At 42.5% G+C, this 144,179-nt stretch overlaps 1 protein-coding gene and 1 non-coding gene across 4 annotated transcripts; both read left to right on the top strand.

Moving 5' to 3' along the window:
* The first annotated feature begins 44,466 nt into the window (after positions 1–44,466).
* On the top strand, positions 44,467–143,203 carry C1QTNF7 (C1q and TNF related 7). Of its 3 annotated transcripts, none has more exons than XM_010991004.3 (3): positions 44,467–44,680; positions 138,460–138,705; positions 142,199–143,203. In XM_010991004.3, exons 1-3 carry the CDS (start codon positions 44,659–44,661, stop codon positions 142,828–142,830), a joined length of 900 nt encoding a protein of 299 aa, XP_010989306.1. In that variant the 5' UTR covers positions 44,467–44,658; the 3' UTR covers positions 142,831–143,203. The 3 variants fall into 3 exon arrangements, with proteins under 3 accessions (XP_010989306.1, XP_010989309.1, XP_010989308.1); XM_010991007.3 differs by lacking the exon at positions 44,467–44,680 and adding an exon at positions 75,435–75,493 and having other exon boundaries at positions 142,199–143,202; XM_010991006.3 differs by lacking the exon at positions 44,467–44,680 and adding an exon at positions 129,906–129,984 and having other exon boundaries at positions 142,199–143,202.
* Positions 135,820–135,892, top strand: TRNAD-AUC (transfer RNA aspartic acid (anticodon AUC)). Its single transcript has one exon. It is a non-coding gene; the product is annotated as a tRNA-Asp (tRNA).
* Positions 143,204–144,179: the final 976 nt, after the last annotated feature.

The raw sequence follows: 144,179 nt of genomic DNA, 5'->3' as shown, positions 1-144,179 counted from the left end.
CAAACTAAGACATTCACTGAAAAAACTTATACAAGGATTGAATTCAGTGTATCCGTTAGGAATGCTTTTGGATGCAATTTTAGAAACCTTAATTAACTGGAAATTATACTCATAGGTAATCATTCATCTCTAACAAGAAGCCAAGAAGAAAACAGCTGACTCACTTACTCCTTCACTCAATACATTTTCCTTGGGCACCTACTGCAAGTCTTCTAGGTGCCTGCAGGTGGAGCTTACATCCTGTCCTGACCATCCTAGTTGTCACTGAAGCCAATCCCGACCCTTGCATGCCCCTTGCCCTTTACCTTGTTTCCTTTATTCTCTCTGTGTGTGTGTGTGTGTGTGTGTGTGGTAACTATTTCTTCCTATATAATTACATCAGTCATTACATCTATTGCTTAATGTCTATCTTGTCTGCTGAATTACAAGATGGAAGACAGGGTTCTTTGTCTACTTTGTTTACTAATGAGTCTCAAATTATTAAAGCAGTGGCTGGCTATGGGAAGTGCCGTATGTGTGTGTGTGTTCGCACACGTGTGTGTCTGTATTAAGCAAATAGCATAAATGAGCAGTTGGGTAAATGAAGATAAAAAAAATACAAAGTAAAATCTGATCTGATATCAGAAGTAGCCTCTCTGAGATTCTCTTGGTCTTCCCCTTACACATGTCACCTCATGGTGACAAGATGGGAGCTTCAGGCCTGGACATCACGCCTCCCTTCAAGACAGGGAAAAAGAGGAAAGGTCAGGGTAGATACTGCAAAATTTAACTTATTTCTCATTGGCCAGAACTGAGTCAAATTATTATTGTGGCTACGAGGAGGGTTAGAAAATCAACTAGTGTGCTTTCACAGCGTCTATCATGGGCACAGCCATAGCAAATGGGGTAGAGTTTGGAGCCTGGGTGAGTCAATCTGTGTCAGCTACATTCAGAAAGAAAGGACTTGAATCTATCAGGAAGGAGAGCAATGTAAGAAATAATTTTTTTAAATGAATAGAATCATCATATCTGAAAAAGAAAATAAAGCACAAACTTCTTTTATCTTTATAGTCTCTCAAAGGTCACCATCTGGAGGAAGAGATGATGACCAGAGGACGGGGTCGGAGGAACGAGGCCCTCTCTGACAGCATGGCGTGGCTCATACAACAGCTGGAAAAGTGATTTCTTCTCAGATTTCTTTCCCCCCAAAATTTGAATTCGTGCCCAATGGGACCAAGGGTCTTAATTTCTAATAGTCAGAGGAATCCTTCCTCCCACTTCTGGATAAAATTGTTCCCTTGGTGTCAGCAGTTTTCAGACAGCAAGATAAGCAGGAACTGGGCGTTGAGGTAGAAGAGAGGACACCATTTGGCCGGACAGCTGGAGTTGGACACCTTTCTCCTCTGTGTTGCCCAGAGACAGTGGAATGCGGTCAGGCCTCATCTGTGAGTGAAGAGGCTGCAACTGTCCATTGGGTTTTACTTTCGATGACTCTTTGGAAATCCATTTAGAAGTAAATACATGCTACTGGCCACGTGGACACATGGGGACCCAAGGACAGGATGGTAAAAGTCACAATGTATCAGCATGTCATGTAAATGTTACTCTCTTAATAGCACTTATAAAAAATCTGATTTTAAAAGAAAAGGGGCTTGCGGAGGGCATAACTCAGTGCTACAGCACACGCTTAGCATGCACGAGGTCACGGGTTCAATCCCTGGCACCTCTTCTAAAAGTTACCTCTACGCCCCCCCCCAAAAAAATAAAATAAAATAAATACTGATTTTAAGAAAAAGAGTAAAAAGAAAGAAAGAAAAGAAAAGAGGCTGAAATGTCTCCTGCCGAGAGGAAAAGGAGGCAGAATTGATGTCTGGAGGCCCTTGATTGGGGTCTGGGCGGCTCAGACCCCTTTCCTGTCTCCCCCAGAGTGCACTCCCTGTCCTCCTGTGTTCCTTGGCAACGGTGACCTGATTGTGGTCACAGAAGCAAAGGGCATAAAGGGGACTTGGGAGGGAGTAAAGAAGGCCTGCATCCAACTCTGAAAGGATCTATTTGAAAGCAAGTCTCATCACGACTTGGGTGAAAACGGGGCACTGAGAGAAGGAAACCCACACCAAAGGCAGACCGGGGAGGGTGGAGGCGGGCATCGCCAGCTGGAGCCAGAGCCACGTCAAACCGGGCAGGGCAGGGCCCACAGCCACTCCTCTGAAAAACTGGGTCTGGGTCATTTCCCATCGCCCTGTTTTTCTCAGCAAGTCATTAAACAGGGAGCTGCCCTGTGGCCTCGACACCGATTCTGTTTATCTAAGTGACAGTCATCCTGCAGAGGGAACTCCGGTTTCCTGCCATCGCGGCCAGAAAGCGCTCTTTCTCAAAGGCTGTTTGCAGGCAGGGGCTGACTGCTCCTCTGCGCTTTCTACGCAGGCAGGGTTTGCTGCTGTTTTCCTATTCGATCTGAAGGACAGTCATTCTCTTTCCATCCATGCCCTCTTCAAAGCCGGGAGCGATGAGCTATGACAGCAGAATGCAGGGGTGAATGAGGCGAAACTGTGAAACAAGCTAGACCTGGTGTTACAACCTAATTTCTGACAGTTTCTTGGTTCTCAGGGATAATACGCATCCATCCTGCAGTGTTATTATGAGGACTAAAGATAATGCATGTAATGTTCTCAGCCCCATGCCCTGGATGAGCCAGGTGTTTCATAAATGACTCCTGTGCATTCTTATGCCTGTTCCATTGGCCTAGACTCTTTCCTGCTACCGCGTGGTTTCATGCGCGCGCGCGCACACACACACACACACACACACACACACACCTGAATCTCCAGGAACCACTGGTGTACAAGTGAAAGAAGTCCTGTGCGTGTATTATGTGGATTCTGTGTTGCCACCAGGTTTTGTGCTCCAGAAAATGGAGCATGGTTGGAAGTTTCATTCTAAACCACACTGAAGACTGCCCATCCCTGGGTCATATACTCATGTGTTTAACTGTACAGGAAAGAATCATGGACTGAGGGGCTGGGCTTGTGGGCTTGCTTCTGCCAACACCTAGTATTGTCTTTATATCAAGAACACAAGAACATACAGTGCAGCAGGGAGGGTATAGCGCAGGTGGTAGAGCACACGCTAGCATGCACAGGGTCCTGGGTTCAATCCCTAGCACCTCCATTAAAAAAAAAAAAGAAGAAGAACATACAGCACAGAGGTCATCAAACAAGACCTTTCCAAGTAGCACTTCATTTAAAGTCCCCTAAAGGACAATGATCTGAACACACAGGGACTTTCTCCACCCCTCATGTCCCCTCCCCAAGGAAGAAAGAATGGCTTCCCTGGTGTGTATTCCCAGAGAAAGAATTTAGCAGCAGCCCCCCCCCCGCCCGCCTCACCCCCATTCATGGACACATGTGCCCTCTGAGATACAGTCAGAGGCCACAGTGTGTTTTTAGTGGCAAAAGACAGAAAGTGTCTGCATAGCGTCACTTTTCACAGGAGGAGGAATCACAGCCTATTCCCAGCTGGAGGGATAGCCCCCCACCCCCCACGGGGATGCTAATGCTGCACGTGAGGTTCTGCCGTTCTCCCCGGGAGCTGGTTGAGGGGCAAGAGTTGATATCTTCCCATCTTCCTGACCTCTGACGGACCCCAGGAAGTATGCCTCCCTGCTAAGAAATGCAGCAGCAACCTCCACGCATCCCTAAGTGTTTTCTGCACAACTGGTTCATTAGGAAAGAAGTCTTGCTTACTCTTAGGTGTTTGAACACTAGCAGGACAGAGCCCTGCTTTCGGAGCCATCATTCTCACTGGCCCTGCATCTGACTGGTGCTCGCTCTGAATTTGTTTGAAGGCTCATGGCTCCATATCCAGTTCCCCACAACATATATTAAAAATAATTTAAAATGTATTTGATCTTCCAGTAGGATTTTCTTTCCCCAAAAACTCCAAGTCATGAACTTGTATGTGGGGAGCGCAGCCAATTCCCGCGTGCTTAGCAAGACACTCACTCAGAAATATTTCAAAGGCACCATCTCATGTAAACGCCATGCCAACCCTACAAATGTGGGAATCTATATCTCCGTTTCACAAACAGGGAAGCAGAGCTTTGAGGAAGGCAAAAAACACAAGTCCACATAGGCGGTAAATGGCAGAGCCAGGGATTTTACCCATTATACTAAAAAAAAGGCAATATCTAAGTGACCATTAAGTTCTAGGCACAGTTTTAGAATACAGTCAGCCCTCCATATCCACAGGTTTTGGGTCTGTGGATTCAACCAATCACAGATAGAAAATATTTTTTAAAAAGTTATCAGAAAGTTCTAAAAAGCAAAACATGAATTTGCCACATAGTGTTTACATTGTATTTACAACTACGTACATAGCATTTACATTGTATTAGATAATCTGGAGATGATTTAAAGTATACAGTATATGGGAAGATGTACTTAGGTCAAATGCAAACACTATGCCATTTTACATAAGGGACTTGAGCATCTGTGAATTTTGGTACCCACCTGGGTTTCTGGAACCAATCTTCTGCAGATACCGAGGAATGGTGGTACTGAGAATATGAGGGCAAGGTCAGACAAGCTCTCTGCTATCATGGAAGAGACAAATATTAATCAAATAATCACAAAATCCAAAGTATAATTGCAAACTGTGGTAAGTGAAGAAGAGGGTGGCAGTGGTGTGAAAGGACATTTGGACCTCTCCTCGTCAAGTCAGAAAAGTCTCTTTCTTCTGGGTGAGTTGCTCCTGCTGCAGTCCGACCACTGATTTGGGGCTTACTGGGAAAAGAATGGGAGTGGTGTAGTGACAATGGGAGTGAACAGTTATGAGAGATATTTAGGAGATAGAATTATAGGACTTGCTGAGTAAATATAGGACTGTCAAGGGTGACTTTAGATCTTGGACTGAACTGGAAAGACTCTGCTGCCAAGGATTGAGCACAAGACAGTGGAAGGGGCTTGGGTCGGAAGGCAGAAGGAAAATCTTGAGTTTGGCTTTGAACTTGATGACTGTAAGATGCCTTTAAATTACCCCCATGGAGAGGTTGCATGGAGAGATGGAAGGGAGCCATTGACTGACATAAACGCCTAAGTCTCCAACATTCAGATGATGAAATTGAAGCCATGAAGATAATGAAGTTGTCTGAGGAGAGACTAAGGAAATGCGAGCTTAATGAGCTCCAATTTGGAAGGGACAGAAAGAGGAGGGTGAGCCTGCAAAGCGTATTGAAAACAAGGGATGTATTGTATCATTAAAAACAAAAGGAAGAGGTTCTTGAAAAAACATAAAATTCTTCTGACGTCAAGTGAGATTGTGGTTGAAAAATACCCTTTGGATTTAGCAGCTTAGAAGCCACTGGGGACTTTTGGCAAGAGCCCTTCTGAGATGATGATTATCTAAACCATTATCTAAGTGGCTGATCAGGAATTTGAAATGGAGGTTACAGATGACTGGTTTGAGAAGGAAAGATAACACAGGGCTGCAGCTGGAGGGGGGTCCAGTAACCATGGCCGTGATTCTGGTCACTTCACGATTTCACCTCCCCCCTCTTAAGGCAAGGAAGGGATTCTATTTCGTTTTGATTGACTTCTCTTTCTCCTTCAGCTACTCAGTAGTAAACTGAGTCCTACATCATTTTGATAAAGCAATCAATTGAATTTAGACCGTAGTCTGACACATAGCAAAACCTCAACTATTATTTGTTCAAGAAGAGTCAGAAGGAAGGGAGGGAGGAAGAAAGGAAGGAAGGAATGAAAGAAGGAAGGAAGGAAGGAAGAGAGGGAGAAAGGGAGGGAGAAAGGGAGGGAGGAAAGGGGAAGGAAAGAAGGACGGAGGGGGAGAGGGAGGAGAAAGAAAGATTATATACATGATATGTATGGCTGGGACATTAGCTGTACACCAGAGATTGACACATTATAATTGACTATACTTATACAGAAGAAGAAAGAAGGAAAGAAAGAAGGAAAGAAAGAAAGAAGGAAAGAAAGAAAGAAAGGAGGAAAGGAAGAAAGGAAGAAAGGAAGAAAGAGAAAGAAAGAAAGAAAGAAAAGAAAGAAAGAAAGAAAGAAAGAAAGAAAGAAAGAAAGAAAGAAAGAAAGAAAGAAAGAAAGAAGGAAAGGAAGAAAGGAAGAAAGGAAGAAAGAGAAAGAAAGAAAGAAAGAAAGAAAAGAAAGAAAGAAAGAAAGAAAGAAAGAAAGAAAGAAAGAGAAAGAAAGAAAGAAAGAAAGAAAGAAAGAAAGAAAGAAAGAAAGAAAGAAAGAAAGAAAGAAAGAAAGAAAGAAAGAAAGAAAGAGGGAGGGAGGGAGGGAGGGAGGGAGGAAGGAAGGAAGGAAGGAAGGAAGGAAGGAAGGAAGGAAGGAAGGGAAAGAAGAGAAAAAAGAGCAATACACCTGAATCTCTTTATCCTGGAGGGTGAGTAAATGGTGAGAGAGGCAATTGTCAAAAAGAAACATTTAGGCAACTAACAGCATAAAACACTTAACTCATGCTCTCTTCACAATGGTTTCCTCCCCCTAGTGAGGAAAAAAAAAAAAAAAAAAAACTCTGGGGGGAAAAATGTCCCCAAACTAATGTTTTTATAGATTGCAATTTTTATGATCATACCATATAAAGGAAATTTTGAAAAACCAATTTGGGATGGACCAGCCTTTTAGAAATTACTTAAGGCAGTCAGAAATAATTCTGTATAGAAGCCAAATCCTTGAAACAGTGCTAAAACAATTTATGTCTATTACTGAGACACACCACGGCTGTCAGGGTCCTGGAGGGCTTGGTGTCTGCAAGCAATCACACCCCTGTGCTCCCTCAGGCTTTTCCCCTGAGCACTGGTCTCCTGGTCCCATTTGAGTAACAGATCATCACCTGTGATGGAGAAAGGTGACTCACCCTGAAAGCTCTACCCAAGTGTGCTTGCCTGGTTTCAAACACGTGTATGCTTTATTTCATTGCTTCAAGAAATCTGAGTCCTTGCACGCAAAGCATAGCGCACAGCATCCAAGTTTCACAGTTTCAGCTCTGTCATCCTGAGCCCAAACATCATACCTTTGTTTATACGGAGCTTATAAAATCTCCTCACATTCCTGTGTTGACTGAACTAGAAACATAAATTGTATTCCTTATGTTTCAACTTAAATCAGGAAAACATTGTCCAGTGGACAGACTGTATTCACTGTTTGGCCAGGTGACTTGGAGCAGATTCAAATCATCTCAGGATGTTTCAGTGTCTCACTTTTGGAAAAGGAAAATTCATCAAACTTATGGTCCCAGCAACTTGGTAAGAACTGATGTGTTCAAGCCAAAATCCCTTCAGGAGACTGGTTTTCTAAGTTGTCAATAAAGAGCTGGTCATTTATCAATTGCCTGAGGAAGATCAGTGCAGATTATTTGCTCAGTTGTTTTGGCTTTCAGCCAATCTGGTGTGGAGCAGGGAGACAGTTTAGTGAGGGGGTTAAGGAGGAATCAAACAGCTTCCACGAATAAGAGCCTATAGACTTAACATTCTGCTTCTGACAGCCATGCATTCAGCTCCTAAACTATTGTTGATCTGTTTGGTCCTTCACCCCTCACCTCATCTTCTTGAATGTGACAATGGAAATATCTTCTTCAGTCTTGACTTCTATTGTTCTTACTAAATCAGCAACTTATAATGGAGTCTTGGCTCATTCGACTTCTGGCCAGTCTAAGAAAATGTCAGAGCACCCCCCTCCACCAAGCCCAGAACGTCCCCCTCCCCCTCCACACCCTGGATCCACACCTGTCCAAACCTGGAGCAAATGACTTTCCCACCAGCCTTTCTGAAAACCCTATTAATGCCATTTCTTCCAGAGTGACTGCTGTCAATTAAATGTCTAAGTTCAAGTCAATACTAGCAATTAGGAATTTCTTGCATGAAATTTAAAACCTTCAAATTCAACTTTTTAAAAATGCTAATCACGATAGCTAATATACTCTGTGTGTCTTGGACACCCTTTGGAAACAGGAGTTCATCCACCCACCCCAAATCTGCTCTGGGTGTCGAGGCTGACGACGCCCACACCCGAGAAGAAGTGCACAAAGATGTGTTATTTACGTGACCAGGCTCTTTAGGAAAGCAGAGCAAGCCTCCCAGGTTGGTCTGAAACTGGCTTAGAGCAAGGAAGGGAGACCGGCTTGAGGCTGTTACTGTGGGTGAGCTGGGTAAGGATTTCAGGGGCTTGTGTAATTTGAATCTCCCATCAGTTCCAAAGGAGGGACCACCCTGACTTTCTAGTCAGCTTGCCCAGATGTGAGGCAGAAGGGGAGAAGGGAGGAGTGAGGCTTATGAGCTGTCAATAGTCAAATGTCCAAAGTGGATTCAGACTGTTTAGTACATGGAGGCAGGTCCTGTGCTAAGGACTTTACAGGTCATCTCATTGGATTCTTTCCTTAACTCTGTAAGGTAGCTACTCAGCCCCATTTCACAGATGGGAAGGTCAATGTTCAAAGTCCCAGAGAGGGGTCATGCTTCCCCAGATCAAACTGGACAGTACAGAGCCAGGACTTGGACAAATGCCTCAACTTTGGCTTCGCCCAGACTGGGTGGGCAGCCTCATCCAGCCTGACAACTGGCAGGGGACGAAACTCATGCCTGGGTACCCTCCCACCATCAGTTTGTCAGTACACACACAGAGGGTGAAAACCACACTTTCAGTAATAAACTTGGTGGGGCAGAGTCCAGAACTTGGGTCGAGAGCTCATATTGGCAAAGCAGGAAGCCCTCAGGCACTGAAATCAGAGATACCTTGGGTTGAACCCTGCCTTCCTCATCTGGGGAAGTTCAAGACAGTTCCTTATGTTTTTGAGCCTTATTATCCTAATCCATGAAATAGGAACAACAGTATTTACCTTTAAGAAGGCTTTTGTAAGGATTTTAGAAGTGTCGAGTATTGAAGCCCTAATGTTCATTGAAGTAGCTATCATTACCTTGATTTCTAGGGTCTAAAATGGATCAGTTTTTATATGCTAATTACCTGCTAATTAGCACATAGAGCAATTTAAGAATGTAGACGCCTGTATTGTCCTTTTCCTGTGGCCTTTGTTGAGAGTAGACTGGATGCTATGTATGCCTACACAACCATTTTAGCATTTCTTATTTCCATATTCTGGAAATAAGAATGTTTACTGGCCAGGTGCTAGAAAGATGGCATCAAGTAAACACAGAAAGACACAGACAAGCTCTCCAAGAGCTATCAGCGACTTGTGATTCACACTCCCACTGCTGAAAACTCTTTCCTAATCTAATTTGTCTTGATCCAATAAAGGAAGAAAATTAGGAATTTTTTTTTTGTTGTTCCGAATGATTTCTCCTTCTCATTTGATAATAATTCCTTGGGACAGATTTTGTTATGCTTCCATAAATCTAATTCAAGAAGAGAGTGTTGCACTGTTCATTAATTTCATGAAAAACACAATCAGATAGAAACCCCAGGGAGAAATTGAATGTCAATGTCCAGAAATGAAGCTGGTTTCTCTTTGGGGTGGCTCATATCCCAAGGTGTGCCTCTACTTTGCCAACATAATTCTTATTTCTTTGTGGCTTTCCCATGTTTACAAAATGCACCAATTTATTAGTTAGCCTCCTGAGATGACATTGAAGCATAGTGAGGATGAATGACTCAGAGAGCCACTCTGCAGGGTGGAGAGAGCTTTGATAGCCTGGGTAGGGACCTGGGTGTACTGCTCACTAGTCATGGGAATGTGGGTGAGTTCTTACTCCTCTCTGAACCTCTGTAAAATGGGAATGATATTCTGTAAAATAGTAATAGTGTTCTCTCGTGCTGATGGATGCTCTGAGGATTAAGAGATGTGCAGAGATAAAGGTGTCTAGCCATTTGCCTGGCACATAATAAATGTTTTGAGGCATGCCTCTTTTAATTGCAAGTGACAGAAACCTAACTCAAACCATGTTATTAGAAGGGGGAGTTGATTTTGTATGGGTCTCAAGGGTGGGTTCTCTGGATGGCTTAAAGCCAGTCTTGGTTGACAAAGTCAGTACTGAAGAAAGCTGATCAAGGCTGTGCCTTGTCTCCATCATTCAGCTCTACTTGCCTCTTTTTGGCTTCATTCCTATACAAGGTCTCTTTCCATGGTTGATAAGATGATCACACAGACCTCTGGACTCACAACCTCACAATTTACTAATGCTAGTGGCATTGCCCATACAAAAATCCCAGTATAGATCCTGATTGGCCCTGCTTGGCTCATACGTCCATCTCTGCACCAAACACTGTGGCTAGGGAAATGTGGTACACTGATGGGCCAGCATGAATTAGCATCTCTGAGTAGAGGGCAGGTCACCCAGATCATGGAGTGGGGAAGAGTGATTTCCCAAAACAAGAGGCATTGATACCTGAAGAGGAGAATGAATGCATAGCAAAAACTTTAGGACACAATTTCTTCCCTAAATAAGTAAATGAACCACTAATTGAGAATATTTCCCTCCATCCTCCCTGCTCTCTAGACAGTTCAACCCCCCCCCGCCCCCGCCGGCAGAGCGAGCTAAAGCAAAAGCATGAGCCAATCCCCACAGACCAAACAAAATGCCCAGTACACGATTTCTGGTAGATTGTCTTGCAATTTTCTAAGCAGCTAAATACAATTTCTTCAGTGAACTGGATAAATTGAAGAGCAGGTTGCATTTAGCCAGAGAAATGATGGGGGTGGGGTGGGGTTTTTTCCAATATTTGAAAAGTAGTGACATGTGATAGTCTTGGCCCGCAATCTTATGGAAATTCACATAACAGTTCCCTTCCTCTCATAAGCAATTTCCTTCCTGACAGGCTTAAGTGGATGAGTAATTACATCCCTGCTGTCTTCTTGAGGATCTGAGCAAAAAGTATCTTGGAACCAGTACGGCAATCTTAGAATAGTGTCTGCTCAGAACAATTGGAAAGACTTAAATTCAGTCTCTGATGCAAACATTTACCTAAAAATATAAGGTTCCTCAATCTACAATTCACACTATGGGGAAGAGTATGATCGTAGCTGAGTGGGCAAAAAGATTATCTGATTTATTACGACTAACTTTCAAGAAGTTATGTAGCCAACTGGGAAAGCCACGATGAGACCCTTTGAGCCCCAGGACGGGTGGCTGGAACTTCCATGGCAGATAATGGCTGATGAAGGTGCTGGGGAAAAGCATCCATGGGAATGATGAGTGATGTTCAGAGAACTTGGTCAGCACTCAACTTTTTATAGCAGGTCTGGGATGAAAACAAAGATTGAGACACACCCTCTGTCAGCCACTGGAGTGAGTCACCAGGAGTACACACACCCAGGGGGCTGTGTTGGAGGGGGATGCTGTGACCCTGGGAGCGGTCACATATCCCCTTACCTGGGATGCACGTGCTGATGGAGCCCTGAGACCGGTCCCCCAGAATAAAAGGATGGGAGGGGGAGGGTGTGTGTCTCATGCTGTCCCTTCCTTTGTCATCATTAATCTCCTCATGATGCCTTTGTGCCCTGGCAACTCTTTGGCATGAGCCTCGCTTCACTGACATGGAAAAAATGGGGCTTATGAAGTCAGCCCAGGCTGTCAGCTGTGACTGATGGCTTAGAAGGGATTTTGTATTATCCAGGTTATCGCTGCGATTGAATAACAGTGGAGAGGTGGAGATGACGTCATCTGGGGCTCTGAATTCCCTTTGGCAAGTAAGCTGCAGACAACAGCTTGAGCTACACAGGTTTAAAGATCTCAAGACAATTTCAATACATAAAATAACAGACTAGTAATGATTCAGTGCCTAGAAAAAGCCCTTGTACCTAGTAGGGAGTTTGTGACCGTTAATATAAATGAGGGAATATAGATCCTTTTTCTCTTCTATCAGTGTTCCAGAATCACAAATATTACCAGGTTTAAACTAATTGGCCTCTATCAGCACCTTTATGGGGCGCCAAAAACAACCTATGAATTCCTCTCCTCTTGACAGCTGAGGAATCTGAGATATAAAGGAATTAAGTGATTTGAAGATAACATTCAATAAATCCTGGACGAGATGGACAGAAAATATATGTCCAACTTCCTGCTTCCCCTCCTGAGACCATCCTCATTCTTCCACTGTTTCCATCAACTTGCTGCTTGAAGACACACTGTGGTACAACAATATGCATAAGAACCTTGATTTGCAAGACGTGACCTGGAGCAGACCTGTCTCTCAGTCCATTAGGGATGAAGCCAAGAGAAGTGTCCTTCCTCCTTTCTCTTAAGTTGAATCCTCACTCCCCATACCTTCTTTGGAGATCATTACACTCCTGGTAAAAGTTCATACTAAATCGGCAACTTTGAGCGGATTCTTGCTTCAGCCAGCCACTCTGGGCAAATGCCAGAGCCCACCAGCCTAGCCCACCCCTCCCCCTGCACCTGGATCTGGATTTGTCCCAACCTGGAAAGCTGGGACAATCAGAGACAACCTGGGAGAAAGAGCCAGATGCCCTGAGAAGATCGGCAATAGGTAAGACCTCAACCCACACCTGCCCTTCCCCACCTTCGGCAGAAGAGCCAAAGGGGTCTCCAGAGAGGGGAAGGGAAGTAGCCTTGTACCATGGCTGAAATCGTGCCCTGAGTGCGCCCAGCTCACCAAGGACCCTACGCATCTCCACATTCACAGAGAGCACGTCTAGGGAGGGGTTGGTCTTTAGATCATGGAACTGGTTTTCTTGGGTTGTTTGGTTTGTGAGTTTCAACAGGCAATCTCCCTCATCTGTATCTGAGATGGACTGGACCTCCAGATTAAGTGAAGGATACCAATCTATGATTTAAAATGGAAACAGTCAATGTGCTCTGGAAAGACATACTTGGAAAAGAAAAGGAGTCAGGAGGTGAGGGGGTCTTATCATTATAGCAACACTAAATTAATTGCCTTTTGAGTAGTATTCTTTATTATGTCTAGTGCAGATGCTGAGCAGTTAGTCTCTTGCCAAATAATTGTTCCACCTTGGAAATTTAAGAAACTCTAGATAAAACAGACATTTTCAAAATCCCCTGTTTCAAATCCATACTAGATACATGAGCTTGGACAAACAGATTGGGTCTAGATTTCTTCATCTGAATTATGATCTTCCTGATTTCTTAGTTTGTTTGAGTAGTAAATGCAATCAAGTTTTTCTAGAGCCTAACGCAGTGACTGGCACATAGAAAGTTTCCAAGATGCTGATTGCATTTCTTTTTCACGGGCAACTGAGTTCTTTTTCCTCTGATCTGGTCTGGAGGGAGATGCACTCCTGATAACACTCCCTCGCTGCTGTGTGATAAAACCAAGTCAGCCCCTCTCTGGGCCCTGTTCTCCTTCTTCATAAGGAAAGGATGGAGTTGAGTCATAGCCCAGATTTATGTAGACTGCACTGTTTTGTTTCTCTCCAGAGAAGATGTCTCTCACAGTGAGGTGCTCAGAAGTTTCTGTTCCCTCCCAGTTTTATTCTTCTTCCTCCACGTGTGATGTGTGGCAGTACTTTCTCATGCCTGCGGCCACGATGCTATTTCTTTTGCCTAAAACCCACAAGAAGTGGGATCTCTTCTTCGCCACAGACATACACAGGAAACTGTGAGAAAAGGTCCTGGACTTCACCTTCCACTTCGGAACTCCTTAGCCCAAGGGCAGTCAAGGATAAGGAAGAAGCTATACTGCTATCAAACCAAGTGCAGAAAGCAACTCACTCATTATTTCATTCATATTTCATGACAAGCACTTCCTCTCTGTAGGCTGACTGAGACCATGGATCAGAATGCCCACCTTCCAGCTGTGCAATTTTGAGCAAGTTACCTGGCCTCTCTGTGCCTCAGTGTCTGCATCTCTGTAAAAGAGGCATTATAAGAGAACTTGCCTCATTAGGTTATTGTCAAAAGGTTAAAAATGTTACAGATATAAAGTGCTTCCAGCAGTGCCCAGCATATGGGAAACGTGCTCCTGTTGTGTTTGCTGTTCTTTCTGATTATGTTGTTCTGTGCCAGAGTCCTTGCTGATGACCAAGCCATCAGTTATACAATAGTATGGCCCCTACTCTCAAGGAACTGGCAGCTTCACAAGACAGACAGACTTGTGCACGTGGCTTACTTCAGTGTGTGATCAGTCTGCCGGTCAGTTCTAGAGTTCTCACCATGTCCTGAACACTCTGCTGGAGGCTCAGAACACAAAGATGGGCACATCATGGTCCCTGACTACATGAGTCTGGGAGTCACGGGGAGGCCCAGGTGCAGTTTGGATGCTTTGATTTGAATGTGAAAGTGCCAGATGCGAACCATGTGTGTGACCGACCGTGAGCCAGTTCTTTAACCCCTACAACCTTCCATTTCCTTATCTGCAAAATGAAAAGGCCAATGGCACTGACCTTGAGCTTTGGGTGAGATGTTATGCGTGAAGCCCTGGCCCAAGACACAGCCCAAGGAGACTCAAGCAACTCCTGCTGGGTACTTAGAGCAAAGGGTGAGGAATGCCATGATCGTGGTAGACCCCAGGTGTTACGGAGGAACAGAGGTGGCACAGAGGAGGCACACCCAACTCAGACAAGGATTGCTGGTGAGACTTTCTGGAGGAAAAGGTCCTTGAGGTCACTGACAAAGAACAAGCCAGCACTGACTAGTGTCAGAGAAAACTCCAAGTAGATAAATCATGAGATCCAGAAAATACTGTGTGGATAGACTCCTCAGCAGGGTTCTCCCACCGTGGGGGTACCTGCAGGATAAAACAGCTCTCTTTCTAGTTCAGGTCAAAGAAAGTTGAATCTTGAAGTTTAAAACCTTGATCTTGTGTTCATTGCCCACAAGGGACCAATCTAGCGCCACCTGCAGAGCCAAATCCCCCTGATTGTTTGCAACACTAGAACTTAGTGGGGAGGATGGAAGATTTGTCCCTGGGTGTCATCATCCCTTGCTACCTGCACTTGATGAGAAATCGGACATGGAATAGAGACAGCTTGGCAAAGCTAGTTTTGAGTGGATCAAAGTTGATCTAGACCATACCCCTCCATGCCATTCCTCAGAAGAACAAAATTAGGACAGCTAGGACACAAAGTATGAGGCAGGTCAGCACATTCCCCCATCTAAAAAATTAGCAAAGTTGAAAATTCTGGCAACTTCTCCCTAGTCTGAGGAGAATCATAAGGACAGACTACAATTCCATCCTGCAGACATCCACTGCGGAGGGGAAAGGCTGATGTCCAACATGCATAGGATACCTTTGAAAATAGAAAGTCAGTTTCTGCAACAAATGACCCCAGGAAGCAATGTCACCCCCAGACTCTTAGCTCCTGCATCTTTAAACTAGAAGTCACGTCTGGGAAGGGTACTTAGAGAGACCAGTGGGGATGCAAGCCTGTGTCCTTCAGGGGATTACTTGACAAACTCAAGAAAACATGCAAAGGAAGATTTGAATCTGGCCAATGCAGGAATGCACTTCTGTTGCCCCTTTCTCAGCTTTAATTGGTCACCTGTTTAGGCAAAAAGATGTTGTGATTTGCATTCACACAAGAGTTTTGTTTCATTTGTTTGCTGGAGCACTAGCCTGTACCTCCTCTCACTGGTTCCTCAGTAAACGCAGCTGCAGTGTGTAAGGGAACCCAGGAAAACCCAAAGGTGGCATCTGCTTTCCTTGGAAATAGCTCTATTGGATGAAAAACATCAGTCCCCATCATATATGAATTTACAAAGAAAACTTGTGGATGTTTTCACCCAAAGGTTTGTCTCTTTCATGGTGATTTTGTTAGCTTCTCCTGGTCTGTAAATGTTGTAATGACTCCAGACTCAGTCCTGGGCACACTTTTCTACTTTCTTTACCTTCTTTCCCCAGGTAAAATCATATATGTCCATGGCTTTAACTGATCTATGATTTTCTCTTTCATATTAGTCAGCAAGGGTTAGGATAGGCTGTAATAACAAATAATCCCTAACCTCAGAGGCTTTAAACAACAAAGGCTTATTTATCTTACACACAAAGTGCCCTTGGGGTCTGGATGACTCATACTGTTGGCTTTCTTCCATGTGATAGTTCAACTTTTTCCTCTCTGACCATTATTGCTAAGGTTGGAGAAAATTGGGTGGTTGAATCTCACACAGGCAATTAGTTGACTGACCGGCAAGTGACATCACCTCCACTCACTTTTGGCCGCACGGTCCTACTTCATACCTGCTTTTCCATCACCACCCTGTGGCACTCACTCCTCTCTCACTCTGTCATACCAGATTGAAGATCTCCAAAAAGTGTTGCATCCCCCACGAGGACTTCCCAAAATGTAGTTGACTGTTATAATTGTTCCCCAGTGAATCCCATCTCCCTGTTCTTGTGCCTAAAGCCCCCTCTCACATTGACTTTGAGCTTAGCCATGTGATTTGCTTTGGTCACAAGACAATAGAAAGTGTGATATAAGCAGATACGTGTTCATTGGGACTTTCTCTTCCTTGCTGCTCTTTGGAACCTTCAACCCAAACTAGCCTCCTAAAAGAAAAGAAACCACTGAAGCAGAGATGAAGCATCCATTTGAGGACCTCTGAAACAAACATCCTGCCAGACACTAGACATATGAATGGAGCCATTATAGACCCTCCAGGATGCCAGTGAGCTTAGAGATCTGCCAAGCTAGCCCTGTGCAGAAAAGCAGCTGACCCAAAGAACTGTGAGAAATAATACATGTGTGTTATTTACGACTGGTTTGTTATGCAGCAAAAGCTAACAGACACACAAGAACTGTCTTGTTGAGAAGGTTCTTTCTCTTAGTTCTTTACCACACTGGTTCCCTTCTTATCTTTCAGAACTTGAGTAAAATGGGAACACTTTTGGATCCTAATCATAATGATAGCTTTACACAAAATCATCAGCAATTGTTCTGAGATATATAGCTTCTGGTTGGCTGGAGCTATTACACGGCTTTTGCTAAATCCCTTTTATTAATCTAGGTGACAATATTTATTGTACCCACTGCACTGTTCACCTCCATCCCTTTTATGTAGTAAAACCACTGTTATTCCTCCATTTTTACTTTAAAGTTTCTCATTTTGTTTCCCTGCCTGCCATGTCAACAAATCTTTCTAAGATGCTCGATTTAGTTTAATAAATGTTTCTGGTTATCTATTCCACAATAGACTAAGCACTGAGCACTTACAGATAAGTAAACCACAGTTCCTAACTTGACAGGTTACAGCCATGGAGCAAACAACAAGTGAATAAATGGAGTGCAGAAAGCAGGATGCTTGTGACAACAGAAATAAGAGCAGGGCAGAGCTAGCACAGAGATGGGAGAAACGAGTGAGGGACAAGGATGTGGGGAAACGCTGCACCTACTGACTAGGGCTTCTTGGAGGTTGTTCTTCAAGCTGTGCTTTAAAGGATGAGAGACGGACAAAACAGGAAAAGAGCATTCCAGGCTGAGAAGAAGACCATGAGTAATTCAAATTGATAACACAGGGGGCAGGTAACAAGGGTAGGGGAGACTGTAGGCAATCGTGTGTTACTGGAAAGTAAATTGGAGTGGGCAGACCGAGCAGGCGGGGGCAGACGACTGCAGGCAGCTCATGCCATTTCAAGGGATCTGGATGCTTCCAATGTCCTCTTGCACCTCCCTTTATCACATGGATTACAGGGCCTGGAAATGGTGAGTTATCTGCAGCTTGGCCACCTCTGCTCAATCTCCACCACCTTGACAGAGAGGTTTTCCATCTGCCTTTAAGATAACAACGTCCAGCTTGCTGACTCTGTTCTCTCTTTCTCCTCTACCCCAACGCCTCCCTCTCTCCATGCCTCCACCAGCGTATCCCCCCACACCAGGCACGCTGTTTCTCTTGCCATTATTGGTTTCATCACTAATGATCCCCTTCCTCCTCTCCTCATGTGTCAACTCATAGCACAAATGGAACAACTCGTAGATGAGAGCAGACATTCCAGACAGAGGCCTAGGTGTGATCAAAGATGAGTACAAGCTGACTTAAGGGCAGGATGGAGGCTGGAGTGAGAGGTGATGCCAACAGTGATTTTATTGGTTGAGCTAGAGTCAAAGATTCATGTTTTGGGAGCAGTAAGTAGGAAAAGAAGGCCATAGTCAAATGTGGTGGACCTTGAATAATAGGCTAAGAAGTTTATATGTCTAGTATGAAGGAACCAAGAGCTTCTGAAGACATTTCACTGGATGATGCTGTGTTATGCTGGGTAGAAGGGAGAGGGGTCCGCCACCGTACTGATATAAGTTGCATGATACTGGAATAAAGAAAACTGTCACCAGAGCAAGCATGAGATGAAGGGACCCAGAAAGGATGGAAGAGCAATCATACCGTGTAAGGAAGTGTCATCATGCTCTGATTACGTGACAACAATCATGTGTGGTATGTCCTGTAACGTGATAAGCCTTTCACCTAAGTTTGCTCATTTAACCTCATTAATCCCTCACAATAGCCACGTGGCTTAGACTCTGTTACCTCTGTTTCCCAATCAAGGACTGAGGCCCTGGAAGACTCTATGACTTGAGCAAGCTCACACGGCTGGTGAGAGATGGAACGAAGCTTCAAGTTCACAGTCATGTTATGACATTTGGAATACTAATCAGAGAACCCCTCCAGGCCCTGTGACAGGAGGCCCTGGCCCTCACGGGCCCCACACAGCCCTAATTTAGACAAGCTTTTCCTCTTCTATCTGTTCAAGTAGAAATATGTGCTTGGTTCGCCTCCCACCTGCAATTTCACGTCAAAATGAATTTTCTTTCCACATTCTCTTCTTTTGAGTTCCATCCTCTATCTCTGTCATTAGTTTTCAAATTGAAAGTGACCACACAGAGGCCCCTTTGCCAGCACCTCCTCTCTCCTTTTGCACTTGAGTTATTATGATTTACTGGTTGCAGCCTCCCTGCTGATGGTGAGAGGAGGGGTCACCTGTCGTCTTGAAGGAGTCCATTAAAGGCCAGTTCCTGAGCTAAATGCAGTTACGTTCCTTCCATGATGCTTTCTCTCCTTCACACCTGCAACCACTTTCTCATCCTGTCTGATGCTGTTTATCCCTCAGGCATCCTCTGTCCTGCCTCCATCCATCTTGAGCCGGTCCAGGCACTCTCCCTGTAGCATGACTTCCCCACCTCACCCTGGACATCTCTCTTAGTTTGCTCTTGTGCCCCAATTTCTCACTTTCTAGCCATGAATGTCCAAACTCTCCACTTCTTTCAAGTCCAGCTGCCTACTCTCACACCTGGATCTTCACTATTTCCCCCAAGTTGTCCCTTGTGACTTATTTATACTTCATGTGTTGTCATTTAATGAGGTTGACTGAATAATGGTCCCTCAAAGATGTCCACAACTTAACCCCCCACTACCTGTGAACATGTTACCTTACGTGGTAAAAGGGGCTCTGCAGATGTGAATAAATCGATGGCTCTGAGATGGGAAGATTATCCTGGTTTTTCGGAGTAGCCCCAATGTAATCACAAGGGTCCTTACAAAGGGAAGAGAGAGGCAGGAAAGGAAGGGAGCGATGCAATGGGGTGATGTGATGAATGAGAGGGACAAAAGCTGCCGCTGCTGGAGAACAGGGGTCATAAGCCGAGGAAGCAGGACAGCTTCTAGAAGGAAGAAAAGACAAGGAAATGGATTCTCCTCTAGATCCTCGAGAATGGAATGCAGAGATGAAGAAACTGAGGCCAAAAATTGTGTGGGCAATGATGGATGAGGTTAGATCTCCCTAGCACCAGAGCCTGAGCTCTTTTGTGAAGCCTTCCTTCCCCGGTAGGCTTGCCAGAAAATAAATAAGTCTATGGTCTCAATGAAGTAGAAGGTCTTAGGTCTTCTGAAGACCCTTCACTGAGGGTAGATGCCTCTCCTTATTGTACTTGTCATTCTACCATCTATAATTTTTTGCATATCTGCAGCCTCAGAATTTAGCACAGTAATCAGCAGTAAATGTTGACTGAATAAGTGAATGATGATAACAGCCAGTGGTTATTGCAAGTTCACTATTTGTCAGGCATTGTTCACTGAATCTTTCCTGGCCTCAGTCTCCTGCTTTACAAAGTGGATGGAGGGAGAGTTAGGTAGATGGGATGACTGGATGGATGGATGGATGGATGGATAGACAGTTAGGTAGATTCGATGGATGGATGGATGAAGAGAAATTTGGATGGATGTTTGGATGCTTGATAGGGGATCATGTGTCTTAATATCTAGAAGATTTTTTACCAAAATACTGAATCTGATTGTAGCTCCCCTCCTTTGTGTGATTGCAAGCACGATCAGCAGAGTGCAGAGCTGGGGGTGCTCTCTGGAGAGTCTTGATCCAACCATTCTGGGAATTAAGGAGTTAACTCCCCAGAAAATGCTTTAAAAATACAATTAGGAGGAAGTTTCATGAAGAAATAACAAACGAATTGCTGGACTCTGTCATACTATATGCAAGTCTCTTTTTTAGGGCTTTTTTAAGTTCAAATTTATAGCTTTAAAAAAAAGTTTATTGTTTAGCTAACTATTCCTCACAGTAGGGCCAAGCAAGTAGATTACAGGATAATATTTTATTCATCCCTTTATTTCTACTATAAAGCATAGAATCTGAAATACATTGCTTTTCAATAAATACCAAATAAATGAATGAGGGAAAGAACTTGATTACTACCAGTGCACATTTGAATATAGAGAGTTTATAAACTTGTCATTCTTTCAACAAATGCTAGTTTTAAAAAGCCTGCTATCCCCAAGGCCCTGTCCTGCTCACATGGAGGGATATACATGATACTTTCGAAGACAGCATAACTTTGTATTGGCTGCTCATGGAGAAACTGAGGAATCAGGTCACTGATTAAAGAGTTCCATTAACACAGCAAACATCTACTGACCACTGACAGCATGCCAGTGAGCAGTGGGGACTTTGCGAAGAGCCTGGAATTTCATGCCAGGGACCACGTATGGTCGCTGAAGGGCTCTGCATAGGGTGCTGAAATCGGAGCTGAGCTGCAGAAAGAAAGGGAAGAGAAAATGCGATTCTCCAACTGAAGAATAGCTGAACATTTCCTCCCATAAATTCTGAGCCACATGTGTCTGTATTGTCTGTGTTGAGTTCTGCTTGATTCTCTAAATCTCAAAGACGAGAACTTTGCAGTATCACTGCATGGTAATGGAGAACATACTCTCTGAGGTCAAAAAGACCTGATTTCAAGTCCTGGCTGTGCTTCTTATTAAGAGAACTATCTTGTGCAAGTAAGAATCTCTGAAAAATGGGAGAAATAATAGTACCTCTTACACAGCATTACAGTGAGAATTAAATGATGTAATAAATGTAAAGGACTAAGTTCTATGCACGGCACACAGTAACCACTTGGTGAACACCTGATAACTGGGGCACAGTAGACACTGGGTGGATGGGGCTAATCAGTCTTGGGGCACCTAACATGTGACAAGTACTCCATTCCTTGCTTATACACATGTACTTAGTGAGCTCTGTAAGGCTTTTTCTAGGCGCCAGGCTCTACCAAGGACTGCGGTCACAACAGTGAAGAAGACAAACAGGAGCAGAAGTCCTTCCCTTCAGGGGCTCCTATCCTGGTGACACTTCTTAATCCTCATCATGTGCGTCAATGTCCTCCTCTGTGAGTTAGTAATACGAGCTGAACTTTCCTTCCAGGGTTGAAAAAGGAATTCGGTTATTAAATGTGAAGTGCTTCAAACAGCATGTGTCACAGCGTAGGGGCTATATAAGGACTTGCTGTCTAAACAATAGCTATTCTTATTCTTATTATTAGGATTGTCTGCTTTTTGTATCCCTGGCACCAGCTACAGAGCTAATTGTAAGGATTATTATCTGTCTTTTACAAAGAGGTTGCATAGTTTTATTAAAATAAACAATTTGTAAAGGCAGAGCCAGAACTTGAGCAAAATCTGTCTCCAACATTAATACTCTAACCCACTGCAAACATTCCCAGTTCCCTCTCCACCTGCCCTTGAGAAAGATTTATTTTATATGCACTGACTAGCATAAACAATTATATCACATACTTCCTTTCCCAGAGTCAATTAAGTTCTTAATAAATGGGTTGTCCTGATCTTTCAGTGATGAATGACAGAATTAGCAGCATCTTTGGAATTTTTACTCCCAAGCCGACTTCATTAGCCTTGTTTATAGACCAGGCAGGGCAGACAATGTTAGATCCTGTAAAACAAGGAAAGAAGTTCTCGTAGGGTGGACCAGCTTGCTCTGATTACCCGTCTTGGACCACGGAAGTCTACACTGCAGAAATTTTGTCAAGTGTTTTAACACCAACCAGGGAGACAGCTTTGGAGTCTTAAAGTACAGAAAGGGATGGGGTTTTGTTTGTTTGTTTGTTTTTTTGAAAAGTGACTTTTAAAAGTCTGAAATTTTGTTGTTCTTTCTTTCTTCCAGTAACGAATAGCATAGACCTTTTCTCTGAAGACAATCTGAAATCCCCTTTAATCTACAGATTAACACCTTGTCAGAAGTTACATTCTTTCTCTGATAAAAGGGACAAATAAGACAAAGATCAATATTTTGTGAGGTGATGTTTCTCAAAGAGCTTAGTTCAAAGGTAAAACTGAAAACTTTAGGGAGGAAATATCCCAAGTACATGAGAAAAAAGTTGAAGGACGAAGGAAAAAAATGGATTAATAGAATCTATGCCAAGGCAGGAAATCAACCTAGACATATTTTATTTAAGCCTTTGAGTTTCTGTTTGGGTTGAATTCCAATGGCTTTGAACTTTTTCAAAAACATCTAAAGAAATTTCTTCCAGGATGAGGATGCTTGGTGGGAACAGAGGAATTCAGTGAGATCCATTAATTATTTCCGCTCCTGAAGTCTTTGTTAAAGTGTCTAGATGCTTCTGGTAAAAGAGACTCTGCTGCTGCTTAGAATGTACCTGAGAAGCTTATTAAAACTAAAGGTTCCCAACCATACCTTAACCCTGCTGAATGAGAAGCCCAGTGCAGGGGGGAGGTCGTGTTCTCAACAAGCCCTTGAGTGACTCTGCAGCAGGTGAGGACATTCTATTTCATAATCTTTCCCCATGGGTCTAGTGGCCCATTTTGTGGATGGGAAGTCTAAAACCAGAAAAGGGAAGTATCTCACCCTGAATTTTTGTATTATGTTAAAACATGCATAACATAAAACTGACCATTTAACCATGTGGTGAGTGTGCAGCTCAGTGGCATGAAATGCACTCACTTTGCTGTGCAACCATTTCCACCGTCCATCTCCAGAACTTTTTCCTCCTCCCCAGCTGAAATTCCATACCCATTGAACAACAACCCCTGTTCCCCACTTCTCAGCCCTCAGTAACCACCCTACTTTCTGTCTCTGTGATTTTGACTATTCAACGGACCACATGTAAGTGTAACCATACAATATGGAACTTTTTGTGTCTGGCTTCTTTCATTTAGCATAATATCATCAAGATTCATCCATGTTGTAGCATATATGCAAATTATATTCATTTTTAAGGCTGAATAGTATTCCATTTCATGCATGTATATATCACATTTTGTTTATCCAATCACCCATCAGTGGACACTGAATTTGGATTTTTAACCATCTTGGACCAAGGACATGACATTTCACTTAGAAATCTCCATTCTTCCATCTCCTTCATGGGGTTGCCAGATTTACCAAATAAAAATTTAGAATGCTTAGTTGAATTCCAGGTAAAAATGGATGTGTACAGTTTGAGTATAAGTATACCCTACACAATATTTGAGACATACTTATAATAAAAATTATTCATTTTTACCTGAAATTAAAATGTAACTGTGTCTTGTATTTTATCTGGCAATCCTATGAGCCACATTCAGTAAAACTGTAAGTAAGGAGATTCCTGTCTACTTGGAACATTGAGTTGCCAGAATTCTCATTTTTGAGACCTATCTTAATCAAGATAAATGTAAACAAGCAAAAGTGTTGTGTAAGCAAGCAACATGGTGCATGTCTTCTCTGCTTCCAACGGTGCACATTACACCCTCTCCTCAAACCTGCAACCACCACCTCCATCTTCCCGATAAGGAAACTGAGGATTGCCCATGGGGAGTCCCTAAACTCACACAGATGGTAAAAGTCAGAGGTTTAGCTCAAATCCAATACTCTCATTCTTCAGCTCAGTCTTTTAATTTTATTTTTCACTTTGAGTATAGAAATATGATAGGCTATGGGGGACAAGCACCTTCATTCAATGCTGGAGGGGATGCAAGTCATACAGCCCCTAGAGAGAGAAACTGAGCAACACCCAACGAGAAAACCTCAGTGTAGAACGTTTGCCCACCAACCCAGCAATCCCCGTCTGGGAATTTACCCCAAACGTACACTGCCAACAGTGTGAAAATACATATGCACATGATTATTCATTGCTTTACTTATAATTAAAAATATTGGAAGCTTCTTAAATGTCCAAATATAGGTTATCAGTTGAATAAACTATAAGACATAGACACAAGGGAGTGTTATGTGTCTAAAAAAAAAAAAAACGAATGAAGAGCTCTAAGAATTAATATGGAGTGATTTCTGGAGATAAGGTTAAATGGTGAAGGCAACATGCAAAAAAATCTATCTTCTGTGTGAAAAAGAAGAGGAAGTAAGAAACATATGTCTGCTTATCTTTACAAAAAGAAACACAGGCAAGATTGAGCAGAGAGCACTGAAGTTGGTGGGGGGAGGACTGGGTGGAGGAAACATGGGAGAGGGTGACATTTCTCAGTGTACATCTTCTGCATAAACTTGACTTTCTGAACCAAGTTCATTTTCTACATATTTTTAAAATAATCTTAAATTGACTAGGATGGCATGGATGAAAGAAAGCCTAAAACAGAAAACAACCTAAAATAAATAAGCTTAAATGTTTTTTAAATGAACACAAAAACCATACTGATGGGGTGCGGGAGATGGATAATGAATTTGAGTAACTGTGATGCAGTATGTCACTGTGTGAAGTAGAAAACAAATGTATGGTTACCAAAGGGGAAAGAGGAGAGGGGCGGATGAATTAGGAGTTTGGGATTAAAAGATACACACTACTCTATATAAAACAGATAAACAACACAGCCCCACTGTATAGATAGGGAATTATATTCAATATATTATAATAACCTATAATGGAAAAGAATCTGAAAAAGAATATATATATATATATATATATATGAATATATATATATATATGAATCACTTTGCTATACACCTAAAACTAGTACTTGTAAATCAACTATACTTCAGTAAAAAGTAAATAAAAATTAAAATATTAAAGTACCTTTTTTAGAAGTATGTCACTGTGTACTTTTAGTCTTGAATGGGGTTGAGAACTAGGGAGTGACCAAATTCCTCTTAGTAGTTTTATTTTGCTCAGTGATACAGGTGAAGCAATTTTAAAACTACTTTAGATGTATAATAGGATTGAGCAAATGACTAATGTACCATTGATGTTGTTGGGACCCAAGGTTCTCACTCAGGAAGAAGGGAAATGTAAACATGGAATGGGGAAAAGCAAGAACCACCACCTGGACTGGAGTTAGAGGTTTCAGTCAGTGCACCCTCATGATTCCCAAAATGTATATGTATGTGTGTGTACATGTGACTTCACACATGTGTGTATACATGTGTGTCAGTGGCATGCTAGAGACAGCCAAACTGACTCATGAGATCTCATTGCTAAATTTCAGACATCCTGTGAGCCCATTGTTAACACAACTGTTATTAAAGTTAAATTATATAAACTTTAAATGAAAGAAATTATATTTAAAATGAAGTTAATTAATATGCCACATTCATAGCACCTTCAGTATTTTACTATTACTTATGCTCTTGGTGTTAACTTCCATTTATTGTACCTGTTCCCAACTCCACATTCAGTGACCATATGATATTGGTAGCTTAAAATTGGCTGTAGTGGGAATATTTACACCATTGAAATCAGTAATTACCACAAAGCAAAGTCCTATTTGTTTTTGCATCTGGCTGTTAAACATGTTCCAGGATGCACTGTGTGTGTGTATGTGTGTGTATATGTAAGTATGCGCACATTTTCTAGTTCTATTCTTATTACTGCAACTTTAAAAATTCATATCGAAGAACTGGAGAAATACAGTCTTTGTTCACTTGGCCTTCATGGTCTGCCTCAGTCCTTTGGAACACCCATTCCAGAAGAGCAGAACCTTGTTTATTTTGTGAATCACTTTATCTTAAGCCTAGATAGTGCCTGCCACAAGATGGGTGGTTGGTGAACTATTTGCCAAATGGATGAAAAGACAAATAAGTGATTAATCATTCTCATTTAAAAATTCAAAGGGGTCCCTGATTTATCATAGTTATATCAGGCTGATCCTACCAAGAATCCCAGGCTTCTAGCCAAATTTGAGTTGAACAGACTGCTCTCTCCAGAAGTGTAAACAGAATGTCACATGAATTCATGGGTTTCTACACACAGGCTGGTGTCTCCCAACTGCCCTTTCCACCAGTGCCACGAAGACTAAGGTATAAGGGTCTGTTGTGATCACTGCCAAATCCCCAGTTCCTAGAACAGTGTCTGCCATACAGTAGTCCCTTGATTAATGAAAATGAGATTTCTTCTGGCAGTTCTTCTCAAAAATGAACTTGAGCCTTTCCCCCTTTTGGATCAGCACTCTGTTCACTCCATCAGCACTTACGTACACAGCTATCGTCCCTTAACTATCATCCCTGTGACTTCAGATAAATCAAGGGAAGTTATTCATGTGAAATAAAAAAGTTAAAAACCCAAGAATTCAAATCCAGTGAATAATACTCTTTAAATCAAAGAGATTATTCATTAAAAACTAAAATTGGCCGAAAGACAAGTCACCTTGGAGAGCCAGCCAGGTCAGGTAACACAGAAGGCCCACCCTGTGATTTTATGGTCCACAGTCTGCTTACAAACTCAGAGTTCAGCCTCCTCTGGACATGGGCTCCACGGCAAACCCTGTACGAATGTGAATCGCTACCATTTATGTGGGCTCCCTCCCTGTTTGAGGATAGCTCTGACCTCTGATATTTTCCCTGCTGCTTCCTTTGCAAATCCTTCAAAATCCCATGTCCTGCCCCAGGATCCTGAGGACCCCATCCACTGCTCAGATGCTGAACTGCTTCCCAGTTGAGAGGGGCCCCCACACCCCATGCTCCCTCACTCTCTTGTTGCACTGGAAGAGGACTTCAGGGCATAGAAAAGAGAAGAACATGGAGAAGGTCCCATGCTAACTAGCTTCACAGCCCAGTATCAGGACCACGGGCACAGGAGAAACAGTCCTGGAATTGTCCCTTTGGTGTTCCTTAACACAACCAACCCAGCCTGTGTCTTCTCTTTCCCACAAAATTGTCCTCTAGGAAGGAGAGAGCTTATTTAATAAGCACCATCGAGCACTTATCCTGTTCTAAGGGTATTATAGGTATTGACTCATTTTATCCTCGAAAACAATCCTATGAATTAGCTACTAATTATGCTCACCAAATATTTCCAGCTCTCCACCTCCCAGGCATCTCCTGAGCCCTGTATTTGGGTAAGTTCATGTAACTGGTTCCTACCAGTAAGATGTGAGCCAAGTAATGTGTGTACATTTGACAGCCAGACCCTCCAAACCACCCTTTTCCCTCTGCCATGGGTACCAGCAACTCTCAGATGCCAATTTCTCCATTAAGAAGCAGTTTCTCACACATTGTACCCTTGCCACAAACCTATAATACAATCTCAATTTCCATAATGAAGAAACCGACGTTAGCAGAAACCAAGTGTGTTTCTCAAGGTCACATGGATGATAATAGTTAGAGATTGGGCTCTGATTCAGGTTTTTTTTTTAAACTTTACTTTGTAGAAACAGGTAGGTAATTGTAACAGTGAGCTTCTGACAAGGTAGAGCAGAGCCCCAAGCCAATCCTCCATGAAAATGGAGAGTCAGAGAGATATAAATCTTTGCTGTTGTAAACCACTGAGGTCTAGGGGTTATTTGTTACAGTGGCTTGCCTGGGCCTCTCCTGACCCATTCTAGGAGGCAGATCCTAGAATTGTCCTCTTTTTGAGGATGAGGAAATTGAAGTCTAGTAATATTAAGAAACTTGCCCAAGGTCACACAGCTAGTAAGCAGTGGAGTTACTATTTGAACCCAGATGGTTTGGGAAAGAATTCCTCTCACTGCTATTTCAGCTGGTTTATCACCCAGCAGGTGATGCTGCCCACAGCCCAGCATCCACAGAGAGACTGCAGCATCTGCCTGGGATGATCATGGAGGAAGTGTGTTTTAGGGCTGCCATAAAAAATTACCAAAACCTGGATGGCTTAAAACAACTGATATTTGTTCTCTCATAGTTCCAGAGACCAGAAGTCTGAGATCAAGGTATCAGCAGGGCCATGCTGCCTATGAAGGTTCTAGGGGAGAATCCATTCCTTGCCTCTTTCAGCATCGTGGTTCATGGCCACATCACTTCTTTCTCTGCCCCCATTACCCCATCGCTTCCTCCTTTTCTCTGTGTGTCTCTCCTCTGTGTATCTTTTAAAAGGACACTTGTCATTGAATTTAGGACTTACCTGGATATTCCATTATGATCTCCTCATCTCAGGATCCTTGATTTAAGGGTGGTTGCAAAGACCCTATTTTCCAAAAAAATCACATTCTGAGGTTTGGGGTGGACATGGATTTTGGGGACACTATTCAAGCCAATAGAGAAGGGGAATGCCAGACACCTACTGAAGTCACTGCCTCCACCATCTTTCCCAGAAATGAGTGGACATTGACAAAAATAAAAATTTAAACTCCAAAAGAGATTAGAAAACTGTGTCAAAGTCACACAAAGTTGGAGATGGGGGTTGGGGAGCCCTGAACAGAGGGGGAGGAGAAGGAATTAGGAGTTGAGCCCTTGGCCAGGTTAAGCCACTCCACTTTTTGAAATCACAGAATTGATGAGCTCTCACTGTTTAAGTCTCAGTCCCCTTAGACTCCTTCTTGTGTTAGGCAAAATTCTGCAGCAATGGGTATCCACTTTATGCCATAGGCTTGTCTCCCTTTCCCACTTGGAGGAGAGAGCTGGGATCCAGCTGGTGGTCTTCCAGTTTCCCTAGGGGAGAGCAAATGGGAGCTCTTGCCTTATGACTGGGAAGGATGTAACTACTGGGTCCTAGACACAGAGATAGGGAAGAAGTCTCCTCAAGAACTTGGCCTGCAGATGTAATGCTTGGTTGGACTTGCCTGTTCTCCAGAGTAACCTTCACTCTCCACTGTCCTGTACACAGCCAGATCACTCAGTTATCTTCTGGCCCCACAAAGCAGTAAAGTCTGAGCCTCCCTGGGATATATAAAATGAATGTACCTCACCATCAAGAGAATTAATTTCTTTCTGAAGATTCTTGTCTGGTCTACATTAAAAATTTGTAATCCTGCTCCTCATGCAACTGACCTCATTTCTTGAGCACTAATAACCTTAGCCATATTATGCATTTGTTGGTCCCTATGCTCTCTGCCAAAATCCACCCCCTCCTTCCTGCCCTGAGTCATATTACAATGGTTCCAATATTGAAGGGTCCCATGCCCCAAGAGTTACTCTCTAATCATTAGGCTTCTTTGCTCACCACAGTAAGGAAGACCAAAGAAGAGTTTCTGTTATCCCTTGATGCCAGAGATTTTTTTGCCACCTGCTGGATTGCACTGATAGCGAGATGGCTATTGCAGAGATGAAGGGACTGTCCTAAAACCAGACAGACCCAGGCTCTGCATTTGACTTGTTGAGAAGACTTGCACAGGGAAACCCCAAGTCTTAGCGCTCCATGCCTTCACATCTAAATAGAGATAGCCACACCCTACTTATAAATGTTAGATGATAAGATGGAAATGAAATCACTTCTTATGATGCAGAAATACAAACACACAAGATTGCTGCTATTTTTCAACCTGTGCACTTCCAGTACCTCCTACATGAAGTGATTCTTCTATCCACATCCAGGACTGCCAGCAAATCCTTGGTTTCTTCAGTTTGCAAAAGCTGCTGACAAAGCCCATTAGAAGGCACATGTGGGTAATCAGAGACAGGACTTCAAGGGGGAACACCAGTACCATCATCAGTAAGGTTCTGGTGCGACTTCAGGAGAAATGCTTCCGTCCTGCCTATCCACCCCCAGCAATTGCTCTCCAGTTCCCCTCAAAGAATGATTATAACTTGATCCTCAATTTGGCTGCTCATGTCAATGATAATCATCTCCATCGTCTGTAACTGATGAAACCTGCTGAATCTCCATCACCACCCACCCTCAGAATAGGAAAAAGAATTAAGCACATCGCCAACAGATGTGACCAAATAAGGGAGAGGAAATAAAGGAATCCACAGTGAACTCTTCCTACTGTGCATTCCTCCATCTACTTTACTGCGACATGGAGAGATACAAATTAAAGAGAATAAACATTTATTAATGCCTTCCATATGCCACCATTTCTCTTAACCCCTGTGTATCAGCTGGGCTTGTCTAGAGAAACAGAACCCAAAGAGACAGAGAGAGAAAGAGAGAGAGATCTATAAAAGTATATACATATATAATCCCTATGCATGCGTGTGTATGTGTGTGTGTATATATTATTTTTTTAAAGGAATTTCCTCGTGTGATTGGAGTCTGCCAAATCCAAAATCTGTAGGGCAAACCATTAAGCTGGAAATTTTATCAGGATGTCTATGTTACAGTCTTGAGGTAGAATTCCTTCTTCTCTAGGAAACCTTAGTTTTTTGCTCTTAAGGGCTTCTTGGATTGGATGGGGGCCATCCATATTATTGAGTCTAGTCTCCCTTACTTAAAAGTCAATTGGTTATCAATGCTACTCCTACCTACAAAATACCTTTCCAGCAACATCTAGACTGGTGTTTGGCCAAACAACTGGTTGAGAGATAAGTGACCATCACTCCCTGTGAGGAAGGCTGTGGTAGACCGTTAGTGTGGGGAAACTGAAGCTCCAGGACGTTAGATAATCACCCGAGGTGAACCAACACTAGTGCAAAGGGGAGATAGAATGTGACCCTAGATGAGGGCCGCTCTCTCCACTCCAGCATATTATGCTCTGGGGAGACAACTGAACTTGTAAAATAGGCAAACTACAAAAGTGGCCCTAGGAAAAAGACTGCCAGGAAAAAAAGTATGGCTAACCCCAACAACTCACTTATTTCCTAAAGGATATAATATTGGTGGAAAAAAGAGTTTGACCAACTTCACTGTACTGCCTGTGTTCTTTAGAGTCTTGCTACCCAAACTTTAATCTCCAGACCAGTAGCGTCTGCATCACCTGGGAGCTCGTCAGAAATGCAGAATCTCAGGCCTCGTTCAGACCCGCTGAATCAGAAGGATCATTTTAGCAAGAGCCTCAGGTGTATTCATTTTCTCTTTCTACAGAGCAAATTACTATAAATTGAGAGACTGAAAACAAGACTCATGTATTAGCTCCCACTGCTGTAGGTCGGAAGTTGGGGTGGGGTGTGGTACAGAGCCAGGTGATATACTCAGAGTTTATAAGCCCCAAACCAAGGTATTGGCCTGGCCTCTCTTACCTGAGGGGTATCTGCTTCAAAGCCATTCAGATTATTGGCAGGAATCATTTTCTTGTGATTGTAGGACTGAGATCTTCACTTCCTGGCTGGCTGTGAGCTGAGGTCCACTCTCTGCATCTGCATTTCTTTTCACATGGCCTCCCCCACATTCAAAGCAGCAACAGCACACTGGATCCTTCTCACCCTTGGAATCTCTCTGACATCCAGTGTTGCCACCAACCAGCCAGAAGCAGCTCTCTGCTTTTTAAGGCTCATGTGATCAGATGAGGCACACCCAGATAATCTCCCTGTCTTAAGATCAACTGTGCTGTATCATCAAACAGAATCACCAGAGTGGTATCTCCCCATATTTACAGGTTCTGTGGATTAGCCTGTATGATATGTGTTTTTTTCTAGCACCTCAAGTAATTCTCCAATTCTCAGTGAAAACTGACCTGATATTCCACAAATTTAATTCAATTTTGACACTATGTATCTGGAGACAGTCCAGGTTGTCTCATCTGTGCTTCTGATTGACCAGCTACAGGCAGGAGGTTCCCACAACCACTTTCTCCTCAGGATCAATTAATTTTCTAGGGCAGCTCACAGAACTCAGAAAAATATTTTACTTACTACATTACTGTTTATCGTGAAAGGATATAACTCAGGAACAGCCAGATGGAAGAAATGCATAGGACAAGTTATGTGGGAAGGGATACAGAGCTTCTATGCCTGCCCTCTCCATGCGTTCTACCCTCATGCTCACCAACCCAGAAGTTCTCCAAAGCCCTTCCTTTTGGTTTTTACGGAGGCTTCATTACATAACATTGATTGATTAAGTCATTGGCCATTGGAGATTGGAGGTAGGGGTGGCCGGGGCAGAGATGGGGAGACAGAGTTCCAATCCTCCAATCACATGGTTAGGACCCTTGGCCACCAGCCCCCATCCTTAGGTGCTTTCCAAAAATTACCTCACTAACATAATCTCAGGTGAGGTTGAAAGACATTTGTTATGAGTATTAAGATACTTTCATCACTCTCGTCATTTAGTAAATTCCAAGGGTTTTAAGAGCTCTGTGCTAGGAACAGGGACAACAATACAAACTTGTGTTTCTGATTATAAGTCACAATTATTACAAGTGAGACATCTTTAGGAGGCCGGGGGGCGGGGGGGGGGGGTCATCCTTGAACTCTGCCTACCACACCGATGATTTTCATGCACAACATTAACAACTGAGAAGTGTTATTGAGACTTTTTAGAATTGTGATTCACACTGTCAGTTCTTATAATCTGTGGCATGAGACCCTCATGATTTGGTTAACAAATGTAGCTCATTTTAGATCATACTTGCATTATCTCATTTAACTCTTTAAACAGCTTACGTATGGTCATGGGAACTTCCCTTCAGAAGATGAAAAAGACTCAGAGAGCCTCAGTGTTCTGAAAAGGTACAGGACAAGTGCACAGAACAGCTGGTATTTGAACCTGAACTCCTGCTTAAAGTCAAGTGTGATTCCTCCCTGTCTCCTTCCTCCTGATAATACTTCTATACACTTAGAGAGACTAGCTTTTGTAGATCATTGGGAAAGCAACTCTGCTATTAAACTCATTTTTCTGATGGGTGAAAGACTCATAGAATAATTAATTAAATAGTTTAGTATTTAGTGAGCGATTTACTATGGTGCCTGCCTATCACCCCTGACAGCAGAGAGGGCACTCCAGGAGTTAATGGCTCAAGGTAATAGTGAGGGGTTCTAACCTGGTCTAGGAAGCTCAGGAAATCCTTCCAGAATGACTTGCTTCTCAGTCGTTAATGTTGTCAATTCAAAGAGAAGGCACCCAAATAGCATTTTTGAGGAGATATTTTTGGATCAAGGGCCTTTCCTATGAAATCCTTCAAATCACACCCCAGGAGTGATGTGGCCATAAATAGAAGCTGCCTTGGAGAAAAGTTGGGGATCTAGAACTCGGATTCTCAACCAGGCATCAGCAGCTGTCATTGGGAATATCATGGACTACCTCGGAGCCTCAGATTTCGTAAAACCTTGGTTGTTTTTTTAAAAGCCTTGGTTGGTAAATTAACTTTATGATCCTTCTGTTCAAGGATGCTGCCCTAGGGACAGTGGTGAGGTAGGTGAAAGGGGAAGTTCATGAAAGGAGGGGACCGAATACCTGGAAACTGTTTCCTGAAAACTACCGCAGCCCTGGCGGCCCCAGGCCCTGCTCTGAGCCCGCAGGACTGGGTGGACAACTGCCTAGGCAAAGCGAGGAAAGCTGGCAGCATAAAAGGGAGGCAGGAAAAGGTGGCCTGGAGGAACTCTGTTGACAACTTTTACATGGTCCTACCTTGAGCCTGGAGGGCAACTGGGTTTAGCAACGGTGTGGATCTCTTCCAGCTATGGGACTCAAGTCCTGCTGAAAACAAAACCTGATCCTTCAGTGCCCACCGTCAGCCACTTTCTCCTTTGACATTTTAACAGCCCAAATGGAAAACTCTTGGGGACCCAGTTACAAAGTATGGTGAGTCATGTCATCAAGTTAAATGATGCCACCTGCGTACTTTGTTTCATCTGGAAGTCTTCTAAAGTCTGTTTTTTTTAAAAAGGAGTCTGAACAGCTGGCCACCAGATGCCAGTCTCCAACCCTTGAGTTGTGTTGGCAGCTGATAATTTAATGACAAATCCTCGCTTAAGCTGGTGCATAGTTAGTTCCAAGCTGGACTTTTATTATTATGTGGCATTTAAATCCAAGACTAGGGAAGGCATAATGGAAAGAGGACAAAGGTGGGCCAGGAAAACAGTCCCAAAGGTAGGGTAGCTAGGGCCAATAAAAGTTTTAGAAGTTTTAGTTTAGGACCTTGTACCTAGATAAGTAAATGAATGAGAATAAATATATAGATATATATATAATATATATAATATAAAATATATATAAAAATAAGGCTTGCTTACAGGTAACAATTCAAAACAAGTACCAAGTCACAGTACGTTTCAAGACTTTCTAACACTTATCAAACATATATCTTTGATACAATGAACTGAAGACAACACAAGGCACATTTGAATATCAATAGATAATCATAAGGTTTCCTTACTACTGCAGCATTCAATTTTCTAAAGAGGATATACAAGTGGGAAAGAAGAGTCAGAATTCTCAAAAATAACTGCAGAAAATATTATTTTCAATATTTTTTTCTTTTTAAATCTCCTTAATTTAGGTATAATTCACATATAAGAAAATGCAACCAACCATCTTACACATATGATTCAATGAGTTGTGACAAGAGTCTACTATTATAGTCACCACCACAGTCAAGATATAGACCATTCCCATCATTCCCCAAATTTCCCTGCAGTCCTTCTCCGCAGTCCCTTTGCTTTCGGTCTTCAAACCCACCCTGGGTCCAGGCAGCCACTGATCTGTCATGATAGATGGACTTTCCAGCTCTAAAAGTGCTTCTAGATGGAATCATATAGATAGTACATTCTCTTTTGTATTGGTTGCTTGGGTTCAGTATAATGTTTCTGAGATTCACCCATATTGTTTTATATATATATATATATATATATATACACCATCCCTTCATTCTTTTCTTTTTGCTCAGTACGGAGTAATACTCTGCTGTGTGGATTTACTACAGTTGGTTTATTTGTTCACCTGTTGATTGACATTTGAATTCTTTCCAGGTTTATTGCTGAGTAGTATTCAATGATATAAACATACTCTGAATTGTTCATCCACTCACTCACAGATGGAGATTTTGTTTCCAGTTTTTGTTTGTCACAAACTAGGCTGCCATGAATATTCTTGTATTAACTTCCACAGATAGATTTTTCATTTCTCCTGGGCAAATAACCTAGGAATGGAATTGCTGGGTTTTATGCTAGAGGTACAGTTCACTTGATATGAAGGTGCCAACTGGTTCTGTTTGTACTGTTTTACTGCCCTACCAGCACTGTATGAGAGCTCAGTTTTCTACTCGTCCATTCTTGGCACCATCAGTCTTTAACATGTTAGCCACGAAGGGGGTGTATAGTGTTACCTCACTGTTTTTAATTTTTATTTCCCTGGTGACATGAGTTTTAAGACACTTTTTAAAGTAGGAAGAGAGGAAACTTGGATTCAGGCACAGAGATAGAAGGTAATGGGTAGAGTTACCATACTTTCCTGAGTGCCTAGTACAGTCATGGCTTACACCCAGTGTCCTGGTATCATTACCAATAGCAAAGCACCCCTTTCCTAGCTCAATCTGCCATAACAAAATTCCATGGACTGGGTGGATTAAAAAACAGGAATTTATTTCTCACAGTCCTGGAGACTAGGAAATCCAAGATTAATGTGCTGACCAGTTTGGTTCCCCAGTGAAGGCTCTTTTCCTGGCTTGCAGATGGCAGCCTTCTCTCTGTGTTCTTATACGATGGAGAGAGAGAGGAAGCAAGCTCTCTGACGTCTCTTCTTATGAGGACACCCATCCCATCATAAGCTGCCTACCCTCCTGACATCATCTAAACCTGAGTATCTCCTAAAGGTCTCACCTCCAAATACCATCACATTGGGATTAGAGTGTCAGCATATGAATTTGAGAGAGGGGTCCCTCCATAGCAGTTTTGTGATTGGATTAAGTTTTGCTGTTCAATGTGTGATGTAGTCTCCTCTGTCTCTTCACAAAACCTGTAGTAAATGTACATTTTTCACCAATACATTTAAGGTTGTTGTTGTGTTTGTAATTCAAGTGCCAAGAGCAGAAGTTACCCAATGAGACTTCATCACATTCATGCTAGAATAATTATAAACTTTAATAACATTAAAAGGCATATGACACTAGACACATTATATTATTGAACTGTTAGCTTTCCTCTAGGCTAGTATTTTGGTTGGAGAACAAAGCTATAAAGCACACAGCAAGTTTAAAAAACCATGATTATCAATGAAAATATATTATTTCAAGTTCTGGTCATTTCTGAAATAAATCTGCAGACTTACTCTAACATTTAATTTTGACCTTTTGTGAACTGAAAGAATCACACTCCACAATCAGGTACAAGTTTGCCCATGAAAGCAAAATAAAAGTTGAGCCAGGGATTTTGTCCATGCCTGAAACCAAATCCAAGCAAAAATGTTTTCTTGACCTCCTTCCCGTTTTCCTCTTTCATTCTGGCCGTGAACTATCATCAGAATGTAACCATTTCCAAAATGTAGGATAGATAAACAAGATTAAACTGTATAGCACAGGGAAATATATACAAGATCTGGTGGTAGCTCACAGTGAAAAAAATGTGACAATGAATATATGTAGGTTCATGTATAACTGAAAAATTGTGCTCTACAGTGGAATTTGACACAACATTGTAAAATGATTATAACTCAATAAAAAAGTTAAAAAAAAGAATGTAACCATTTCAATTTCACAGTCTCTCCCTTCCCTGTTAGGATTCACAATATGATAACATCCAGCCCCAAGCATTGCACCTGGTAGCACTTCACAACTGTCTGAAAATGGACAAAAGCATACACTCACACCTTAAATCAGCTTCGTACCTCTGTCCACATTTTCACGATGTAACCTTTCCAATGGTTTTACCCTTATGTGGTTTCATTTGGCAGGACTTTTTTTAAGTATGCACATAAATACAAGGTATTACGTGAGGCACCATGGGGATAATAGAAAGTTACAAGGAAGGTAAAGACATAATCCCAGCCTTTGAGAAACTTATACTTCATTATGGGAAAAAAAAAAGCCACTCACATAAAGAACCACGACATTAAGCAGAAAGTGATAAGTATCCTGTGAGTGAGATGAATGACTACAGCTTGAAAGCATTGGGTGTTCTTGCAGGCAGCGCTTTGCCAGGACAAGAGAACTATGCATGTCAGAATTAGTAGCCAAGTGGGGAATAAAGTAATAGCTTTGCAAGTGCCCATTCATACCACACCCTGGCCAAGGAGAAGAAAAGTTGATCTTTTCTCATGCTTAGTCTTGAAGCACAAGGTTTATACTTCGAATTCCAAGTGAGCTTTGCTACTTTCCATCTCCCACCCACAAATCCACACACTTGATACTGTATCCACTTACTTAATCAACTGTATGGGCCAAAAGTCTAACACAGAGTGAAAGAATGGCGGACCCACCTCTGGGCAGATGACTTTTCCTGTTACTACATGGAAACAGAAAATTGAAAACCACACACTCACTGGAGGGCAGAGGAAGTGAAAGGGTAAAACAAAACAATTGCCCAGCCCTGAAGACAGAGGTTGTTCCCTGATCTACCACAGAATCAGATGAGAGCTCAAGCTGTAGAGGCTAGTGAACTATTTTCAGTAAATTTCGGTCTTGGACCAACCATACCAAATCTTGACCCAACTGTTTCTCCACTAGACCAGGAAAGGAAGATTATGGAAAGAGAAAACAGTAGTATTATCTCTTTCTTTCCCATGGGCTGAAGATGAGATGTGAGCAGAGGGGCAGAAATATTTCCTTTCTCCTCATAAGTGTCATTACCTTAAAAGAGCCTCTTCCCAATCCTACCTTGTACAATATTTGTCCCATAATATGTGCCTCAAAAATAAACATTCTTTGAATCAAGTATTTCTTTGGAAAGAAATGGAATATTTTACCCCTTAGTGGAAGATTAATTGCACCCATGATACAAACTTTTGCACATTCTTGTACCCATATCTAATTCGGTAGACTCTAACACTGACCCTGGGCTGGCATATGCCACTTGCTTTGGCCGATGAGTCAATAGCAAACTTGATACAATCAAAAAACTTGAATGAGTTGCATATTTCAACTTCTTCTCTTAGACTAAAATTACCTGAGGATATGTCCAGACTATTCTAGAGAATGAAAGACATGGAATGGAGTCACCTGCCACAGTCAGGGACATCCTAGATCAGCCAACAGCCAGAAAACCACAAGACATAGGAGGGAGTGCCTGCCAAGCCCAGGAGAACTTCCTGGCCAAGCACAGCCAAGATCAATGGAACTGCCTATTAACTCACAGATCATGAGGAATAATAAATGATTGCTATTTTAAAAGTCACTAAAAAGTTGCTTTAAAAGCTGTGTTTTTTCTTACACATGCACCCCAACATTCACAGCAGTACTATTTACAATAGCCAAGACATGGAAGCAAGCTAAATGTCCATCAACAGATGACTGGATAAAGAAGTTGTGAAATATTTATATAATGGAATACTACTCAGCCATAAAAAGTAATGGAATCATTCCATTTGCATTATTTCAAATAATGGACCTAGAGATCATCATACTAAGTGAAGTCAGCCAAAAAGAGAAAAATATCATATGATGTCATTTATATGTGAAATCTAAAAAAAAAAAAAAGGACACAAATGAACTTATTTACAAAACAGAGAAAGATTCACAGACATAGAAAATAAACTTATGGTTATGGGGGTGGGGAAGGATAAATTGGGAATTCCGGATTTGCAGATACTAACTACTATACATAAAATTGATAAACAACAAGGTCTTACTATACAACACAGGGAACTATATTCAATACCTTGTAATAGCCTATAATGAAAAAGAATATGAAAAGGAATATATATATGTATAAATGAATCAGTATGCTGTACACTGGAAATTAACACAACATTGTAAATCGACTCTATATCAATTAAAAAAAAATGAGAGTGAATTAAAACACCCTCAAGTCTTCTTCCAAATCTGTGATCCTGTGATCTACAAATAAGTTGTCTCCTTTCCAAATTTTGACTATTTTCAGTAAGCTGATCTGCCACCTTATGTGACCAAGAAAGCGAGAAGGGGCCTTCAGTTTTTCTCACCGTGACTAAAATCCATGAAAGGTGAGCCAGAGACAGCAAACTCAGAGAAATGGCTTCTGCCCCATCTGTGTCTCTGAGACCCAACAGTGATGATCCCATAGTACACATCCGTGCACCATCTGACCATCTGGAGAAGGTCAGAACCTCCTGTGTGGCTGCACCTTGAAGTTGGGACTGAATTACAGTTGGCCCTTCATATCAACGGGTTCCACATCTGCAGATTCAACCAACCATGGATAGAAATTTTTTTTTTAATTCCAGTAAGTTCCAAAAGCAAAACTTGAATTTGCTGCACACCAGTAACTGCATAGCATTTGCACTGAATTTACAACTATTTACATAGCATTTATATTGTACTGGGTATTATAAGTACTCTAGAGATGATTTAACGTATACAGGGAGGATGTGTGTAGGTTATATGCAAATATTTTGCCATCTGATGTAAGGGACTTGAGCATCCTCAGATTTTGATATCTGCTGGGGCCCTGGGACCAATCCCCATGGGTACTGAGGGGTGCCTGTATTTCCTACCACTCTCCATAAGTAACATTTTACTTGATCTTCAATCTCCAAACTTCAATAACGTCTTCCAAGAGGAAGATGAAGTTTCCCAGCAAGACTCATTTCTCCTTCAGCCTGTTGCTTGATGTCTTCACATGTTTGATAAAATTCAGCAAAGACTTTATTATAAAATCCAGATGAAGCCACCTGGGTTTCAGAATATAATTTGAAACTTGGCTGCTTTATGTATGCAAAGGAGAAGAAATACATTCAACTATAAGAGCATAAAGCTTAATATATGAAAAATGTTCAAACTTTATAAGCACATTCAGATAGGGAAGTGGGTGTTTTCCAAGAATAACAACCTGCTGCCTCTAAGAATTTAGAGTGTCTTTCTGAGGGAATCTGTGCTTATCTCAAAAGCAACGGATGCTAAGGAAAATACATTATGTAAGTATATGCTCTTTATTTGGCATGAAGAATGTGTTTTCACCAGCATTTAAGAGTTCAGGTCTGGGGTCGGGGATATGGCTCAGTGCATGTGCGAGGTCCTAGATTCAGTCCCCAATACCACCATTAAAATAAAAAAAAGAAGAAGAAGAAGAAGAAAAATTCAGGTCTAGAACCAGACAACCTAGGTTCAAATCCCAGCTCTGCTACTTACTGGCTGTGTGACCTATACTTAGTCACCTAACCTCTCTGTGCTTTAGTTTCCCCAACCATAAAATGAGTAAATTGCTAGTGTCTACCTTATAGGATCATTAAAAGGATAAAATGAGTTAATACATTCACAGAACACATAAAACAGTTCCTAGGACATAGTTAGTGCTCAACAAATGTTTGTAATTATTGTTGCTGTTGCTTTAAAATAGTAGAAGGAAAAAAGTCTCTTTTAAAAGAGTTTGTGGAATAAAGGAAGCAACATGTCTATGGGGAATTCTTCAAAATACCTGAGGTAGAAACAAAATATATCAACTAGGGCCTTCTGTACCTCTACTTACAGATGCTCAAAGTCAGTATAAAAAACACATGGCCTGAGTAGAGGGCAATTTTGAGAAAAATGAGCTCTTGACCAGCATTTAGGAGATATTTACCCATCTCTCCTGAGGAGCAGCCTGGAACAGTCGATGTCAGGATAACAGCCTTGCTCTGTACACACAGTAAAACAAATGTTTGAGTATAGTGGAGTTTATACCAGTTAAATGCTAAGGAGAGTACTTAACTTGTAACTTGGAATTTATAACTTTCTTTATCCTCTGCTTTGAAGGTTGCTTGTAAAATCCAACAGTAAGCCATTGGACGATTTTCCTAATAAACGCATATATTTTTAAAGACGGGGAATAAATTTTGTTTTCAACATCTATTCCTGTCACTAATCTTTCCGTGGTTTCCAATTTATTTTGCCCACTAGCACACAATTAGCAACTTATAAACCGTAAATTTATAGAAATGCTCACAAATGGCATTTAGCCAGATTCGTTTTGCAAGAGCAAGGAAGTGGGAAATTATGGATAATATAAAAGAACTCTCGTTTGTCGAGCACTCATTACTGTGTCAGGCCCTGTTCTGCATTCTTCACATCTATTACTCACCTCAGTCTTCCCAGAATCTTTCAAAATCGTGATCTGTATTAGAGTAACTGACACTAGCTAACACTGAGAAATAAACCCCCAAACTCAGTGTGGGAGCGCAGTATAGATTTGTACGCTATTCAGTAACATCTGATGCGGGTCAGGCAGCTCTCCTGGGTAGCAATCTTCTAAGAGATGTCTTGGGATGTAGGGTTCCTTTTATGATGGGGCTCCAACACCTCTGAGTCCTTTGCTTCTTGCTACGTAGACAGGAGAGAGAGAAAGAATGTGGAGCAGGTACATCCGTTTCTAGCTACCTCCGCCCGTAATTAATCCACGCTACTTCTGCTCACATCTCATTGGCCTGAAATCAGCCACGGGGTCAGATGAACTACAAGAGAGTCTGGAAGATGGTAAGGAAAAATGCAGACCGTGGTAGACACAAAGTATCCGCCATAGTTTCCCCTCCGGGCACCAAATATCTATTTCCTTCCCTGTTTCCAAACACAGAACACACCTCCCCAAAGGAAACAACCTTAACTTCCATCTGGTCACTGCAAGCAGCTCAAAATCCAGGACGTGCGGGTTCTGTGAAGTTCTTGTCATAAGTGTACATGTGGCATCTTTTGAACCAGTGTCCTAGGAATTAAAAGGATTGTGATGGACAAGTTCACTCCCTCTCTCTCTCTCTCGCACACACACACGCACACACAAAATACAAATGGTATAACAGCAATAGGGTAACAACAATAAAAATTCCCACCCAAAAAAAGGAAAAACTGGGAGACACAAGCAGCCATTGATACTGCGTGTGACCGGGCAGACACGGTAAAGGCTCTCTGCCTTGTGGGTGGAGAAGGTTCTGGACACAGCCCTGGGTCTGCTCTCTCGGGGAAACCCCTTGTCCGATTTTCTCCATGGCCAGCAGCTCTTCCTTCTGAGAGGGTCCCCGTGTCCATCTCTCTGGTGTATTTCAGGGAGCTGGCTCTCCAGGCAGACAAAAGTCCACCTCCTGCTAGTGGAAGAAGTGATTTTCAGTCTTTCAAGACATTTTTCATATGGGCTTATGGTTGTTTTAGCAATACAAGTCCCTAGAAAAATTAGTGGGTTCCTGCCATTCATCAGATTTATTACTACTTCTCTATTCCCTTTCACTTCTGTCTGTAATTGAGCAATTTTCCCTAGGCTCATCTCATTCATGAAACCCCTTGCCAAATGCAGGCAGTAGTGGCCCACACACACGACTAGTGATTCGCCTGCCACCCTCCTCATCTCCCCCCAAGAGCTACAAGGTTACTTGGCACAAAGGCACCCCAAGTCGTGGCAGGTGTCAGTTTCACCAAATGTTTTCTCACCGTAAAACACGGCATTGCACCTTTCTGGCCTTTAGCATCAGTTTCCTTGCCACCCACCCCCTGACTATGACGCGGATGCCACCATTAGGATTTTGTAAGAGCAGCATCCCAAGTCCATTACCAGTTTTGGCACTGGTCATGGGACATAACGCTGGGTGCTGTGATAAACCATAGTGACTCAGAAACAGGTCTTCCTAAGTACCTTACACATCGTGAGGGGCTTATTAATATGACTGGAAAAGGCAGTACTAAGTGCACTTATGCAATTGGTTGTTTTAACATATTTGTATTTAATCTTTCACAATTAAGGAATCAACACGTAAAGAAATGAATACATCCAAGGTCACACATCTGGGACCCAAGTCTACGACACTTACCTGTGCTTGTACCTCCAGACATCCCCTCAGCAGGAGCCAGAGCAAAAGTGCGCTCCACCGTTTTCTTGTGCTTTTACAGCAAAAGAAATCTGAAACCTGACCGTTTCCCTGTAGTTTCAGATCCTTTCTCTCTTCGCACTTTCAGAAGTATTATTCTCTGTCCAGAGCGTAACAGTTACTTAAGATGACTCAAAAACACAGTGGAAAATAATCCACAGGTTTTGAAATAATGAATGAGGTTTTTGTCTTGAAATCTGTTTGCTTAAGTTTACACAGTGAGCTTACTTAATGGATGGGGCTTGTGTCAACATTTCTATTCTCCACTGAATGGTTTATTTATTTAATGAATGTTTTCTGTATTCATTTAGGGGATTTTTTTTCCATTATAACCATTCTTTAAATCTGGCAGAGGTACGCACTGTTCTATATTTACTCTCTGTACAAGTTCCCTAATGGGAACATACATGCAAACCAAAATTGTCAAAACTGTTGGTTGATCTCAACCTATGCACTACTTTATTCATTCAGTAAATATTTATTAAGCACTTATTATCTATCAGGCACTGAGCAAGACCTGCTTTAAGATAGACCACAAATATTTTTGAAATCACCATTTTCAGTTGACCACACTTTAAGATGGCTGAAATTTTGATTCACAAATGCTTGTGTGTGTGTGTGTGTGTGTGTGTGTGTGTGAGAGAGAGAGAGAGAGAGAGAGAGAGGTTAATGCCATTTGCAGAAGGGTAGTGGAAATAGTAAAAATTGCTAACATTGGTTACAGACTTAATGTCAGAGATTTTATTCAGGTACACGGGTGGACTACAAAAAAAAATATCCTTCCCAGAGGTTATAATTTGCATACAGGATGAAGGTTAAAATAAAACCAATGCAAATAACATCAATTTAGATATTTCCCCTCTTATGAATACATAGCTTACACTAATTTAAATTTTCAAACAGATACATTAGGAAGGAATTGTTTGGAAATAATTGTGTCAGGAAAAGTGATGTTTAAACACAATTTCATTAGCATCATTGTTCCAGAAGCAGGGACTTAAACTTTCCTATGTGATTTTGCTTCCAAGTGAAGTGATACCACTTAGTCTCAAGGCAACACTTTAAAAGGAAAAAACAATTTGAAGTCACACGTTGAGAAGAGCCGTGGATAAAAGAGAGAAATAGAACTGTTTAGGGATTTGAAACCTTTGCTTCTCATTTGCTCAGTCTGGGGTTTGCAGAAGAACGTCACCCACTCCCACTCACTGCTAACGAGAGTATATATTAAGCTCTTTGAAATGTGAGTATTATGGGAATGATCGCAGTTGCTTTAAATTATAGAAGTTGGCAAGTGCCTGGGAGGAGCGGGAGGTTGTTTAAACTGAGAAAGACAGTTGCAAAACCTCGTACAACAGCATGAGCTCCAGGCTTCAAACGCGTTCTCGTGCGCAGACGAGAACTTTATTTTTCATCAAGTCATTTTTTGGGTTGTTTTGAAGCAGCTTTGAATAATAAACACATATTTCTGCTTTAAACTTTTTTAATGGTTTCTAAATCCATGGAACAGCCAAAGCAAGAAAGCCTCATGTTTTGGGGGAAAGTCTGATGACAGCAATGCCTAGAAAAGGTAAGCTTCTATTTTCATTGATTTTTTTTTTCCTATTTTTCCCTCCTATATGGTCTTTGTCAACAATACTTACTGGCAGGATTTAAGACAGCTACTTGCAGAGAAAAAGGGAACTTGCAGAAAGTATGTCAACAAATGAGAAGTCAGAGGTCAGAAAACCTCCGCGGTAACTCTTTCTCCTACTTTTCTACTCTGCTTGTGGCAGGAACCTCTGTGAACGATCTTTGTGTGAAAGATGCCATTTCGCTCAGAAAATGTGTGCGGGTCTTCAAAATCTCCAATCTGACGCGCCTAGCATTCGCCAGCGCAGTGATGGGCTCATTTACTGCCAGGGTCCGAGTATCTATGTTTTCTTATCCCGTTATATGCAGCTCAACTTCTGGAGCCATGATCTTTCTATTAACTCAGAAATCTTCCCCATGGAAGATTTTAACGTCATTCCAGAAATTCTCTGAAGTATGCTTACTCTGACTTATAAACTTGTTTTGCGGCATATTTTTAAAAGTTGAATAAATCGTTTGACTTTTCCTTTGTAATGACACGAGAGAACGTTATAGATGTTCTGTCCTGGGGGAAGAAAAAGTTCAGCTCCAAGTCTGTGAAGTCAGATTGACTGTCAAGGCTATCATCTGAATGGGGTGATGGGGTCCCCTCGATTGTGCCTCGGAAACAGGTAGGGAGCCTAGAAGCTAAGATGTTTTTGGTTTTTCCTATGCATTGGTCATATGAGAAGCATCTTGTGGTTTTCGGTGGAGAGGCACTTAAATGCGAGATGTGTTGTTCCTGTTTCCCTAAGAAAGTCTCTGCTATCAGTGTTCCCATCTCTCCGAGGCAGAATTCCAGGTGCAAAAACACTAGATATCCACAGAAATCTGCAAATTCTTCCTGCAGGCTGCAATTTTTAACAGAGCCCACATCATTCCTCACGCACACATTTGTACTCACGAGCAGAGGTTAAAAAAGCCTATGAGTTTGCTGGAGCCTGAGCGGTTTGGGACACCTTGGCGACCGCAGTCTGTGAAACCCACTGCTGCAGCAACTCTAGCAACAAGCCCTTTAGGCCTGGCTGAGAATGTGGGGTGCTGTGCCGGGGACGTCGTTCTTGGGGCGCAAAGGGCTCTATCTGCTTTGCGGTACCAGCTGTCGATGTTTCTGGAATATTTTTCCTTGTGTGTCAAATTATAGTTATGGCAAGTGGATTACAGCGGCTCCCCTGCCTTTTGTGGTCTGAGTGGGAGGGAAAAGATTAAGATCAGAGGGAAGGACATGACTGTAGAAAACGGGGAAGGTGCGGAGCGAAGCCGTTAGTGCCTTTCTCCATCCGCAGTTGTCGGCGGAGGGGGTGAGGGACGTGCCTGCCGGTTCCCTGTCCCTGTCCTTGCCAGGTCTTGTCTCCTCTCGCTGTCTCCCTCCTCGTCTATCCACGCCAGCCATGCAACCTCGAGAGAGGGAACAGTAGGTTGGACAGACGAGATTATTACCCTCTCCTCCTCCTCGTCCTCTCGGCCATTCCCAGGCCGGTTGGGGTAGCCCCCACCCTATCTGGAGGGGGTCTCCAGGACCCCACCCCATGACCTCATCGCAGGCAGCGGGAGGGCTGGGATGGCCGGGGGTTGCATGGCGCCTGAGTGCACCCTGGGGATGGGTGCGGCCGCGAAATGCGCAGTGTGGCATGACGTGACTGCCGGGGACGGAGCGCGCGCTTCCCGTCACCGGCTCCCACCGAGGCTGGCGGCGTTTCTGGAAGCCAGACCCGCCAGGCCCCACCTCTGGGCCCGAGGAGGCTCCAGAGAGGACAAAAACAAAAAGTCAATTAGAGTTGCTAATGAAGCCCCAAGCCAGCTGACTCATCTGAGGCGCAGCCGCCGGGGTGGGGGGGCTTTGTAATGAAACCTGGACAGCGCGCTGGAAAGGACAGGTCAGGGTTGTCCCAGAAAGGACGCTGATGAGAGGCCCAATGTGACCTAATCGTGCCTCCTCACCTCAGAGAGGCTGGGAGCGAGGCAACATCTGCGAGGGACAGATGGAGGGAGGCGAGCATTAACTAATGAGCTGCCAGGGAGCGGGGAAACCCTGCTGCCTGACCCTGCAAAGAGCTTGAACCGGACTTAGTCCAGGTTGCCAGCTACAGTCTCACACCCCGAGTCTGTGACCCAGGGCTCGAGGAGCCCCAGGCCGGGGAATCAACTCCAGGGGGCCTGGGAAACAGACGCCGTTGTAATTCAGTAAACCTTAACTGCCTGTCCGCTCGGAGTCAGAAACTTTACCAAGGCTCTTTGAACATGGCCCTTGACAGAGAGATGGAAACAGTCTAAGTGCAGAAAGTGTACGGAGAGCACAAAAAGGGGCTTTGCAAAACAGGCCACTGAAATCAAGGCAAGCTTCTAGCTGCACTGGAACTAGACCTTGGAGGAGGAGTAAGAGGTCATGGCAGAGCCTAGAGGGCCAACAGCACCCAGGCAGAGGCCAGCGAGGAAAGGCACAGAGGTGTAAAGGTCACGGCTGCTTCCAGGGGGTGAGGAGGCTCCGTTTCCCCAAGTACATTTCAAGGAATCACAGTTTCATGGGATGTTAACAAGAGGATAACCAGAAGTATTTCCTGGTCAGACAAATCTGGGGAAGTGAAGAGCTGTGCACCACAGAGGACCAGAACTCCAGCTTTAGGGTCACAAACATCTGACTTCAAATCCCAACTCCACCCCTTAACTGCTGTGCGAACTTGGACCCCTTCGACCATCATTTTCTTCTTCTGTTAAGGGAGGCTAATTGTATGCATTCAAATAGGGGCATTTTGAGGATTAAGTCAGAGAATTCATGAAAAGGGCCTTGCAAAGTGTCTGGCATAAAAGAACTCGGTGAACATTAGCTATTCTCAGTAGCTGTTAGATGCTGGTGTCCTTACTGCAGGACTTCTCATATGCTTCAGTTTCTTAATGTGTCCTCTGTCTCTCCATGAATGGGGCATTATAATCTAATGTTGTCTAACTCACTAGAATATGAAACTACTTTTTTTTTTCCCCACAAAGAGTATCACACAAACCATAGAGCTCAGAGTGGCTGCTGGAAAACGGTTGAGTTGGCCCAGTGAGTTAAGGCCACATGGCTTTCAAGCCCATGAAGTTTCCCAAGATTTGGTTGAAATTTACCAGTTTCCACCAGCCCAGCCACGTCGTAAATTGTCTTGCATATTTCTGAGAACAGAAGGCCAACAATTGGGATTCTCATGTCAAAGGAATTTGACTTTGAAAAAACAAACAAACAAAAAAAACCTATTGTTAATTTTCAGAAGGAAGAGAAATGTAACAGCAAAGCCAATGCCTGTCAGTCTTGACTTTCACACCCGGAAGGTCAGCTTCTGCCTATCGTTTGAGGGCCTGTGTGCAGGGGGCAATGAGACAGCACAAGCTCTGATAAAACACGATCTCACCTTCAAAGAGTTATCAACTGGGTGGAGAAAATAAAATGTGTGTTCTCATATTTAAATGCAAAATTAGCTTTATAAGAAAGAACGTAAGAGGGGCTCAGAGTGAATGAGAAAAGACCTCAGGTCCCTGGAACGATCAGAACAGTAGGTAACATTCTTTGACATTTACCACGTACCAGAAACTGTGCTAAATACTTGGCGCTAACCCATGTGTACCGTGTAAGGCTACAAGGTGGGTGTTGCCCACATCATAGATGAACAAACTGAGCCTGAAGTCTTCCAGGAAGTAAGGGGCAAAGTATGGTCTCAAACTCAGGTCCATCTGATGCTCTGTCTCCCTCACCCAGGGAAGACTCCTCAGAGGAGATAACATGACAGTTGGCCCTGAAGGAAGGCTAAGGATTGATGACGGTGGAAAGGGGGGCACATTCCAGATGATGAGAAGAATATTAAAAGCCTGAAAGAGAACAGTGTGAGAAACAGCAGGAAAGCCACCCTGGCAGAGCAAAGCATGTGTCTAGAAAGAAGAGAGAAATGAGCTCAAAAGACTTGGTTGGAGGGGAAAAAAAAAGAAAAAAGAACTTGGTTGTTGGAATCAGATCACAGAAATCCTTGAATGCCAAAACACAAAGTTTGGATTTTTTTAGTGGAGGAATCATTAAAATTTTGTAAACAAAAAAGTAACAAGAAAATAACTCCCTGGCAGTTCATTAGAACAAGAGTTGAAGATGATTGATTAATCAGTCTGTGCAGGAGGGGCAGAGACTAAACTCCAGTTAGGAAGTGATGTTTTGTCCCGGTGGGAGGGAGCGGTAGTTGCTCGCAGGGCACCTAAGGGATGGAGACGCTCGTTGGGTCCAGTCTCCTAAACCTGCTACATCACAGCCTTGACCATCACAGCGGTCTTTCAAAGCAACAGCCTTGAACCCTCACTAAATCCAAATTTAAGTCTGTAAAATGGAAGAGGGTGGGAGTGGAAGAGACAAGAGGGGCTGGTTGACCTCTGAGGACCTTCTCAGCTTTCAAACCCCATGAAGATAAAACTCCAAGCACTTTTATGGAAATATTAAATATATGGTCCTCTGTTTGATCTCGTGTCCAGACTTCTCTTTCATATCAAGCAATCGTATTTCCAAAGAACTTCAGTGTCTGCATAGGTTTTATGAGTTTACAGCTATGGCAATTGTATAATAGTGGTATTGGCAAGCAGTGATTGGGAGAGGGTGTATATTAATGTATCTTTTCAGGGAAAATTTTTATCCATCTTCCTGACTGTCTGCCTTTTGTAAAATTCATCTGTCTACCTCTCATGACTGAGAACTCTTCCTGCAGGGCACAACCACATCAGGGTCTTGCAGTGCTTTGAGTGCTAGTTTTTCATGTAGGGAGTCTTTTGACTTTTCTGCCAGCTCCCACAGAGGGTAAGCTTCAGAGAGTAGGAGTGAATTCATCTTTAAATTTTCCAGTGCCTTACAACCATAGTAGTTCTGACTCAAGCTACAAACCCAGGCTTGCAAGAAATGTCACATGTTTCCATTTTATTTAATGCAACTTAAATCTGATTCCAAGGGTTCATGGCAACAAGAACTTTAGTTTCAGAAATTATCAGGCTCCTACCCCTACATCACCAATACCAGGGGGGTCTTCCTTCCCATCAGCTCTGCCCGACTCTTGTAAATTGCCTGTCCCTTTGATGTCTGTGGATTCTGCTTTCCAGCCCTGCTTGGAAACTGGCAATCACTGCCCAAACCAGGAGCCTAGTGTCTGAGCAACTCTAGACAGCCCTCCTCTGTGAGGTCTGGCCATAGAGAAAGCATTTCCACTTCTCACAGATGCTCTGATCCCCGACTCCCAGTGTCTCCGGGACTGGGGAAATCTCCCATCCAAGGTCCCTAATTCTTCCTTTCCCCAGCATATATGCTTGGGCTTGGACTTTCAGAAAAGAAAGGAAAATGTGTTGTTTTCAAGAAATTTCTTCTTCCTGCTCTGCCTGCACAATCATGAAACAAGGGAGCATCAAGACTCAGGAGACATTCTTGGGATAAGTTGGGAGTGGAGAACACGCACAAATGACTATTTACCTGAATGATTCTGTCACATACCCTGTAGGTATTCAAAAACGGTCAGTGAAATGTATGCTGCAATAATTGATGTACTAGTCTCTCCAGAGTTGCTCAGTTTTCCACCAGAGCTGGATAGAGGCTTTTTATTAAGTACCTTTGAGGTGCCAGTACTTTGCATGTGCTGTCTCCAAGGCTCCATTTTTCAGATGACAGAGGTGAGCTTCTTACCCAGCATCTTACAAGCACTACGGGATGCGGCAGGTATTTAAACTCCAGGTGTGCCTGTCTCTGAAACCCACCCCTTTTCCACACTGCAGCGTGAACTCCTGGAAAGAATTATTATTTTCTAAATAGAATTATTATTTTCTAAATAGCCATCCAGAGCCTTGCACTTGACTAATTCTTCAGTAGTCATTTCCAATTAAATTTGTTTTAAGTCAAGATGTTTTTTTCCACCATGAACAGAGTATGCTTGATATAGTGGTACTTTCATGGCATGGTTTGTTCCCCCATCTCATCACTCATCTGTAAGGCAGCAGGGAGGGAGGGTTAAGCCTATTTGAAAGATGAGAGCAAGGTAAATTACTTGTCCCAGGCCACAGAGCTAGAAGACAGCTCCAACTCCAACACCAATTTATCTGCCTCTGCAGAGTCAAGAGGAGGGGGTTAGTCCTAATTAATCAAAAGCTAATTATAGGGGAAGGGTATAACTTAAGTGGTAGAGCGCGTGCTTAGCATGCACAGGGTTCTGGGTTCAATCCCCAGTTACTCCTCTAAAAGGAAATAAATAATAAATAAATAAGTAAACCTAATTACGTCTGGCACCAAAAAAAAGAAAAGAAGAAAGGAAATATTTTTTAAAAAGTTAATTATAGAGCAATAGTAAATATTTGCACTGTTAGTGCCTTCTCATCTACCAATAACAGGAAGCCATAGTTGATGCAGTTGCCTTAAAATGCATCCTACCAGAGGTGCTCTAAGGGTGTCTGAGAGCTGTCAGAGAACTTTAGTTGGTCTTGTCAATTGCAAAATCCTCAAAACAGCTTACTCTCTTAAATTGGTAAGCGTTTTTTGTTTTGTTTTATTTTTTTTAGTTTCTTTCTTGCACCATTAATTTGTTTAGAAAATACTGCTTATGAAGTAAATGTGACCCCAGTTCACTCTAAAATCTGATTTGACATCAGCAGAATCTTAGTTTAGGGATTATTTGGATTTTCAACCCATTACATCACAGGTGTTCATAGCAGTTCCTCAGATCATTAGCATCTCCTCTTTTCCTTCACAATAAAGACCCTATTCCTTGGCATAGTCATAGGGGAGCTTTCAGAATCTGTCTCTTGCCCCCCTTCCCTGTCCCTTCACCTCTACTGCTCTGCCCCATACATCCATATACCCATGTGCACCAAACACCACAGACCGAGTGGTTTAAACAACAGAAATTTATTTTCTCAGTGTCCCGGAAGCCAGAAGTCCGAGACTAAGGTGCCAGCAGGTTTGGCTCCTCCTGAGGCCTCTCTCCTTGGCTTGCAGATGGCCACCTTCTCTCTGTGTTCTCATTTGGCCTTTCCTCTGTGCAGACACCCCTGCTGCCTCTCTGTGTTCCTAGATTTCCTCTTCTTCTAAGAATTTTTATAATCCAGGCAGATTGAATTAAGGCCCACCCTCAGGGCCTCTTTTTAACTTTAGTACCTCTTTAAAGCCCTCATCTCCAAAAATGTCACACTCCGAAGTACGCCAGCATGTGAATTTTAGGGGCGCACACTTCAATCCAGAACAACTCAAAAGCTACGCATGGTAAACTCTCCACAGTTTCTCTGGCACCCCTTTTCTCCACGTGATACAGGTCTTTCCCCTTGCCGTTGTATGAATTATGTTGAACCCCCGAAAATGGCTGCCCTTCAACCATTCCATTACCTACAGAAAATAGTGACTTTATATAATTCCAATATAATCTGGAGACTTAAAAATTCTCATTTCTTGAAAACAATTTATGTGTTAGGTCCTTAAAATATCATAGAATTGTTGATCATCCTCCTATTTGCCCTTGAGTCTGAGATGAAATGGTTTACAAATAGACTTTGAGAATTTATCCATACTACAGGCCCCACCTTCAGCTCCAACACCAGCAATAACAAAAAACTCACACTTAAGAAGGCAGCCCTGTCCATTAAAATACCACTGTCACCAGGAAGTTCTTTCTTATGCCAGAGTCTGGCCCTTTCTAATGTTTCTCCACTCATCCTTGTTCTGCTTTTAGAAGCAGCAAGAAGTCCACCTCTGTCCTCTGGCTTCTTGAATGCTTGAAGATCACCACCATGTGCCTCCGCCGCACCCCTCTCCAGGGCCTCCCAGCACTTGCAGGGAGGAATTTCCCCTGGACACTGTGTGGGACACTGACTATCACCAAGGGTATTCAAGCCCCTCTTGAAATGGACATCCAGACCCAGACACCGGATTCCGGATCAGTTTCACGTCTTGTGTTAGCTCCACTTGAGCTTCCTGAGATGGGCAGCAGCCACGCGGAGCCCTGAATTGAGCAAGAATCTGAACCCAATCTAGGGTTAGCAGGAAGGAAAGTAGACGTCAATCAGTGCTATCTTAGGGAGAATCCCATACTCCCTAGAGCTGCTCTAACTAACGCTCTGGATACCATGTGACAGCCCAGAGCACAGAGAGCTGTTACGGTCCCTGATTTAAATGATCTATTTTCCTTAATGCTAAATTTGCATCAGATTTGCCAGTCAACCCATGTCATAAAAAGACCAACTATGACACTCAGATTATTTTTTTAAACTTAGTTGCAGCAAACCCTGCTTTCATCTGTGCTGTCAGGGTGCTTTTCTTTTCTTTTCTTTTCTTTTCTTTTTAACATTTTTTATTGATTTATAATCGTTTTACAATGTTGTGTCAAATTCCAGTGTAGAGCACAATTTTTCAGTTATACATGAACATATATATATTCATTGTCACATTTTTTTCTCTGTGAGCTACCATAAGATCTTGTATATATTTCCCTGTGCTGTACAGTATAATCTTGTTTATCTATTCTACAATTTTGAAATCCCAGTTTCTTCCTAGTTAACTAAAAAGAATGAAGAATCGGGAATCGTAACCTCCTTGTATGCCAATTCCAACCCTAACCCTTCCTGGTTGTGTGATTGTGGGCAAGTTATTTGAACTCTCTGAGCTCTCTGCTTTTTTTCATCAGTGAAATTGAGAACACTAGTCCCCTACTTCAGGGGACCCATTGGTAGTGTTCAGTGAGATACTATGTGAGAAAAAGTTTGCAAACCAGTAGGGGAAATACAAATGCTAGTTAATGTTAGAAGCCTGATGTTTTTGGCTGGCCAGCTAGTTTTTTACCTCGGCTTTGTTGTTTTAGGGGATTTCTTCTCACTGGACAAATTGACATCTAATAGGGGACTAAAAACAAAAGTACAAGCGAGAGGAATGAATGTAGGCTAGTGAATACTCAGTGAATGGACTTGCATGTGAATGTAAACTCATCAAGGGAAGGAATTTCAGCTGAGATCAAATTGTTTCCATGACGCTGTCAAAGCAGAGCAACAATTGAAATCCAGAGTGCCTCTCCCTGGTGGCTTGGATTACTCAGAGCCTGGGATGTGTGGTTTGGCATGAGTGAGCTTGCCATTTGCTTACACAAATGGACATCTCTGTCCTAAAGCTTCTGCCTGCATTCCATGCTGTTATCAGCGACTCATTAGAGTAGCTGTACAGCATACACCACGTCAGGGGCTCCGTCCCTAAATCAACAGGACCAGGCTGGAAACATGCGTGAGTAAGTGTGTGGTGGAAACCGCACGCTCCGCCTACAGTGGGCAGTCACCACCCGCCCCAGGGCAGGGTGTCTAGGGGTAGCTTGGCCCGACAGTGCCAGATCTTCAGATCATTCAAGAAAATCTATGTATCTGAATTTTTACATGACACGTTCCTGTTTTAAAAACACTTGCTGACTATACTTCAATTAAAAAAAAAAAAACACTTGCTGTGTTTTCGACCTACAGAAATGACAATTTCTTATGGTTCAACTCACTATAAGCTAGAGACTTCAAAAGAGTTCTAATTTTCTTGCTATGTGAGAAATCTCAAGGGCCCTCACCCTTCAGAAAAATCTCTTAAACAAACACGCACACACACTATTAATAACAATAGCTAACAGGGAGCACTTGCTACACCAGGACGCATGCAGGTGAACCCTCATTTAATGCTCCTGACAAGCCTGTAATGTTGGTACTGTGCTTGTCACTAGCCTACAAATGAAGCCCACAGCCTCACTGTCAGCAGTGACTCATGTGATGCGAGCCGGTGTCCTTTTCTCTCTTGGACTGCAGGAAGAAATTTAAAATCGATGTTACTGCCCCCACGGCCAGAGATGGGCAGGCTGGGGTGAACTGTGGTTCTCCGGCCTCGCCGGCTAACTTCCCATTGCCACACACCTTGTATTAGTCCACTGGGGCTGTCATGACAGGATAATGCCACAGACCAGGGGCTTCAACCACAGGGGTTTATTTTCTCGTGGTTCTGGAGGCTGGAAGTCCAAAGTCAAGGTGCTGGCCGTGTTGACTTCCAGTCAAAACCCTCTTTCTGGCTTGGAGGTGGTCCCTGTCTTGCTGTGTCTTCACATGGCACAGAAATAGAGAAAGAGAGAAAGGGAGAGAGATCGGGAGAGATCTGGTGTGGTGTGTCTTCCTCTTCTAAGGACACAAGCCCTGTTGGATATGGCCCCACCCTCATGACCTCATGTAACCTTTTATTTTATTTTATCTTATTTTCTTTTCTTTTCTTTTGTTTTATTTTTATTTTATTTTATTTTATTTTATTTTATTTTATTTTTTTACTGAAGTACAGTCAATTACACTGTGTCAATCTCTGGCGCACAGCACAATGTCCCAGTCATGCATGTACATACATATATTCATTTTCATTTTTTTCCATTAAAGGTTATTACAAGATATTGAACATAGTTCCCTGTGCTATACAAAAGAAACTTTTTTAAAATCTATTTTTATATACAGTGGCTAACATTTGTAAATCTCAAACTCCCAAATGTATCCCCTCCTACCCCTTTCCCTAGTAACCATAAGATTGTTTACTAAGCCTGCGAGTCCATTTGTGTTTTGTAGATGGGTTCATAGTGTCCTTTTTTTCCTCAGGTAACCTTTTCGTTACCTCCTTAAAGACCTACCTCCCAATACAATCACACTGGGATTAGGGCCTCAGCATATAAATATGGGAGGTGGGGACACCATTAAGTCCTTCATACCCCACCCACTTCCGTGGAAATCAGACTCTCCTGCCTTTTTCTCCTTTTCCACCCTCTCCCTTACCCTTCTTCCCACCCAGCCCACTTCACCGGGCCGTTTCCCTCTCTCCACACCGTTCTTTATGTCCTCCAGTTCTTTACGCAGCCTCTCGTCTTCACTTTCTGTAACCCCCTCTCTTCGTAGCATCTCCCCTTATTTCTCTGTTTCTCTCTTCCTCTCCTTTCTCTGCCTTCCTCTTTCATTGTAACCATCGCCTTCTCCAAAGTCCCCTCCTCTCTCTTTACTTTCTTCCTGTCCTCGTCTCCACAACGACCCCTCAGATCTAAATTCTGTTTCTGGTTTGTTGGCATTTACTCTTTCTCCCGTGTGGTTCCCCGGGTACTCCCCGGGAACGGGAGTGCCGCGCACAGGGCCTGGGACACAGGAGAATCCCCCATAAGTGGGAGCACGCTCCTTCCACCCCGAATTGGAAGCAAGTTAAAAGAAATGTGCAAAGTGAAGCAATTTAAGTAGAACAAACAAAAAAATCAAAGCCATGAGACGAAAGAGAAACAAAATATGTGAACCACAGGACCCAATCTGGTTACTGTGATTGAGCATGAAATTTCACTTCCTGGCAGCCAAACGCAGAGCCCTTTCAGACTTAAACTGACCCGTGTCCTCTGTGGTGTGCTGGCTCGGGGTGAAGGGCTGCAGGAGAGCAAATGAATTCCTTTCCTCTTGCCCTGACCTGGGTCCTGCCTTGGAACAACTGTTTTCACCACCACTCAGCTGCATTTTCAATATTCGATGGACCTCTCCCTGGCTCCCCAGGGCTGTATTGTGTGAAAAGCTCATGCTTTTAGAATGTCGTCTTGGGAGTAAAGAATGCAAGTCTATCATCAAGGCAATTTGTAGTTGAGGTCTTTCCTAGGATGTCGCAAAAGGAAATCCACAATCTGCGGTTAATCAGTAAGTTTACTGAATGCAGGTTCAAGCAACAGCTGTGTGGTTCGTAGGAGAAAAATATCAGATAAAGGAAAGAAGGAAGGTAGGAAGAGAGCAGGGAGGGAGGAACGGTTTCTCTGAATCCTTTTCTATTTTTCCCTAAAGGTACTCAACTTCCTTATCTTCCTTTACCTTGTACTCTTTCCTCTTTTCTGTCACTGTCACCTTCCCTCTGAAGCCTACAGAGAAACCAGCCACTCCCTCCCAGTGAAAACCCAGGTGGCCCCTCATTTCTAACGCTTTCGCCTGAACATAGAAATGTAAGCATCAGCACAGATTTTCCTTTTTGTTATTGACTCAGCTGTTATCCCAGACGCGCGTGACAATGGGGCAGTTTCTAAGACCATCACTGTGATGCTCGACTCTGGACACCAATGTCAAGGGAGACATTGTCAAGCTGAAGGAGACGTGGCTTGGGGGAATCAGAAGATGAGAAACCTTAAAACCAAAACACACAAACAGAGATGGCAGGGTCCTACCCTGGAGAGGGGAAACTGTTGAGACCTGTGAGACTGACTTCAGGGGTTTGAATGTATCTCTCAAGTAGAACTTTGGAAGCAGTTCTCCAAGACTTGTCATCAATTATTTAGAATTCTAGTCCAGAGAGGATCTGACCTGAGTTACAGTCACAATTGTGCCATTTTTCTAGGCTTATGATGTCCTTGGGCAACTAACTCTCCCCATCATCTCCATTTCTTCGACATGAAAATAAGGATAATAGTATCCACGTCCTTGAGGTTGTTGTGAGGCTGTAACATGGTACTCAGTCCATCAGAGCTGAGATTAATATCCTTGGTACTTCTGTTGAAAGTCAATAGAAGAGAAAGGACTGGATATATGAGGTTCTTGTTTGGATCATAAAACATATCTTCTTTCCTTCCTGCCTGCCTTCCTGCCTTCCTGCCTTCCTTTTTTTCTTCTCCTCTCTCTGTCCTCAAAGCCATCTAGCCATACCTTGAATCTGCTTTCTGATTAACCAAGATTGACAGATTTCCTTTAGCAACGCCATAGCAACAGCTCCAACTATACATTGCCCTAATCACAGCACTTGCATCCTTTATTACACAGAACCACACTCTAAGAACAGGATTTGAGTAAGACCCTGAAAGAGATTCCAAAAAAGTGAAACAGAGCTTTGCAGTATTATATAAACAAAGGAGAGAGAGAGAGTCTTAGCTGTGGTTCTTAACTTTAGCTGCACCATAATCATCAACAAGGGAGCTTTGAAAATTCCCAAAGCCCAGGCTGCACCCCAGACCATTACATCAGAATCCCTGGTGCTGGGATCCAGGCACAAATAATTGCTTGAAGCCCTAGAGGTGATTCTCATATGTCACCAAGATTGAGAACTGCTGCTTTGGAGAAAATTGTTAGCCAGTGTGGGGAAAGCTGCAGAGCTGACGAGGCTGGATGAGTATGCATGGCGTGAGCACGTGGATAATTCTCTAGACTCTAGACAGACCTTTCGGGAGAGCTGTGGACATAGAAATCAGACTTGAAAAGAAGTGAGTGGCTAAGAAGAGTCTACAGCAGGTGTAGCTCAATCCTTCAACCAGTGTGGTGGAATCCAGAAGGGAAGAGTGAAAAAGACAACTTGAGGTGTTAGCAAAAGCAAAACAGTTTATTTTTAGATGGGAGACCTAAACATATTTCAGCCAAAGGCAAGTCTACCATATCTTGTATACTTCCATTTAAATTTTGGGAAATAGTGAAAAACTGTTGGAGCTGATACAGTAGATTTCATCTTGATGATTTCAGGTCCATCACAGGCTCTTAACCAGCTACACCCTCTGCTTTCTGCCTTACTACTCCCTTCATTTGAACTGCCACTTGTTAAATTTTCTGCTCTATGTCAGATTTGTCACTCAGTGACCTCTCATAATCCTCACAAAATCCTGTAAAGTGTCAACCTCCCTTTTATAGACAAGGAAACTTTTCAGATAAGGAACTGAGATTCTGAGAGATTCCATGGTTTATCCAGAGTCAGTAAGTGACGAAACCAAGATTGAGACCTGGGTCTCTAAGACCCCAAAGCCAACAGTCTTTTTACACTGCCCCCATGCCTCCAGATGAAGCACAAATTCAGTCCTTGGAGGATTGCATGCTTCCTTCGAAACCTGCAAAATGACAAAAACTATGCCCTGAAAGGTGGTGTTCCAGCACCAGGCCTTTGGAGTGAAACAAATGAAAACATGAAAATGTATCAGAGGCTACAGAAGGGCTTGATCAAGGTACGAAGCCGTTTAGAGAGAGGTGGGCATATGGTCTCTGTCATCACTGATACAGATGCCCAAGGAGGTGATGGAGAAACAGCCAGAATGGGGGTTGCCCACAACTGACCCTAATCAGAGAACATAGTGTCCTGAGCTCCGTGCTCAAGTGCGGTGGGGTGTGGACAGGAATGGCCAATCTCAACACTGTTCCTCTCGGCCACTTGCCTGCACTTTCCTCCTTCCCTGGACACGTCGTCCTTGCTGACTTCTGCCTGCCAAATCACCCAAGGCGTGCCAGTTCACTTGGCCATCTTCTCTTGCTGAAACAAAATCTCTACATCCCTTGATTACCCCTAAAACAAATAATGAGTACTCATTTGTAAGCAATATTTTCCTCCTCACACATCCAGGTATACGGGGTCCAGATAGCTGCTTTGAGTTCTAGGATATTAGCTTCGAGGAGAATAAAATGTAATAAAAAATATAACATTTATTCCAAATAGCTGCGAAATCCGTGTCAAAGATGATTTCCGTTTGGGCTGCCATCCACAGACATCATTATCAGTTATCTCTTGCTCTCAGATGGGGGAATGAGCAAGATTATGGCTTTCCCATCCACTCAGAAGGCCTGGAAATTGCTCATGCAATGTCCACACAGAAGAGCCAGTGACATTCTGTGTTGCCTTTTAAAAAAAAAAAAACTTTACTATTGTATTTTAAAAGAAACTGGCCAGCAAGTTCATTCCAGGACAAGTTTTAGATTCTTTGAGAATCAAATTGGGTAAAACCAGAACAGAGACTGTTTAGTTTGGACAGAAAAATTGCCAACATGCCCATAAAAGGAAGGATCAGCTGAATATTTTCTTTGGGTTATTATTTTCAGAGTTTCTTCAAAAGTTAGTCTAACAAAAATTCAAGAGATGCCCTGCAATGCACCCATGAAATAGAGACACCTCAAACAGAGCTGGGATCTCAGACCAAATCAGTCCAGGGAATTTGTGGTAATTGGGACAAGAGTCCCGTCTATGATGTCCTGGATTGATTACAAAATTCATCAGAAGGGGAGGTGGGGTGTTTGCTGAGTTTCCACTGAGTGTCTGACATGTGTCCTACATCCTAACAGGTATTAGATGAATATTATTTCATTCCATCCTCCCAGTCACCCCTTTGGAACCATAGTAGTCTCATTTACCAAGAAAGAAATAAAGAATAGAAAATATGACAAGTGTATGAGTGAGCTATGAGTGGAAGAATGAGATTGAAACTACTGTTTACCCAGAATGGGTTTGAATCAATGAATGAATGAATCGGAGAAGGTAACAACAACTATATACATATATATTATACATATATTCTCCAGTGGGTCTATAGGCTGTGTGTCCATTTCAACCCTTGGAAATTGGAATCTGTAGTTTCATGTCTAAAGCTTCAGTCTAGGGACGTCCCAGTATGCGTGGACCTCCACGAAGAAGTATGGCCGTCTCTTCCTCCTCCACAGCTGTTCTGTGGTCGGGTGTTTATGTGCATTTAATCCCCATCAAAACCCACTTTCCAACCAGGGAAAATGAGAGTCACAAGTCTCAAACTTCAAAAGAAAGAAGGTTGGACAGGATCTTGAAAGGATATGGACCCATGTGGAGACTGGGAAGAGGGTGAGGGGAGGAAGGTTTGCAGATGGAGGCCTTGGTTTGATCATGTTCTGGAAGGAAAGGAGTGAGATAAAAATCAGATAAGGGTTGAATAAAGGTTCAAACCATGAAGGACTCAGAATACGAGAGGTAATTATGCCTTTGTTTTCGAGGAACTGGGAACCCATCAAAGTCTTCTGAGTGAGGGAGACATGTGGGAAGCAGAGGTTTAGAAGGATTAAGTTGGCCAGGGTTTGGGAGAACGGCTGGAAGTGGGGAGGCCAGCTGGGGGACTTTCTGCAGAAGAATTCGATGACACTCAAGGCCATGGCCGTTCGAAGGCTGTGCATGCCTTTTTGGCTCGGCTGTGTGCTGTTTGGATGAAGCAGACATCTTTAAGCAGTTTGCGCTCTACCGAACAGACTCCCGTGGGATGGTCTCATTCCCGTGGCCTCTGATGTGGAAATGTCACCCTGACAGTGAGTGAATTCCAGGAACCCTTCCAGCAGAGAACACTCACTAAAGAAGGGGGCCCCAGCTACAGGCATGTTGACCTTAGGAAACAGGGAGACGGTGATGAGAAGAAAGCTGCTTGGGCAAAGAGGAAAAAAAAAATGTGCTTGCCTCTTAAAGAGCTGTTCTCAATGCCCTAGGACACGATTTAAATGATGGTCCCAAAGCAAAAGCATCAGAATGTGAAGGGCTCCCTTGAACTTCATACTTAAAGAGCAACTTCCATGGAGACATTGCCTCACCCCTCCCAGGCTCGCACGTTCTTTCTTTTATCAGAGCCATCTCCAGAGACCACTGCATTAGGAACATCCTCACGGGGCCTTGTTTTTGGGGGGGGTAGGAGATCTGTGTATATTACAAGTTGTGAAAATTGAAGGGGACTGTGTGGGAAAAGAGGCTGCAGAACTAGGATTTCATCTCAGCTCGCTCAGCCATCTGATCTCAGGCAAGTTCATTCAGCTGAGAAAAGTCATAGAAACACGAGGATCAGATGAAGTCATACAGATGACAGCATCCTCCTCAAAGTAAGGAGCTGGCCCTGAGGTCCTCAGAATCAGAAATCAAGGCCTCCAGGGCCAGGCAGGAGACGCAAACGAACGCAGTGGGCCGAGCGGGGGAAGACCTGATATCCGGAGCCGCCATGCCCCACCCAGAGAGAGCACCAACCTCTCAGCCCCACTCAACTTATCTCCCAATTTTTAAATAATAGCAGCTCCCTGGGATCATCTACATACCCGAACCAAAGCAGTGGATCCAGCTGGGCTGCCAGCTTGCAGACATGGACTGGCTGCTTGCAGATTCTTCGGCTCAAAGCCCAGCTCTGCCACTTGCTAGTCGTGTGTGTTTGGACAAGGTTCACATTTTCCCTGAAGCTTACTTTTCCCATCAAAGAAATGTGGATAATAAGGGGGCTGCAGAGAGCAGTGCTGGAGATTGACTGAGACCAAGGGTACAGGGCTCAGCAAGCAGAAGGAGGTCGGAGCTGGGGAGGGAAGCCCCCTGCTGCGCCAGACATTAACCCTTCAGTCACTGGTCTGCAAGGGGGTCTAGTGGGCGGGCGACTGGCACAGCAGCTTTCACCAAAGCTCTTCCTCCACTTTTCAGTCTCCTTAATGTTCAGTAAATGACAACAGTTTTTTTTTTTTTTGTCTTTTATTGAAGCATAGGTGGTTTACAATGTTAGTTTCAGGTGAACAGCAAAGCGATTCAGTTATACATATATGCACACATCTTTTTTTTTCTTTTCAGATTCTTTTCCATTATATGTTATTACAAGAAGTTGAATAGTTCCCTGTGCTGTTAAGGCTCCATTAAGGTTCACTGCTGCTTTCCATCCAGAAAGGTTCTATATCACCCAACACTGCGCTCTGTGTTAAGGGGTAAAAAACCTGAGGAAAACACAGACCCTGACTGTTACAGGCATGTAATAGTGTCATTACTGACCTGGGATATTTAAATGACTCATGAAAAGGGCAATGCCACTAGACTTGGGCTGTCCCTGACCCCTGACATGCTTGGGCTTGGCCTCCTCCACCAAGGTCTGGCAGGAGTAATAGGATGGTCTGGCCACTGAAAGGCTTTGGGGTCTCCACATGGAGAGAGCCAGCCATCCTCTGAATAATCAGGGCTTTGGGATGGCAGTGGGAGACCAGTCATGTGAGAGTTGGGTTCTACAAGCAAAGGGAATCACCCATCTTTTAATACCACATATAATCAATTCTTGCTGCTCACAATAGTGCTGTTCTATTTCAAGTCATTTCAAAGACCAAATTAGCAAATTCATTGCTCCTAGGGGGAACACAAAGTTAGGTGCCTGCAAGCCTCTGGTCACAGCGTTTTCAAGAACTGACCTACACAGACCCTTGTTTCACACGTGTTTCTGTTTAAAGACGCTTTATTCAGTACATATTGTTGATTCATTAGCGTTGAATACATGTCATCAGAACTGTAATTCATGCCTAAAGGATGCTTATCTAATGCACATATTTTCTCCATAAGGCACATCGTGGCTTTCTTAGGAACATGCACTCAGGAACACCAGCTTTTCTCTGCTTGGGGGCCACTGTAAACAGCAAAATCACCAACAAAAACCAAAAAGTGCAAAAAATGTGGCACAACACAGATTACAAAACAGATACCCGTTGACAGCGTGGGAGCTGAAAGAAGAAAGCAGAGCACAGCCTTGGTCGCCCTCAGCTGGGAACATGCGTGTCACGTGACTCGAATATTTTGCAGTTCTGTGCATATCCGCCAACAACCAGGAAAGCCTTGAGTGCTGATTTCCGGGTTGCAAATGCATTTCAGTAAGTAGGAGAATTTGCCAATACAGAATCCACAGATTAACTATATCTAAAAGTTACTCACACACTTAACATTTGCATTTAAACTCAGCCTCAGCTTGATTTATTCTAAGACTGATAAGCATTAACTAGCCCAGAGGACATTATGGATGTCAAAAAAATTAAAACATTCCATTATAGAATTGTTTTTTTTTTCCCTTGAAAGGACATAGACACTAAATGGAATTATCCCTGAGACATCCTACCAAGATACTGCATCAGCCACTCACATATTCTAGCATCAAATGGACAGAAAATCTTCCTATTAAGGCAGACTCTCTTTGTGGAATTTCTACTAACTGATCTTAGTTCTGTCCTTGGAAACTACACAGTACAGGGTCAAACCTCCTTCCTCATGGTGGTATCTCAAATATTTGAAGACATTACCAGTTCCCTCTTTCAAGACAGCAGTTCCGCACATTTGACATCCCCATTTCTCTCATTGACCCCAATTTTACCATCCTTATTGCTTTCCTGGAACAACATTCTAAATCTGTCAGAAATTAACTGCCATGTCCTGCTTAGGCTCTGGAATGAAATGAGTAGCCTCAAAGTCTGCAGGGTAATTTGCACAGCTTTACTGAGGAGTGCCTTGGCAATATATGTGAAACTCTTTAAAATAAGCATAACCTTCCATGTCTTAAAGCTTATACTAAAGAAAAATTATGGAAATGTGCTAAAACTTAGTATGGAGATGTTCATTACAGGTGTCTTTATTATTCCAACACGTGGAGACACCCAAGAATAGAACAATATTAAAGAAATTATGGTCTGTCCATACAGCCATTTAATACTATGTAGTCATTCAAATGACCATGTAAACAAATCTACATTGACTTACATAGGTATTTATATAATCATAATAGAAAAGATTATAAATGAGTAGTTAGAATCTGATTACATCTTGTTAAAGCCCCCATCTGTGAGGAGGGAAAACATTCCCAAGAGGTTAACAAAAGCTCTCAAATTTGATTTAATTGAGAGCATTTCCCTTTTTCTTTGTCTATTTTTTTCTACCATAAGCTATTATGTTCATAATAAGGAAAACCAATTCTGTTCAGTGTTTTAAAAGATTCCAATTAAAACCACCCTTTGGTAGCTCCCTGTTGCTTTCAGGAAGGAGTCCAAATACCTGGCCAGAGACACAAGCCTGCTTACGATCTTACCTCCGAAGCTCCATCACCGAAACATCCTCGCCAGTACTTTCCACTTTGCCCATAATGAACCATCTAAAGTATCCCCAATTTTTATGCCTGCTTTCCATCTTCTACTTTCTGCCTGAAATATCCTCTAGGTTTAGAAACTGATTCAGTGAGATTATCCAAAATTACGTAACTGGCAAAACCAGTCCAGGCGGCCTGGATCTGAAGCCGGGGCTGCCTCTCCAGGATCAGAATGAAAAACTCGGACAGTCAATGTGGTATTTTTCTAATTACCTTGGTGCCAAATTTAATCTCAGCCAAGGCAAGTTAATCACTTACGCCATTTACAACATTATCTGGAGGAGAAAGAAAACCCTAAAATATAGCCCTTTTCATTGTCAAGATGATTTCAAAAATGTGTTTTTTCCCTTTAAAGAGCAGTGGTCCAGGGTATTTGGAGCAATATTTTAGCCAGACATTAAAGCCTACTTCGCATATACATGCCCTGTGTGTCAAATTTCACTAACCTGGTCCACTCTGACTTCTTTCTTTGTCTCTTTTATTATAAGAAGTTAATATTGAATTTCAAAACCCAAATGGCATAAATAAATTCCAGATGTCTCCCCAAATCCTGAAATCTCACATTAGACTAAGGGGAAACATTGCTCTATATGAGTAGAGGGTTACATTTTAATTCACTGAAAAGCCAAAAGGATCTCTGGGCAATTCTTCCACCTTTATTTCACCAAGAAAACGCATGAATACTTTTGAGTTTCTTATGAGCTGAGTCCTCAAGATTCACAGCCCAGCTGTCTGACATATGTTCCACATTATTTCTCCCCGTTAAGAGATAAAATAACATCTCCATGAAATGTGGGGTCCCAGAGCCAGGCTGCCTCAATTTCAGTCCAACCAGGTGACTTTGGGCAAGTCCCTTAACCTCTCTAGTCCTCAGTTTTTCCATCCGTCAAGTGGGGATAATCATAGGACTCCACAGTGTTGTTGTGGAGATAAGCGAGTTAATAATTAAAAGTGTTTAGTACAGAGTCTGCCACACAGCAAAATGTTTACACTCATTATTACCTAAGAGGTAAGCATGACAAGCTGATGTAGGAGGTCTTAATGGCTAGAAATTCTCTTTCCTTCCTTCCCTCCACATAAGCAGGGCTGAGACTCCTTAAGCTTGGATTAAGGAGACTCTCATCCTTCCGTGAGTGACTGAGGAGCTAACTTCAGATCCCAGACCTTTCCCCTAGTCTGATCCAGACCCAGACTTCCCTACCTGAGTCAGCACTCCTGATCCTCTTGCCTGAGCCATGCCATCCCACCAACTTTGCGGCCAGGGTAACTCCACGTACGTAAATATAAAAGCTCGGCCCTCAGAGAATTTGTGGACGCAGCTTCGCGCCTCCGGTTAATTACAGGAGATCATATACGTAAAACACCGAAGTGCCGTAATCAGTGCTCAAAAACCAGTTTTCTTCCTTTTTCCCCCACCCGCCCTAATGACCGAGGCCTGTGTTTGCAAGAAATATTTCATTATAGCCACAAAGAGACCTTTGTTGCTCACCTTCAACAGAGAATTTACAGTCCATATATCCTTCAACATCTCAGTTTCGCACCTTGAGACCCTGAATTCCCTGCCAGAGGCAACCAGACCAAACTTGGCGCTGTTTCGCACTTGACAGAGCTTTTCACCTCTCAAAAGCAATGAAAGCTTGGGTAATATTTTAGTGCTTACAGACGGGGGTCTTACTTTTATATCAACTCTTTAAGAAGGTGTTATTGTGGTTGCTGTTTTTGTTGTTATCATCGTAATTTTGCAGCGTGGAAGACTAAAGCTTAAACAGATGAAAAGGTTTGCCTCAAATCATACAGATGGCAAGTGACTCCATGGAGATTTGAACATGGATTCTCTATTTTGAAATTCTTTTCTTCTTTTTCTACCAAACCTCACTGTGAAAGTTAGAACATTAACGAGTGCAAGCCTTCAAAGAAGCCTCGTTAATTCTTTGCTTGCATCACTTCCGTTGGAGGTCCTTTTATTCACTTTAAGCTCTGATTTTTCTGTTTTGCCCTGGTTGGCAAGACTGAGCTCAGCACAGCCATTCAGCCAGGTGGAAGCCATTTCTACAGGCCATCATGATTGTGTACTGGATTTTTTTTTTTTTAAAAGAAGACATGTTTAATTGGTGTTTTCTTTTGAGCAGAATTTTGTTATACTGCAGCCAAATAATGCCTCATCTAGAAAGAAAAATGAACTATTCCAGACAGTTTGTTCAAAACGAAGCCAAATCTTTTGCAACAGTGAAGTATTGTACACAAATCTGAAAGTATTCCATGTTGAGAACAGGGTAAGTATGTCAATAAGGAACGTTCCACTGCATGTAAACAGAGGTTTCTGTTTCTCACCTAAATAGCAGTGAGTTTGGAGATATGCAGTCAAGGGTCGATACAATGGCTTCACAAGGTCATCGGAGACCCAGGTTCCTTCTGCCTTTCTGCTCGTCCATCTTGGTATGTGGCTTTCTTGATCATGATCACAAGTTGTCTGGTCTACGTCAGTGTCACGACCGCCTTCTGCATGAAGGCAAAATACAAAAAAACAAAATCTGAGCAGGTGACACCAGCTGTCCTTCCCCTTGAGGAAGTTTCCCAGCAACCTCTTCCATCAACCTCTGCTGGCATATCATTATCCCTACTGGGGTTGTGGGAGGAGGGGGGTCACACAACCTTCCCTGGCCACAGGGAGTCTGGAGAAATGGGTATTTACATGGTCGCATTACCCCCCACCCCAAACAGACAAGATCTCCGTTAATCAGAAAGAAAAGAAAAATCAACGTTGGGAAGCAATTGGCAGAGTCTGCTAAAAGGACTGCTTTTGGCCTTGGAAGCCTGCAATGTGTTAGACACAAAGTAAGACAATGCTAAGAAAGAAAGAACACTATGCTTACATTAGACCTAAAGAAAATGGTGTCTGGGGAGATGTAACATGTGAAATGACATGTACTTTTCTTAGAAGATCATCATGTGAATTCTTCTCACATAACAATGCCTGGCACAGAAGAGACACTCAAAAATGGTTTCAAATATTTCCCTTCTCTTCACCCTCTCGTGCAAATGAAATTAGAGACACAACCCCAGCTTCCACTTGGACTGCTTTTATATTTGCATTGTCTAATTAATCTTGTTATGACCTGACAGTGGCTACCGTTCTGGCCAGTGTATCCGTATCCCCAGCCCCTAGCAAACATAGCACTGCTGCCTTTATTAGATAATGTCAGATCTTTCCTCCTGGATGTAGTCTCTCTTTTTGATTTTCTCTCCAGAGCTGTGATGGTATCATTTTCACTTGTAATTTCATCAGCTGAGACATAAATAGCCTTTGGTTTAGTTTGGTTTGGTTTTTATCAGCCTCTTCTTTTGCTTGGCACTTAGTAGGTGTTCAATGATATCTGTTTCACCATTTACCAGCTGTGTGATCTTGGGCACATTCCAAGCCTGCCATGACAAGAGAAAATAAATGTTTGTTTTGGAGTTATGCTGCAGCATTACAGCTGCAATAGCCAGTGACTATGGCCTGCCACCGTGGCGGGGTGGGGATTCATAGAAAGGAGATGCTCAGCAGATAATGCCAAAGACATTTACTAAAGAATAGCATCCATGCTGTAACCAGACTCGTTTCTCTAGTCCTTGTTACAATTAACAGACAGTCCTGAATTGTAATAACCTCATGTAGAATAAATGCTAAAAAATGACAGAAGAACTTCTCCAAATCCTACTCTGAGGTTTTTAGAGTATGTAGAAAACCACCGTGGAAAAGAGATGCTTTCTAGGCAAGCATAATTCTGCTGCACCAGTGAGGAAGCACATGGGACGTGGATGATAAAAGAAGATACCCAGAATGCTTATCTCACTGACACAGCTGCTTTCGGTTTGAGGTATGGGAGGCAATTACACGGTCTCTGTACAGAGAGTAGATGGGTGAAGAATGTCTCCTTGTCAAAAATTACATCTGTTGATTGTCAGTGAAAACCAAAGCTGGAGTAAATTTGGAAATCTAATATATGGTCGCCTGGAGCTTTATCTGTTCCAAAATGTAAATTCACACTAGTGTAGAACGGTGTTTCCAGCTTGCTGGACACATTTACGTATCTGATCTCTTTTCACAAAACGTCCAGTGAAACAGGAATTTTAGACATAACAAGCAGGTGTTTGGCACAATATGTAACTTCATACATAGGATGAGTCACAACCTAGTGTCTTTTGAAGGCATTTGTAAGCTAAAAAACAGTAGCTTTCAAGAGATTTTTTTTTCAGGCAGCGTAAACAGTCAGAACTGTATTTGTGTACCTTAGAATCAAACAGACCTGGATTTGATTCCAGGTCTGCTGTCTAATAAATGTGCAACTCTGGGCACACTGCTTATCACCACTGAGTATTTTCCCTCATCTGTAAAATGAAAATAATGCTTAAGTTGAACCAAGTGAACTTGCCATATTCGAAGCCAAGAGAAGTCAAATGTTGGCGATTTCATATGGTTCCGCCTACACCTGTTTCGCAGGACCGAGTCTCGGAGACTAAGTCCACGTATGTCTACCAGTCACAACTCTACTGTTGCACATGAGACACACCCAACTCAGACTAGCTTTAGAAAAAGGGAATATCTATCAAATCACCACAATGTACACTTCAAATATCTTTCAATTTTATTTGTCAGTTGTACCTCAATAAAGCTGAAATTTAAAAAAAATGGGGAGAACGCACTAGCTCACGCAATTGGGCAATTTAGGAATGGTGTTAGCTTCATGTTAGCAAGGTCCAGGGGCTCAAATGCTGCCCTGTATCCTCTCCTTCTCTGCTGCCCCGCTTCCTTCTGCGTCTGTTGACTTTGTCGTACGTGCTGGATGGGATGACCAGCGATAATCTAGTCTTCACTAGAAGCAAAAGGGACTGCTCTCTCCCACGGGCCGTCTCTCTTGCGTTACACGCTCAGCCCTCAGCCAGTCACTGTTTCCATTGTGTCATGTGGTCTTTTACTAGGCTTGGTCCAACCCGGTTGACTTTCTCACCTCCAGGGAGATGCCAGGAGCGAAGGTAACTGTACATGAGAGCCCGGTTAGAACCACAGAAGATAGGGGAGCAGTGCTCAGAGAATACTGGGGTGCTAGGAAGGCAGAAAAAAATGTCCACTGCAGTACGTACAACACTTAGCACAGATCCTGACACACAGAATATGTGCTAAAACGAGCTGAAGATGTTTCTGCACTATACTCAAATGGCGTAGGATAAAGTGACCAACTTTTCTCAATTTGCCCAGGACTTTCTTGGTGTTAGCACTGTAAGTCTCATGCCCTGGAAAACTCCTCAGTCCCAGGCAGACCATCTTGGTTTATCTGGACCATCTATATTTTAAAACTGCAGGTCCCATATCTGGGGAATCCCTGCAGTCCCAGGCAAACCAGGATAACTGGTCACCCAGCTGAAAGCTGGCACTTGCAAGTGTAAGTCGTAGCTGTAGTTGAGGTCTTGTTAGGTTAGCTTATTAGTTGCTGCATCAGTAGATGAATGATGTGCTGTGGTACACCAGAAATCATGGAAATGGGAGATAGATAGTCTCCTGGGAAAATGCACAGGCTGTGTCCTTCATTTACTTACAAGACGTGCCCCTTTGCTTTGCCTTCCCCTTCTGCTCTGTTTTTCTTTCAGTGCTTTTCTTTCTCCCTTTTCCTCTGTCCTTTCTTTTTTTCCTTGCTTCCTATCTTCCTTCTGATCGCCCTTCCTTCTCTCTCTTATTTTCTTCTTTTCCTTTTACTTTCTTACTTGGCAACATATGTACATTTCAAATAACATGTGATTTAGATTTTTTGTGATCTTCAAAGGAGCTGTTATGTGTTGTTTGACTGAAACAAGCCAGCTTCAGTAAATACATTTATTCTGAATAATCTACCAAGTAAGTAGAAACTTCACTGTTGATTAAGACAAAAAATGTATGCACAATTACTGTGGGCATGGTCACGAGGCTGAGCGTGAAAAGTGAAAAAACTGGGGGGGAAAAAACAAGCAAAAAAGATAGTGATAGTTGTGAAATGAGGAGATTGGAGGTTGGAAGGGCTAGAGATTGAATTCTTTCAAGGGACATTTTGGTTTCACTGTTTGCACAGGGGCTGCCTCTACTACTGATGGAAATTGCTGGGATTTGGGAACTCTTTCTTCTTTTAAATCAATATTATCATTAATTAAGCAATGTAAACCAGGATATCCTTCTTGGTTACAAACTATGCTTTGAAGCCAGGCCTGCATCTGAATGTCTTCAATCAAAATCTTAAAATAAAATGAGAAAGAAAGCGATTCCTAGTCTTTGAAGAAGAGCTATCGCGGAGAACGGAGCCTTCTGAACTAAACTCTGGAGAGGGATGAGGACTTTGTTGCCTTTATCACAGTGCTGAAGTTATGAAGAATCGATCTTTGGAGGCAAATCCAAACGCTCCCTCCCTCATGACAAGGGTTCCATCCACAAGTCTGGGTCATAGAGTTGGAACTTCCATTACATTTGAGTTTTCCAAATATCAGCGTTCACATCACTTTCACAATTTTTGTCATTACATAGTATCACTTGTGCCATTCATTTACCTAATAGTTTCCTACAAGTGTACTTATTAAGTGAGGCTAAGATGATACAGCCAATGAGGTTCATTAGGGCTCATGCAGAGCACTGTCCAGAAAGCCCAGGCTGACTCTCGGACCCTGATGTGTTTTAAACCTTTCTGGGAAGGAAAGTATTGTCACCCACAAGCAAAGTGGTACACTGTGGTGCTATTGAAAAGGCTTGGAGCCTCACCACCTAGTTCTTATCTTGGTTCTACTTTTTGGTAGCCTCGAGATTTTGGAAAAGTGGTTTCAATTTTCTATCTGCGTGATTGTGAGGATTAATTAAGATGATGCCTAGAAATAATTGATGAACAGTGCTGGCACTTAGCAGATGTTAGTCAGGATTTCTTCTTAGTCCATTAGTAGAGAGAACAAAGGTTTGCATAGTCCCTAGGGAAGACTGCTTATTTATTCTGGGAAAGCCAACTAAATGGGAAATGTAATGCAAAGAGCATGTTCTGAAATGTGTGGTTTCAAGTCATTACAATGCCTTAGGGGAAATTTTTTTTTCAATTAAGTAGAAGCCAGGGGCATCTCTGCACACTAGGGCACTTTAGGAGGAAATGTGTTTAGCCCCGTAGGAACAATGGGTGTGTCATCGTGTTTTCTGAACTGGCTTCCCCAGACCAGATTTGTATCACCTGTAGTTACTGAGTCAGAGGTAAGAACCAGAAGGGGAAAAAAATATGTCTTACCAAAATTTTGTGAGTACTTTGCACAAGTTGAGCTGATTATGGGCCCAATGAGAAAAAACAGCCAAGACTTAGGGGGAGGCTGGTCCCCCCTTTCTCTGCTGAGAAGGCAGCATCATTTTGCTATCACAAGAATTTCCAATAATTTTTTAAACATTCTATTCACTATCTGATTATTTGAGAATGTAGTAAAGCTATTTTTACTGTTTTTATTTTTTTATCTGGCAACCATATTGAAGGTACATTATTTCTAATAGCCTTTTTAAAGTGCTTGCACTGTTTAGGTATACAATTTTATTATCTGTTGTACATGTTTGCTTCCTCCAATCCAATTTCTATATCCCTTATTTTTTGTTTCCTGTCTCATCACATGTAAATTATTTTACCATAATTTACATACGATTGAAATAGTATTGCATTTTTGATCCACTATGATACGGATGACTTTGAGAATGTAGCAATGAAAAGCCCAAGAAATAGCTAAAAATCTGTTGCAATAAATTATAGGTAGCGAGACAGTGCCCTGGCAAAGACAATGGGTAAAAAAGCAGTTGGAAGAAATTACCAATGAGCAATATTTTAATTGAATAAATGAATGATTGGAATGGAATGTAAGAAACAAAACTTGACCACAAGTCTTTAAATATGAGATGACACCAGGAAATGATCAGTCATACCAATCAAGATTCAGTTAGAAAAAAATCACTCTAGGTAGGGATTTTAAGATGAGAAATCAAAGCCTTAAGCAAACATTGAAAGAACTATACAGAATCTACACGTAGGATTCAATTGCATCGAACTACACAACACACAAATGAATCCATGCAAAAACTGCTAAAATCTGAGTAAGTTCTGTATTTAGTTAATACTATTTCTCTGATGCCAATTTCTAGTTTTGATATCCTATTACAGTGAGGGAGGCTAGTTTTTATTTGGTTTTATGCAATTTTTGCAGCTTCCTGTGAATTATAATTGTATATAATGATACATTAATTATCAATAACTAATAGTATTGATGATCATATATGTTAGTATATTACATATACTAATTAACTCACGTAAAATCATTTCCAAATAAAACAGTTTTTTAAAAAGGGGGCTATGGAACCAACAATTGGAGAAAAACCATGCTCTTTTGAGGGAAACCCAGAAGTGCAGGATTGCTAGGAAGCCACACTAATGTGTGATTCCAGGAGCTCATCATCAGTTGACTGTCCTCACTCTGCCTGCAACTGCCGCCAAAGAATATCCTCTCAGTCCTTTCTGCCCTCCACATCCCTGTGAGCGCCCTGGTTGGCTGGCTGGGATCCAGGACCCTGACTGCAAGGGATTCTGAGAAACATCGTTCCAGGCTTCCACTCCCTGGGCTGTGAGAGAGAGAGTACAAAGGTCCAGGGTTGGACGATACTGAGCTGAAAACATCTCCCAGCTCACTGATATTGAACAGATATTGTGAATTTATAATTTAGCCCTTGAAAAGGAGATTAGAAAAAGGAAATTAGACAAAACTGGCAATTTATAAATAAAAGAAATTCATAAATAACTCAATTTCCAAGCATAATTCCTTGGTATCTCTTCAAAACTATTTTCATCCAAAAGAATTTATAACAACTAAATTTTAATAGGATTTTTCAAATTGATAAACAATTCCACATGAACTGTCTCACTGGCCCACCAAACAATGCTGAGAAACAGATAATAATGAAAACATAGAATACTCACTTAGCACTTTTATTTATATCATCACATTTCCTTGCAACTCACCAACAAAAGACTGCTCCTTGTAGTTCTCCAAAGCAGAAACAGTGTCTTCAGATCTTCACACATGTGGTTTCTTTTTCTTTTTTTTTAATTGAAGTATAGTCAGTTTACAATGTCATGTCAATTTCTGGTGTACAGTATAATAATTCAGTCATACACATGCATACATATATTCATCTTCATATTTTTTCATTATAGGCTATTACAAGGTATTGAACATAGTTCCCTGTGCTGTACAGTAGGACCTTATTGTTTATCCATTTTATATATAGTAATGTGTATCGAACTTCCAATTTATCCCTTCCTACTCCCTTCCCCCATTGGTAACCATAAGTTTGTTTTCTCTGTCTGTAAATCTGTTTCTGTTTTGTAAATAAGTTCATTTGTTTTTTGGTTTTTGTTTTTGTTTTTTTTTAGACTCTACATATAAGTGATATCCTATGGTATTTTTCTTTCTTCTTTTGGCTTACTTCGCTTAGAAAGACAATCTCGTCTTATCCATGTTGCTGCAAATGGCATTATTTTATTAATTTTTATGGCTGGATAGTATTCCATTGTATAAATATACCACAACTTTATCCACTGACCATTTACTTTTGATGTCACTAGTCATTTGTTTAACTTCATGATTTATTGATTTATTTATTAAGGTATAGTCAGTTACAGTGTGTCAATTTCTGAGCATAATGTCCCAGTTATACATACACATACATATATTCATTTTCATATTCTTTTTTATTATAGGTTATTGTAAGATATTGAACATAGCTCCCTGTGCTATACAGAAGAAATTTGGTTTTTTAATCTATTTTTATATAGTAGTTAATATTTGCAATTCTCAAACTCCCAGTTTATCCCTTCTTGCCCTCTTTCCCCCCAGTAACCATGGGTTTGTTTACCATGTCTGTGAATCTCTTTCTGTTTTATAGATAAGTTCATTAGTGTCTTTTTTTTGTTGTCCTTTTTTTTTCTTTAGATTCCACATATGAATGATATCATATGGTATTTTTCTTTCTCTTTCTGGACTACTTCACTTAGAATGATTATCTCCAGGCCCATCCATGTTGCTGCAAATGGCATTATTTTATTCTTTTTTATGGCTGAGTAGTATTCCATTGTATAAATATAACACAACTTCTTTATCCAGTCATCTGTCAGTGGACATTTAGTTGAGAATGTCTTTCCCTGGTACAAATTCCTCCTGGCAGGCCCTACACCTCTTCACACCCTGTTCCACCAAGGTCTTGCTCCCTCTCTTTCCTGAAAGAGACTGAGTCTGATAGGATATGAACAGGCATCCCCATCATGCAGAGGGCCAGGCTGTGCTACCCTTACAGGAGTCCAGGGGTTGACCATCAGGCCAGAACATGTGACCCAAGATCTGTTCCTCTGCAATGACCTCTCCTTACTCCAAGAACCTCATCCTTGATCAGCCAGATCTCACACCCCCATGCAAAATAACAAGAAGAATAGAGTTGGTGGTACACAGAGGACTTAATAAAGGTCCCCATTAGACCGTGCTCTCAGGCATATATTTGCCAACCACACGACTGAAAATGAGTCTTGTAGCTTTTTCTAGCACTTATTTCCCTTGGTCCATCTTTCCCTCTCCTCCCCTCCTCTGCAGGTTCTCGAGTTAGCAGTCTGTTGACTGCAGATGCTTTAGTGTGCAAAACAGCTCATGCTATTTCCCCCAGCAAGAAAAACCAGACACCGCTCAACCTGAATTTTACACTTTTCAAGCAAATATCGTCTAGACTCTGCACTGTTTCCGAAGTCTGGTTCAGGGAGAGAGCCCACAGATAGAGGAGGAGATTTATTTTTGGTTGTGAGGGTGACCAACCCTTCTTCCAGGCTTGATGGAACAGTTGGGAGGTGTGTGTAGGCCCCGGCATCTATGCACCACGTGGCCTGGCGGCTCCCTCTCCCCCCTGCCACCGCTCGAAGCCTGGGAGGATGCTTTTGAAACGAATCAGGAAATTACTTATCAATCTGAAGCCCCAAAGAGCTCTGAGTGCTCCTCACTGCCAAGGGAAGGGGATTTCAAGTGAAATCTCCACATCTGTGTGCAGTAGAGTTCAAAGACGCCAGCTGTTGGAAGGTCTTGCGAGCGATGTAAGTAAAAAGCCCTCCCTCCCGACTGAAACGAGCCTCTCCAGGCTTTGTTTCTCCCAGAGACGAGTCTTTTGGCTCACGCTGGTGTTACTCTTTCTCTGTTCCTCTGCGAGGTTTGAGGATGTTTACTGACCGGGGCTTAGTCAATGAAACATCTCCTCTGGGGGAAGCTTCCCCTCAACAGAAGAGAGAAAGTGAAAGTTGTCAGAATCGGCTTTGCTGGGGTAGTTTTGAAAACAGCCCTCGACTTGGCAGTTGCGCTCCCTAATGACTAGAGACCTTGGTGTACCCTCGCGGGAGCAAACAGAGGGGACTTCGTAGCCTCCCCACGAGAAACAGAATTGCCATCCGGTCTGCGGTTACATAATTCAAGTTTAAGGTGTGCCTTCACTTTGTAGGATTTTAATAGAGGAAAAAAATACATTAAAGCTAATATTCTGTGGCGATTTCCTTGTCGCAGAATAAATCTTGTGCTTAATTCATGCTTGGTTAAGGGTGCTGATTTATTTACTGTTTGTTTTATTAAACAAATGTGTCCGACATTCCACATGGCTCGGGGAGGCCAGGGAGCAGAGAACGCATTCTTTGCGATCTGTGAATGTAAATATCTAGACAGAGTTGGTAAAACTATGGGTGTGTATTAATAGTAATTATATGAATGGATTGCATAGTTTCATAAATAATGCATTGTACTAGAGTGTGTGTCTTTTACGAATATCTTAAATCAGACGGTGGTTAAGGGCAGGGAAGCAATTGCTGGAATACAGCTCACGTAAAAGAAATAGTTTTGTTTCTAGTTTGATTTCTACTTGATTCTGTATGAATCGGCCTTTGTTCCGTGAGTCCCTGAAGCTTCCCTGGGAACTCCAGTGTCCTTTTCCAGGGTCCCTCATCAAGAACTCTATGGCTGCAGGGAGCATGCGTGGGGCAGTGAATCATCAGACGGAGGGGGTGCGTGTTTGGAATGTGACAGGAAATTATTCAAATACTGGGAAACATTTGCTGAGCATTTGCCATGTGTTTGGCCCTCGACTTCTACTTCCTGTGTCATGTGGTCTTAGGAGCAGGTGCTCCCTGGTAAAAAGTAGTGACCTTGCAAGCAGAGAACCCAGGGACCTGTCCGTGCAACCCAGGGTTGGTTACTTAACTCCTCTGTGCTTCGGTTTTCTTTCTGTGAAATAAAGGTGATACAGGTGGGCTTCATGTGAAGCTTGAGAGTTAATGTAAGTAAAGTATTGTTTTTGTCTCTTATATATGAGAAATTGAAGCTAGCGATAACAAAGTAACTTGCCCGTGGCCACACGGGGATGGTGGCTGGAGGGCTGGGTTTGGGAGTAAATGATCAGGCTTTATCATCATGGAGGAAGTCCATTTTCTAACCATCACCTCCTTCCCTCATGTGTGCATCCTCTATTCTGCTCTCACAATGGCCTTCTGCGTAAGTATTGTCAACCACTGACCATGAGGATTTAAGACAAAGAAATGGAGGCTCAAACACTCACCCAAAGTAACTCACCCAAAGTCCTATACTTAGAAATTAGCAGCGCTGGGGGCTAAGCCCAGGGGTTTGAAGTCCTGGGCTCTTGTCATGACCTCATGCTCTGCAACGGGCTGGGCCCACACTGCCCCCTGCAGGGAAGAGTGAGCTAGAGAAGGGCATGTTTATCACCAAGGAGGCCCTCACTCTGTGCCTGGCCCAGCGCCCCAAATCCAGCAGGTCCCTGGGCCCCTGTGTTAATCATTCTCTAGAAGACTCAGATGCACATCAGAGTTTGACAGTCGCTCTCCTCGGGGCTTTTTGTAAGCTGGGAAAAATCAGACTGTATGGCCTTCCCATCTGACCTTCACCTGAAGAAGGTGAAAAGTTCTGTTAAGGACGAGAGACTGAGCACTTTGCCCCATTCAAAGCTTTGGATTACTCTGAGGTCAGAACCATTCTTTCAGAGTTATTTACTGTCTTGTTTATATCCCAGTGCTTTCCTCATCTTTTGGCACGTGTCACCTTCTGAGCCCTGCGAAAGTTTTCTCATCAACCCCTTTGATTGCATCAGGCTTCAATGATCAGCAGATGTGTAGATTCCTTTCCCTTTGAAGGGTTTTTATTATAAGTCAGTACAACTCAGTGGAATTCATCACCATATTAGAATATCTGTATTCTATAATATAAGAAAGTTACTCAATAAACTTCACGCAGAGAAACCAGCAACATGGAGTATTTCCTGTGCTGACTGTGATCAGATTGATTTCTCTGGAGACCAGGGCAACACAGAGAGGTGCCAACAGGGAGATGTCAGCCAACAGGGAGATGTCAGCCAGCAGGGAGATGTCAAAACACACACTAGCAACACTAGATGCCTCAAAAAGAGGTCACAGAAGGCGTGGCAGGGCAGGAACCATTGAACATTGGAAATAATTTTTTTGTGGTGGTAAATGTCAGGATTTGAAGTGAAATAACCCTGCCTTTGAATTCTGCCTTTACCACTTTCTAACTGCAAAACCCCAAGTATGCCACTTACCTCTCAAGTGTGTGTAGCAGACATAAACAACTCAGCATGGCGCCCAACCAACAGGACTTCCTTTTCTCCCAGCTCTAGTCCATTCAATCCACAAATATTTATTGAGCACCTACTATGTGCCAAGGATTATTTTCGATATAGCAGTGAAGAGCCAAAGCCTCTGCCTTCACACTTTTAGAGGAGAAAACAAGAGAATCATAAATCAGAATGTCACTTGGGAGACTGATGCGTGCTCTGAAGAAAATAAAATATGATCACTAGACAGAGGGACTAGCAGGTGCGGGGATGGGGGTGCCTCTTTCGCTAAGGTGATCAGGGATTGCCTCATCGAGGAAGTGGTAGTCTGCAGTCTTGAATCGTAAGAAAAACACAAAAGCCGTGGTTAAGCCTCTAACCACGTGACACTAGACAAGTCGCTGAAACTCATTAGACCCCGGTTTCATCACCTGCACCCTGCAGAGCTGGAGTATATTTACAGGACTTCTGTTGGCCTGTTTTGTCGCTTTCTTTCCCTGTCTTAGGATCCTATGCCATGAGTAATTGTACAAAAAGAAGGGGAAAAAAATGTCTGAACCAAACTATACTATAGTTATTTCATTCTTTCATTCTACTTTCTAGGTTTTTGCAACTGGTTTTTCCTCAACAAAGATAAATTAGTAGTTCCTAAGTGAATGACGATTAATTAATGATTCTTTTTTAAAAGCTCAAATCATCACGATTCCTAGGGATTACATTGCTGGAAAAGACAAGAACCACTGTATGGCAGATGTTTAGGGACGAACTGTGTAGCTTTGCAATGACTTCATGTGTGGCTTTGAGTCTGAAATTGTACATATGTCACTGGAGCCAAGACACGAAGCTGCCAGAAGTTGGCTGATCCAACCCTCTGTTAGCCAGGAGTCATGTGCATGGCTTTAAAACACAATCCATGGTCTGAAACGTTTCCTTTCTTAAAATGGTGCAGCAGACCTCACTTGGGGCCGAGACAGCATCCATCCAAAGTAAGAGTCACAGTGCAGATAACTCGTACCAGAGAAGCCTTTGTCTCCCAATGGACCAAATATTTGTGGCCAGAGTATTTTTGGCTGTAACAACCCAGATAATTGTCTAATCACTACATTTTGCCATTACTCCCATGCTATAAACCCCAATTATGAATCTACAATTGAGAATGAGAATTCTGTGTCCCCAGCAACAAAAAATGTACAGGTTAAGGTTTTCGATTTTCAGATACTGATATTGTGTGCTTAATTTATAAAAACATGATCTCTCCAAATTGAAAACACATTTTTAAAATTGTTTTGAAAACAAGGTCCAATGCTAGACTCCAAGGATTGAAAAAATAAGAGCAAAGAGGATGAGATTTAGGACGTTGGAGTTAATTAACTGGTAATAGAGAGAGCTGTGGGCAATTCAGTGATGCTCCTAGACACCCTGAAGCGATTTTAAGCAGTGAGCTGCTGTCCAGTAGGGAGAGTAAGGTTTGAGGGGTGGGGGAACTACTATTGTGCACTTACTTTTAAGGCAAATAATACTCCAGCATTGTATGTGCATCAGCTCCTTGCCACGATCCTAGTGCCGTGTGGCTACTACTCCACTTATTTTACAGATGAGAAACTGAGGCTCAGGGTAGGTGAACAAGGTGAACAAGGAAGTTCACCAGCGAAGAAGTGGCAGGACCACAATGTGAATCAGGACTGCCTTACTCCACGACCAACCAACATTCCATTCTACTACTCTGCCTTAGAAAGAGAAAGGACTTTTTTTTTTTTGTTTTTCCACATGCCATACACATTCTAGTTAAGTAAAAAGAGAATTTACTATGTGTTTTTGACTGTTGAAACAGCCTCCTGAGGGGAGAGGCTGAGGAATTGTCTCCCCAAGTTTCCTTCTCCTTTTTCCAACCAAAGACCAAGTCTACAGCCATGCAAGGCAAGATGGCGGTGACAAGTAAAGTTCAGCCATTTTGCTCTCTCATTCCTCCTCTGTTCTGATTGCTTTGGCAGAAGAGATGTCCAGACTTTTTGGAAGAACCACAGTCACTCAACTCACAGACTTTGCTGGCCATTGTCCCACAACTAGGGAGAGGACTCAACTCTGTTCCAGTTTAGGAACACCATTCCAATCAATCTATTATCTAATTTGAGCCTGTATGTCCAATGTTTCAGAACTATAAATCAGGACCAAAATCCCATAAGAAATGGAACACTATTAGAAAGTAGGAATGGCTTTTATAATTCTGGCTATTAAGTGTATCAATTAGAATTGCATTCATCAATGAGTATCTGAAAGCCTCATTCTTTTCACATATAAGGGGTTTATTTTTCTCATGTAACAGGGATCCCAGAGGTAGGTGAGCAAAAGATGGTGTAGCTGTTCAGAAGTCACCAGGAAACCAGCCTCCTGTATTCCTACTTCACCAGCATCAGAGTGTGGCTTTTGTCCTTATGATGACAAGACAGCTGCCACATCTCCAGGTATTGATAGCATATTCCAGACAGGAAGGAAAAGTCTTCTTGTCAAACTTTGCCTTTTTATTTGGGAAGGGAGGCCCTCTTCTAGGACTCTTTGTGTATCTTATTGGCCAAACTGTGTCCAATGGCAACCCCTAGCTGCAAGGGAGTCTGGAAGTTTGCGTTTCTGTTTCTAGGCTTCAGTATAGAAAAAGGCAAGGGAAATGTGGATTGGGATGAGTTATAAGCGAGCCAACCTACAGTACTTGTCAAAATGCTATAAATTCCTATTTCTGAAAGCAATAAATTTGGAATTTGGTACATAAGTAGGATGACATTACATAAACATTTCTCAGCTGCATCTATTTGCATACTTACTTGTGAGCATGAAAATATTTCTAAAACAAGTCATAAGAAGTAGGTGATGGAAAGACGTAGAGCTGGATGTCAGCTCAGTGTCTGAATTCCAGCTCTCTACCCAGTTAGGTGTGCAGTGTCTCTGGACCTCAATTTCTTTTTATTCAAAATAAGAGTAATAATAGCTACCCATCGAATTGCTTTAGAATTAAATTAAATACTATAAAATGAGTATGACAGGTAGAGATTTAAGAAATAGTAGCTCCCTTCTCTTTTGTTTTGTGCCTTTTTTTCAGCAAGTGCAAAAACCTTCATAAAACGCAACACAGCCAAGAGCTGACAGCTGAGGAATCAGCTCTTTGATTGCAAGAAATTAGAACAAAGCTGCTGAACGGTGTGTAGCCTTTCTCCATCAGCAACAGCCAAGATTCTTTCATTTTGGGCTTCATCACATTATCTTAGCAAACCAGACAAAAATGTCTAAGCGATTTTGTTTTTCAAACTGCATCAGTGTTTCAAAGTGCCATCTGCTTGTGACATGTTACAAAACAGAATCAACAGAGCCATTTGGTGACATTTTAAAAAGTGACTTCAGTGTTTGTTACCAAGGGATATAATTCCTAGAATTTGTGCAATTTGTTCTGTGTTATTGAGATGTGAACTAAAGCCTTCACAGAGATGTTCAGCTGTTTCAATACACGATCTTCATCTTAACTCAGGAAGCCAGGTTTTAAACTGAGTTTCTTTCCATTTTAATTATCTCCCCATGTCGCTCCAAACTTTCCAGTCAAAGATGGATGTTTCAAGCTTATCACTTTAGAGTCAGGATGGCAAAATTAGAAAGAAGAAGTGAAATGAACCAAAAAGAATTCACAGATTTGCAGAGTTGAAATCTAACCATCAGCCAAAATCTCATTTCTATCCTCTGGTAAAATGGGAAGAAATGGTAGAATGCAGTTCAGGGCCATGGGTTCCTGTTCACGTACTAATTCTGTGACCTTTAGTAAGCTATTTAACCTTATTCTTTGGATCCTTACCTGGAAAAAGGAATGAACATACCTGCCCATCCCATCTCACCTGGTTGAGAAAATGTGCTAGACCTGCCAGTCCATATAATGCCTGAGCTACTCAAGCCTCTTTTGTGATTTCCCATCTACTGTGGTAGAGTTTGTACCATATTGTAGCATGTGATGGACCCCATGGCCTCCTCAGGCTTCCGTCTGAATCCTCATCTTATTTTTACAGCCAAATTTTCTTAACCAGAGGCCATCGCTCCTGCCTCCCCCTCTCTTCCATACCCTTAATCTGAGCTTAGCCCACATCAAGCGTCAACCACCCAATGTCAGGCCCTCTCCTCTCACTGAGCAACTTTCCTCAAGTGTTTCCACGCTGTGCTCATGAATTTCCATAGCACAGTCATTATGCAAATCATGGTCCAAATCACAGTCCACTATGCAAATCACGCACCTTACTGGTGTCCATTTTGAGAATGAGAACTTTCATATGAAGAATGCAGTCTTCCGTCTTCTCTGAAACTGATCATCTCCATGCAGCCAGAGTGCTACTAAGTTCTGGGCAGAGATGGAGAGAGAGCCCCCTCCCCATGTTGAGTCACCTGGCCCCAGAGGAGTTGTGCTTGTACCCAAAGACTCAAGTCTTTACTGGAAATGTCTGCCTGAAAAGTTCTCCTGGGAACATTCCTTTAACAACTCTCTCCCTAAAGCCTCAAAACTAGAACAGAAATGATTTATACCCTCCACTGTCCTTATGTAGCCCCCTCCCGTAAGCCTCTCACCCTTCATGGTCAGTCTCTCATTTCTAGTTGGTCTTAGCTAGAACACTCTAGAAATGAATGAAATCTGAGAAATGTGTCACAAGTTTGGAACCCTTCAATTGGTGTAGTTAGGAAATAGTCACTCCCACTTCCTTCCAAGCACAGGATGGCGGGGCACACAGGAATGATTTCAGGGAGCAGCTTCTGAAGATAATATGCTTTCTTCACCCCTTTTTGATCCAACAAGATGCTAATAACCTACAAGTTTTATTTGCTGTGGAAGAACAGAGATGTGTGGCGGTTAGAGGTGGGTCAAGGGAGTCAGGTCAAAGTTATTTCAAGATGGAAGAGACTTGAACATTTGTCCAGGCTGAGGGCAACCAGTCGGTGGTCGAAGTTGAAAATACCAGAGAATGAAAGAAGGTCATCTGGGAAGGGCAAGAGGTGGGGCAAAACCACCGCCCAGGGCGAAGGCTTGGTCTTGAACAAGCGTGGGTCCTGACTCACACCTGTGTCCACCGAGACAGCAAGCAAGCATGCATGAGAATGTGAACACATCAGGGATGGTGGGGAAACTGTGGGACTCATGACAATGCTCTGTTTTTCTCTAGGAGATTGGAACTCGGATGATTGCTTAAGATAAGCACAGTGAGCTGGCTGAGTGTTTGCTTCAAGCACCCAGACAAGTTCTTGTCATAGAGTAAGCAAGAAAGAAAGAAAGAAAGAGGGGAAGGAAGGAAGGAAGAAAAGGAAGGAAGGAAGGAAGGAAGGAAGGAAGGAAGGAAGGAAGAAGAAAGAAAGAAAGAAAGAAAGAAAGAAAGAAAGAAAGAAAGAAAGAAAGAAAGAAAGAAAGAAAGAAAGAAAGAAAGAAAGAAAGAAAACAAAAAATTATACTCCCTTCTTTCCTCTTGACAGACTGAAATTTATAGCAAATGGTTACCTCCAAAGGCCTCGTATAAAAATAGCCACCATGACATCACTTATATATTTTGCATTTTAAGTGAAACACATGAGCCTTCCTGAAACTTTTATTTTAAACCTCGAACTATAATAACCTCCCTAAACGCATCACGGTTTGGAAGATAACTTGGCCCAAGAGCAGGCTGTCAAAACGGCCCTCTAACCACACATACTCACTCTCTCTGACCTACAGGAATGTTCTGGGACCTCTCTGGCAAAGAGGTGAGTGCAGGAGGGAAACGCAACTCTGGGAGATTTTGATTTCCATGTTGTAAAAATTGTTGCCGGCCTGACAAATGAGACGGGGATAATCTAAAACATGGACCGTTTGCATGTTTGGCCTTTGAAGATGTTAATGAGTATCAGCTTTCCTGGGCCAAACCAGGTTCTTAGCTCCCAAATGTTTCAGATTTAGACTGTCTTCGTTTGAACATTTAAAAGCGTAAGGGTCATTTTGGGGAGGTTTCGTGCTGAGACTTGAGGGCAGCTGGCAGGCAGACCAGAGCAGGCGGTGCCTGCTTTCTTCCCCACCCAGCCACCGCTGGCCCAGAGCAGGATGGGAGGAACACGGATGCCACAGGCAGGTCTAGACTTGGCCAGTGTTTCAGGGCTCCCAAGAGGAGGATTCTCTGGTGAGAACTAGGGTTAGGAGTTTGGGATTTCTTGAACCCTGATTTTCTCTCTCTTTCTCATCTTTCTGTCTTTCCCTTGCTCTCATCTCTTGTAAACAAGTAAGTCTGGTCTCTTTGGCTTGTCTTTTAGGACCTCTGGTCATTCACAAGACCAGTACGGCCCTAGAGAGGCAGGAGGAAGTCTCCACAAAATGCCTGGCACTATCCTGGGCACTTGGGACAGAGCTGTACTCAAAACAAACTCCCTCACGCCAGACCCTTTGGCCAGTGGAGGGATAGACAGACAAACAAAGAACACGCCGAGATGTGTGTATGTCAGAGGTGATGGGGACCATAAAGGAGGAAGAGGGGTAAGAGACGGCAGGTGTGCTGCGTCAGACAGGTGGGTCGGAGAAGGCGGGGGCTGTGGAGAGCCAACATTGGAGCAGAGACTTGACGGCGGAGAGGATGAGCCACACCAGCAGCTGGAGAAGAGCGCTCTGGGCTGCGGAGTAACAGGCAGGGGAGAAGGCAGGATTGAGGACTTTGACTTGGTGCAGGAACAGGAGGATACCAGGTGGCCGGAAAGAAGCACAGGAGGTAGACATGTGAGGTCAGGAGGGAGTGGGGACCGAGAGCATCTAAGGCCTCTTCCAAGGCTTTGAGCTTCATCCTGAGGGATGCTCGAAGTGATTTGAGCAAGAGAGTGACACGTTCTGCCTTAAATTCTGTAAGACCCCTCTGATGGCTGTTTGGAAAATGGGCTGTTGGATAGCAAGTCTAGATAGATTACATCACCCCAGCTCCGGCGCTCAGTAGGCGTGCTGGGACCATCGTGGTTTCAACAAGAGCAGACTCCCTTGAGAAAGCATTCACAGGCCGCAGTATATGGACATGCACTTAAAAGTCTGATGATATTCACCTTGCAGATGGCATGTTACATTACACGGCTCTGCTGAAGGACAGACAAACCACATCCTAGCCCAGTGATAAAATGCAGTGAACTTGACCTTCTATTTGTGGCATGTTATTTCACCAGCCAGAAAGCTCAAATACCAGACTGTTATGTTCCAAACCAGACCTAGAAGCCAAAAGAAAAAACTGTCTGTCTTTGTTTTCCCTGGACCTGCCTCTCCTGGCAATCGGAGAGCTATCCCCAGAGAGCATGAAGGATGTCTCCATCCCAGTCCAGCCCACCAGGGGTCTGGGGTCCTTCTCAGGCATTTGTGACCAAAGCACCAGCTGTAACAAGATGTTCCTTTGCTTGGCTTGTCTCTTGTGCATGAGACTCTTTGAAGGGCCATGTGGAGGGAGGCTGACCACAGAAACCAGCTAATTGAAGACTTAGATATAAGAAGTCATGAGTCCCAATTAAATATTGTTTATCAGCATTGTTAGCTTTCTTTAATTATTTCATCAACAAATACGTGTCCCTAACACTCACCAAACACTGTTCTAGACGGTTAGTACTTGGCAACCAAAAGCACAAATGAAAATACCTGGCCTCGTGCATCTTACGTTTTATGGGAGAAGAGAGATGGTATAGAATAAGTAAAGTACACAGTGCCAATTTTTTTTTTAAAAAGCACAACATAAGAGTTGCAAGTTATGTTTTATTCAGGGAAATTACTGAGGACTAGAACCCAGGAGACAGATTCTCAGATTGCTCTGAGGAACTGTTCCAAAGAGGTAAGGGAGGAGCCACAATATATAGGAGTTTTGCTTAAAAAACAAACAACAACAAAACATGTAATCAAACGTCAAAAGATTTAGTGCTAATCACAAAAAACAGACATCTCAAGTTAATGATTTCAGTACTTTTCTACGTGTGGGAAGTTGCAAGTGTCTTGGCTCAGAGAAATTGCTCCTTTGATGTGCATCTAACCATCCAGGGCCAGTGCTCTGTTTTTCTCCATCCTCAACTCCCCTCCGGGTGCACATCTTGGGTGGCTGCAGCAGCTGATGGCTTAATGGCCACAATATCCTGTGTTTCCCGGAACGGCAGGCAACCTTCTTTGTTTACTAAAGTGGCAGGCAACATATTTTTTTTTTATCCACAATATTATGTTAGATAATGATACATGTAATGGAGAAAACAAAGTTAAAAGGGGATTTGGAATGGTTGCATTTGCAATTTGAAGAAGAGTGGTCAGGAGAGGCCTCACTGGCAAAGTGAAATTTGAGTGCAAACCTAAAACAAGTGATAGAACAAAATGATGAGATAGGTACAGATACAGGCACAGATGTAGGTGTAGGTGTAAGTGGGTATAGATGATAGAAAGAATGTAAGAAAATGAAACAGAAACCTCAATTAAAGAAAATTAGGACGCCAAAAGGGGGCGCTCTTATGCGCTGTGATGATCAGTCCAACAAGAGAAGAGGCCCCTCTTCTTTCCTGGCAAGGACTCGGCCAATAATAAGCCATGGACTCTTAGTTTACCAGACCCCTCCAAACTTTCTTTTCTCCTCTGTTAAAGAAAGATCTCCTTCCCCTGCCATATGAAGACTTGTCCATGGCTCCCTGTGGTTGTGCAGACCACAAACTGCAGTTCTCTGCTGATCCTGAATAAATCCTTTTTTAAAATATATTTGCTGGAGAAATAACTGGCTGACTGACTGTTTTAGGTCAACAAAAGATGACAGAGCTATTGGTAGAGACAGACAGAGGTGTAGGTGTTGATATAGGAAGACGGAGGTGCAGGTGGAGGGTGGATAACATAGACACAGGTGTAGATGATCACAATTCTGACGCCATTTACAGTGTGTGAAGATTTTCCCCCAAGGAAGTTCTCTGTGACACCAGTTGTGATTCTGCTCCACTGGGAGTCCTACAGTTCAACTCCACTCTGACGTTATCTACCCAGACCCACAAGTTACAGGCTGTCTCACAAGGCCACCCCCCAACTTTAGATGCCAACTGCAAGTCTGGATTGGCACCTGGGCTTCTCACAGACCAGCTGTAGATTAGAGGTTCCAATGAGCACCTCCTTGGGTTCCATTAAATTGCTAAAGAAGCTCTCAGAACTCAGAGAAACATTTTACTCACTTGATTACCAGTTTATTATAAAAGGAATATAACTCAGGAACTGCCAGATGGAAGAGCCACAGAGGGCAGGAGATATGGGGGGGGGGGGGGACAAAGCTCCCGTACTCCCCAAGGGCACTGCTGTCCCTAAGTCTCCTTGTGCTCGCCAATCCAAAAGCTCTCGGAATCCCCTCCTGTAGGTTTTTGTGGAGGCTTCATTACATAGGTATGATTAAATTATTAGCCATCAGATTGAAGTCAATCGCTAGCCCTTCTCCCTTCTCCTGAGGTGGGGATAAGGGGTGGGGGGCAGAGGGTGGGGTGTGGGGCTGAAAGTTCCAACCTTCTAATCCAAGGGTTTGGCTCCACTGGCAACTAGACCCTACCCTTAGGAGCTTTCCAAAAATGAACCTAATTAACATAGCAGAAGACTACTTTAGCACTCTCCTCACTTAACAAATTGCAAGAGTGTTAGAAAGTCTGTGCCAGAGCCCAACAGACCAAATAGATACTTCTTATTATATATGTATATCACATATCACATATATATATATCACAATATCACAATAAGATACATAGGCATATGTACAGATACAGATCTAGACACACATCTGAGAAAAAAGCTTCCCAGGCAGGAAGAAGAGTGTGTGCAAATACCCTGTGGCAGGAATCTGCTTAAGGAGCAGCACAGAAACAGTATGCTTGGAGCCAAATGAATGAAGGAGAGAGGAGTATGAGGTAACATAGTGGGAAGGGAAGGCCCGTGGCTCATTCTAAGCCTTTAATTTTCACACTAAGAAGGGTCATGTGGACAGGGAGTCACAACTGTATTGCTCAGTTGAGTGGCTTCCACAAGGGCAGGAGCAAGGAGACCAGGTGGACGTGGTTACAATAATCCCGGCAGGAGATAACATGGAGAGGGACAACGGTGACGGCAGTGAGACGGTGAGAAATGGTGAGATATAAGGCTGAAGGAGAGCCCAAAGGATGCTAATGTGGGATTCCTGGGAGAGAAGAGCATCAAATAGCTTTGTGATGGGCCTCAGGCAAGTGATTTGGGCTGAGTCTCTGAAAGAATTTGCTACCCATTAGTGAGATGGGGAGAGTGAGGGCAGCAGGTGGGGAGGGAGACACACGGGGCTGTGGAGGAAGGACCCTGACAAGGATTTTGGTGGAGCAGTGGGACAGAAGCCTGATGGAGTAGGTCTGAGAGAGAATGGGAGGAAGGAAACTAGATAGTGATTCAAGAACACTGATTCAAGGAGTTTGCTATAAAGGGACACTGAGACATGAGTCAGTGACCGGAAATGGAAGTGTCTGGAAAAGGTAACATATTGTAATGTATCTAGTATCTGTCATATATATCACTACATATATGGAATTTGCTTTATATACTTCTAGACATTATTATATTATACTCTGTGCATATGCATTGCTACATAGACAATTTCTATAGAATATATGTAATGTATATGTTATATATGTGTGTGTGTGTATATATGTATATATTGTATATGTATATGTATATGTATATGTATATAATTATACTACCACAGGAGCTGTGAGGCCAGGATAGGTGATGAGTTTTCTAAGTAGATATTGCAGTAGCTGAGGATTATGATAGTGATGTTGGAGAGAGTGACAGGGGCCATGATCTGACATCTCCAAAAACGAGGGACTTGCTATAGATTAGTAGATGACTAGTGGGTGGCATGGACTAATGACAGGAGATTCAGTGCTGGAGGGATAGAAGAAGGTGGAATAATGAATGGTCTGGAAACAGTAGGGAGGAGCAAGGAGGTGACCAACTTCCCCTCCAGGCCCAGCGGAATGAGGAGTGAGGGTAGGAAACAGCCACCACTTGAGTGGGCGGCAGGGACAGAGGTGTCCTCAAGGGAGACCCAGGCTTCAGGCAGAACAAGAAAGTGAAAGACATTCAGAACGGAGGATGAGGATACAGCGGACTTGGCTGATGAGTGGAAGCTGAGTTCCAAGGGACACCAGGGAAGGACTTCTGGAGTCAGGAAGGAGTGAGGGACGGGCTAGGAAAGGAACCATAGGATTGAGAGTCCATGGAATGAGTGATGCCATGGGAGCCTGAAGGACATGCACTGGCATAAAGGGTGTGGTGAGGCTCCCCTGATGGTCTCCAGGCAGAGTGGTGGTGAGTGAGACTGTAAGGGGGAAGGAGGAGCGAGGTGGGGTCTCCAGGAAACATGTCAGGTCCATGGAGGCTTGGAGCTGGGATAGTGAGAAGCCTTATCTGGAGCACCCAGAAAGCTCTCGGGTGCCTTCCTTGCTCTCCCAATAGATTTTCATTAACTCTGGAGAAGACCAAGTACATTGGTAATCCTGGGTGATAAAATGTGAGAAGGCTGGGGAGCCAGGAAGTGAGGCTAATGGTGGTCAACAGCGGCAAGTCATGGAGAGCTTAGCATCGTGTTAGACTTCAGCCCTTATCCCACAGACTTCGTCTTTGGGCTATGACAGGGGCTCTTATGAAGATCCCGGTCTTACTCCTACCCCCCCATCACCCTACATATCCATTGTACCCAGAGCTTTGGGGAGCTGGGGACTTACCAGTTGTGTATGTCAGTGTTCAACCAGAGAAACAGAGCCAGTAGGAGGTAATATATTTTAGGAGATGGACTGTGAGGAATTGAATTATGCAGATGTAAAGATGGTCTAGAGAGTTTGAAATCTGTGGGGGGGACCTCCAGGAAGGGCAGACTAGAACCATCAGGGATGGGCTAGTGCTGAAATCCATATGTATGTGGAATTTTTTCTTTATCGTGGAAGCCTCAACTCTGTGCTTACGATCTTTTAACTGAATCATGCCCACCCAGATTATCTAGGAAAATCTCCCTTACTTAAAGCCAACCGATTATGGATTTTAATCACATCCACAAAATACTTTCTCCACAAAACCTAGGTGAATGTTTGGAGGAAAACTGGGGACTGAAGTCTAGCCAAGCTGGTCATCAAACTAAGTATGACACCAGTGTCGCCCCTAAAATCTGTAGATCCACGGTGAGAGTTCCTTCTGTGAGTAAGGATTCGTCCATGGAGGATGAGAGGGAGAGGGTTAAGATGGTCCACCTTGCACTTCAGAAAAATCAGATCATTGGGCTTAAGTGGCAAAAATTCTTAGGAAGGAATTTGAGCAAACAGTACTAAAAATAAAATATGACTTTCTCCAGTGCAAATCCATGTGAATTACAGTTGATCTCAGTGGGAAATAAAGCAAGTTGGAAGGAACCCCAAAGAAAAGTTATTCCAAATTTCCCTGGATATTCCAAGAAAGGACATATTTGTCCAGTGCACAAGGATTTTTAACTAATAGTTCAAAATTCCCAGCAGCTATGGCACCACTGAATTCACGATTAATGAATTGACAAATATTCATGGGCACTTAATAAGTGCTCAGCATTCTAATGAAAATAGGGAAGTAGCGACAGTTCCTGCCCCCTCCCCAAGAGGCAGCTTCCCCAGGGAGGCCATCGGCACTCTTCCAATTGAAAGTGAGAGGACACCCACCTCAAGATGCTTTAGCTGAAAAACAGATTCGGGGAAGAGTTCATCAAAGTCTGGGCTATATCTCTGGCTTCAGGTTCTGCTGGATCCAGGTACTCTAAGAACATAGTTAGAACTCTGTCTTTGCACATCTCTTACTTCTGCTTTTCTCTGAGGTAACTTCACGTTTGGTCAGGTCACTCCCAGCAATGGCAGAAAGGGTCAACAAAACCTCCAGGCTTACATGCTAGAGCAGTAATCCCAGCAGAAAAGTCCCAGGGCTGAGTTTCACTGGACTCACGTAAGTCACGAGCCCTCTCTTGAATGAATCGTTGTAACCAGAGCAGTGTAATAACCTGAAGAGGCTGGAGCGTAAGTGAGAGAGAGAAAGGTCCCCAACAGAAAATCAAGAGGCTATTCCAGAAGCAGGAACAGACATTGGGTAGACAATAAAAGGCAGGCCCTGCTACAAGAACTTTACAACTGAAGGTCCAGAAACCAGTGCCAGTCAGAATAGAGCTGGGAATCCCACTGGGTGTCCTGCCCCAACTTCCAGGCTATTTCCTCATCCCTAAAGGGGTGAGGGGGACTAATAACAACACTCACTATGTCTCACTGCTACAAGTATTATCAAAAAATCAAATGCAGTATATATAAATATGCCTTATAAATAATAAATCATATGCAAATAAGACATGATAAGCACTTTATCCATGAGGTGAGGGTTGAGTTTGTGCTGCAAAGGGGAAGCAGGAAGGTAGAAAGCCAGCAGGAAGAAGTATCACTCTGTGGGCAAAGTCACCCACAGGTGAAGAGAGGCTTGTTCTGTCCTAATGTAATGCAATGATCCTTTGTATTCAGAATTTCCATCTGTGAGAATGAATTGAAATAATAATAGGGAAGATTACAAGTTTGTTCCTTACTAGCTGTATGACTTTGGGCAAATTTTGTCATCTCTCACTCTGTTTCCTCATCTGCAAAGTGGGATAATGATAGTACTTGCCTCACAGGATAATTGCGAGGATTGAATGTGTTAACACAGGTAAAGCACCAGATATGTACTAAGTGTTCTACAAATACTAACTATTGTCATTGGTCCTCAAAATCATCTGGATTAGTAGGAATTCTTATTCCTCTTTTTTTTTTTTTTTTTTGGATGAAAAAACTGATGCATAAAAGAATTCAGTGAGTAAAGTAAGATTTGAACCCAGATCTGACAAAATTCATCAGGACCTGACAGATACAGGCAGGTGGGGAGGGAGGAGGGGAGCCAGGGAAGAAAGAAGGGAGGGGGATTTACCTGGATTTATTTTAAGCAGGAGTAAACCAGGTATTCTAGAATATTCCTTTAGCCTTTGAGGGAGTGATAGTAATTTGAATGGCTTGGTTGGAGAAAGTTTGAGCCAGCATCAGAAAAGAAAACTAAAAATTTTAGGAACATGCCATAGATAACACGTTGAATTTAAGTGCTCTTCTATGGAATCCTGAAACCCTCCACTCCAGACATGGAGAAACCAGACTCCATTATTTGCCAGGAGATGGAGGTTGCACATTCATGCCATCATGGTCCACACCTGTGTGTATCTAGAGGCAATTACCTTATATCATCTAATTTGCTCCTCACCAAGATGGCCCCAGAGTGGATACAACCTTCCTCTCAGCCCCACGGTATGGATAAGAACAGAGGGACAGAGCCCATGTGTGAACCAAACCTCACCCAAATCCAGAGTTCTCCAGCTCCATCACAGGCATCCGTCCAGGAGAGCAGCCCAGCCCAAGGGTGCTAGCCCTGCATTCCACACTCCATGAACCCCGAGGTACACCCCTGTCTATCCCACACTCTGCACAGCCTCTCCAGGATGCTGAGTGGCATCTCCCTTCTCAGAGTATGGGCTGGGGCCGTGAGGCTCCGGGAGAGTAGAGGATGAAATGGGAGAGGTGTTTGAGCCAGGAATTCCTTGTGAGTCTGCTTTGCCTGTCTACAAATCTATTTCCTTTCTCCATCTCCTAGCAAGAAACTGCAGTAATTAGTTTTTTTTTTTTTAAAGCCTCATAGAGAGTTTTCAAGAGGGATTTCAGTGAAAGTGTAGGGGTGAGAGGAACCAGGAAAACAGGTGAATTCCAAAGACTGGGAGTTTGCTATCCTTCAACAAGGAAGCAATCATGACAATTGCAGTAAAAGCCCAGAAATAGACTATGAGCTTGGCTGGGGACACGGTCTCCCTCACTGAACACTGACTGGTCCCCCAGGACCATTCTGCAGAGCTCTCCCACAGTGCCTGAGAGAGGTGGGGAGGGAACGGACCTTCTGGGAAAGCTAAAGCACATTCTAGGTCAGTGGTTCCCAAGCCGGGCCTTTCTCAGAATCACCTGGGAGCTTGTTAAGAGGTAGACTCCCAAAGATTCTGACTCTGAACATGTAGGGCAGGGCCAGGACATCTGCTGTCTTAAGAGGGTCCCTGGAAATTCCGAGGACGAGATGGGTCCTAGAACCATCACTCCAGGTAGCTTCCTTGCTGTGTGACCTGGGGCAAGGGAGGCCACCTCTCTGAGCCTGTAGCATAGAGAGAGCTTGCGAGAAATCCTTGACTAGACAAAGCTAGGCAGCCTGATGCATGTCGGTAGGGGAAAGCCCAGGTGAGTCAGAGCCCGCCCAGACCTCAGAACCCCAGCCCTGGGCAGAGAGCCCACCCAGACCTCAGAACCCCAACCCTGGGCAGAGCTGCGCACTCACCGAGCGCTGCTGAGTGAAACAGCATGTTGGAGAAAACAGATGTGTATGGACCCACTTTTTAAACTAAATTATCTCAGTATGTGTACATGTTTGTGCAGAGTGAAAAATGTGTGGAAGAATGTGCATGCAGGTCTGTTAATGGGAATCTTTGAGGACTAGAATTCAAAGGAAGAGATTTGTGCAAAGGGACTCACATTTTTTTCTTTATATACTTCTGTATGGTTTTGATTTTTTACAACAAATATGTTTATAGCTTTCCACCAAAACGAATATATATATATATATGTATATATATATATATATAACTGAATCTCTCTGCTGTACATATGAAACTAACACAGCATTGTAAATCAGCTATACTTCAATTTAAAAAAACAGAATAGGTGTTTGATCCCAACTGAATTGGAATCTGCTGTTCACACTTGGAGACTATGGGTGAGATGGAGAGGAGTCTCACAGGTCGAAAGCCCTAAGCCCTGACTCTAGCACTTTCTTACCTCGAGCACCGGAAGTGGCCTGGGTGAGAAGCCTGCAGCCAAGGGGATGCTAAGCATTGATAACAATGTGAACACTCCATCTGTTTCCCAAAAGTAGACTGTCTCATAATGGATCCTTGGGATTTTAATTTATGGAGGTGCTTGACCAATGACATGGAAAGGCCAGGACACCCAGGGCCACCTGGTAAAGCACCTGGCTGGACAGGAGGCAGAGGGAGAGAGAGAAAACTCCAGACCAGAACATTTATTGTGTCTTCCGTGGGAAGGGTGAGGCAGGACTCGGTAAATAGGATTGGCTAGTTTCAAATATTCCGGCCAGGGGTGGAGGTATAGCTCAAGTGGTAGACTGCATGCTTAGCATGCACAAGGTCCTGGGTTCAATCCCCAGTACCTCCTCTAAAAATAAATAAATAACCCTAATTACCTCCCATTACCTTCACCCTCCCCCCAAAAAATTAGTTAATTTTTAAAAAATAAAAAAAAGAACATTAAAAAAAAATTCCAGCCAACTTTGGGGCACAGGGACTCTCCCTAGCTGTCTGGCACCTGTCTCTGGGGTGATTTAGGGCAGGGGGAGTATTGGCTTGGTGTGTGAGAGCTGGATAAAGGAGCTGTTTGGGGGTCTGGACTCTGGATTGGACTTTGGATATGAAAGGCACACTCCCAGACGAGCCCTTTGCTATGTCTCCAAGTTGGTGAGGCCTGGGAGGGGCAGTCTCTCCCAGGGTAGTGAGGCCATAGATGCTGGGGCATCAGGAATATAGAAAATAAGAAAATATGGTGACAACAGTCAGCTCTGTGATGAATGAATGTCAAATAGACAGATTCAGAATCTAAGAAAACATAGTTAGAACAATGACCCAATTAAGAGGCCAGTATCCTGGGTCATCACTCAGATGTCCTCTGCAGAGGGCGAGATGGGTAAAGTAGAAGGAGGCAGGGCCAAGACCAGGGGACCAAGAGAAGGGCCAATAATCTAGATGACACTGGACAGAACAGCAGAAGTCATCAGGCCTACTGTGTGCTGAGCCAAAACCAAGCACCCTAAATATATTATCTCTAACAAACCTTTGAAACAGTATTACTATCACCATTTGACAGATGAGAAAACCGAGGCTCAGAGGGGATAAGTGCTTTACGCAAATTCACCCAGCCTGTAAATGGTGGAGACAGGATTTCATCTCTGTCAGGATGATTCCAAATTTAAAGCCTGATTCCTCATAAATGTGGGCTTGAACCTGGGCAGATGCTGCTCTCCAAGGAGACTGATTCTGCTGAGCTAAGGGGAAGGCAGAGGGTTTTATACAATGATGGTTCCCTGTCAGGATGTTGCCACATGACAGTTCCAAGCACAGCAGCTGAACAAGTAACTTAGTGCAGCTGAGACTCTCATAAAGCTCTAATCAAGGCAGGTGGCACTCCAGTGGCTGGGCAGCAGGACTAGAGGAAGGCTGCAGCCAGAGAGCACCCAGCTGTGAGCACTCAGCACTTATACTGCACCCTGGGCCCCTCAGTCCAGATCCCCACCAAAGAGGGACAGAGCCAGCCTCAGTCAGGTTCGGAGACAAGGCTGGACCCAGAGGGGCCAGCAGTGGACAGGAGGGAGCAGTGCTTCTAAACGGGAGGTCCAGGGGCAGACAGGGACTTACAGAGTTCCTATCCAGAGGTCAAGTGAATTAACACAACCGTGCACTAACTCTTCTGTGAGCTTCCAGTGTTAACTTTGGTTTGAGGGGAATTTGAGGAGCCCCAAAGTCTGCTAATCACACGACAGGGCTGACTTCAGGCATCTCTTTCTCCTAAAGGCCTTTTGCAACCATCCAACCTTGGGTGAAAGTCTGATCTATGAGATCACCAGAGCTCACAGTCGTGGTTAGGCACACACGCTCCACGTCACACTGGGCGTGAAGACCATAAGTCATGGCTCTTCCTTCAAGGGACTCACAGTCATCAGAATGAGACCATCTCAGCACCCTCTAGGCTGTGAACACTCCCAGAGTCTCTAAGGCTTCACTTAGAAACATGCTTTCTGAGAAATGAAAACAAGCAACACTTGTTTGGAATCAGCTTCACTCTAGATCCTAAATTAGGACACATAACAGCCCACCTGAAAAAGCCCCACTCACAGCCAAGGAGTTGCATTAACAAACCCCATGAAAATCCCCCACCCAATGCCGGCAACTATGTAGTTCTACCTCCAAAACTCCCCAAATCATCCAAACTGCATTTGAAGTTACCAGGGCATACAGTGAGATAAAGTCCCACCCCCGCCCCCCCTCCCAGCCCTACGCAGAGCCCATCCTCAACCAGACCACCACTCGAGCATTGCAACAAATCTGGTCTTGCTGTTCTCCTCCATCTTGGCTACAACCCTTAATCACTCATGCACTCATTCAGCCAACAGTTTCCTGAGGACCAGTCATGGGTCAGAGGCTGTATTTGTTTCCAGCAACACAAACAGGCATGAGATATGGTCCTAAGTGAAAATGAGATTTTAGGCCCTCAAAACAATAGTGACTTTATTTTTCCACACCCTGCTGGGAATTTTGAAACACATGGGGTTGGTTACCAAGAGTTCTAATGAACCCCAGCTAGGATCCATTTACCAAACACGAAGCACAAGCCCAATCATATTAGACTCATGCTTAACCATCATTGGTCTCTCATCAGTGTGCAAGCGCCTTTATTTGACATCTTGACAGATTCCTGCCTACTATTCATGCCTTCTCCTCCAACGTTAACCTGCAAAGGCTCTGTGCTTTCAAAATTTCTGTTCCATGACCATCTTTGCCCACGCTCAGGTCTCCTCTGAATAGGCACCTCCTACTCAAACTTCAGAGCTCAGTTCAGACACCCATTCGTGACCATCCATCCTGAGGCAGCAGTCCACTTCAGCATCCCTGGGTGTCTCTGTAAGCACTCTAGATAGTGGTTGAGCACATGCATTCTTTGTCACACTGCCTGCACTGCCCATTCTGCTACTCTGTGACCCTGGCAGAGTTCCTTCATATCCCTAAGCCTCAGTTTCCTTTTACCTAGAATGAGTTGTACGGATTAAATGAGATGGTAAGCACTGGTAAAGACGTAGCCCAGTGCTTGAGCACGTAGTAAGCACTAAAGTGTTAGCTGCTGGAATCTCAGAATATTTATAACATTGACTTTAATCGTTACCTCAATTTAACTATCACTTCCTCATGCATGGCTTGCATGACTCTAAATAACTATATGGGTGTTAAGGACATGAATGAATGAATTGATAGGCCACTTGCAAAATTTGCAAAGTGCTTTTCAAGTAATTTGTCCTGAGTGCCCACTTGGGGCCGGACACTGCTCCAGGGGCTTTCCCAGATATCAGCTCATCTGCTCTTCCCAATATTCCTAGGGGATTAAAAAAATCCGCTGCTATGATTACATTTCTCAGATGAGAAAAATAAGCCCAGAAAGTTTATGCAATTTTTCCAGGGCTTTGCCATTAAAGAATGGTAAGACAGGGTTTAAGCCCAGATTGCCTGGTTCCAGGGAAGAGCTGTTACTGTGATCCAACATGCACCCTGGATTTTAGGGAAACAAGACTGAAGCTAAGATCATTGTCTCTGGGCCAATAATAATTCCAAGATGTAATGCTTCATTCTTAGAGAATGTCTAGGATCATACATACATTTTTTAATTATAGAGAGAAGAAATAACTGAAAAAAGAAGAAAGCATTTACGGACTGTAAATTGCAGGAAAACCTAAAGGCAGCAGCTCCCATGACTCTGATAGGATTAGATGATCTGTGTAATCCATCAGAAATCAGCCAAGTCTGTTCAGGTAGTAAATGATGCTGTCAACAGCACTAAATTTGGTGCACAAGAAGATATATGAAAGGAAGTGGAAAGAAACAGAAAAGGGTTAGGTTCTAGTGTTTTGTTTCCCAGTGAACACAAGAAATCTGAAACCCTCTGCAACAAAGAAGATTACTTTGGGGATTCTACAAAATTTCCCCTTCAAAACTCAGGGAAACCATGTCCACGATGGGTGATGGATGGTCTGCTCTGATTCACACCCTCCTGCCAGCCCTTCCAACCTCCTCCATGTCCAGACTTCCTAACATCTGATACAGAAATTGCTGGCTTTTCTTGCCCTATATTAGTCAGAGGCTGCATTACACAGGAGTAACAAACACATCCCAAATCTCAGCGTTTTAAGACTGCAAAGATGTATGTATTTTTATTGCTGTTATCGTTATTGCTACATTTTGTTGTTGCTACAATATTGTTAATAGCTGCGTGCTCAACGTGGGGCAACAGAGGAGGCGTTCAGGGACCGGGCCAGCTCCGCCGTCTGCCTGTACCACCATCATGGCTCGAGGCTTCATAGTTCACTGTGGAAAGGGAGGAAAGCATGGAGGTGGTTCTTGTCCCTTACACTCACATTATGCCGCCCAAGCAATTCACCTGGTCACAACTAGCTTTGAAGGTGGAGGAAAGGGGACATTACGGAGAGGACAGAACTGGAAATGCTGGTGGGCACCAGTGCTGTGTACCTCACATAGGAGAAGTCAGAATGCCCCTATAAAAGTCTGTTTCCACATTGCAGATAGTCAGTGAGGAGGGAGTGGTAAATAAATGAACTGGAACCAGGAAGACACGCCATATTGGTTTTTTAGGAAGTCTCTCGTTAGGAGAGCCTGGCTGGTGTGAAAACGGATGAGTAGTGCTGGAAAGAGAGAACCTTGGAGTCATAGCTTTATCATGAGCTACACTGATCCTCTGGAGACCAAAGGCTGCATAGGAGGGCAGAAACCACAATCAAATTTGGAGCCCAGTTACCTGTGGCCCCCATCCCCTCTCTGCACTACTGTTGGTCAAACAGCTGGATGTACCTACTTATGTCTGAGTAACACCCAGAAAGAAACCAGGTGGCCAGGGCCCCTGCATGGGGGATGTGAGAGGGAGAAGACAGGGAGGAAAAACAAATACAGAAGGCAGATTAAACTATATATGACATGAATGATCTATCCCAGAGAACAAGGAGATTATTTCTTTTCAGTTTTAAACAAACTGACAATGTGGGTTTAAAGAAAAAGCAGGTTCAAAGAAGAAACAGAAGTGATCAAAAGAGAAATAAAAAGAAAACCAGTTGAAAAGCAAGCTGGAAGATAAAAATAAAGCAATTATAGAGATGAAAGTCAATTTAGAAGCAACAGAAAAGAGATAAGAGCTGTTGAAAGCACAAGCCAAGCGTAAGATAGCACACGCAATGAAACAGAAAGGGAGAATGAAATAAAAATGATTACAGAGCAGACAACACAAACTGAGAGAAAAGGGAGGCTGACAAACACACACTGATATTCTGAACAAGACAAAGGGGAACAGGGGAAAAAGCTGGAAGAAAATTTTAAAAAGGCTCTTGAAGTAAAGAAAGCTAGATATCTCTAGATTTAAAGGACACACCCACCGTATTCTAGCAGGGGAAGCAGAATTGGCAACATGAGGATGTGTACTGTGAAGATACTGAAATTCAGGGGGAAATGTTCCATCTGCGTCGTGCGGAGAACGCAGACCACAAGATTCCTCTCCGTCCCGCTATGACCCTCGGCACGAGAAAACAACAGGACATCTACCACGTTCTTAGGGGAAAAGGGCGACCCAAGAGTTTTCTGCTCAGGCAAATTATGCTGCAACTGTAAAAGAAACAGGCACACGTTCTTAAACATGCAGGAATTCAAGGACCACAGTAACAAAGCGCTTCTTGAAAAATATTTGATGATGAAATCCAGCATCCAGGACAAGGCATGAATCAAAATTAAACACCCAGGCATGGAGAAAAAGGACAACAGTACACACTAGATTCGTTTAATCATAGCACTGAAGCTGGGAATGTGTTGGCAGCACAGAATATAAACATGATAATTCCAGGCAGTCCAAAAATAATAATGTAACTAATAAGAATCAGGAGAATCAGGGTGGAAGGAAGCAGGAAGGGCATAAAATCAGCCTCTTTCACGGCACAAAGTAAATGCGTATTGTATTAAGTGGAAACATACAGAGTTTTTTAAAAACAAAATAATGCCAAACTCTTAATATTTTTTCATAATTGTCTTCTATCCTTAGAAACATCTTTTAGGGGCTAATATCAGTTGTTATGAATAAATATTTTTCTGAGGTTTTACAATTCCTTCTGTTTGATTCTAGTTTGTTTTTCTTCCGGGAAACTCAAGCAGACTTAGGTTTCGCTTGGAGAGCGCAGACCCTCGCGCACAACACTCAGGCTTCCCAAATTGGGCTCAGTAATCATTTCAATTTAATGTACATTGAGTTATTTGGAATTTTAATGATTTGCATATTATTCCGTGGAGTTACTAATGGAGTCAGCGCCCACTTTTCCTTGGTGATAAACGTGTCAGTTAGGGACACTTTGGCTGCAATCAACAGAATATCCAAGTAACAGCAGCTTAAACTAGGAAGGGTTTTTATTTCTTCACATAACAAAAAATCAGAGGGTCGCTGGCATCGGTTCAACAGCTCATTAAAGCCACTGAGATCCAGGCTGCTTCTCTCTTCCCACTATTTCATTCTTAACATGTTATCTTTCATACTCATGCTTGTCATCAAGATGGCTCTGAGCTTGAGACAGAGCTTCTGTGCTCATCACAGGCGGAAGAGAAGGCAGGGAGGTACCCATTGTGTCTGGTCTTTGCAATGGGAAAGCAAACCTTTCCAGAACTCTCCATTTGATGTATTTTCGTACCCGATTGACTAGAATCATGTCACCAGCCTCCCAAGGCCACCTGCAAATGAGGCTACGCAGTGGGCATACATTGCCATCTTACGAAATCGGAATTCTGGTAGCAATAGTAGAGGAGAAATGGATATTGATTTATTCCCAGTATCTGCCACAAAAAGAAACCCAGAAAGCTCAGGAAACTAAAATTTAGCAACCCTGTTCCTTCCTCCTAGTCCATCTCTGTTGAGGAGTTATCACTTCCCCTACTGAGTGTTTTGTCATATGGATAATTTTGGTTTAGGATAAAATCTGAACAGAGTGATCTTTCTAAGATGAAAACCAGATCACGTTCCTCTCCCACTTCCTTCAAGATCTTCCCGATGAACTTGAAATACAATTTAAGCTCCTCCCCATGGCCTCCAAGACCCAGCAGGATGTAGCCCAGCACAATCTAGCTCATCTTCAGTAAATACCCTTGCCCTGGCTCTCTCCCAGCCATCTCATGCCCTCCCTGCTCTCCTGGGAACAGGCTGGATTATTCCTACTTCAGTGTCCTGACAAGGGCTACCCCTCTGCAGGGACCTCTCATCCCCCCAGATTCATGGGTCACAACTTTGCCTCATTTACATCTCTACTCTAATGTTGCCTCCTCTAGAGACCTCCTCTGATCTCCTCCCCAAGACTCACCGTCCTCTTAAGTCCTTTCTAGACATCCCAGCACTTCCTGCTCCTTGAGATTATCACTGCATTTGTTTCCTCGGTTGACATCTGCCTGCCACTCTACAGCACCACTCCCTGAGGGCAGGACTATTTTCTGTCTTATTTGCCCTGTTTCCCCAGTGCCTGGATTCGTGCTTTGCACATCTTAGGTTCTCAACTGATCTCTGTTGAGTGAGCAAGGGGATGGACCAGAGTTAAAAACCCAGAGATCAATATCCAAGCAGAACCAGCAGGGACATGAGTTCAGGGTAGCAGACTGAGGGTAGGAACCCATGGAGAGCCCCTAATGGTGCGGTGTATCAGAGAGGAGAGTAAGAAGACAAATAACACGTGCTCACTGCCCTCAGAGGAGCTCACTGCCCTCAAAGGAGCGCACTGCTCACCACGCATAGAACAGTTCACACAGGGGACTCTGTAAAGGGAAAGAAGAGGAAAGGAGGGTGTGGGCGAGTATGACAGCCACTAGCTTCACATTTCCAAACTGGAGAACGGTGCACAGAGATTCCACTAGAGGGATGCATATTGCAATATTATTGGCAAAAGCAAAAGTTAAAAACAATCAAACCATCCGCAATAGGGAATTAGTTGAGACAACTTCAGCATATACACATAATAAAACATTTAAATTGCATTGCAGAATTAGATTTTATTATACAGAAATATGAGTAAATATAGAGTAAATGACAAGGGATTCCCCCCAAAAGTAATGCAGAGAATCGTGTAATTTAAAAAAGAGAGAGAGAAAGAGAGAGACTGTGAATCTTTCCAGATGTAGATCCCAAAATGATAAGGTTATTTCTGGGTGGTCTGATCACAGCTGATTTTGATTTTCTTTTCTGTTGTTGTTTACCCATCTAACCTCATTTTCCCATGATTAATATGTATTAATTGTGTGATCTTCTACTTTGGAGTAACTGAGTCAGAATGCACATTTCAAATCCCCTCTCAACAGTATGAAAAAGCACTAGACATCAGAGGCTCTTTCCTCGGAGCAGGAGAGCAGCCTGCTATTAAATATTATTTTAGGCACATGCAAATATTTAGAAGTCTCAGCTGGGCATGTGGGCAAGCATGTCAGGAGGGCAGCACCAACAGCACAGCCAGGAGGTGACCTAGGTGGCCCTAAACTTGAGGGTCAGTAGCACCGTGTGGACTTGGGAAGCAGCCACCAGGGCCAAAATGCCACGTTAAGTTGCAGCTTGTGCCAGACTCACTCCATCTTCAGCATGTGCAAATTAGGTGTCACTCTCCCATTTTACAGATGAGAATCCTGAAGTTCAGGGAGACTCTCAATTGTCCAATATACTCTGAGAGTAAAAATGAGACCAGCTCTGCCTAACTCCAAAGTTTCCCTGCATCCATTAATCTTCATACATGTCAGCCTCAAGCCCAAGCAAGCAGAAGACACCGAGTGAGCAGTTAACCCAGTGGCTGTCAAACATTTCTTGTTGTTCTGGAACTACTGGTCTGAATAAAATCTTAATCAGAGGCAAAATCAAATAGAACACTGACTACAATGCAGTATCCAATCTGGGTCCTGGAAAAGACAAAGAGCATCAGTGGGAAAGCTGTTGAAATCTGACAGTCTGGAGTTTAATAGTAAAAAGAGACAGGAAGGTAGGTAGGTAGGTATATAGATAGATGAGGGTAAGGAGGGGGCTAGTCTGCTAAAGTAGAAACCTGTCTACTCCATCACCACCACCTCCTTCTATCTGAGCTCCAAAGAGAGTTCCAGACCCCCCGAGGGACCACTTTGGATATCCTTGAGCTGGCCCAATCAGCTCACTTATAGATGAGGAAATCAAAGCCCAAAAATGGAAGTAACTTGCCCAAGACCATTCAGCTAGACGTTGGCAGAGTGGACTGGAAGCCCAGTGTTATGGACTGAATGTTTATGTTCCTTCAAAATCCCTATGCTGAAGCCTTAGCCCTCAGTGTGATGGTATTTGGAGATTGGAGTCTTTGGGAGGTAATTAAGTAGCTGAATTTATGAGGGTGGGACCCCTTTAGTGGGATTAGTGTGTCTATAAGAAGAGGGAGAGAGACCAGAGCTCTCTCTCTTCACCATGTGAGGATACAATCAGAAGGCGGCTGTCTGTATGCCAGGAAGATGGCTCCACCAGAAACCACATTGGCTGGCACCTTGATCTTGGACTTCCCCACCTCAAGAACTGTGAGAAATAAATGTCTGGTGTTTAAGCCACCCAGTCCGTGGTATTTTGGTGTAGCAGTTTGAGCTGACTGAGACACCCAGACTCCCCTAGGCCAGTGCTTCTTCCAGTACACCAGCTGGGGTCCAAGGACACGTGGAATTCTGAGGTCAATTTTCAGTTCCATCTCTGCTCAGAAACAGTTCTAACTAAAATGTACCACTCTCTAAAATTGTTGGATTTTGCAAAGGTGAATTCATTTTATCAAACATCTGTGTTGCTGAAAGGCTAGACACAAGTGAAATATTGTTGATGTAAATAACATGAATTTGCTCTTTTTTTTTTTTTCACTTCTTACGCACCAGTGTATGACTGAAGCGAAGGTCCTCGGCCCTAAGCCCTGCGCCCAAATTATCTAGGAAGCTTATTAAAAATCCAGGCTGCTGGGCAAACCTAGATTTTTTTTAAATCATTAAAACTTGAGTATGGGTCCCTGATACCTATATGTAGAGCTCCCATTTTTCTCAGCAAAGACGAACTAGAGAATGAAGGATGAGGGACGAATGTGGAAGGAAGACTTATTTCCACTCAATATGCCTTTTTATTATGTGAATTTTTCAAATACCACTGTGTGCTGCCTATTTAAAACTAAATAAACTTTAAAATTCCCCATGCACAGCCATAGTAGGGAATTACAGACCTGGTGAGACACTGTTGGATCTCTTAAAAATAGAGGATTGTACAGTCAGCTTTAAGGGCAGCCTAGCTGGGTGGAGCTCCTGGTTGAGATAGTGGACTGTGGCTGCGTCCGACAGCCCAAGGTCTGAACCAGCCTCTGCCCTAAATTGTGTTCACTCTTCTGAGCATCTTGTCCGTTAAATCCATATAATGGGACCCACCTACCAGACCTGAGAGGATGGATGAAGACAATAAATACAAAACACTCAGCACAGAACTTGGCACATAGCCAGCCCCCAATAAATAATAGACATACTTCCTCTTTCTTTGCTCCGGAGCCCCTGCGCTGGAATGGAGATTACTGATATGATTAGAACTGAATTATTTTGGAAAGCAAAACTCTTCTTTGTTTCATGAAACCAAATCAGTAGACTTTAAGCAAAGAAAGTGTATGTGCCAGAAAGTTCTCCACATGCCCTGCTAAGTGCTAATGGCCAAGATTTCTCGCCCCAGTTTTCTAGCCATCATCACTGACCTAGGAAATTAGAGCCCCTTGGGTGTTTTCATTTAGATAAATGTGTGTATTCATAGTTTTCTTGGCCATCTTCCACACTATTTTGAAGATTTGGCTTACTGCTTTGTTTTTCTAAACTAATTTTTCCTTAGATATGTAAATAACTACATTACAAACTATTTGGAAAACAGAGAGAAGTGAAAAAACAGCCCAAAATTTCACAACCTTAACACAATGGATGGCAGTATTTTGGTGTACTTCCTGCTAGACTGTTAATATGTGAGTTATAATCATAAAAAGTATTCTATTCACACAGAGTAAATTTCATCTTCTGATTTTTCTCTTACCTGTCTATTGCAAGTATTTTCCTCGTTATGGCAAAGTCATTATAACCACACCTTCAACTAGCTGCATAATATTCCACAGAATGACTCTTGCACAATATATTTAACAGTTCTCCTATTGTCTAGTATTTCAGTTTATTTCTATTTTTTGGTTGTTTTTAATGCTACAATGAACATCTTCATATGCAGATTTTTTATTGAATTAGGAACTATTTTCCTAGGCTAAATTCACATAAATAGAGTCATCTGTTTTTCAAATATAAAATTACATTAGAAAAGAGTATTACCCTAACTAGATAAACCGAAAAATTCAACCACTTCACGTGAACGTGCTTTCTCCCTGGTTTTCAGAATTATGAGGGAGGTAATTTTTTGCAAAGTAGAGACAAGGCAGCCCGTGATCTACCAGAGACAAACGAAATTGCAAAAAGTTCAAAGGGCACCATTTTATTTGCCTGTTAGAGCTTCACCATCAATTTTGAATTACGACCTAGAGACAAAACAGAGTTTTCAGAAGCATCAGTGTTTGTCATCCAATAGCATCCCCTTAATACATGTGAACAGGAAGGGAAAGACACTGCCATTGGCCCCATGGAGAGAGACTCTTTAAGGAAATGAACATGTATATGAACGAAAATCATCTTTCACGCCATTTAAACTATCTGGTGAGTTTCTATCAGCGTCTTGACAGCAACAATTCACTCATCTTCCACTCTTCCAGGGAGACAGTAATTCATTTCAGCAGGAACTCGTTTGTAGTCGTCACAGTTTGTGTTTATTGAGCACATATGTGCCAATGTCTTAATAAATTTTCTAAACATATACTAACTTTCGCCCAGTTTTATAGACGGCACACTGAAGCACAGAGAGACTGTCATTTCCTCAAAGTTGCACAGCTAGCAGGTGGTAGAGCTGGGCTTCAAACCACGGCTTGGAGCTTCAGAAATCATTATGTTAAGAAGCCCAGCCCCCCAGAGACCCCAACTTTCACTGTTGCCTGGGGCTCGAGCAGCATCTCCAGGCAGGTTTCGCCTGTGTTCATGTTCTATTACTGTTATAACAAATTACTACAAACTCAGTGACTTAAAACAACACGGTTAGTATCTACAGCTTTGGAGGTCAGAAGCCTAAAATGGGTTCACAAGGCTGTGTTCCTTTTGGAGGCTCTAGAGGAGATGCTGTTTCCTTGTCTTTTCTATTTTCTCAAGGCTGCCTACAAAAATTTCTCATCTCATGACGCCCTCCTCCAACCTCAGACCCGTGATATGGCACCTTTTCTCTCTGATTCTGTTTCCCTCTGCCTCTGTCCTCACACCAACTTCTCTCTATAACTCTGGCCTGCCTGCTTCCCTCGTATAAGGACCCTTGTGATTGCATCAGTGGCCAAAGCAGTTAATCCAGGGTATTCCTCCCTCTCTCAAGACTCTGAACTTCATCGCCTCTGCAAAGCCTCTTTGCTATATTCACATGTGCTGAGACTTAGGAAGTGGACACCAGTGAGTGGCCATTATTCCACTTACCACAAGTAAGGACAGCTACGTGACAACTGGAAAAGTCACAAGTGTACTTGCAGAGTTATTTTTCAAGAGATGACACAGGGAAAAAGCCCTTAGAGGTAGGATTCCAGCATCTCAACAGAACCAGTAAGAAGAGATGGAGATAGCATAAGAAGACCTCATATCTCAGTTTTTGAGCCCCGAATATGATCCACCTACTTCACTTACCTTAACAGCATTTCATTGTCACAACCACTGATGGGGAGTATCTTTGTCCCCAAAACAGAGACGAGAAAATTGAGGCTCAGATTAGTTTTGAAACTCTCCTGAGATCACACAGCTAGGAACACTGATGGGCACCAGGCCTGTGATAAGGACTCAGGTGACTCTGGAGTTGTCCAGAGCCCAAAGCCCAGGAGTTGTCCACCCTGCCCAGACTACTGACACCAAAGTTGATCGAAATGAACAGCACCAGCAATGGGGATCCAGCACTGCACACAACCCCTCCACGCCACCCCCTTCACGGTGTTTTGGCCCCCATTTCCTTATTTATTTGTCTGTCTATGTGTCTATTATCTGTCTCTCCACAAAGGTAAGGATCTTGTCTGTTTCTGATTGCTGTCCCCCCAGCTCTGAGACAGGCCAGGAACATAGCAGACCCTAAACAAAATATTTCTGCAATAAATGAATAACAGTCCTTTGACCCAGAGATAACCAATGTGAGCAAACTCAACCACTTACAACAAGGGTGGGATACTAAAAATTAACAAACACCCCCAAAAAGACTTCTCAACAGCCAAAATAAACAACTCTAAGTCCAAGTTTATGCTCTATCTCTTTGGAAAACTCCCGGAGACCTAATCCAGAGCCTGTGTTCTCTTTCTGAACAGTGATTTTGAACCCAGTTTGTTGAGCTCTTTATCACTCTGCTTCTTGCTAAAAAAGACATGCTTCAACTATAGTCAAAACTTCAACGGAAGTTTATCCACCTAAAACACAGGATCCAAGGAAGCGAGGTAATAGACATCAACGTTATAATATTCAAGGGATGCATCAGTAAAGCTATGGCCTCTGTAGATGGAGATAAGGATTCAGAGAGATTGGTTCATTACATTACTGAAATTAATGAGTTGCAAAGCCCCACCCCCAGCATTTGTGTGTGCCCCACTTGGCCCCCTGCAGAATGCAGCACTTCGGTCTGCAGGCCCTACCCTCTTAAACACACATAACTAGACAGAACAACCCAGGCTCGAAAAGATGAGATTCTTTCATGCACATGGGACGTTGTCTGATGGTCAAGTCATGTACACTTAATTATTTTTAAATTTTGACTCTGTGCATAAGCTTAATGTTCACTGCTTTTTTTAACATTTTTTATTGATTTATAATCATTTTACAATGTTGTGTCAAATTCCAGTGTAGAGCACAATTTTTCAATTATACATGAACATATATATATTCATTGTCACATTTTTTCCTCTGTGAGCTACAATAAGATCGTGTATATATTTCCCTGTGCTATACAGTATAATCTTGTTTATCTATTCTACAATTTCGAACTCCCAGTCTATCTCTTTCCACCCCCCCACCCCCTTGGCAACCACAAGTTTGTATTCTATGTCTATGAGTCTATTTCTGTTTTGTATTTATGCTTTTGTTTGTTTGTTTGTTTGTTTGTTTGTTTAGATTCCACATATGAGCGATCTCCTATGGTATTTTTCTTTCTCTTTCTGGCTTACTTCACTTAGAATGACATTCTCCAGGATCATCCATGTTGCTGCAAATGGCGTTATGTTGTCGGTTTTTATGGCTGGGTAGTATTCCATTGTATAAATATACCACTTCTTTATCCAGTCATCTGTTGATGGACATTTAGGCTGTTTCCATGTCTTGGCTATTGTAAATAGTGCTGCTGTGAACATTGGGATGCAGGTGTCATCCTGAAGTAGGATTCCTTCTGGATATATGCCCAGGAGTGGGATTCCTGGGTCATTTGGTAAGTCTACTCCTAGTCTTTTGAGGAATCTCCATCCTGCTTTCCACAGTGGCTGCACCAAACTGCATTCCCACCAGCAGTGAAGGAGGATTCCCTTTTCTCCACAGCCTCTCCAGCATTTGTCATTTGTGGATTTTTGAATGATGGCCATTCTGACTGGTGTGAGGTGATACCTCATTGTAGTTTTGATTTGCGTTTCTCTGATAATTAGTGATATTGAACATTTTTTCACGTGCCTTTTGATCATTGATGACTGTAGCTCTATAGTATTGTCTGAAGTCTGGGAGAGTTATTCCTCCAGCCTCTTTCTTTCTCTTCAGTAATGCTTTGGCAATTCTAGGTCTTTGATGGTTCCATATAAATTTTATTATGATTTGTTCTAGTCCTGTGAAATATGTCCTGGGTAATTTGACAGGGATTGCATTAAATCTGTAGATTGCTTTGGGCAGTGTGACCATTTTAACAATATTGATTCTTCCAATCCAAGAGCATGGGATATCTTTACATTTTTTTAAAGTCTTCTTTAATTTCCTTCATCAATGGTTTATAGTTTTCTGTGTATAATTCTTTCACCTCCTTGGTTAGATTTATTCCTAGGTATTTTATTACTTTGGGTGCGTTCACTGGTTTTTTGATTCACACTTTGACCTCAAATATACCTCCCTCTTAGCAACTATCCACTTCTTATCTGTCTCTTTCTCCTAGGGTGCTCTTCATGGCAGATAAGTGGTCTAATCATCTTTGATTTTCTAACCTTAGTGATTGGCCCTTGTCTGTTGGATAAGTGAATGAGTCTTTGATTATAAAAATAATGTCTGATCATTATAAATTTCAGAAAATAGGGAAAGGTAGAGGGCAACAAACATAGTTCCATGATTATTCAAAAAAAAAAAAACCAAAAAAGAAACATTGACTTATAATTCTTTTTGACTTTTTTTTTTAATGTAGAGAGTTTTTTCTTTCTTTTCATTTTCTCTTCACAAAATCCTATGCATGTATTTCTATGTTGGGGTCTTTTTTACTAACAATTATAATTTAAGCATTGCCCCACGCCATCTCATAGCTCTGAAGTTTGATAAATAATGTTCTAACATGGCTCCTGAGGGCATGAATTAATTTTATGCCATTAGGCACATTGTTGCCTTCAACTCTGGTGTGTCCAAAGAGGATTCCACCTGCAACCCAACTATCATAAATCAAGCTTCAGTTCCTCAACTCTGCTAGAAAATCCCTTTGCTTTTCCTCCTTTACCTTTTATTTATTTTTTTTAACTGATGTGTAGTTGATTTACAATGTTGTGTTAGTTTCAGGTGTACAGCAAAGTGACTCAGTTATACATATATACATGTATACATATGTATATTCTTTTTCAGATTCTTCTCCATTATAAATTATTACAAGATATTGAATATAGTCCCCTATGCTATACAGTGGAACCTTGTTGTTTATCTATTTTTTTATACGGTAATTTGCATCTGTTAATCCTAAACTCCTAATTTATCCTTCCCCTCCCTTTCCCTTTGGTAACCATAGTTTGTTTTGTATATCTATGAGTCTGTTTCTGTCTTATAAATAAGTTCATTTGTACCATTTTTTTGATTCCACATATAAGTGATATTATATATTTGGCTTTCTCTGACTTATTTCACTTAGTATAATAATCTCTAGGTCCATCCAGGTTGCTGAAAATGGCAATATTTCACACTTTTCATGGCTGAGTAATATTCCATTGTATATATCCATGTGTGTTTGTGTGTGTGTGTATGTGAGTATCTCACATCTTCTTTATTCATTCATCTGTTGATGGGCATTTAGGTTGCTTCCATGTCTTGGGCATTGTAAATAGTGCTGCTGTGAACATTGGGGTGCATGTGTCTTTTCAAATTAGAGTTTTCATCTTTTCCAGATATATGCCCAGGAGTGGATCATATGGTAACCCTATTTTAAGTTTTTAAGGAACCTCCATACTGTGCTCCATAGTGGCTGCACTAATTTACATTCCCACCAACAGTGTCCTCCTTTACCTTTTAGAATCTATGACCTAAATGAAGATGCATCCATTTCTTCTCAGTGTATGAAGCAGCAACAGCCATCTAAATCCATCCCTAAAACCCTCCAGCAGGAGTTTTTTGGTAAAACACCATGTCTGGTTCTAGTGCTATTTGATTTTTTTTTCCTGTTTAAACAAATGTTTTCACGAACTCACAAAATGTGTTAGTCATAACCACCACAAAGTTCCAACTGATGATTAAAAAACAAACCTAGGTTTGGGAGAAAATTCAAGATGCCTTCCATACTCCAAACCCATTCCTAGTAAACAGAGAACAGGGGCCAATGCCTTGAAACCAAACACATTTTTATGAAACCAAACACCATAGAACATGACTGAGCATACCCTTACATCACTCAGGCCACTAAGATTAATAAACACGTTGAAAGCATTTGCTTCACACTTGCTCATCTGAACAAATACATCTTTTCACAAAACAAATCCATCTTTTCACAAAACAAATCCAAAATCATGGACATTCCCAGATGTCTAAAATCCAAGACTCTTTACTGTCAAATTCATCAATGAGAAAGCATAGAAGAAGAGAATTTGGGGCTTTAATCAAATGTTTAAATCTGGCACTAGAAAGAGAAGGCGATAAAATTATATATTAAAGGACCAAAAAAAAGGAGAAGAAGAGGAAGAGAAAATACACTGAGTTAAATATCCACGAATAATCATTTATATTATCAATGTTTTATTTCTTTGAGAAAAATAGTATTCTTTTCATCTCCATGGGATATTGTCCACTGGTTGGGTGGAGTGAGTTTATTTTGTTTTTATGTAGTGTTTATTGACTTTTTAAAACCAAAAGGAATATGCTTATTGCCCCTCAAGGAAAACTTAGAACACAATAGAAATGAAAGCCAAAAATATAAATCCCATCACCCTCCTCATGGCAATATACTCACATTAATATTTTGGCTTGAAGCGTCTCATTTTTTGATACATATACTACTTTTTAAGGCAAAATGAATGTTCCAACACTTGAGACAACATTTGGTAGCCTACTTTTTTCCTTCAAGTAATATATTAAACCTTTGCCTTTGTCAGCAAATGTTCTTACAGGACATAGATTTTAACGGCTGCAAAAGAGTCTTTTTGATGATGTGCCATTGACTTAACCAATCCATAACTGCAGCACAAATAATTTACATTTTTCAATTTATATATTTAATTTAATAATTTTATAATTAATAAATTAATGACCAAAAAAAAGATATATCATGCTGTGATCATCACCACTGTACATATAGCTTTGCCTGTATCTTTTTTTATTTTCTTCAAATTAAATCCTAAGAGTAAAAGTGATGAGACAAAGAGTTGCACAATTTCCAGACTTTTCATGTATACTTGTTGATATAAAAGTGGCACTTGTACCAATAAATGATTGTACCACCTAATATTTGCACAGCCTCTGAGCATGCCTGCCCCCTAGTGGGTTTGGATTCTTTGCATCTTTACCAAACTACTAAACCTTTGAAAAATTATCTTATGTTGCTACCATTCACTAACGAACATGAACAAGTGCTGACCCGGCACCGTCTGTGTGCCAGGGTCTGTTCTCGGGCAGGAGGCACTGCAGGGAACACAGGCAGAAGGGGCACCGGGCAGCCGGGGTTGGAATCCCAGCCCTGTCTTGTTCCCCTGTGACCGCCTCACCCGAGCCTCTGTTTTCTCAGCTACAAAACAGCAGCAATGCAACCCATCTAAAAGGTGGTTCTGAAAGTTTGCCAGGTGACATGTGCACAGTGGTGGGGCCCCGGCGAGGTCCAGGGACCTCTCAGGAAGGGTTGGTGGCTGAGCTACCCTTCTCTACAGGCCTGAGCTGCACCAGCTCTTTCCACTGGGGAGACTCCGCCCTCCACTCTGATGTGTCCGGTCAATTCCTCTTCCATCTGAGGGAAGGGAGACTGATTCTGGGAAGCTGATCTCTATGCTCTGTTACATCTCACCTTGACACTGCATTCATTTCATAGTGAGAACTGTGGCCACAAACATCACATCTGAACCTCATGACTTTGAAGTCCCTCCTTTAACATGAAAGTCAGAGGCTTTGGTGGAAAGGGAATTAGGCTGAAATTTGGCCAACTCTGCCTCTTGCTTAGCTATTGCACACTTTGCACTCTGGTTTTTTTTTTTAATTTAATTTAATTTTATTTTTTATTGAAGTGTAGTTGACTTACAGTCTTTGTTTCAGGTATACAGCAAAGTGATTCATATATATATATATACATATTTTTTTATTTTCAGATTCTTTTCCATTATATGTCACCACAAGAAATTGTGCTATACAGTAGGTCCTTGTTGTTCATCTATTTTATATATAGTAACATACGTCTGTTAGTCCTCAAATATATAATTTATCCCTCCCTGTCCTTCCCCCTTTGGTAACCATAGTTTGTTTTCTATGTCTATGAGTCTGTTTGGGGTTTGTAAATAGAATTAGCATCATCCATTTGCAGCAACATGGATGGACCTAGAGATTATCATATTAAGTGATGTAAGTCAGACAGAGAAAGACAAATATCATATGATATCACTTACATGTGGAATCCATTGCACTACGTTTTGTCTTAGATCCATTTCTGGATACGAAAGAATTTCCAGCAACAACTCATGCATGTAACAGTAGTTTGTTTTTTTTTTTTCTGCTACAGATCTTTTACAAAGAAATAAAAAATTACAGGTTTCGCTGAAGCCCCATTTTGATCCTTTTCTTGCTCCTCCATTAACTACTAGCCTGAAGCTAGTACATTTCATTCCCGTGCGTTATTTTTTATTGAGGTGAAATGTCCGGAACATGAAATTCACCATCTTAAATAGTTCAGTGGCACCTCGTCTACTCACAATGTTGTGTAGTCACCACCTCTGTCAAGTGCCACAACATTTTCGTCACCCCAAAAGCAAACCCTGTGCCCATCAAGCAGTCACTCCCCGTTCCTCACTCCCAACTCCAACACCTGGTAGCTACCAATCTGCTTTCTGTCTCTGTGGGTTTACCTATTCTGGCTATTTCATACAGACGGACTTGCACATTACGTGGTCCTTTGTGTCCAGCTTCTTTCAATCAGAACAATGTTTTCAAGGCTCAGCCGGGTTGTACCATGTATCAGTAATCCATTCTTTTGGGTGGATATTCCACTGCATGTTGATACTGTCTAATTCAGTTTGGGTGAGTTCCACGCACAACCGCTTGCTGCCTCCTGAACTGAACCAGGACATCTAATGAGGTGACAATCCAAGCAAGGACCCTGCTCCCCTGATGGGCAGGCCTGGGGGAGATGCAGGCAGGAAGCACAGCTGGGTGACCCACACCTGGTCTTTGTCACCAGCAGACCTGGATTCCAGCCATAGCTCTAGCATTTCATAGTTACATGGGTGTGAAAAAGGCAATTGGCCCTTTATGCCTTTGTTTCCTCATTTATAAAATGGGGATGAAATAGTGACCACCTCATACGGGATTGCTGAGCATTGGACACAAGATGATGTACATAAAACTTTGCTCAGTGAACGGCACACAGTAAATGACCCAACAACAAATTTGCAAAACATGTATCAAGCCCCTACCACGTGGCAGGCACTGTTCTGGAGGTGGGGATACAGTGACCAGCACAGGGATCAATCACAGACAGCTCTCAGTCCAGGGAGGACGTGGAGGAGATACAGCAGAGATCATCGCCTCTGTGACAAGGGGATGAGAGGAGGGTGAGGTCCCCTGGCAGCAGAGAAGATGCTGGAGCTAGCTGGTGTTGACTAGTGCGAAGGGGCTTCCCACAGGACCCTGTGTCTGATCCCTCAGCAGTCAAACAAAAATATATTTAAAATCTCTCCCTGTCTCTCTTTCTCTCCTGCCACTGCAGTGAGGATCTCTTGCCCACTTGGCTTTATCAACCTCCCGATGGGTCAGCAATCACTGCTGCCCGGCCCTCTCCAACCCATCCCCCACACAGCAGCCAGGGCATCATTTTAAGCATAACAGAGATCATGGTTTCCCCTGCTGGATGGCTCCCATTGCTCTGAAGAGAAAAGCCAAACTTTTCAAGCTCTGAAGTGACGTGATCTTGCCAAGTTCTCTGACCTCCTCTCTTATAAGCCACCTTGTCCTCTAGGCTCCAACCCACTGTCCTTTCATTTTCCAAGGTTCCCAATGCCCTCTCCTGCCACAGGACCTTTACACATGCTGTTCTCCATTTTTGGAAGGCTCTTCTCCTGCCTTTTCCTAGCTGAGTCAACCTCAGGAATCCCCTTAAAAGTCCCTTCCTTGGAAGGGCATTCCTTGACCCCTCCATCTGAAGTAGGTTTCCCCTTTTAAATCTCTTTCACCAACCCGTCTTTATTTTTTCTTTGTTGCAATTGCTGTCTTTAGTGTATGAGGTTACTGAAAAGGGGCAGTAAAATACAGTGGTTAAGAGTCTAAGATTGTGTGGCCTCAGACAGCAGAATTCTCTCTTGTGCTTCAGTTTCTCCATGTATAAAATAATGGTAATAGTCACTAGCTTCTAAGGCTGTAAGAAGAGGAAGCAACTGGATCTGTGATACTCTGAGCCCAGTGTCTCGGAGAGGGTCCTGCTTGCTCTCCAGCTTCCTGACTCTGCAGCCCAGACCTGAGAGTCTGCTCAGCAGTGGTGGCCGATGCCTGGGCACGTAGCCGAATAGTAATGAAGATGTTTTCAACAAGTGTGGGATTGAAGCAGACAGAGAAACAGAGAGAACAGTCTTGCGGGTTGAAAGAGAGGAACAACATGCAAAGTCATAGAGCAACAAGAGAGTGAAGTGACGGACCAGGGAAGGTCAGACTGAAAGCCACGACCAAGACAAAAGTCACCAGTAGGTCCGAGTCAGGGTGGTACTTTGAGGGGAAGGCCAGGAGGACCGGACACATTAGGGGCAGAAGAGCTAGAAATGGGTTCTACCTCCCTGGTCACATGACTCTTCCCGGCTCGTGTGACTCTGTGAGCAAGGATCCCTAGAAGGCTTTCTAAGAGTGTCCCGCACTTCAAAGACCCCATAGAAGAAGGGCCTTGGGGACTGAGGGCCTCTGGTGCCCTGGAGCTCCATCCATAACATGGGACAACAGTTCTGTCCCAACACAGAGCTGCCCCTGGTGTCCTACCAGAGCTGTCTACCCAGGGGCACAATGAAACGGCGTCAATCTGAGCAGTAGGTCTCATCACCTGTATCCCATCTGCCAAGGTAGGCTGAGCACACGCTACGTGCCCAGCGTGGTACTAGTTCTGTGAAATTACAAGTGAGCAGGGCTTAGCCCCTGGCTGAGGTTGTGTGGAGAATTTAGGCCAAGAGAGGGTACCATCATCAACACCGCTGTCCTCTCCATCAAACACATCTCTGTGATCGAGCATCAGTGGAGATCAGCTTCACTGACCCGTAAACTGACTTCCAAATTGGAGATTCTTGGTTCTGTCTGTGTTCCGGGGACTAGCAGTGCCTGACTATTAAGGGGCTTACATTCCCCTGCATTTGTTTTCATAACGGGATGGGGCAGTATAAATTCACACAGCCTTTTGGAAAGCAGTTTGGCAGCATGTACCAAGAGAGATATAAAACATCCAAATCTTTTGACCCAGTAATTCCATTTCTGGGAATCTATCCTAAGGAAATAATCCTAAATAAAGATGAATGCTGATATACAAAAATGTTCAATATAATCTCATTTATAATAGGAAAAAATGGAAACAGCTTAATTGGGGAGAAGGAGATTCAATAAATTATGGTGCAGCTTCTTGGTGGATATTGTTTGGCCATTAATGGTTCCAAAGAACAGAGGAGAAATGCTTGTGATATAATAACACGTTAAAGAAAAAGCAAGCAGATGATGCAACAATCCCACTTCCGGGTATTTATCCAAAGGAAATGAAAACAGAATCTCAAAGAGATCTCTGCACCCCCGTGTTCATTGCAGCATTGTCCACAATAGCCAAGGTATGGACACAACCTAAGTGCCCATCAATGGCCGGACAGGTCAAGATATATATAGATATACACATATACTGTGTATATAATAAAATATTATTCAGCCATGAAAAAGAAAACCCTGCCATTTGAGACAACATGCATGGAACTTGAAGGCATGATGCTAAGTGAGATAAGTCAGACAAAGAAAAACAAATGCTGTGTGATAGCACTTATATGTAGGAACTAAAAAAGCTGAATCATAAAAACAGAGTAAAACCGTGATTACCAGGGGCTGGGGGTTGAGGGGACAGGAGAGATGTTGCTTAAAGGTACAAGCCTGCAACCAGTGGACAAATAAGTCCTGAAACCCTAATGCACAGTATGGTGAATAGAGACGACAATATTGTAACATAATCAGCAAACTTGCTAAGAGAACAGATGTTAATTACTCCTGCCACAAAAAAAAGAAATGACTTATGTAACATAACAGAGTGGCAAGCATATTACAATATATAAATATATCAAATCAACATGTTACACACCTTAAATTTACCCATGTTATGTGTCAAATATATTTCAATTTGAGAAAAGAAAGAAAGAAAAAGCAAACAGCAACAGTATATGGGCAATATTACAAATCTCTGAATAAAAAATCTATATACACACACATAAAAACCAAACAAAAAAAAATAGAAAGAAAAAATAAACCAAGCAGTAATAGTAGTTACCTAAGAGAAAGAAATGCAACTTTTTTCTTTTGTTTTTCTACCTTTTCCTTCTCGACAAATTTTCTTTCATAAAATAAAATATAAATAATTCCATATGACAATTACAGTCAGCATATAGAGCATCAAAATAAAATTTTAGGTTAAAAAATAGTACATGTATTTTGATGAAAAAAGTTGTAAACTATGAATAGGAAAAAAATACCAGATACAAACTACTATACATAAAACAGATAAACACCAAGGTCCTACTGTACAGCACAAGGAACTACATTCAATATCTTGTAATAACCTATAATGAAAAAGAATCTGAAAAGGAATATATACACATAACTGAATCAGTGTGCTGTAAGCCAGAAATTAACACAACATCGTAAATCAACTATACTTCAATAAAAAAATTAAATATAAAAAGGAAGGAAATCACACACACACACACACACACACACACACACACACACACACACACACACACAGCCAAACAAAAAGCAAACAAAACAAACCTGTTACTGGTTCTGACAGAATGGTTGTCGGTGCTTGGGTGGCTTTCTGATCTCTCCTCCCCAAGGATGCTCTCTGCCACGGCCCTTCAGGCTTGCCCTCCTCCAGTCCTCCTGACATGGAAACCCAAGAGAGCTTTTTAAAGTGTACATGTGGTTTGTCATTCCCAGTCTTACCCTTCACCTGCTTCTTGCTGCCCTTCAGATTAAGTCCAAGATCACAGCCGACTTTCAACTTCCCTCTAATCAGCCTCTGCCCGCAGCCCTCGCCCTCATCTCTCAGCCTCCCTCCTCACATTCTTCCGCCCCGGCCTCCTCATCGGCCTTCTGTCCCTTTCCCCCAGGTATCCTGTTCTCCCTCAACGCCGGGCTTGTACTCAGACCATTAGCTCTGCCTGGAAAACCTACTGTACCCCACCCTCACGCCTGTCTTCCAGGATACCTCTCAGTCCCCCTTCACGTCTCAAGAAATTGCTTACAAGTCATTTCAGGGAGAGTTTCTCTATCTAGAGCCCAAAAGGAGTGTCACCAAGACATGCATTTTCTAGCTCAGCAAGAAGGTAAATTCTAAACATTATTTGAAAAAAAAAGAAAAAACAAAAAAAGGAACGTCCCTGACTTAGAGTTGCTTCTCCAACCACCAAGAGAAACCAGTATTTCTCGAGTAGCACAAATGTTGGCCCATGAGAAGCATTACTTCATGAATCTTTCTTAGTCTGAGCATCGTTAAACTTTCAATTCACAGAAGAGAAAACTGAGGGTCAGAGAGGTTGTGCAAATTGCCCAAGGTCACATGGCAGGGCAATGAAGACCCTGACCTTCAAAGCCAGTGACCGTCCTCTGCCCACTGCCACCAGGCAATGTCAGTGGGAAGGAGAAGATGTGGAGACCCCTGCTAATTTGGACTTTGGTAACATTTCACTGCTTTTGTCTTTTTTTTTTTTTTTTTTTTGCCAAAACCACTGTGCTCAGCTTTATTCCCAAGCACACAATGCATCACTGTTGGATTTCTAGTTCTCTCTCTACAGGGATGGAGTCGGTGAGAACACCATTCTGGCTGGAAGCGGATGTGTGCAGGGGGCACCACCTGCTGCTAAACCTTTGCCTTTGTTGGGTCTGTTGTAGCCCTTGACTCGGACCCTGGCTCACGTCCACCATTCCTGCTCCCAGAATGCCTCTCATGTTTGCAGCAAGAAGCAGAGAACAAGATGTTAAATATAGTTCCCTGTGCTATACAGAAGAAATTTGTTTTTAATCTATTTTTATATATACTGGCTATCATTTGCAAATCTCAAACTCCTAAATGTATCCCTTCCCATCCTCTTTCTCCAGTAACCATAAGATTGTTTACTATGTCTGTGCGTCTTAAATATTCATTTAGCAAATGCTCATTGTCTGGGCTCACTTTAACAGTAGACTAGTGGTTGGACTTGAAGGCAAAAAGCTATGAGGGAGGGGAGGGCAGTTAAGAGGCTGTTACAAGAGGTCATGTGAGACATCGAGTCCCAAGTGCAGGTGGTGCTGTAGGAAACACACCCATCATGGTTGCTGTTGATACACACCCGTTGTGGTTGCGTCCAGAACCCAGTCAGCACTGAAGCTACTTTTCTTGCTCTTATCTTGGCATCTGGTTAGAATTAGTCAGTAAATCAACCAGCATATATTGAGCACTTCTGGGTTTTAGGCCTTGGCTCTATATGGGCGGCACAAAGATGAGTAAGACAGGGTTCGTGCCCCAGAGGCGCACATTGTGAGGTGCACGTCCTTGCCCCTGAGTTCATATCGAGTGTAACTTGGGTCAGAAGCCTGGCTTAAAGGCAGGAGTTGACTTTCCCACATTTGTTGGGGATCTTAATAAACAGTACCTCTGTTCCCTACCAGAGGTGTATGCAAACTGAGAAATAGAACAAAGCACTGTTGGCATCCACATTGTGGCAATAAATGGACACCAACTGACTGGGAACAAGAAAAGGCTACTGATTCAGAGCTTGCTATGCAAGGGGGTCAGCCACCAACACCTGCCTCTCGGCAGAGATTCAGAGACAGGCGGAGGAGTGGGAAAGCTTCGTAGTGGGAAACGCAGGAGGCTTCAGGTTCGCCCTGATTGGAAGGAATTGTCGTAAGGAAGCTGTAGGTGGGCTGACTAGAGGGGGGCACCGTAGGTGACTGGTTGGGGGGCATATTTGGTTCTCTCTGCTTGACCTTAAGTGGAGACAAAAACTAGGGAAGCTGTCCATGATTCATCAAGTCCTGGCTCTTTGGGGTTATTTTTTGGCTTCCTGAATTGTTACTAGAGACAACAGCCTGACTCCCCGCACATCCAGCTTATAACGGGCTGGCTTCCTTGGCTGTCATGGTAGGTACGAGAGCTGATTTCCTGGGCAGGCTGCTTCAGGTGATGGGTCAAAGCCTACCGTAAATATGGCCTGGCCGTTGTCTTTATACTCAATCTCACAATAGGCAAAGAAATAAAACTCGACCCTTACCTCACTCCATATAAAAAAAAAATTAAAAGAGGTCATACGCCTAAAAGTAAAATCTAAAACTATAAAATGTCTAGGGGAAAATACCTGTGACCTTGAGTTTGGCAAAGTTGTCTTAAATAGGATGTAAAACCACTAACTATAAAAGAAAGAGTTAATAAATTGTACTTCATCAAAATTAAATGCTCCTCTTCAAAAGATGTAGTTAATAAAATAAAAAGTCAAGTCACAAACTGGAGAAACTATTTGTAAAACACACATCTCATTTATATCTAGATGATATAAATTCTTAAGACCAATAATAAGCAGATAAACAGCCAGAAATGAACGAGTATTTGAACTGATTCTTCAACAAGGAAGATATACAGGTGGCAAGTAAGTACATGAAGAGATGCTCGACATCATTAGGGAGATGCAAGTCAAAACCACAGTTCAACGCTACCACACCCCGAGGAGAACGGCTGACGTGTGAAAGCAAACCCAGTCATACCAAGCCCTGGCAAGGATGGGGAGCAACTAGAACTTCCGTCCGTTGCTGCTAAAAATGCAAAACGGAAGTTAACATATTCACCAATAATCTGTCTCCTAGGTGTTCTCCCAAGAGAAACGGAAACATATGTCCACATAAAGACCTGTGCATGAATGTTGATGACAGCTTGAATTCAGAATTGCCAAACACTGGGAATAAGCCTGATGTCTGTCCGCTGGTACCTGGACAAGCAAACCGTGGTACACCTACACACAGTGGAAGGCTGCTCAACAGGGAGAGAAACATGAGTGACTCTCAAAACTTATGCTCAGTGAAAGAAGACTAGCTCAAAGCCCACATGTTGTATGAGTCCATTTATATGATATTCTGGAAAAGGCAAAATTATAGTGACAGAAATAAGCTCAGTGGCTGATAGTGGCTGCAATGGGGAGAATTTTTACGATGAAGGGGCATGTGGAAACATTTTGGAAGGAATGGAGATGCTCTGTCTCAATTCTGTGATGGGTACACAACTGTGTATGTTGGTCAAACTCAGTAGACAGTACACATAAAAGGACTGAATTTTACTCTTTGTAAAATACACCTTTTTCAAAAAAGAATATTGCTTTGGTGTTATGGTAGAGGAGTTTCTTAATCCAGATATCCTGAAATTGGGCAGATTTTCATCCCTGGTTAGCTGAGCAGAACACTCCTATTTGCTCTTCACAAATGTTCCAAATTCATCCATCCCACCTTCCCTGGGGTAGAATAAATAAAGAGGTGGGATGCTTCGGGAAAATCTCTCCTCCTGAAGACCAGAGGAGCAGAGAAAAGGCACTCTCATCATTCCCTGTCCCTTCAGTGCTCAACTTTGAGGTAACACATTTCAATTGACACACCCCATTCTCATCGCTAATGAGTGTTTGAATGTCGTGAAGATGGACTCGTAAGCCAAAATTTGAAATAGTCTTTGGATTTTATGCACATGGATAAGCTGATCACTTGTGAAGGTGAGGATCTTGGAGTCTAGCTCTGCCCATCTGTCCCTAACCTCAGCCACCTCACTTGTCATGCAGAAATCATAGCAGCTACCTCATGTGCTCTTGGCAAAGAATAAACAAGAAATGCATAGAAAGCACTTAGGACAGTGCCTTGCCATCCATCATACACATTTAATAATTGGTAACTAATTTTTATTTTCTATTATCCAAAGATATACTGTCTCAGAAACAATCAAGTGTCCATCAGTGGGTGAATGGATAAAGAAAATATGGTGCATATATACATATATACAGTGAAGTATTACTTGGCCATAAAAAAGCCAAAGGAAATCCTACCATTTACAGTAACACGGATGGACCTTGAGCGTGTTATGCTAAATGAAAATCAGACAAAGAAAGACAAATACTACATGATCTCACTTTTATATGGAATGGAAAACAAACTCATAGATACAGAGATCAGATTGATGGTTGCCAGAGGCAGGGATGGGAGGTGGGTGAAATGGATAAAAGCGGTCAGAAAGCACAAACTTCCAGCTGTGTGATTAGTAAGTCCCAGGATGTAAGGTATAGCATGGCGACTCTAGTTAATAACACCGTATTGTATATTTGAAACGTTGCTAAGAGGATAAATCTTAAAAGTTGTTATTACAAGGAAAAAACCCAATCTGCAACTGTGTAAGGTACTAAGTGTTAACTAGACTCATCGTGGTGACCATTTTTCAATATACGCATATGTGGAACCACTGTTTTGTACACCTGGAACTAACAGAATGTTCTATGTGAATTATACATCAAGTAAGAAAAGGAACAGACACACCAAAAATTAAAAACCAAAAAAGCAAAATCTCTCATAGGCTAACCACTTCTCAGGAAAACGTGCAAATTGAAGTCAGCGCTACAGGAAGCAGAGAGGAGGTGGAGCAAAGAGGCGGACGTCTGGGCCTGGTGTCTGCGTTGCAGGTTAGGTTTTCCTGCTGCCTCTCTGTTCCTCTGCACCGCAGTGGGGAAGGAGGCTGAGGCGCCCAGCCTCGCTGAGATCCGCCCCAGGGCAGACTGCCTCCACTTGGTACCTGCTAACCCTTAAGGTCCCAAGACAACTCAGATCACCCTACAAACTTTCTCACCCCAAGATTCCAGGATTACCTGACATTTTAAAGAGGATGCCAGTTCTGTCATGTTTCCTAAATGATCTTAGGACAGCATGACAGGTTCTGTTAGCAAAACCCCAAAACCAAAGCCCAGTCAGCAGCATCACTCATCCTCCATGTGTGGCGGGACTGAGGGCCGATTCTCTCCCGGAACACATGGGCCCACAGACAGGCCTTTAACGAGCCTCAGGGTTTCTTGGAATTTCTGTAACAAGCCATTGGAGAGCATCCCAAGAACTCCGAAAAACTCACTGAGAAAGCTTGACAACCGCATAAAATTACGTTTCGGAACTCTGAGCGCACAGTATAGCAGTTGGTGAGCAAAGTGCTTTTAAGACATTTTTGACTTCTCTAAAGGACGCCCATTTGGGGTTTTAAAAGTCCCAAGGGCCACTGAAGCTGCGTGGTGTCAGTCACTGTGCTGTTTAGTATCCAGGGTGATAAAAAGTCCTAGGTTTTCCTGAAATAGTTATGTAATAGATGATATGATGTGTGGAATTAGCTTTAAAACCTACCGACTGCAGGGGCCGGGGAAAGTGAGGATATGCGAGCAGGGGTGTTGTTGAAACAGTGTTCCGCTCGGGTAACTGTGGAGCAGCTCATTGTCCATTTGACCTCTCCTGTTGTGTATGTTTAAAGTTTAAAGTTTTCCTGTAATTTTTAAGAACTTTCTTAAAATATAAGAATGGATGTTCAGGGCAGAAAGGCGAGAATCAAGGACTATGATACGGGATAATACAATCATATTAATTCTTAGTTATCCACAATAATGGAGATTTATGTTCATAAAAAAAAATACTGCAGTGTCTTCCCCACATGAAGTCAAGAATCAGGTCATGGTGACAGGCGATGCTACACAGAGGAGATAATCTTGGAAATGATCTGGGGAACCCGAGTCCTACTTCTGGTCTTACATATAAACAAGACATTTGGAAGTGTCACTTTTCACTGAACCCGTTTTCTCAGCTATAAAATGGGAAAGTCAGGCAGGTGCCCTCAGAGACCCCTTCCTTCCCTAAAGACACGAAATTCCCTCTAGAACATGAGCTCCACGTGCCTTAGACCCCTGCCTTCCTCTTTCAACTCCCTCTCTCCTGGTCCTGGGGCAGCACCCAGCGCACGGTAGGGGTCAGTGACACTTCATTCAGTGCGTGCGTGAACCACCTTTTCTGAAATATGCAAAAGACTTTTCTCACAAGAACTTACATCTTTCTCAACAATGAAAGCAGATTCAGTTCATAAACCAAACGGATTCTGTATAGCTTGTTGACGTCACCTTGAAAAGCCAGGAAAGTGGCAACAAGCATCACCTCTACTTGTATCAACTTGATTATTGCAATCAACTGGGCTCAAGGGAGAGTTGACAGCCTAACTCATAAAACTCTGCCCACATCCCTTCATGATGAAGCCCAGAAACTTCCATGGCCAGCAGCACCCTGTCTGTTCCAGGCACATCCTCCTTCTAGGCTTATGCTCTCCTTTGTGCCTGAATTTCAATGACCTTCTTTCAAAATCATCCTCTTCTACCTCGGGGCCTTTGCACATTTCACTCCCTCAGCCTCAAAGTGTTTTCCAATTTTTCTTCTTGGTTAATTCTTCTCCCCTTTTATATTTCAGGTCAGATGCCATTTCTTCAGACAGCCCTAAGTCTCAATGAGGTGGCTCTGCTAAACTCTCCCATAATACCCTTTACTTTCCCTTCAGAACACTCTCCAGCATTTACCAAATTTATCAAATGATCTTCTCTGTCCTTAGTATGATACAGATTAGAAACCATTTCATTCTCCTCCCACCACTTCTTCCAGTCACATTCTGTTGGATCTTTCCCCTGCCCTTTTGTGACAACTCAGGCAAATTCCTCAGCTTCTTGTCACTTTCGTTTACATGAACAATCTCATTAATCAACTGTGACTCATTTTCAGATATTAAAAAGACAAATCTAAATCAACACTTCAATATCATACCCAATCCAAAGCTTGTCCTTCCCAAGTCTTCGGCTCAGAGTAGGTTATTATGCTCTCTCATCTTCCCCCGTGTCCTAGCTCTTCTGCCACTTTGGGCATGTCTCAAGTCAGATCAGAAGATAGGAAAATTAGAAAAAGGTGAGTCAAGTACTTTTCCTTAATCGGTGCTACTTGTGCGGTTCTTTCCTGGCTGCCAATACTTGCTGTACGTCCTAGGTATTCAAACGCTGGCTCTTTCTGGTAGAACGCATTCCTGGGGCCATTAGAGGCTTTCTGAGGGACTTCCACACTATACAGGTTCTTGATATGGGTGATAAACTCCTTGAGTGATACCATGCATGGCCCCTACACCAGCCTCAGCTTCTGTACTCAGTGACATATTCAGTGGCTTCTGACTGGCTTTCTCACCCTAGGAGACTCTCCTGGCTGAAGAGGTCCCACTTAAATGGCCGAGTCCCAGCTGCCACCCTCAGTACCATCTGCCTCTTGGGAAATTCATACATCCTTGCCTCTCCAACTGCCACTTCTACACTGCTCTCTCTTCTCCTGACAGCCTCCTGCCTTCAGAATTCCCTAGTTTCTATGATCACATAAGACATCAAACTTTAGGGATGAGTCAAGCGCCCCCGCATTTCTCTGATCCCAAGAGAGCTGCAAGGCTCTCAGTTTCATGACTCAGTTAACATCCAACTGGAGAGCAAGATGGTTTCTTTCTTGCAGGAACCTCTTGCTACTATCAGTGATCTCTCAAGGTCCTCGCCACCAGGCTGGGGGCAGGTTGTAGGAGAGAGGGGCGAGGTCCTCAGCACTCCTTCATCAGCTAATTGCTCTCTACCTTGATGGCTTTCTCCAATCATTAATCCTTTTTGAACTTCTTATTTTCTCTTATATGGATAAAAGTGGACAATGGCCAGTATCAGAACCAGCTGGTTTTTAGCAAGTCTTAAATGGATGTGTGGGCACTGATTGCCCATTAGTCTGTGCTCTGAGTCCTCAATTGAAACTGCAAGCTGATGGAAAGTCCCAATTAACATTCTGTTAAACATAGTTTTGTGATCATTTGATGAGTGTGTCTTCCCCACTAGACTTTCTCTCTCTAAGGACTCCGTATTTGCTCTCCATTGAATCACGCATTCAGTATCTGGCACATAGCAGGAGCTCAACACGTATGTGATGAGATGATGACTAAAAGAACAGGAGGAAAGAGTGAGAAGACCAGATCAGATTTCTATCACTGAAACTCCCTGGTTTGGAAGGACTAACCGAGGAGGCATCATCTGAGCAAAAGCAGACGTGGCAAAGATCCCCAGTGCCTGGCTGCCTATCAGAACTACCAATAGAGCTTTTGAAAAATATAAACATGTAGAGCTAACCCGCTGGCATGCTGATTCAATAGACCTAGTTAAGAATGCATGAGCTAAGGTGCATAAGAGAGATCCCATAACGTGCTGGGAGGGGTCGTGGGACGGCAAGGCTGTACCTGCTGAGTGTCAGGGAGACTTCCTGGAGAAAGCGACGCATTAGGAGGACAAAAGTGAGCAGATGAAGAAAGGGGCACGGGAAAGACACGGCTGGCTTGGACCTGCAGGCCAGAGGAGATGATAAAAGCAGAGCACTGAGGCTAGGGAGAAATTAGATTCCTGCCCTGCCCCAGTGGTCTGGGGAAGAGGAGGCGGAGTCAGGGGAGCAGTCCACCTGCCTGCCAGCCTTTTAGATGCAGAAACCCGGTCTCGTAAAGTTAGCAACATCCTAGGGGTTAAGTGGGCCAGCTGCGGATCAGACTGCCCAGATTCCTCACCTACAGAAGGAGGCCATAAAACTACTCACCTCGAGAGGTGAGCATTAAAGGAGAAAGTGATGTAATATCTCAGCTCGTAAGTGCACACGATGTATCAGCTAGAAACTTCTTTTTTTTTAAAATAATTTTAGTGTCTGGAATAGGCTTATATATGTTCCCAGTGATGTGCTGAGTCAGCTTAGACTGGCTAACAAGGGCCAAATCCACACAGCTTTGCATTCAGTGAGGATCAGGTTGTGAGTTTGAAATTGGCCGTGGTGGGAGTCTCCACACCAAGGAAATTGATGAAGCTACAAATCCCAACCTTTCTCTCAAGAGCTGGTTTACCAGCAGACTGTTAGATATTCTGTGAGTGTTGATTGGATTGGTCTAGAGTGAACTAAGTTCAGTTGAAAAGTGAGGTAAGGCGGCAGGAAAACAAAAGTACAGGCTGGAAGGAAAAAATAAATCTGCCTAGGAAAGAATAAGGCCTTGACCTTGGCTGAGTGGCAGGTGAAAATTGAATCCAGATTTTTACTCTAAGCCAGCACTCCTCCCTTCAGTGTATGTTTCTACCCATCGTGTTTTGCCACTGCCTCTAGAATAAGTGTGAAAATGACTGAGTGATAGGCACTCACAAGCTGTGGCTGCATCTGAGGTCTGAAAGATCAGGGAGACAATTTCAAAGGTTTGTTCTATCTGTGAAGAAGAGTTAGTCCAGGAAGATACAGAGTATAAGTTACCTGAGATGAGAAATAATAAAGAAAAACATCAAATATTGCAGAATGAAAAAAAATACTGAGACACTTTAATAATATCTGAAACCTTACCATCAAACACTAAAGGTAATTGAAGGAAGTTGTGAATGACTCAGAAAAGGCAAATGTGAACACCCGTAAATTGTATCAGCACTTGGCCACATTAAGACAGGAAAATATGAGCACATCTATCTCTTTTGGGTGGCAAGAAACGCATCCATTTCTAAGCTCTTTGACAGAGATTGTGTCAACCCAAAGACCAGTGGATGAGAAAAGCCTCTTAAGAATTCATCGCTTGTATACAAATAAATGAACATCTCCAAAGGTGGCAGCCCTGAAATTAAGATTATAAGGACAGCTATTCTAGTTCAGCCTTTTAGAAGATCTCAGTGGGTAGTGTGGGGAGGTTCCTTTAAGTCAGATAGGCAGGGCTTCCTTACACGTGACAGTGGGTTGTTCTGTGATCTTATGCTAGGAGTGAACTAATGAAAGCATTTATCCTCTAGGATCTTTTTGCCAGTTCAAGTTCAAATGCAGTCATGCCGTTTTTTTTCCTTCCAATTCGTTCTCAGGATCCCACTTACTTTTATTAGCAGGTAGACTAGTCAAGGTCTAAATCCTCCCCTCCACGAATGATCTAAGAATTCTAGGGGCTTTCTTGGTTGGTTCCAATGGGATCATTCCTAATTCTAACCCAGGCAGAAAGTGAAAAACAAAACCTTTGATTGTCCACTCGCCCAGCTGATTTAGCCGCCACCAAACTGCTCCACTGTTGAACACTAACTGTGCAGAGTCTAAGACATGCTTGTCCGTTGGTAGGAGATGCTCTTGCTGACCCCGGTCTCACCCTCTTACTAAGCTTCAGTGTGACGACCCTTTCAATTCACCGTCATCTGTTCATCCACTGTTTCCCAAAGGATAGCTGCTATGGCAGAATGACAGAAAGAAGGCAAACTTCCAGCCTCATTCGCATACTCTGCCACTCCAAAATCCTTTAGGCCTGTTGGCCCAGAGCCCCACGTACCACCTGGCCAATTCCATTCTGTGGTCCACAGTGTCCTTTCTTCACAGCAGGCTTTGGACCAGGCCAACAACCCTGCTGTCAATGACTAATTTCCCTAAATTTACATTTTGGAGAGAAGGAGTTTGGTCCTTGGTGTTTTCCTTTCCAAAGGGCCCTGGATACTTTAAGCAAGTAACCTCAACCCCTCTCCAGCCAAGTGTCCCTGAGAGGAAAACCTTCCTCGAGCCACTGGCAAGTGCCTCCTTTTATGCACTAGAGAGAAGAGACACTTGAGTGGCTGCTCTCAATAACAACAAACATCTCCTTCAAGCTGACCTGGAGCTCTACCTCTGCGTATGAGGTTCTGGCATTATTTTTTAAGCTCTAACTCACCAGGCACAAGATGAGAGAATATTAAGAACTGTGAGAAAACTCAGAAATGATCAAAGACAACCATTGTATTTTGAGGATGAGAAAACAAACCCAGGGACTCTCTCTGATTAAGGTCCTACTCTAATTTCACCGAAAACTGTGCCTCACTTCTCTGCACAAGGCATGGTCTTCACTGCCCAGCGATGGCCTTCAGATTTTGAACAGCCAACAAATTCAAAAGACTGTTTCCTCCGGCTGGGAGGGTGGATAGCTAAGGCAAAATAAAGCTTATTGGAATGGGGAACCTGCCGATCTTCTTGATCACATTTGTGATTAATGCCCACTTCCCCGACTGGAAGCATTTCTTCCAATTTGCATTCTCAATAGCTTGAGAAGAACATTGGGGACAGCAAGGTAAAAAGAAATTTGGGGTCACTTTATTTCCATAAATGACAGCATGAATCACACATTGCTGTTGCTAAGGAGATACATGAGGTTCCTATCAAAAGGACAAAGAGAAATTGATTGCACTGAAGATGAGTCGTCAGGGGGTTTGGAGAACCATTCTGCCTTTTGAGTTTGTTGTGATCAGCTCTCTATAGGAACAAAGACATTAGTCTTCCCTACAAATCCCCAATCATTTATCCATTCAGCAGAGAACAAAGAAAACATCAGCACGGGACTCATCATCCTCTTTCACTTTGCAGCACATAGGGTGAGGGGCCGTTCTCCTGCCGTATTTACCCGGAGTGGGGCCACTCTCCCTGGTATCCCACAAGACACAATCCTCCGTCCAGAATCTGAAGATTCTGTATCGAAAATTCTCAAGTAGGAAAAGACTCTTTTCTCTCAGTTAATAACTAATTTCCAACCAGTGACTAATTTTTTTTCCTGTGACATCCACTCAGCGGAAAACAAATGAAGAGAGGATAACTTAAGTAAACAAATCTGAAAACGAGGCCACAACACACAGAGATGGAGGCGCCTCTACACTTAACGATCAAGGAAAGCAGGCACTTTAAGGTTTATCTCAAACAAAACCGTGATTTTAACTGGCCCGGATCGAGCCTCACCCAATGAATGACTTCCAGGGCCTCTGGCTCTTTGGGACGAAAGGAGAGAATTATTTTTAGCACAACTATTTGGAAACCTCTGAGAACTTGGATCTGTTTTTCTGTCTGGTACCAAAGCAAGTTTTTTCTCTGAGCTCTCATGAAAGATCCTCAGTCTCTTGTGGATTTAGAATTCTGGAGCAACCTACCATCCCAGAGCAAGGTATGGTGTTTACTCTTTTTTTTTTTTTAGAATTTTAGCAAATGTAGCTGCAACGTCCTGTGTCATTACGGTAGCTTTTGAGTTTATTAAACAGATGCCTCTGAAAGAAAAATCCATGAAACTGAAGACCTGGGTTCAAATCTCTGGTCTGACACTAGTTTTGTGACCATAGACAAGTCACCTGACTTCTCTGGATATTGGTTCCCTGTCCAACCTACTGCAAAAGGGTCTTTGGGAAGATGATATGGGCTTAACATTGCTCTGTGGACAACAAAATGTTTGACACATGTCAGGATTGATTACTGTTGGTGACATCCTATCCCTTTACCAAAAGCAGCCAAACCTTTATAAATCATGAACTGTTGACAAAAATAAATATTGATGGGTAATTATTTTCCTTCGTTCAACCTTTGATGAGCCTCTACTGTAGACCAGTCTTTGTCCTAAGTGTTGGTGACAGAGTTAACATCTGGGTGGAGAAAAAGCAATAGTTAGCCGTAACACAGTGTGCTCTGGTTCTGCAGGGTGTGGTAGTGACAGGAGAGGGGAAGGGAGTTCATGGCCAACAGGAGAAGCAGTTCTGAAGGGGAAAACTGGAGCCCCAAAGGCAGAGCTGAGGAAGCACCAACCAGAAAGCACTGGGACGTGAACACCTGAGGTCCCATCCTGTCTTGCCAGCAGTGCCACTCCTAGTGCAGCCAGAGAAGGACAAAGCCTGCTGTTGTGAAATCTCTTCCCTGAAGGACAAGGCTGTGTCCCATTTTGGCTGCCATGGTTACCTATCCTCTTTCTAATCATTTCCAGGCCAAACACATTTTCAACTTGAATTAGTAATTGAGGCCAGCCCTTTGTCATGAACATTCCAATTTCCCTCATGTGATGTAGGGGAAAACCCAAGGGTTTAGAGACCAAAGAGCTTGGTTCAAATCCTGCCTGTGCCATCTTTAGAGCTGGGTAGACTTGAGCCCTCAGACTCTCTGTTTTCTTATTTGTAAAGTGAAGGAACCAGCCCCTACTTCTTAAAAGTGGTGTGGGGAGTCTTAAAAGTGGTGTGGGGAGTGAGAAATGGCGTCTTTAGAGCACCTACCTCAGTAATAAGAATACTAATGTGTTCCATACATCCCAATTCATCTTTTTTTAGTTTTTTTTTATTGTGGTAAAATATGCATAACAAAATTTGCCACTTTTAAGTCTATAGTCTCATGGCATGAGGTATATTCACAATGCTATACCACCATCACACCGTCACACCCCCATCCATCTCCAGAACTTTTCATCTTCTCCAGCTGAACCTCTGTCCTCATTAAACACTAACTCCTCACCCCCCAACTGACCCCCAGCCCTTGGCAACCATGCTTCTATTTTTTGTCTCTACAGTTTTGACTATTCTGTATATATCAGATAGGTAGAATCATACAACTTTTGTCCTTTTGTGACTGGCTTATTTCACTTGGCATTAAAGTCTTCAGGATGCATCCCTCTTGTAATATGTGTCAAAAATTTCTTCCTTTTGAAGGGTGTGTAATATTCCATTTATATATGTACCATATTTTGTTCATCCATTCATCTGTTGATGGACACTTTGGTTTCTTCCACCTTTTGGCTATTGTGAATAATGCTGCTGTGAATATGGGGGTACAGATATCCATTTGAGACCCTTCCTTCACTACTTTTGGGTATACTCGAATTGGAATTGCTGAATATATGGTAAATCTCTATTAATTTTTTGAGGACTCACCATATTGTTTTGTACAGCAGCTGGACTATTTTACATTTACTTCAGCTACATTTAAATTTTTTTCAGCTTTATTGTGATATAATTGATATATAATATTGTGAGTGTTTAAGGTGTAAACCATGAAAATTTGGTACACATATGTATTGCAAAATTACCACAATAAGATTAGTTAACACATCCATCACTTCACATAATTATCTTTTTTTGTATGATTAGTGAGAGCATTTAAGATCTCTCTCAGCAACTTTAAAGTATATGATACAGTATTATTAATTACAGACACCATGCTGTACATTAGATCCCCGAGACATACTCATCTCGTAATGGAAGATCCTTTATTTGTACCCATTGATCAAAAGCTTGTTCCCCCACACTTCAGCCCCTGGTAACCACCATTCTACTTTGTTTCTATGAGTTAGGCTTTTTAGATTTCACATATAAGCAAGATCCTTTGTCTTCCTCTGTCTGATTTATTTCACTTAGCATAATGCCTTCAAGCTTCATCCATGTTTTCACAATTGACAGAATTTCCTTCTTTTTAGTGGCTGAATAGCATTTCAGTGTGTATTATATGTATAAATATATATTTACCACATTTTCCTTACCCATTCGTCTGTCAATGGAAACTTAAGCTGCTCCCATGTCTTGGCTATTGTGAATAATTCTGCAATGAACATGGGAATTCAGATAGCTCTTCAAGGCAATGATTTTCATTTCCTTCAGATATATACTATGCAAAAGTGAGGCTGCTAGATCATATAGTAGTTCTGTTTTTAATTTCTTGAGGAATCTCAAGATTCCCTAGTGGCTGTACGGATTTATTTTCTCACCAACAGTGCGTAGTGTTCCTTTTCTCCACGTTCTTACCAAGACTTGTTACCTCTTCTCTTCTTGATGACAGCCATGCTAACAGGTGGGGCCTCACTGTGGTTTGGATTTGCATTTCCCTGATGATTAGTGATGTTGAGCATCTCTCCACGTACCTACTGTCCACCTGTATGTCTCCTTTGGAAAAATGTCATTTCAGATATTTTGCCCATTTTAATTGGCTTATTTGGTTTTTACTATTGAGTTGTAAGAGTTTTGTTCAATGTATTTTGGATATTAACCCCTTATCAGATACATGATTTGCAAATATTTTCCCCCAATCCATAGGTTGTCTTTTCATTCTGTTGACCATTTCTTTTGCTTTGCAGAAGCTTTTTAGTTTGATGTAGCCTGACTTGTCTATTTTTGCTTTTGTTGTTTATGCCTTTGGTGTCACGTCCAAAAAAACGGTTGCCAAGGCCAGGGTCATAGGGCTTTTTCCCTGTGTTCTTCCAGAGGTTTTATGTCTTGGGCCTTAGATTTAAGTCTTTAATACATTTTGAGTTCATTTCTGAGTGGTGTGAGATAGGGTTCCAGTTTCATTTCATTGCATATGAATATCCAGTTTTGCCAACACCATTTTTTGAAGAGACTGTTTTTTGCCTGCTGAGTACTCTTAGCTCCCTTGTCAAGGATTAGTTGACCATGTATGCATGAGTTTATTTTATTTTAAAATAAAGAAAAAACATGCTATTTACAAAAAGATCTCAAACTTGAATCTATGCACTGATCTATTTAGTATTTCTCCAAATGTTTTCCACAGCTAGTGCAGCAAAAACAAAGGTTTCTATGGCTTAAAAATCTTACAAAACACTGACACTACGTTTCTGCCCTACAGATTCAAAACACACATTAACATGAAGGCTTTGAAATCTACAGTACCACAAAGTAATTTTTTAAGTATGTTTTTAAGAAATTAAAGACCTGCTACTTTGTAATTCCTACAGAAAAATAGGAGAGTCATTTACAATTAACATCCAGGACAGATCTGTTCAAATTAACAATATTTCCAGAGCTTTGATTGTCTAACTCCAAAGGAGCATATTCGTGGAAGAAATACATTTGAGCACACATTCTACATAAATTTGCATAATTCAATGCAATCCTTCAAAGTTTTTTGTATGAGGAGTGACTGCTAATGTGCATGAGGTTTCTTTCTGTAGTTTTGAAAATGTTCTAAAATTAGATTAGAACATTAAATCGGTCAGTTTTATGATGTGCTAAGTTAAATCCCAAATAAGTTGTTTTAAAATGTTGTAATGTGTATAGAGCCATGACTCAGTTCATTCCAAGCCAAAATAACCAAACTCATTGTAAACCAGTCAGACAGCGGGTGAAGGATGGATTATTCATTACAAGGTGTTGAAAATGTAAGGTGGATCCTTATCTCACACTTTTTATCAGAAAAATTCCAAGGCCTCAAGTTTGAAATGTTTTTAAAAAATGAAACAAAGAACTGAAAGTAGGAGAATTCTTTTTATCATCTCAAAGTGGGGAACGCCTAAACACAGTTGAACCTCAAAAAAAAAAGTTTTCATGATAAAAATATTTTTAAAAACACATGTACAAAGTGAAAAAACAAACTGGGAAAAGTTATTTGCTGCTTCTGTCATGAACCATAGTGCAAGGAGTATATATATGGAGATATATACAAATATTCATTGCACTGTGGTTTATAATAGCGCAAGAATAAAAATATCCCAAATGTCCATCAGTAGGGGACTAGTTATGATGGATGTTCTACAGCTACTAAAAAAAAAAAAAATGAGGCAGCTCTGTCTGTATACTGATATGGAAAGATCTCTAAGCTAAGTGAAAAAGCAAAGTGCAAGAAGTTCATACAGTGTGCCAGAAGGACACACAAGAAATTAGCAACAGTGATTGTCTCTAGAGAGGAAACCTGGATGTCTGGGAGGTGGGAAAGAAGAAGAGATTTCCTTTTCACTGCATATCCTTTTTCAAAAAATTTTATGACTCCTAGTCTGTCCCTTCCCACCTGGGAGTTCAAAATTTGTAGATACTGACAGGTATATGCAGAATAGATAAACAAGATGATACTGTATAGCACAGGGAAATATATTCAAGATCTTGTGGTAGCTCACAGTGGAAAAAAAAGGTGACAATGAATATATGTATGTTCATGTATAACTGAAAAATTGTGCTCTACACTGGAAATTTGACACAACATTGTAATATGACTATAATTCAATTAAAAAGTAATAATAATAATAATAATAGCAAAAATTTATGACTGTGCATGTTTTATCTGTACAAAAAAAATAAACACTTTGACTACTCTAGACCATATGAAAGTAAAACAACTCAAGCCCTTTATGTGTATTTCTCAAACACCACAAAAGGGACCTGTAGACCCCAGGAATATTTCTCTAAATCCTTTCTTTTCTCTTTCTTTTGTAATATTCCCATATTCCATAATTTCTCTCTAGTTCTTTTTCCACAAAAATCACACCTTCCCCCCAAAAAAACTTCTCCCCAAGCCTGAATTTTTTTTGTGCCAAGCACTGTTCTAGGCTGTTGGAGATACCAAAGGCTTCTGCTCTCCTGGAGTTACATCCTATCAGGTGCATGAACATAATATTTAAATAGCACAATAAAAATAAGAATAATCTAGTAAGTTCGAGGCTGATGAGTAGACTGGAGAAGAGAAAAAAATAGAGCAGAATGAGGGAGGGTCAGGAATAGCAGCAGGTCATTCGCAATGTTGGGTAAGGAGGTGAGGGTTGGTTTTAATGAAGGGGCAGCATCTGAGCAAAGACATAAGCAGATGAGGGAGTGAGACATGTATGCATCTTGGAGAAGAGAGTTCTAGGCAGAGGGAAGAGCCAGTGTGAAGGTCCAAAGGCAGAGCATACCTGGCATCTTTGGGGAACATCCAGGATTCCAGTGACTGGAGCTGAGGACGTGGGAAGGAGATTAGAGGAAGATGAAGTCTGGGAGATGAGGAAGGTGGGCGACCAATCAAGTAGGGCCTTGAGGACCATGGACCATGAGGCTTCTGACTTTGAAATGAAATGAAAAACCTTTACAAAGTGATGCCACTGTAGTTTTCCATTGTAATCCACACCTGTTGTCATCTTGATGAACTGAGTCGCAAGCCTCGGCTGGCCACTCACCACCATACCATCATCACCTTGCTCCTCAGTTCTGATGAGGATTTTAATGGATAACCATTCTGAGTGTCTTTCAAAATCTTCTAACTGGGGGAGAGGGGAGAGTATAGCTCAGTGGTAGAGTGCATGCCTATCATGCACAAGGTCTTGGGTTCAATCCCCAGTACCTCCATTAAAAATAAATAAATAAACCTAATTACCTCCCCCTCAACAAAATTTTTAAAAATAAATAAATAAAATTAAAATAAAAATTAAAAAATCTTCAACTGGGGATGCTTTCAGTATTTATACTATGTACAGATCATTCTCCAGTGCATTTGTCAACGAAAGGCAACCCATTTGTTCAATGAGTGCATCTGTTTTGGTTGTTTTGATTTATTCCTTCTTTGAGCACCTTTTGGCCTGGCTGTTGGAAACATTAATATTCTTTTTTCTGAGCACATCTTTAAAATGTCTGCATCCTCTATCATCATAATCGTGACTCTTATTACATGCTCCATCATAGACTGACCCGCACCTGTTGGCATGTGTGTTTCCAACATCTCCACCAATGTCTGAGATGCCACTGCCCAAAGCACTTTCTCTCCAGATCTCTTTAGTCCCACTTAGAACCAGCTCCTGGCCCCAGTTACAGCGTCTCATCCCATGCCTGGCTAAAAGCCTCCTTATACATATCTGTTCTCTTCTTTCAAATCCCTTCTCAAAGCCTCCTCTAATCAGTTGTTGTTCTTTTTTTCCCCAAGGGAGAACTAGCAATTTAATCATCATGTCTTGTTTTAACTGGCAGAGGTTTGGATAAAAGATTCTTTCCATTTTCTTTCATCTGAGGCACCTTCAGAAGGGCTAGAATGTTTATCGGATCTGCTGGTAAAGAAAGTGCCTTAATCCCAGTTGAGTAATGGGATAAGTAATTTTGAGTTTGTGCTCTATAAGTAGACAACAAAAATGTTCTCTTTGATTTTTTTTTTTTTTTTTGGTTTTATTGGAAGGGACAGGACGCTGGTAACATGGAGATTTGGTCAAGGATACAGAACCTATATTTGGATAAGTTGCTTCAGTTTTTCACTAATAAGATTTCTAGGAATCAGATGTATTTCAAATGACATGTGCACACTGTGTTTTTCTCAGTTTGTCATTCCAATGCTCTGGCAAATTTCTAGATCTAATTCCAAGATGTTGCAATTTCCCCCTGGGCGCCATAAAAGTGGTACAGTGTGCTGGCTAATTTTCTGGTGTGGCTGTCAGAACACACAGAAACTCCATCCAATTGCTTTTCCCACATGTTATAATTATTTCCTTTAGGCAAGTATGCACCAGGCATGTACATCAAGCCTCGCACAGGTTTCTTATTAAAGCACAGGCCCAACCATGCAAAAACCACTCATTTACACCACCCCAGAACCACATATATACATTGTCCCATCCTCGATGCTGGTAATCCTAAAGACCATTAGCCTAGAAAATTGTGTCCCCAGCCTATATGCCAAATGCCATGCTAATAAACGATCCATCACTCTCAGCTGCCCAGCTTTGTGGAGGGAAATACCAAATCTCATTGGATCACAGCTGAAGGGACCTGCTGCCTGCTTCACTCGGAGCACGTGGCTCTGTGCATGAATTAATTTCACTCAGCTCTTTAAGGGAACCCCAGTGCTAACAGATTAATGGGATATCGTGGCATTGTATCCTGCAGGTTTTGAATTAAAGTTTGAGACACCCCCCTGACTCCGGACATGCAGAGTACTCCAATTAGCACTAATTGGCATGACACATGATTCTCATGTGAAAAACATGATTTTCCTGAAAATGTCACTTCCTTTCTCTTGCTTTAAAAAGCCCATAAATTCTAAGGAAACGACCACGGGTGCATGCAAAGGTTAGCTACGAGGATGCCTACCTAGCACGGTGTTTACACTGGCAAGAAACTGGAAGCACATGTCTGTGACAGGGAACAGAGTACATAAAAAACAGCAGGACAAATGCAACAGTTTTTTAATCTTCTGAATACTTTTTGACATGGGAAGACGCTCATGACATATTAAGTGAAAAAAGTTAAAGAGTTGCAGGAATGATATGATAGCAATTTTCTTCAGAGCACAGAAAAAGAGACCAGAAAGATGTAGACGTCAAAATGTAAAGAGTAATTACCTCTGGGTGTAGGAATAACATTAATGTTTATCCTATTCATTTGCATTTCTAATTTTCTTTCAAAAAATGGGCACTTTTTCAAAGAAAACACATCTGTTTTCAAAAGTCCATCTTTGATTCCTGCAGGAAAAAAAAATGCAATAAAGTGATTTATTTTGAGATAAACAAGTTCATACTTTCTAGCATAGTGAACTATATTCAATATCTTGTAGTAACTTATAGTGAAAAAGAGTATGAAAACGAATATACGTATGTTCATGTGTGACTGAAGCATTGTGCTATACACCAGAAACTGACACAACATTGTAAACTGATTACACTTCAAAAGAAGATATGTATACCAAAAAAAGTGATTTATTTTGGAATATTTTAAATCAGTACTTCATCTCCACCCACCCTTGTGTGGGGCACTGAGAACTCTCCATCAATAACATGCTGATCCGGTGGAATAATGAGGGTGAACAGGGGTTTTAGACACGCGTGGAGAGGTGAGGGCTGGGGGGGATTGTTGCAAATGCCCTTTCTCATGTTCAGCTCTGCCAGAACTCCCACCTAAGAGAGTGCATTTATGTCCGTGTTTTTCTCTTCCAGAGCCAAAGATGTTTGTCTTGCTCTATGTCACAAGTTTTGCCATTTGTGCAAGTGGACAGCCTCGCGGCCATCAGTTCAAAGGGGACAGCTACTCCCCCAAATACATCTGCAGCGTTCCTGGCTTACCCGGACCTCCAGGACCCCCTGGCGCAAACGGCTCCCCGGGGCCCCATGGTCGGATCGGCCTCCCAGGACGAGACGGTAGAGACGGCAGGAAAGGAGAGAAAGGCGAAAAGGGGGCTGCAGGTAAGGGATGAAGTTCCATAAACACCCCTCTGTCATCCCCACCTTAAAATGACTCCCTTGCTTTGTTGCTTTTTCTAACAAGACTAGCTCCTTAAATCCCCGCTCTACGTCGCCTTCATTCCTCATAGCAACTCACTGAGTCCTCACTGTGCTTCAGACTCTGCTCCCAATTCTCTACCTGCATTCCCATTTCACTGTAATGACAGCTCCTTCAAGGGGCCATGATCATGCTGTACAGATGAGAACACAGAGCGATAGCATGACGACACGCATCACTGGGGACAGAAGTGAGCTGCTAGTGAAGCACAGAGCTGGATTCTCCTGGAACACCTGAAGCCCGTGACTGCTGGGCTGGTGCAGCTAGCAGGCAGTGGCTGGATGCGAGAGCATGGATGGATAGATAGACAGACGGATGGGGAGGAGACAGACAGATGAAGCGGGGGCAGAAATTAGGAGCCAGAGGCACAGAGGCCATCCTGCTCTGCACTAATACCCTGAACAAAGGCACAAAAAGGCTTCTAGATTTTGCTTTTCACAGACGACATGACAGTAGTATTAAAAAGGCTATCTTTCCCAGTTCAACACTTTCCCACCTGTCCTGTAACAGCTAAAAAAAAAATAGATGTCTTATAGCTTATAGCTCTGTCCAGCCACACAGTTGTCCTCTGCTCGTTCAGTAGTTCTCACTTTTCTCCCATGTCAGTCACCCACAGCCCCTAGCACAGTGCCTAGCATGTAGTGGATGATCAGTCAGTATTAGATGGTTTAGATGGATGCATGCATGCACACGTAAATCTAGGATGGACTGATGCATGGATGGATGGATGGAAAAAAGAAATGGTACTGAAGAAAAACTCCTTGTAGACTCATTTCATGAAGAACTAAGAAGAAATCCTTTCTCTCCAAGCTTCAGTATCTAACCATAGACTAACACTCCATAATTCTCCTCTCTACCAAGCAGATGTCTGCCCTGAATAGGGAGGGGAGAATGATTTATCCCTTCATTCCATTCTTCATTAATTGTCCCTTATCACAAGGGCAAATCCTTTATGCAAACAGGAAGAATTTCAATAAATTATTACAGCTAGCCCTTGATTAGCTAACTCTCAGCAGTTCAAAATATTAAATAGCTACAGAAATCCAGGTGTTGAGATTGTAAAGACTTTTTCATGGCTCACACTATGAACTTGTATCTTAGTATTTCTGGCTTGGTCTCAAAGAATTTTCAAGAGGATGAGACCTCTAGCAATCTAGTCCAACACCCTCATTTCAAGAACCGGGAAACTAAAGTTAGAAGGACAAAGCCCCTTCTTCAGACTCATCTAACTAATCCAGGGCTGGACAAGGGCTTTTTCAGGTCTACTGAGTCACTGTCTACTACTTTCCCCACTAGGTTTAGACTGGATTTACATCCAATTTCTTCACCGTACAAATGGGTCATTTGAAACTCAGACAAGAAGTGACTTGACCAAAGTTATAGAGGCAGAGGAATTTCAATACAAAATGAAATTTAATGGTAGGAATTGCTACTGATGTCAAAATGTGTTTTTATTGCTGTATCTAAGGTCACTGATTAAGACAGCGAAAGTTAAGCTCCTACTGAACATAAAATAACAATGTATAAGTTGTGTTAGTCCTTGATTCCAAAGTTAATTTAACAGTAAAATAGTATTCATATTCCATTTCTACCAAAAAGAAGCAAACATTGAAAGATCAGACTATCATGGCCTTATTTCAAGAAATAAATACCAGAGTGTGTTCTGACTGGGGCCAGTGGAATTTCAACCGAATAACAGAAGTCATGTAGAACCGGGGGATGGTCCTGGGGTCAGTAACAACGCTGACCCTAGTCACCAAAAAACAGTTGCTAATTCATTATTAGCATCTTCCGTGCATCACAAATTATTAAACAACCTCTTCTAAAATTATTAAAACAAAATACTTAATGTTTTAAGGGTAAAGATTTCATTGTCCTGAAACTTGTAGTATCCAGAATGCTTCATTGCTAAATTTGCCAAATAACTAAAAAATGGTCAGACTCATATTGATGTATGTGTAATATTCAAATAAGTTATATTAAAGCACTATCAAGATAAAAGGCTTAGCTTCATAAAGGTTCCTCAGAACAGATACATAGTTAAGAGTAAAGCTATGCAATGTAACAACGATATAGTTTCCCTGACTACAAAATTGCATTACAAATTACCAATAATTTGGATACTTTTCAATAAAGTATCATTATACAAGCACTATTTATGGAATGCTTTTGACAAAAAAAATTGAATGACATTTTGATGCTTCTAAACACTGTTATTACATATATGACTTAAACATTAAATAGATTTTACTTATCATTTTCAAACCATGATCATAATTTCTCTCCATTTGGCCTCTGATTGATCTGTAGATATAAAGATCTGGACAAACAGAAAATATTCCTGTATGATGATTTTGAATTTGTTGAAATCCTTCCACAACTCTCGTATCTTTTCTATATACATGGAGACCCAGAGAAATTAAAAGATCTGTCTAAAATAATACAACCATTTAGCTGTGGTGCCAAAAAGAATGAAAGCTTTTTGATTTCAGCCCCAAAGGTAAGAGGCATTTTGGTGAAGGGGAAACTTGGATTCCAGTCCCAGCCTTGCTACTAAAGCAAGTTTCTTCACCTCTCTGGGACTCAGTTTTCTCCTCCAAAAAAGAACTACCTGCAGTGGTGGCAGTCATCCTTGCTTAGTTATCGTGGCATATTGAAGAGCCCTCGCTGTGTTGCAGGTGCACTTTACAATTTATACTCTGGCCACTGCCCCAGGAGATGTTCAGGCACCAGAGTCAGGCAGGCATGAGTTCAGATCACAGCTCCATCACTCACTAGCTCTGTTCCCTTGAGCGAACTATCTTCTCCATGGCTCAGTTTTCTCATCTACAGTGAAAGTAATATGAAATCCTAGTTCATAAAGTTGTGGTAAGACTTAAAGAAGATAATGCATGCACACAAAGCATTGCCCCTGGTGCGTGCTAAATGTTCAATAAATATGAGCTCATCTAATTTTAACATTTTTATTATTAACACTGATAGAAGGAGAATGGGGCATGAAACTAAGTAGCCTCTAAGCATTCATCTTGTTCTCTCTGCCCCCATGATCCCACTCCGGGGGATAATATCATTGTGCCCACTGAATTCCTCCTGTGGTGATGAGTATCTGTAAGTGACTAGTTTAGCAGCAGGTGATCCATCATCAAAATGATGGTTAATTATTTTAAATTAATTGGGATTTAAATGACTTCCTACACATGCAAGAAGTTGTTCTTGATGTTCTCATGAGATTTTTCTATTTCCACTTTAATGCATCAGTGATTTTTTAAAATATTAATTATTTAGTAGTATACTGTTGAAATTGACTGAAAAAACAAAATTTAGGGTCTGTGGGCATGCTGTTTGTGACTCTATATTTACAGAATCTACTAATTCCACTATAAACTCTGTTTGAAGGTCTGAGAGGTAAGACCGGACCACTGGGCCTTGCTGGAGAGAAAGGGGACCAGGGAGAGACTGGGAAGAAAGGACCCATGGGACCTGAGGGAGAGAAAGGAGAAGTAGGTCCTGTTGGGCCTCCTGGACCAAAAGGAGACAGAGGGGAGCAAGGGGACCCGGGGCTGCCTGGTGTTTGTAGATGTGGAAGCATCGTGCTCAAATCTGCCTTCTCTGTTGGCATCACCACAAGCTACCCAGAAGAAAGGCTACCTATCATATTTAACAAGGTCCTCTTCAATGAGGGAGAGCACTACAACCCTGCAACAGGGAAGTTCATCTGTGCGTTCCCTGGGATCTATTACTTTTCTTATGATATCACATTGGCAAATAAGCATCTGGCCATTGGGCTGGTACACAACGGGCAGTACCGGATAAAGACTTTTGACGCCAACACAGGAAACCATGACGTGGCTTCGGGGTCCACAGTCATCTACCTGCAGCCAGAAGATGAAGTCTGGCTGGAGATCTTCTTCACTGACCAGAACGGCCTCTTCTCAGACCCAGGCTGGGCAGACAGCTTGTTCTCCGGATTTCTCCTCTATGTTGACACGGATTATCTAGATTCCATATCAGAAGATGATGAGCTCTGATCTGCTGGCCCAAATGCCCCAGGATCCTTGTGGAAGAAACTTTGACTTAATCTGGGGCCCTGGAAGGTGGAACAAGAAGAAATGAGATCCAAAAAAGACCCCCACTCAGACTCCAGAGCATTTACAGACAGTTCTAGCAGAATCTATTAAAACAAGTTGACCCACCAAACCGATGAAACCGCAACAGAATGAATTATATAAAAGAATAACCCCAGATATGTTCTCTCAAAAGCAATGTTCACAAATATTTAAACAAATAAAGACAACGTTACAAATTCTATTAAATTCCGTGAGTGCTAAAACCAGCTGGCAATGATATTGTCTCATTAAATCTTTGTAAAATTGCATTTCTGCCTATTATTTAAGAGAATCATAACATCCCAAATTCCTTGACAATTCTCAGAAGGCTACAGTAAGAAAAAAAAATAAAATAAAGGTAAGAGTTGCCAAGTACTTTCAAGCAAGCCAAAGTGAAGTGATTTTTTTGTTGTATTATTAATTCCCTTATGCTTGTATATATTCACTCAACAACTCTTTAATGAGCCTGTATGAGCCAGACGCTATGATGCTGGGTCAGATTCAATAATGAGTTAAGATAAAATTCCTACCTTCATACGGGCTAGTGTGTGATCTGCATGCTGTCACAGCTCAGCATGATGAGCACCATGGCAAATAGATTGACTCAATGCTGGAGGCACAGGACCTTCTCTTCCTAGGAGTGGGGGCCAGAGCATGGAAGGACACCATGTGTGCTAAGGTGTGTATTGTTAAGTAAGTGGGAGGGGTGCAAATAAAACAAAGAATTCAGCAGCTGCATTCTCCCCACTTCATCCTCAAAACACCATTGGTATTTGAATCAAGAAGTGGTGGAAAATCTAGATACCCCAGGAGGAGTAATCAAAATGAAAAGAAACAAGTTACAGAGACCAGTCAGCAGATCATTCTCCTAGATTCTTTACTGTGATGGTCTCCCAGGACAAGTATTTGTCCTCTCAGCTTTCTTGCAGATACTCAGGCACTCTCACAGGCACTACTTTACATTGTAGCAGGACATTGTTTTAATGGATTTCCCAGGTATTGAATTCAAATAAAACGAAGTATATATTCACTGGTTTATGAATGAGTTGATGGGAGGAGTAACAGGAGGAGGAGAGGGCATGATCAAACACCAGAGCAAATGGCTGTCCCTTCCAAGTTTCACACATCCCTTAGTCCCACTTTCTCACAGCGGTGACATCTTGTTCCGCACTGAACTGCAATTCCTCAGTTAATCTCACCCATAATTCTCTCACCCCCACTCCCTTGGCTGGTAGTAATGGTATTTCCTTGCATCATGTGACCCTCCTTCT

This window comes from Camelus dromedarius, chromosome 1, assembly GCF_036321535.1.
Source record: "Camelus dromedarius isolate mCamDro1 chromosome 1, mCamDro1.pat, whole genome shotgun sequence".
Lineage (NCBI taxonomy): Eukaryota > Metazoa > Chordata > Mammalia > Artiodactyla > Camelidae > Camelus > Camelus dromedarius.
This window is presented reverse-complemented; position numbering and strand designations above follow the sequence as displayed.

What these genes read in the sequence shown, in the direction of transcription:
- C1QTNF7 (XM_010991004.3), top strand. Translation starts at nt 44,659, where the DNA reads ATGACAGCAATGCCTAGAAAAG. An exon ending in GACAGCAATGCCTAGAAAAG is followed by an intron (nt 44,681 to 138,459) that starts GTAAGCTTCTAT and finishes TTTCTCTTCCAG; the next exon opens with AGCCAAAGATGTTTGTCTTG. An exon ending in AGGCGAAAAGGGGGCTGCAG is followed by an intron (nt 138,706 to 142,198) that starts GTAAGGGATGAA and finishes CTCTGTTTGAAG; the next exon opens with GTCTGAGAGGTAAGACCGGA.